A 144,179-nucleotide genomic window follows, 5' to 3' on the forward strand; every position below is an offset into this window, starting at 1 on the left:
TGCCTCTTATCAGCAGGAGGCTGGAAGTGTCCCATTCAATTCAGAGACAGAACAGGGAAGGGGGCAAGAGAGAAAGAGAGAGAGAGAGAGAGAGGAAGAGAGAGAGGGAGAGATATAGAGAGAGAGGGAGAGAACATCACCAGACCAGGATCCAAGGGTTGAGCCGGCCAGCAGGGGAGGGGTGATGTTGATGAGACTCCCCCAGCTCACCAAGTGCAGCCTCTCATATTATAGGCCTGTTTCACTTAGGAAGGGTGGCTGAGACATATCAGATACAACAACTGGAGCAGACCTCTGCCCACTTCACTCTCCAGTCCTTATCTCTGTCAGACCCTAGGCATATGCAGACCCTATCTGTCTCCTTCCTTTCCAGCAATCCCTTTGGAAATGCTAATTAGAATTTGGATGCAAAGGTGACTTGCTGCCTGCTACCTGCAGAGCAGCCTAAGAGGATCCAGTGGAGGGGGTTCCTCCATCCTGACCTTCGCACTACTGTAGCATACTCTGCTCACCTGATCAGGCTGAAATATTTTCACAATTTTCTGTAAACATATGAAACCTTTATGATATACCTGCGGCTTTCTACAGTACTTCTCCCTAATCATCTGTTGTTTTTCTCTCCATTTTGCCCTTCAAAATTAAATCTAAGTCTCTAACAATTATCCTTATGAAGAAAAAAATGTACACTGCATTTCTACAATAGCTGGTTATTCTTTCTTGCTTTGCATTTAAACTTTCTGAATACTCTCAAGACAGCTTTCAGATTCCCACTCATTCACTGGAGAGAACAGTTTATTTTGGGTGATGCTTCTGTTCAGATCTAGTTTGTCAGCTCAGCTTTCACTAAGTCCAAGGTTACCTTCCACCTTGAGCACTTTAGTAAGCAAAAATATATTCATAATTAGACTGATACGTGAAGTATTTGCTGGGAACTGAATTGAGAATCTGCCTGGAATATCCGTACTTCAGAAATTAGCAGTGAGTCATGATTAGGAAGAGATTATGCTTAAATTCTGTTCAATCAAGTCATAATCAAGAATTATTTAACCATTCAGGAGTTAGCCATATATTTACTTTTACTATCAGGCATGGGAAAGGATTTGGGAAACTACTATGGAAGAAATAAACAGGCTGACATCACTGCCAGAGCAGATGGTATGAGACACTAAACCAAACTGGGTAAGAAAGGTAGGCTCGCATGGAGAGACCTGAGGTCTGGAAGGAAAAAAACACACAGTAATCTTGACATGGTTAGAGAAGGAGGAGCAAGGAGGTGATTCAGTTGCATAATGTTAATAGGCTGACAAAGGATGTGGTTTCTGTACTTCTGTTTTGTGGAGATAGGATAGCTAGTGAACAGATATTGGAGGGGCTGAAGAGCAGAAAGAGGTAGCACTCAGGAGACTCAAGATTAGCATTCGGCAGAAGCTGTCAGACTATACAAGATGAGATATTTAATAGATAAAGGAAGAATAAATAGCTTATTTTTTTACTGGGTTCCAATTATCCTATTCTGCACTTAACAGATTATTATTATTATTAGTTTAAAATTGACTGAATCTTTCCAGGCTGTAAGCAAATGAAGGAAAAGTTTTCTGTTGTGAAATCACAGTAGGGAGTGCTGTCAGGTGTTCTTCCCTCTCTGCAAGAAATCATCAAGCTCCTTCTAATAACAAGGGAAATGCTGACCCTGCATGGAAAAGAGGGCAAAGTATCCATAAGAGACAGGGTGACACAGAGCCTCAACTGGCTGTGAAGGGTGTGTTTGTCTATCTGAAGAAATGTTGTTTGTTTTATTTTTCAACAAGCAACAACCAGTTCATTCTTTCTATGCAATTATCAGTTGTGATTATAGCTCCCATTACAAAATAACAGGGTAAGAAAGAGGAGCACACAAAATAAGTACTAATAAACAGGGATGTGGGAAAAACACTGCTTAAGCATATCATATCAAAAAGATTAAGAGCAGTGCTGATGCAAACAGCAGTCCGTGCACCCTATCAATCTAGAATTCATGGGTGGTTCTCCCAGTTCTGAAATGAGTGACCAGAGTTTAATCATCCTGCTTTAGTTATGGGATGATGGTGGAAATATTCAGTTCTTTGGTATGTCTGGAGTGATGAGGCATCTTCTGCCCTGGTATCTTAGATGTGGTTTTTAGCTAAATAAGCCACAGATTTCCTCAGGTTGATTTTTAGGAAAGATTTTGACATGGATTCTGTTGAGAGCACTGATACTGAGGGATATAAACTCATTAGAGTGTCATCCGTGCCATTTTCTTGAACTAGATTACCTTATGCAACACCACCCAAAGCTAGGTGTTGTACTGTGGAATTATGTGATAAAGTGGGGCAATAAGGACCAAGAAAAAAGGCAAACTTCCTTGACAGCATGAAGCCTGCCTGCACAGATCAGTTCTCAAAGAGAACAGCTCCTTATATCTGAACTGAACGCCAGCTACACAAGATCACACTGTATTTTTACAAGGGTGGATTCTTGCACTGAGTTCTCCCTGGTTTTATTGTGAAGACTAGGATAGAGACAGACAACTAAGAACATCTGTTGATTCAGAGCAATACTGGATGCTTACCAAGTTTGCAAAGCAAATATTTTAAAGTGTGCAGGGCAATTGTTAAGGGATGGGGTCTGGGTTTTAAGTAGTAATGAAAAAAAAAAAACCACCACCTTGAAGATAAGGTAAAAAATAGATTCAGTATGAGCATCCAGCTACAACATTGTAGCTATAGGAAAGTGAGATGACTGATAGCTATAGGATTGAAGAGAGGATAGATCCACTGCCTGAGGGACAAACTTCTTCCAAAACCAGTGTCACAAGGAAAGACTTGATAAAATAGGCCCTGAAAACTCAGGGTGTAAAAATTGGTTTCTCCCCCTCACACAGTTTCCTGCTTCCTTCTCAGTTTCCATTTCACCAAAAGCTGGTACAGAAGATCCTCCTGTCAAAGAAGTTACGGGACACTGAGTAGGTAGATGGCTGCAACATGCTGCAGACACAGAAACAGCTTCCCAAGTCGTTCCCATACTGGACAGGACTGACACTTGAAAATGGTAGCAATATGCTTATTTTCAAGCAAACAAATAGCTCCATCTCCCTGCATAGTAGCAGTTATTTTACCTTTATATTTGGCACTGGTATAGGGGCTGGAATAGTGCTTCTCCTTTTGTTTCATCAGTGCTGACAAGTTACTGAAAAAAAATGGAAATCATGAAAGGAATATGAATATTAGGAAGAACATGAAAGGACTGGAAAAGTAACAGCCTGTAAAGCTCAGGATTGAAAATGAACGTAAGAGGAGCCTTGATTATAATGTATGACCTTGTAACAAAGGGATTTTCAGTGTGTTAGTCAATAATACAGGAGGATTCAATGGATGGAAAATGGAAACTGGGAAATCAGAACTACAAATAAGTCCCAGATGAATGAGGATGAACTGACTGTGGGAACAATTTCCCAATTTGCTTCACCATTATTTATTTTCAATCAGAACTAAATGCTTTTCTGAAGACAGTGTTCAGCCGGTGTAGCTGATGGTGGCCCTCACCTACAAAATGCTCATATTTGTATTAATTTGGTAAGCAAGAATGTTATCCTGTTACCAAATAATTTGATCTTGCCACTAGGTTAAAAAAACCAAAACAGGCCCCTAGTCCTTGTGGGCTGCATAAAACATAGTATACAAGTATAATTCAGCCTCAGTGAACAAGGGGTTTCCCCCTGTTGTGATCTGACAAAATGAAGCAGCATGGACCGCAAGATAATTAGGTTAACCATCAGCCTTCTTGACACAAAGTCAAACTGAATCCATGCCGAATCATTTATTTGGAAAGTAGATCAAATTACCTCAAGTTGGTCATTACAAATGAGCAATAACTGAGTAATAAAGGGCAGTAGGTTTGTTGATGTATTTGACCCTGACGTTCAAGTCATGTCAAAACGTGTATGCATTGCACTTCCAGTTTAATTCACATCACACAGTGCCCTCCCAAAGGCTGTGTTCAGATGATAAAAGGGCTGTCAGTATTCCAAACATCAGAAGTTTTTCTGATCTAAAGTGGAAAATTACTTCTGAATATTGAATGGACAGTATAATAAAAATTGTTTTGACCTGTAGAGTATGACTTGGTAGAATCAGTATAGTCAGGTCTTTTTCTTAACTGAGGGCTTTTAATTCTCATGTAGCCCAAAAAGTGAGAGGCAGAAGGCCATTAAGAAAAGGATTAAATTATTTTACAGCTCATGTAAGCACAGAGACAAAATAAAGGAATGATGTGTAGCTCCTGTTTTCTCAAATTGTGTGTTACTTTCCAGGTGAAGAATGGAAGGGCTGTTCTGACATAATAAATTGAAATGCAGCTAAATGAGTTTGCTGGAGAGGAACTGGCCCTGCATAAAGCTGCTTGTTTGCATGGGTTTTTCAGGAGTGGTGGCCTACAGCATTCCAGCACTCCAGATACCATACATGAAAATCAAAATAAAAGGCAGAAGCCCCTACTCTTCTCCTTGTTTGACTTCTCCAGACAACTTAAAGACCTACTTTAGAATTTCAAGGAGAATATAGACCTACACTGAATAACTGGCTGCATCTCTCTTTGAAACCACATTTTCTTATCAATATTAGTAATATAGCAGTAATATATTAGTAATGTTAAAAATGACTGAGACTCAATATTCTGTTAATGGTTTAATTATTTAATTAATAAAATTGCAATAAGCAAAACAGCGCTGGGTGCACGGGGAGTCTTTGCCCCACTCACACTCACAATCCCTAAAACTCTGGAATTACCTTTTATTGATTACAATTCTATGCATATTCAAAAGAAGGTGGGTTTACATACATATTCATAGGATTACATCATGTCATTATAATATTCATAATAGGCAGAGTTTGGGTAGAATCTTCTTTTGGGGAGATATCCAGGGGTCGTCAGGGGGTCTTTGGATGAAGTAACAGGTCTTCCTCAAGCTTGAACTTTTTTTACCTTTCTTGATTTCGCTGACTTCATTATACTGTTACAAGGTGATATCAGACCCTAGCCATAACTTTCCCCTTATCTGCTGGTTGTGAAATCTTTATGTTCTTTTTGTGGAAATGTTCACATTCCTTTGGTGCCTAGTTAGCCTTGGCAGTTTCTTGTTTTAAGAACAGGACCTACACTTTTAATTATCTTCGAAACAGAAGTTAGCCTCATTAGGGCCTTATTTTGTTCACACTGTTTCAGTGGAAAATTGCATGTCTCAACTGCTTTGTCTAGCCCCCTATTCACTTCTTTCTCAGTTTAATTCTTTCCTGAATTTTACTGGTTAGAAATACAAATTCATCAGCATATATTACAGTAATAAAGTAGTAATACTACTTTACTATTGTACAGATTATTAATATGATATTTTCGCAGGGCAGCTTCCATTCCATCACATTTGGGGAGGAAGGGGGGGCTACATTTGATTAACTTTTGTTCTTTGTGTTGTAAGCACTTCACAGGACTGATTACGCCCTTCTATTTTTAAGAAAGCATTTCCATTAGAATTTTGCAGCAGGGCTGTTTCTAATGGAAAATCTACTTCTAAGAACCAAATCTGGGGATATTCTGATCTGTTTTTGAAGAGGGAAATAACAGAGGCAAGTGAAGTAAAGCAGGAAATCAAATCGACAAACCAGAATAAAACAAACCTGTCAGCCTAGGAACTGTGTCACCAAGTCACCAAGTGTAGTAGCATAATCTGGTGTTTTACATCATAAACTGCAATCATTAATCTTGTCAGTCCAAGGGTGCAGTGAAGCAAATGAGAAAACTATGCCAGAATGTGGAAATTTACTAAAGCACCTGAGGTGTGCAGGGAGCATAGTCATCACATTTTAGTGCACCACTCCTTCAGACTTTTTCGTCCCAAAGAGTATTGCAACTGCTGTTAGAAAACTTCCATGTGGCAACACAGAGGCAGGGCAGAAAGCAGCAACGCTCAGTGTTTCTCTGCAGCAGTGGGTGCACTGAAACAGACATATCTCTGGATGATGCTGATAACTATTTTGTTTCCAGGTTAGGTTACAAAGCACAAAAGACCAGTTATCTTTTAGGGTATCTTCAGGAGTAGCCAGGTATGTTGCAAAGCAGTATGATAAAGGCAGGAAAAACTGTTATCAAACAGCTGCTTCCCACCAACTTCAGAGCAGGCAGAAGTGTGCTCCCCCAGAGCAACACCACTGGAGCGCTGTAGGGGTGTCAGTCTGTGTCACAGCTTGGGACCCCATCCTAAGGGTGTCAGTCTGTCACAGTTTGGGCCCCCATCCTAAGGGTGTCAGTCTGTGTCACAGTCTGGGTCTCCATCGAAGAGGAGGGGTGTCAGTCTGTGTCACAGTTTGGGTCCCCATCCTAAGGGTGTCAGTCTGTGTCACAGTCTGGGTCTCCATCGAAGAGGAGGGGTGTCAGTCTGTGTCACAGTTTGGGTCCCCATCCTAAGGGTGTCAGTCTGTGTCACCGTTTGGGTCCCCATCGAAGGGGAGAGGTGGCAGTCTGTGTCACAGCTTGGGTCCCCATCCTCAAGAGTACTCTCCTGAGCATGGCTGTGCTGGGAGCTGCTATTCACTAGGACCTGCAAGAGTCACCACATCTTATCCCAGCCCACTCGAGCCCTGGGCAGGGCAGTGCTAGTGCTACAAACACGCCAAAAACACAATGCAGTGAGGGGAAGAAACGCAACAACCCCAGGCCAGCACCATGACTTCATGGGTCCGCCAGGCCTCGTCACTTTCATCAGGTTTGTGGCACTGGGTACTGCTCCTGCACTGGCACCACAGTTACTCAGCACACTTTTCTTTCCCTTTTAGTATTACAAAAAACAAAACAAAACAAAACAAAACAAAACAAAAGCGTGAAACCACTCTGAGCTGTACACGGCTGCAGGTGAGGTGACCCTACCCAAAGGTACATCCCCGACCGGGCGCTGTGGCGAAACCACAAGGCTCCATCGCTCCCGGGCCCCTGCCCTCCACCGGTAACCTCCCGGCACCGCCTTTCAGCCCACACGCACGCCTGGGGCCGCAAAGTCAGAACCAACCGCCCCCGCCCCGAACCGAACCGATCCGACACCCGGGCTGGGCGGGCAGCGAGGCTGCCCTGCCCCGCCCCTCGCCGTGCCGCGGCCATGCTTTTTGAGCCTCCCCCGCCTCCGTATCGCGTCTCTGCGCGCCGGAGCTGGAGCCGGCGGCTGCGGCTGAGGGGCGGCCCATGGAGCGCAGCGCAGCGCCCGTCTGGCGGCTCCGCGCCACCGGCGGCCACCGCGACCGCCGCCACCCGGCTCCGCGGGACGACACCGACCGCGACACGGGCGGGAGGAAGCCGGGCGGGCCGCGGCGGCGGCGGCTGATGGCGCTGCCCGAGGCGCGGGGGGCGCCGGTGGTGCTGCTGTACCTGCTGGGGCTGCGGGCGCTGGTGCAGCTCTCGCACCGGCAGCTGCTGAGCCAGCCGAGCCCCGCCGGGACCCGCCACTTCAGCGCCCCCCGAGCCAGGTACGGAGGGTGGGGTAGGGCAGGGCAGGGCGTGGAGGGGAAGGGAAGGGCAAGGCGGTGGAGAGCCGAGACCTTCCCGTGCGAGGTCGCCGCCGGGGCAGGGGCAGAGTCCGCCCGGGCGTTCGCCGGCGGCCGTAGCGGCGGCTTTGGGGCGCTTTGTGAGGCGGCCCCGGCTCCGGGTGCCCGGTCACTGCCCTTCGCAGAGCCCTGGTGTCCTCCCGTGCCCTGGCAAGGGCTCAGAGCTCGTCTGGGCGCTTGTGGAAGCTCGGCTGAAATCGTGTAAGGGCTGCAGGTACCGTATTGGTCGCCTCTTACAGGTGCGACTTCGGGCTGGACAGAGAGTGCATCCATCCTCCATCATTTAATTCCCTTAGTACTGCAAAGTACTTCATGTCTGGGAAAGTTTTCTGTGCAAACGTTAAGTTGGTGTAATGGTGCTAAGCGTGTGCTTATGCAGACGCTCAGGGAAGAGCACGTACACATATGCAGAATCTTGCTGAAGATAAAAGCTTCAGCTTTTCCCTTCACCTGTCTGTTTCTTTTTGCATTCATTGGTTCAAACCACAAAACCAGTAGTTTGCTTTAAGATCGTGATGGACAGGATGAGGAGCCCTGAGTAAAGATCAGTACAGTATGCCCATTGCCATAATTATCTTTGGCATCTCGACTGAAGTTGCTAATTGGCTTTATACTCTTCCACTTACTATGATTTTTGAAATGGAACCATGTACAAAAATGTTACAGTTGTAGGTAACTTACATACTAACTGTTGAACATGTTGATGCTCAATGTGTAATTTATGTCTTGCAGGGGATATCTTGACAACATAACAGCAATTGGGCCCAGAACAGTTGGAAGTCCAGAAAATGAAGTTCTTGCAGTTAACTACCTCTTAAAACAAATTAGGGCAATAGAAAGAGAAAGCACAGATGCTCACAAGATATCTGTAGACATACAGAGGCCCACAGGCTCCTTCAGCATTGACTTTTTAGGAGGCTTTACTAGTTACTATGCAAACATAACCAATGTAGTAGTGAAGCTGGAACCCCGAAATGGAGCTGAGCATGCAGTGTTATCCAATTGTCACTTTGATTCCGTACCAAATAGCCCGGGTAGGTCCACATGTTCATTCTGCATTTCTGTATATAATGTGAGCCACAGAGCTTGGCTCACTGTCTTCTCATATTGAGTAGCCTTATAAGCCATGTGCTAGAATAGTGCGATTCTCAACTAATCTGCTTGATTTCAGTGTGATTCAGTATTTAGAGTGATGGGCTTGGCCTAATAAAGTTAGGTTTTTGCTCTCACTTTCTGGTAGACAGCACGTTAAAGATACTGTACTTAGGTTTCTAGACAGTTTGCTTGTATCTGTCTTGCAATTAGTTGTTTATGCACGTAGTGCATGTGCTGCTTCCACCTGTTGTTCAGGTCTTTCCATACTTTGGTCCTGATTTAATCCTGACTTTCACAAGATGCTTTGTGCCAGAGGCTGTTCGTGCCAGCACTAACCAGTCTGTGTTTTCCCCTCCCTTTGCTGGTATTGTCTTTCTCTCAGATTTTTAGTGTGATACCCTTAAGCTTTGCCAATATTTTTTTCCTTCTGCTTTCAGAAAGACTACATAGATCACTCAAAAGACTAGTGATAAAAGATTAAGTACTGCTGCCTTGTTAGTGTATACTTCTGTCACTGCTGCATTCACTATCACTGTTACATACTCTCTTATTCTTGCCCCTCTGCATAAATCTAATAATGTTAAATAACTATTTCAGCAAGTGTCTAAAGAACTTTGTGAGTATGTGATTTTAACAGTGCCAAGAAGGTGGGGAACTGAGTATGCAGAAACCTCTGTTGTATCACTCAGCCACAGGTGTATGTTGAAAAATTCCTACAGTTTTCAGCAGTATTCAAATGAAAAATACATTCAAGTTTCATGGTATTCACCATGAGAGCACACCTTTTACTGAAGTTTCTTTGTTTATACCTCACACAATATTTTACTATTGAGAAAACAGTTGGGTACTAACTAGGGAAATTAAACATTTGCTGTACTCTTTGTGCCTTTCTTTTATCATCAAACAGAATATAAAACTTCTCTTTCTGCTTCATTGTGTTTAGGCAAGATGAGTTTCCAAATTAAGCTTAATAAGTACATTATTATTTTACATGCCCTATGATTTAGGAACTGCAGAGGTGCTAATTGCTGTATTTGTAGTCTAAATATGGCTGCCTAAACACAGAAAGAATAATTCATAAGTATAATAATGGACATAATGGAGATCTGTCTTTTAAATTGATGGCCTCTAAAATTGTGTCCAGTTCTATGGGATGTAAACCAGGATTTTGTCTCCCTCAATTAATTTCTTTTTAGTTACCCAGACACAAAAATAGTTAGTGATTTTTATAGGGTTATATAAATGTCTTTGGAGGAGCTAGGAATCAGCCTGTATGTTTGCTCTTCCTCACAAAGCAACCTAGCCCTTTATATATCAGTGAGGAACTGCTGTGTCTTCATTTTCTTAGTGTGAAACCTGCACATAATTTTTTTTTTTTTTAATCAAAACTTAATAAACCATTACTGGCTTGATGTTATAAAGCTTGAGTTCCTTGTAAAGGCAAAACATAATTTTCAGTTTATGGGGCCTATTTGTTTTTCTAATAAACATCCTGGGAATTTTCACCACAGAGGCAGCAGATAAAATGGTTTCCCTAGGTTGCTGCTATTTGCCACAGAACCAGTTTTAACCTCCCATCTGTTTTGCTGTATATGAAGTATTTGAAGATGTTACTTTGTGATCTTATGTCATAGTCTATGGCTACATGGCTGCTTTAGTCAGATGCAAATCTGTATGTCTGTTGAAACCAATAACTTTCTTTTTTCTTAGCTTCACAGTGAGGCAGATAAGTGATTAATCCTGCTGAAAGCTATAATCACTTCTCTGCTGAGTTTTCAACACAGATAAAAGAACTCAGTGTGGCTAAGAGAGACTGCTGGTAAACTTGGGTAGCAATATAATCAGGGCTTTAACTCAGCTATTAAGGGCAGGGAGGTTTGGAAAGCTTTTGGCAGAGCAAGGCATTAATTTCTGATTATACATTAGACAATCGTGTAATGGAAAGATTTTGGTTTTATTCATTTTAAAGTACTTCCTTAAAATAAGGCTCAATTTAGACTGATTTGTGTTTGTATCAGGAATATGCCATTTTTATAGAAGGAACAGATATGTCTTTGGAAATGCTGCTTTCTTTATGTGTAAATCAGACAGTTTCAGCAGTCTGCCATAATAGCATGCTGAAGCCTGGTTGCACTGTTACAGTCATCTCAGTGCAAGTCAGCATCATATATGCAAGCCAGGCCTAAAGGAATTGAGGTTCAATTTCTCTGTTTTCTTTCAGATTTTATTGGTTAGAGGGAGGGGGGAGTGGTCTGGGTGGTGCTGCAGCTTGCACCAAAGTGAGGGAAATGGGTTAATGGGAGACCGTGGCTCAAAGGTGACTCCTTAATTGAGATTTAAAATGGCAGGGCATGGGAGGAGATCTGAGGAAATGAGAGTAAATCTAGAATAGTGTTGGATGGGGAACTCAAAGAGAGAAGGCTGACTGCTGAGCTTGGAGCAAGAGGGGTTTTCTGCAAAGAAAGAAAGGTGGTGGAAAGGGATCTGATCATGAAAATACTGTATTATAATGTATACTTGCATTTTGAGAATGTTTTAAAGAGGTGAATTAAAGAGTTTTCACTTTGCCTTATTTTGTGATCTTGACCTTGTGTTACTTTGAGATATTTGTCCATTTTATTTGAATGTGTTGTTACAGTTTGGAAAGTCTTAGGGTGACTCGGGTGGGAAAGTTTATTTTTCAAAATTTTGAGTATGCCGTGAGTGGAATGTTCTTGTTTGTTTGTATTGTTCTTAGAAGAATAGATAATAAACACTTTTCTTGCTTAGTATTGTAGCTACTCTACTTTTCTGGAAGAGTAGTATTGGATCAGATACCCTGTACTGCACTTGCTCAGCTTTTGAACATTATTTTTCTTTCTGCTATTGCTTTTAGCTAGTATAGATACAGGATACAAGCAGTATCAGAAGATATACTAAAGCTTGACATAGATGTACCTCAGTTAGATTAAGTGACTGAAATAACAAAGCTTTTTTCTTTTCTGGTCTTTGTTGCATTTCTGTGTGTCTGTTGTAAACCATTCTATTCTGCTGATTATTTTAAGGTGCCAGCGATGATGCCGTTAGCTGTGCAGTGATGCTTGAAATACTTAACACACTTTCAAAATCATCAGAGCCCCTGCAGCATGCTGTCATATTTTTATTTAATGGTGCAGAAGAAAATATTTTACAGGTGAGAATGTGCCAGAATTACAAGAAATATATCAAAGTTGTGTATTAAGACTCTGGCAAAGGAAGGAGTAACTGTCGGTACAGGTTGTATGTAGTCTATTGAAATATTAGTTAAATGCTAGTCTTAACATTCTGTGCAAAGTGCATTTGATTTCAAAGGGAGAAATAAATTAAGAATATTGTCCATATTAATTTAACTAGAAGACTTTATTTTCTGCTTCTGTTTGTACGTGATCTGACTACATTGTCCAATCTTGAGTTACGATCATAATGGAAAAACATTTAAGCTGGTCTGGAAGATATTTGACCTATATTTTTTTTTGTTTCCCTACTAAGGCAAGTCATGGCTTCATTACACAACATGAGTGGGCCAAGTCAATTAGAGCTTTTATTAACCTGGAGGCAGCAGGTGTAGGAGGAAAAGAACTTGTTTTTCAAACAGGTATGAGCTTGCATTGTGTCCAGATTCTACAATAGAATAATTTGGTAATAAACAATATAGACTTGGAATATTGAAAGTGACTCAGAAGTGGAAGGCAAGAGAACCTCTGAGACTATTTCTCAGGTCTGTACAGCAAATAAGATGCTTTCCATTTTCAGATGCATGTAGGCTAAAGCAGTGGCACAGAAGTTGCCTCACAGGTGGGAGTCCTGTGTAGCAAAACTAATTAAGCTGTATTTCCCTTTTACATCAAAATAATGAGAAAAACAAAATTTGGGTATCTCTTACATCTCATGTACTCATATTTTCATATGCTTTATTTAATTATCACAGCAGTTCTTTCAAAATCTTTGCAGGGAGACATTAACAGTAGAACTCCATCTGCTCAGGAGGCAGCAAAACTTCTGTGTTTTGTAGGCTACAATCAAAACTTTTGATCCATTGTAGTTGGACTGCAGACTTTCTTCCATTGCTGGAGCTGCTTACTTGCTAACTTGCATGGAGTGCTTTAAAGGAGGGACATTTCTCTATAAGTAGCAGTTGTGAGGTGTGATACATGAAGATAAATTGGAAACTGCTAGAGATTTTAACTTCTTCATTAATGCTCGGTCTTTTTTGTGAGATGGCTTATTTACTTTGCCACTGAATGCTCAAGGCATCAGTGTTCTGTTTTTTTTTTTCCTCCACAAAGTGTAACTGTTTTTCTGATGTGTGAGTCATTCGGCCGATACAAATTATACCCTGTGGGGCAGCAGTGTTAAACCGCTAGCAAGTTCCTTCACATTATTTCTTTGCTATCATAAAGATACATATCTTTACTGGAGTTCAGAGAGTATTTGTGAACTTTCTGCTGATTTTCTGTTAGGACCTGAGAATCCCTGGCTGGTACAAGCATACGTAATTGCAGCCAAACATCCCTTTGCCTCTGTGGTGGCACAAGAAATATTTCAGAGTGGTATTATCCCAGCAGATACAGACTTCCGTATCTACAGGGACTTTGGCAATGTTCCAGGTATGTTACCAAAAGACATTTCAATACAACCACTTATCTTAAGTCTGTGGGGGCTGTTTTGTGGTTCACTATGTGAAGATACTCAAATTCAGTTTGTCTTTCAGTTTGGGAGAAAATTTTCCTGCTTTTTTCCTAAGGCAAGAGTCTCCATAGTTGTTTTGTTGTGTGGGTTCTTAAGGATGTTTTTTGTGAGACTGCTTTTTTTCAAGAAAGAAACTATATGGTAGAAAAGTTTCCTGAAAATCAGGAAAACACTCCAGGAACTGGAAGTACACTATTAAATATTCTTTTGAAACCTTTTGATAGTGATGCTAATAACCTGCTTGCATGAATTAAGTATCAGTGTCTAGTAAATTAAAGTAATATTTTTTTTTAAGATGCTGAGGTACTGACTTGGTGATTAATGCATTTTCATTACCTTTTTTTGTTTGTTTGTTTGTCATAATCAAGCACATTACAGTAATTTTTGGCTTTGCTAATTGTTTACAGCTTACTATCTGCAGAAAATGGGCAGTGGCAACAAACTTGGAATGATTTCCAAATCCTGATTTGGAATCATTTCCAAAAATGATGCAACACTGTGCAAAAAAAAGTAAACTCTTGTAAAATTATTCCTGTCTGGCATAGGTTGTAACTGCAGTCACTTTCAAGAAAACTGATGTTTCTGAATCAGAAACATCTTAGAACAAAACATGTTGGCATGTTCTGAACCATTCCAAAATACACTTCAAGCCTGAAAATAAAGTGGCTGATTTTGTACAGTGTGTTCTTTATTAGTTCAGACACACATCTGCATCATAAATTGCACATAAATTCTCACTGGCCTCCATTTTTTCTAAACAAGTATAAATTAATTATTTGAGTTAAAGAACTGGTTTGTTCCTCTTTGTTCACTGAGAGAATTGAGGTCTGATTTGTTAAACTTCAGCTAAAGTGTGAGGATTCAGATTGTAGACAGCAACTTTTTGCACAGGCAGCCAAGGGAGTTGTGTTTGGGATACACTGAATGTTTAATCTAGCAGCAAGCCTTTTTTAAAATAAATATTTCTTTTTTTTTTATTTTTACAAATTATTTGGACTTCTAAGTGAAGAGTTTTCAGACTGTCTGTTTGAAAAGCTGTTTACAAATTAGAAGGAGGACACACCTGGTATTTTGAGAAAATGTTCTTATAATTCTACAGTGCTGCTTTTTATTACATTTCAGCAGGGATCGCTATTGATGTTTCAGAAACAAATATTTGGAAAGCACTTTGCATATCTTTTCTGAAGCTGAGGTGTTTGAGACTTTTCATGTGTTTCTCCACTAGAGATCAGTTTCTCTGCAAATCAGTACATTTAAGCAGCATGTGTTTTATTTGTTTTAAGAATGTCCTTTCTAAAAAACCCATGAAATCAGCATTTTGTGTGAAATAGATCTAAGGCTTTCACGTACTTGTTTTGAGGCTTTAGTTTTACATAATTTCAAACATATTGTTTTTCTCTTTCTGTAGGGATAGATTTGGCTTTTATAGAAAACGGCTACATTTATCATACAAAATATGACACATCAGACAGAATTTCAACAGATTCCATTCAGAGAGCAGGTTGGTATTTCAAAAATTGAGTGGTTTAGTAAAGCATAGCCTTGTAGCTGCTTTTTTATTTTGCTGTAAGACTACTATAATGAGAAATTGATAATTTTAACTAGTATTTTAGAGCATGCTAAAATTGACTAAAGAAAAAAAAATTATCTGAATGCATGTCTTTGAAATAAAAAGAAAATGTTTGGTCAATTGAGAAGATAAATTTTATATGGATTTGAAAGTGTGGAATGTAATTAAGGTTTTGATCTAGCCACTGACACTCGGCTGTTCAGTATTTTATGTTCATTTTATATTAGCAAGTCCCCTTTAATCATGAGAAGCTTATTGTTAATTTTCTGGCACAGTGACTGATCTGCCAACAGAGGTTTTGTTTTTTTTTAGAATGGATCTAGTTCAGACTTGTTAGCACACAGACTGTGGACAAACATAATTTATTTTCTACTAACAGGTGGTGCTTATAGCAGGTTACTTCACAAACTACAGTAAAGAAAATTAGAGTAAGATCCTTAGTTTCCCTGGAAAAATTAACATGACCCCAGACTCCTCCAGGATTTTGATCATTTCCCTCTTTAAAGTTAGCTGGCCAGCATGAGTAAGTTTTAAATGCTTTTATGTATCAATGCAGCTTTTAAATTACTGTTGGAAAATGAGTCTGCTGGGCATGATGGGTACATAGAACATCTGTTGCTAAACATGTCACAGCTTAAAAAAAAACCAACACTTTTCAGCCAGTGAGCACCTTTACAGGTAAAGTAAAAGCAAAATGAAAGTTGAGAGCATTTGTTCTCACTTTTTTTACTGTTTTGGCTGTACTGTGGGGAAGGAAAAGGTGGTTTGTACCTGCAGTCTACAGAGGAAAACAGCCTCTTTGTCTCCATCTGTACAGTCATCTAGGGAAGGAAAGGCAGGTAATTCATAGTCACTGAAACATGGAGAGGTTACTGGTCACACACAGAAAAAGGGGAAGGTGAGGGAGTTATAAACTCTTCTATGGATTAGCCTTGAAGTCTAGTCCTTAAATATAAGACCTGAAGAAGGCCTTATGGGCTGAAAGCTTGACTAACCCATTGCTAAAGTATTTAAATACATGAAGTATACTTACTTTGTGTGTGTGTGTGTATATATATATATGTATGAAGTACACTTACTGTATACTATACTTACAAGTATACTTACTGTAGTGATAGCTGTATGGATTGACTCAGGATTATACAATGCTGTGCATACCATCAAATAACCACTTGCAGAATGATCATCTGTATATTTCTATCTTCACTGAGAATCCTTCAATACAATTTTATTTTTAAGAATGCTTATCTTTAAAAGAACAATATGTACTGTTTCATCAACACTGATTAGTTATGTTTAGTTCTGCTTTTTTTAATAGGTGACAATATTCTAGCTGTCCTAGAATACTTAGCAACATCTGATAAGCTGGCAAAATCTTCTGAGTATCGACATGGAAACGTTGTGTTCTTTGATGTACTTGGTTTATTTGTCCTTGCATATCCTGCTCGTGTTGGTACGATCATGAACTTTATTACAGCAGCAATTGCTTTTCTTTATTTAAGCAAGAAAGTATTACAGCCCAAAACAAGAGGTAAGTCTAGTTCTTAAAAAAAAAATAAATTCATATAGGTCTTTAACAAAAAACAGTTATTAGATGAAGTTATTAGGTGACTATGGCATCTTTTTAGATAAACTTACGAAAAAATTGTAGAAGTGCAGCATGCTGTAGTATTTGCTTTGTGTATAGAACTTTTAACTGTGAATAATTACACTGAAGGAAGACTCTGATAGACCTCTGTGTCTTGCATTTATGAATTGTGATTATGTGTCTTGTCCTTTCATGCAGATTAAAATTAAATCTTGCAAGGAGCTGAAAATGGGAAAAAAAAATGCTTAATGTCCCTATTAAACTCTTTGTTCTGTTAGCACAAGTAGGGCTTCAGAATCACATTTCTTTAACACCTGTCCATAGGCAGAAACAAGCAAAAAAACAACAAAGGAGAAATAGATAACAAAACTTAATAAAGGCTGTAAAACAACTTAAGTCTTCTAGTTAGGCTTTTTCAGGTATGTATAGAAACTTGCCTTTTTACAGAAAAAAAAAAAAACAAACTGAGCACCCCTCCTGCCCTCCCCCTCTTCCCCACAAATCCTGCCAGCAGTCTCAAAGGAAGAGAAAATTACAACAAAAGCAACTTTTTTTTTTTTCTTTAAGACTAGTACTCTGGAAGTAAGTCTCACAGTGGGAAAGAGTGCAAAAAGGCTTGCAAAGAAATAGAATTAAGTTATTTAGACCATGTTAAGAAATTTTCAGAGCAGATGCAGTTTTTTTTCTATCATTAAAGCAATTATGCTGTGGGCTAATTATGGTCTTGATGCTGGCCAGCAGTGTAACTATTGAATGAAAATCCTCTTTTTCTTCATAGCTATTAATAACCTGAAGAAGTGCTTTACTGCATTTGGCTTAACACTGCTGAGCTGGGTCTGCACACTGGTGGCAGTCCTTGTTGTGGCAGTGTTTGTGTCTGTCATCGGGCGGGCGCTTTCCTGGTACACCCATTTCTATGTTTCTGTCTTTCTGTATGGAACTGCAGCTGCAGCCAGCATCATTCTTGTGCATATGCTAGCCAAGAAGTTCTTCTACAAGGTAAGCTTGACTTTGTCTCTGATGTTGGAGGTAATGTAGTGTCTAATCCGTGGGAAACTTAAATTTTGAGTTGATTAAGAAGATCCTGGAAGTTTTTTGCCTTCAACAAAAGTATTTAAAATGTTGTGGTAAAAATTGCTTCATCTAAGTGCAGGTGTTGCTCTACTAAATCAGAGAGTTAAGAGCTTTGTGATTTAAGGTCTTCCCCTTGCTAATGATCTTTCAGAGCTGCTTCAGAAAGAAAAGTAAAAGCCTAGTAGAAGGCAGTATCATTTCTTTCCCTACCACAGGCAATACCTTGGTGTTTTCTGTTAGTGACTCCAGTTTGTGAATTAATACATTTTTTTGTTTTGAAATAGGTTTGGCAACATATGTTTCTTTCCATTTCTTTTTTTTTTTTTCCTTGTTTTTTCTTCTCAGCCCAAAACTGAGCTAGATGCTTTCTCACAGCCATTGTTCATGCAAGCAACTCTTCTTGCCACTAGCAGGATTAAGAATCTTGCACTACAAACACTGAAGCATTGCTCATGCAATTGAAAAAAAGCCCAAAACAACAAAACAACACCTGACAAAAACAAACTGCATTTTGCTGAATAAGCTTTTTTTGTGTGTGTGAAAATGTATCTGTTGTTATCTGGCCCGTGCATGTGTTTTTTTCAAAACAAATAATGTATTTCAAAAAGCAGAATTCTGAATTTGGCAGCTGTGGCATGGCATATCAAGGCACCAGTAAAATGGATTCCAGTGGTTTTTATAAAAAGGCCCTGTTGGCCTACCTGAAATGTTAGCTTTCCATCTTCTTGGTACTGTCATTCATGCGTTCCCTTCCTTCCTCCATCCCAACCCTTGTAATCTCTTCTTCAAGCTATGTCAGAACAGATTTAACTTTTTTTAAAAAGTATACTGTCACGGATAACTCTAACTGGAAAAAGAATGGTGAGATCATGGTTGTCAAAATTGTTTTTCCAAAAAAAAGAAAAATTACGTACAAGAAACAAAGGTTTTAAAAGTTTTTCTGTATGTTCTCATGAAATGTGATTCATGGAGTAGGTTTGGTAATGACTGTAATTGCTTTGTGCTTTTTTGTTTGTTTGTTTGTTTCAGAATATGAATGAGCAGTACCTGGGAGATATTTTTTTTGATGCCTCATTAATGATTTGGTCGATAGCTTTGGCTGTGATGACTCAATTGGGCATTTGCTCAGCATTCATTTGTACATTCTGGGTAGCATTTCCTTTACTCACTAAGCTGATGATCCATAAGGAATTCAGCCAAAAAGGTATGAGTTTTGAGGGGGGCCAGTTGTATTTCAAAATATCTGCCCCTGCTATTGTATATTGGATGTTTTCCTCCAAAGTATTAAGTATTTAAGTGAAAGGCTTTGAATTTTGAACTGTCAGAATACATGTGATATTTTTGTAACAAGAAGAAGTGGTCTTGAACTAACAGTTGAAAAGTATGGAGAAACTCTTTTAAAAAAAAATACACTGAAGATCCTATGTCTTGGGCTAAAAGCAACATTACATGGGTTTTTTAATAAGAGATACATTGGACAGTAAAAATTGTTTAAAAAGTCATATTTAAGCAGTCATTGGAACAGAACACCTGTTTAATTTTTTTGTATTGCAAGAATAGTCTTGTGGTGGTTTTGAAAGAGTTATATGGGCATTAGCTATATAAAATGAGATCCCTGTTCCTTATCTGTGTCAGGGATGAGGATCAGTATTGTGTATTGGGCCTTAGAGCAGTATATGAATAAATTAGTAAAGCTATATGTTTATGTCCTTTTAATCTTTTATGGCTTTTGTAATTTTTTTTTTTCCCTGTAGGTGCCACAATGAAGTTTGTCATGATGTACCTGCTGGGAATGTTTGCTCCCTATCTGTATATGATGTATCTTAGTTGGACTGTATTTGAAATGTTTACACCTATCATGGGACGAAGTGGTTCAGAAATTCCTCCAGATGTGGTGTTGGCAGGATTTATTGTTGTCATCACTATGATTCTGTCATCATATTTTGTGAGTAGAATTTGTATATGTTGCTTAAAACATCTTAGCTTTCTCTTGAGTTTAGTGTTAATGATTTTTTAGATTAATGCTTAAATATTACGGGAAATTTCTAGGAAACATCTCAAAGAGAACATGTTTTGTGTGATTCAAAAAAAAATCATTAAAGCAGGGGTTAGAAGAATGTATCTGCTCTATGATCATTTAATAAAGATTGGTGTAAAATATGCAATTTAATGCTGGAGTTTAAGCAGACATTCATTTTATGTGACATATAGTGTGTGGCTGAACAGTACTATACTACACTCTGAAAACAAATTCTCTTCTTTTTTTCCTTCTGCCCTTGCTAGCAAAAGTTCTAGGCTTTTGTTAGCAGTTGGTTTTTAAAACAGGAAGCTTTCTAAAGCTCTAGGAAGTGTTTGCTTTATTCCTTTTGATTTTACATACTGAGAGTGTGAAGAAGTGCCTTGTGTCAGGTAGTACCTGCAATGTTATGTTTGCAATGTACTTTCAGTACCATAGCTGGATTTTAGAGTTATAAAAACATTGTCTTAAGTTTTGCAGTTTTATAACTGGGATGTCTTTTTATTCTCTAGATTAACTTCATTTACCTTCTCAAAAGTACAAAAACGACCCTTATAACTTTAAGCACTGTGTTTGTGGTCACTCTGATTCTCGTTTGTAGTGGAATCTTCTTTCCTTACAGTTCTGATGTGGCCAATCCAAAGCCTAAACGCATCTTCCTGCAGGTAAGAAAAGCCTTGCATATTATATTGGTTCTGTTGGCTGCTTTTCCTCAAAGCTTAACCCACCTCCCACCCCAGAAAGAGTAACCTTCCCTTTGTTGCTTTATTTAAAAGCTCTAACAATTACTCCTGGTTTTGAAATAATTGCTAAAGCTTCCCTTCAATCTCTGTCAGAAGAGTAGGGTGGTTTTTTTAGGGGGTTTTAAGTAGGAGGTAAGCAAGGATAATTTTAAAAGTGAACCTGATGAGAAATGTGAAAATACTTACAGGTACAATTACCTTCTGAATGTAGGTGGTTTAACAGTAAGTTTCTTTTACTTGAGTAATTCTCTATTCTTAAGTACCTATTAGTGCATACTGAAAATGCAGTAAACCCTAAGGATTGACATGGAGGATATTTCAAAATCACTTTGCACTCTTGCACAGGCTCCATCATCTTTCTGTGTAACTTTCTTGTTTTCTTCTTCTAGCACACAAGCAGAAGGTTTCACGATCTAGATGGAAATGTGATTAAAAGTGACTCTGGCATATGGATTAATGGATTTGATTATAATGGAATATCTCACGTAACTCCCCATGTACCTGAAATCAACGACACCATTAGAACTCCATGTGAGGAGCAGGCCCCTTTCTGTGGCCTTCCTTGGATTCTGCCAGTGCACTTCATGTTCCGGTTGGTGTGGACACAGCTTCCCTTAAGCACTTCCTGCCACAGCACATTGGTCATTTATGCAGCCTTGTGTACATAAGGGAAGAAAAAGCAAGGCTAGTTTTGGTCTGAAGTAAATAATCCTTCCACTTGAGAAGACACTTCAGCTTCTGTGTAGGTGCAGTGTCTTCTGCCAGAGACTGCTGGCTCCATTGCAGGAGCTGTAGAAGTGTGGAAAATCCATGTAAGCACCAGTGAAGAAAAAGGTGAAGGGGAAGAGTCTACGTTCTGAAGGGCAGCTCAGAGTAGGAGTATGTGTGTCTCTCTGCCCCTCAATCCAGCTGACAGCAGAGGAGTCTAGAGTGGCTGGTCTTCACAGAAGGAAACTAATTGCTGTGACTGTTTCTCATACCCCAAGAATCTTAGAAGCAGGAGTGCAGTGGTTTGCAAATGCAAATATTCTTTTATTATTGTTTCGTAAATTAAGGAAGATGAAGGTAATGAATGAACACAGCAGTGACTAGTTTTCTGTCAATATGCCCTTTAAATATCTGGCCACAAGCTGCTAATTTAACCTGCCTTCAACTACAATCAATAGCTTTTGAATATTTAATTTAATAATAGCAGTCAGCTATACTATACAAAAGCTTTTATCTTTGCTTATCATTTAGTACCTTTGAGTGTTGCATTGAGAATGTTTCGATTTTTTTGTTCTGGTTTTAAAAATTGTTTTAATTTTTTTATTTTACACAGAAAAAACTGGTATCTTCCAGCTCCAGAAATTTTTCCAAGAAGTCCCATTCACTTTCGACTTCTGTCCAAGGAGCTGATGCCTTGGAACTCTGTGAGGTTAAGCTTTGAAGTATCTGGTGAGTGACTGAAGCTTCTGGTTTGTGATCTGTGTTCATTTTTATGTCCATAATAAATCATGTTTTGACGACAGTACTGCAGGTTCTAGTAGCATTCCCAAAACAGTGAGGTTTGTGAAATTAGTGTGAGTTAATTCAGTTTCATAATACACTAGGAGCTGTGTTGTTACTTGAGGAGCTCATTACCTTGTCTGTTTCATGTAAGCCTTGATCTTTTTACAGCAAGGCCTTTATTAAAGTCCATTTTATAGCTTTGTCCCTCTTGTACATCATCTTCTTACTTAGTAATTCACCACTTAAATAATTGAAGCTGCTTCTGTAGGGAAAACTGCTTCATGTTTTTGCAAGACATAAATAACAATGCACAGATGACATGCTACTATATGGGACAATAGGGTTATTGTACATCCAGCTGTAGTTACACCTGGATACCTCTCCCTTTCTCTGCAGGCCCAAGTCACATTTCTCTCTACATTCGGCCACATAAAGGGTCAGCTCTGTCCACCTGGTCCCTTGGGGATGGTGTCCCAGTTGCTAGCTTAGGAGGAGACTACTTTGTGTTTTACTCCCACGGGCTGCAAGCTGCACCCTGGCACTTCTGGGTGGAACTGACAGTGAGTATTCTGCTGCTGGAAACGTGTAGATCCCTTGGTCTGCCTGTTTTCACCACTTCTGTGAAAGAGAATAACTGTCTTAAGCTTTGCTCTGTTTGATAGATCCTAATTCTAGCTTTTCTCTTTTAATTTTTCCATCAGGTTTATGTATCAGCTCACATATATTTTTGTTTTTTAGTCTACTAACTTGCCAAACAGCCAAAGGAAGAATTGTTTCCTTACCTCCATGGTCTTAGCTTGTAAATCTGGATTTCTTTGATTTTTGAACCTCATTGCTCTTGAAGTTCTACTTTATTACTGTTATTTCAGAGTTCTTTTTTGCTGTTGTAGTTTTCCTTTTCACATATTTTGTTTTCTTCATTTGGGGAAATTACAGAGTCCTTGGTGGGAAACTTATATGTCTTGAAGCTGATGAGATCTGTAAAAGCTTTGTCTTCTAAATTTATTTTAATTTTAATTTACTTTATTTAAATCTAGTTTTCATTATTTTCAGTGGAAAGCAAGGCTTCCAGCACTGCTGTTCCACTGGAATTTGTTCCACTCTGCTCTCATTAACTTGCAAGTGAAGAACTTTTTGCAAATATGGATGTTTTTATTACCAATTTAACTGTGTGTGTTATTTGAGTAAATACTGCAAGAACCTTTGGAAGTTCAGAAAGTCTTTTTTTTTTTTTTTTCCTGGATCGTGCAATTAAAGCACTTTCTCAAATAATCTTCGCAGGGTACTTTGTAAAGGCAGACAGGAATCTGCAGTGTGACAAGCTTTGCAAGATTCATAGTGGCAAAGCTAGGGTGGAAAAGGCTTTTTCACCCTAAGTATTGACAATAGAAGGATTAATATAAATGCTCCCATCTCCATTTGTCAGCAAAACTGGGACACAAACACTGAAGTCAGAGCATGTGCAAGCTGTGTAGCATGTCAGAAGCACAGTCATCCAAGCACCCAGCTGCAAGTTCAGAGGGAACTGAAGGCAGGGAGTGCTTTTAAACATATAGGAATGGGAATGCTAATGGGGGATGAGGTTTGTTGCATAGATAAGTAGAAAAGTATATCTGGATTGATATTCTGTTTAAAAGCCATAAGTAATCATAACGACTGCGTTGCCCTCTCCTTCCTTTCAGGCCCCAGAAAAGCATTCTGATGGAATAGTCTCCCTGGCTGTAGCAGCCCACTACTTTTTTGGGGAAGATCAAAAGTCACCTGAACTCATTGCCTTACTGGAGAGGTTTCCAAACTGGATGTTTTCTTCTGGTTGGTCCTGCACTTACGACCTGTTTGTCTTTTAATGTTGACAGTAAACCAGTGCTAATGGGGCAATCTCTCTGATGCAGGATGCTGTTGTAGCAAACACATCCAAAGGAGATTCCAGAGACCTTTACAAGAATGTAAAGTACTTTGGCAACAAATGATGTTTCTTTGGCAGTTTGACTATTGAAGACTACTGTTCTCTTGGGGATATAGTGATACTTTGTGTTCATGTGTACAAAGTTCGCCTTGGTCCTTCCACTGAAATGGCAGGCTGACTAGTGGGTTTCTTAAAACAAAACCTCCCATTTTGGAGGTAACATTAGCATAACAAGATGGTAATTTTAACAAAAGGGCCTCATGAAATTATTCTGATGTTATGTAAAATATAACTGCACTTCATGCACATATGGGGACTGCCACCCCCCAACCCTATCTATCCGTCCTGTTAAAGTGAGGTCTTCAGCTGAAAGCTGTTTGTTTACATGGTGGGGGGGCAGAGGTGGCGTAGTCCTAAGCATTACTTTTGTAATGAAAATAGCACTAAAAGCTGTGATGCTTGTGTAGGTTGCATTACCAGCCCTTGGTAAGTTTGACCAAATTATCTTCCTGCAGTTTTTGTTCTAGTTGGGATCTTTCAGTATCTGCATTATAAGCATGGGACTTGTATGTAAGGGTGCTGAGTTCTCACTCCTTGGCATGGATGTTTTAGAATTAATCTACTCCAAATTTCAAGTTTTAGAATTAATCTACTCCAAATTTCAAGTTCTCTTCTAATTTATGAGAATTGGTGAGTTTTTTGTATCTCCTCTGGAGAGACTTAGGGTATTGCAGACAGTATTGCACTTTGCTAATACATTTAACTGCTTTTTAAAACACAGTTTGCTTTCCAGAAGGAAAAATTCTAAGAAGTTATCTTCAAAAAAATGTAGAGTATCTCTGGATCGCTCTTGTTTTATTTATATAGGATGTTTTTCATAAATGACTGTGAGTGATCTAGAATATCTTCCAGTTTTAATTGACAAGCTTTGAGGTCAGAAGCCTCTTTTTTATAGTCCCCCCCTTTTTTTTTCAGTGCAGTGAAACAGTTAATCTTAGTTTCTGAAATTCAAATTATTCTTTGTGCCTGAAGAAACCTCTTCATACTTTTTTCCAAACTATATAAACCATTCTGTGGCATCAGTATCATGCTACAAATTGTACAGATTAATATTTTTTTCATCTCATGAGTACTGCTAAATTGCGTGCAAAGGAGATTTTATGAATGCATCATCATTTCAAGTAAAAACATGCTAGTACTGGGAAGTTTGCAGAGCATCTGAAAGAAAATCTTGTGACTCCATAATTTGTGTGAGCTGCCATGAACAGCAGCTCCCTGATCAGGCATTTTTTCTCCAAAATGTTCTGTAGTTGTGTACAGTAGTGGAAAGAACCAGTTTTATTTGATGCAAAGATTTGCAAAGACTGTTAACTGATTTGTGCATGAGGGTATGAGGTTTAATTACTGTAATTACTGAACTGGCCATCAGTATCTTTAATGTCATGAGTCTTTCTCCATTAACTTGCATTAAATGTCACTCGATTGTATCCGCTCTGAAACTCCAAACCCTGTATTATGCATCTACAGTTTTTTCTAATAAGTACTGTTTATGATTTTTAAAATGTTTCAGCTCGTAACTTGTGTCTTGAATCTCAATAAATGTTTTGTACTGTATTCTAGCTGATGCATAGCTAGTTAACTAAAGCTGCACTGATACTTACCATCTTCTTCAGTTTTGATTGTTATCTAGTGTTTTGCCTCCAATTTAAAGCTTTGGAAAAAGTGCTTTGTGAAGAAATGTTACTGGAAGCCAAAAATATAAAAATACCTATTAGGAATTTCTGCAACTTCAGTGAAGCAATAATTTTTGCTATCTCAGGATTTAACCTTTATGAAATAATTTAATTATGAGGGATGTCTAGTTCATTGTAAATCCATATTTGTAAATAAAAGTGAAACTTAATCAGTAAAATTTGATTTTTTTCAGCATCATTAAGGCATATTTGACTTGTTCTTATTCATCACACCAATGTCTTATTTAAGCTTGGGTTAGAAATACAGCTCAGAGATGCTGGAATTAGCTAGAGTTATATGGGAGGCATGCATGGCCAAAGAGTGTGAAAATGATCTGAGCTGGGAAGTGTTAAAATGAGGGCCCTGCTTGGCTCCTGGAGAGTAAGCTGGTTCTTGACACTCGATGGGGTATGGAAGAGTCACTGGTTGCAAGGTGAAGCGTTCTTTGCAAAACTGATAGTTGAGAACTGCCAATCACAGGTAGAAAAACGGGATGGAAAAATCTGCTGCCTGTTTTATTGTCCCTCTGCTTCCCCATGTGCAATGCATTAGCCCTCTGCAACTGAGGTTTCCTATATCTCATAATAAGTTATTGTCTGTCACATTCTGTGAAATATTAAAAAAGGAAGCAGCTAGCAACTTCAAGGACAGAAGGGCATGGGAGTAGAAAAAGTTTTCATTCATAGTTGGGGCAGGAGGCAGCGAGTGCATTGGAATTTCCCTGTGTTCCTCTGAAACAATTCATAGGCACAGCCTTTTCTGAATTGGTTTACTCTTAATGACAGGAGTTCTTCCCTGACCTTAGATGGTTTTGAGAAACTAATACGTTCTCTGTTAGCAAACAGCACCATGCCATGCATCTATAGACAAGAGAGCTTCAGCATTCAGTATTATCAATTTAAGCATAGGGTGGCAAAGGAGCCTGTCTGTGCTTCAGTCTAAGGCAGCATTAGAGTGTGTCACGGTATCCTCAGGTTGCCTGTCACGTAAAGGGAGCATATTTGAATAAAGCAGATGTTAGGATAGGTGCAATGAACAGGAGAATTTCAGCTGTCACACACAAAATGACAGACTGTTGAGCTGAGTGGAGCTGCTCTGTGCTAGCAAGACCTGTCTTTAATTTCTGTTCCAGTACAGGTTGGGCTGGAAAGCCTGTTGGAAAAACACTAATCAAAAAGACAAGATCTAACAAGTCTCTACAGACCTAATGATGGCATATGGGATATGGCTACTGAAGAGTTCACCTGCATGGTCATGCTGTTCAGTGGTCTTTTACCTTGAGGGCTAAACCTTATCTGGTTCTTGATGATCTGGGAGGATGCCTGATTGTAGAACTTGATACACAGTCTTAGTGGAGGATGGTTGAAAAGCTATCCAAGATTAGTGATCCCAAGTGCTACCACAAAACTGTGTGGTTAGACAAATTGCATGAGTTCTGTTTTAGAGAACAACGTGGATTCTCAGTTCTCACAAAAACCTGTTCCAGTGTCAGAGCATAAATTAGCCCTAGAAGTTTGTCAGACTTCCCTCTTCAGTGCAGAATTCTGTTCATCTTCCAAAGCTACTGATGCAGCTTGAGAACAAGCCAAGGATGAAGTTGAGACTTGAGGAGGAAGTACAATCCATTTTAGGGAGAACTAGTTGCTGCTACCTGTATTTATTTTAAGCAGGGTGTCAAGCTGGTCATTAGCAAACCAGCTTTTATAACCACAGTTTCTGAAAGCTCTATGAATCAGTCTTGAAAGTTAAGTGTAGTTTCTGTGGAAAGAAGTATATCTGTCAGTCTGGTCTGCAATTATGGGTCAAGCTCCAAGGCCAACAAGTACAGCTGAATTTAAGTGACTGTGTTAGAGAGCTGCCCATGTATGGTTAATTCGGTGATGTTGCTTTATCTGTATGCAGTGGATGTGTGGGAGTGTTTCTTTTTTTTGATAGGGAACAATAATTCAAAAAAAGTTACAGAAGAGTGGTTGTGTCTGAACAGTTTAGCTAACTACACCCTCCGTTTGTGGGTTTTTGTAAAGTCTTTGCAGTGCTCAGGGAACTCCTTGAGTTCACTTATTTTAGGTGGTACATGATTTAAAAAGAAAACTTGCTCTTGCAGAGCTGAGTGGTATGAGCAAGCTCCTCCCTTTTCTGTGTTAGCACTGGGACTACTTTAGCTGCTTGTCATCAGCTGTGATTCATCTCACTGCCTGCTAGAATATCTCAGCAGTCTTCAGCTGTAGAATCAGATGCTATATTAAGACAGTAATTTGGGTCCGTGGCCTTTTTCTTGAAGGTCCCCTTCTTTCAGCTGTAACCAGCTTACCACTCTCCAAGCTACCTCTTATCATCATAGCTGTAGACAACTTCTCCCCTCAGTTTATAATGAAGAGAAGGGAGCTGTCCTGGTTCACATATGTGTTCTTGTATTTCTCTTAACAGCACATCTCAGCCTGTAGCCTACAGACACTTTGGCTCTAAAACCTTAAATTGATTGCTTTGGGCTAAAACACACCAGTGAGAAATTAGCTCACTTGGGCTGACAAAAAGGATGGTGTAAATTATGCTTAAATATGACTTGACTCAAGCAGTTTTGCAAGCATAACCTTGTGTGTGAGAGGATTTTTTTTTTCTAAATGGGTAGCAAGGACTGTAGCCTAGGTGCAGCTTTTCAGAGGCAATTAATTTTGTACAGGAGGAGAACCAGATTGAGAAAATCTAATGATGTGCAAATGCTGGTGGAGAAGGAATTTGCCCATATTTCTATGGCATTAAATACTAAATGCTCAAGTAGGCCAGGCTGGTAAGAACCAGTTTTATGTAAGATGGATAAGCATAGTGAGAGAAAGTGTGTTGGAATGCCACAGAAAACGTTGACCCTTAACTGGTTAAATGGCCCATATTTCCTATGCTTAGGCTGAGGTAACAGTGCATTTGCCGAAGACTAAGCCTTTTGTGGGTTAACCTTGACTGGCTGCCCCATGCCCTCTGAACTGTTCTCTTACACCTTCTCCTCTGCAGGCCAGGAAGGAAGAAAGATGTAGAAGCTGGTGAGTGGAGACAGGGAGATTACTCATTCATTACCAAATTAGGTAAAACAAACTGGCCTTGGAGAAAACCTCACTTAAATTATTGTCAATTAAAGCAGAATAGCAACAAACAAAGAGAAAAATAAAATTCTCTTCCCCTAACCTCCTTTTGTTTCCCAGGCTAAGCATCACTGCTCCTTCCCCACAATGGTGCAGAAAGATCAGGGATGGTCAGTCAAGGGTCACATCATGATCAGTCCAGCACGGGATTCCTCCCATGAGATGGTCTTTCATGCTCCAACGTGGTTCCTCCTCTTGATGGGCTGCAGTCCTTTAGGAACAGGTTGGGTTTCCCATGGGCCACAGTTCTTGCCAGAAAACCTGCTCCTCTGGGGGCTCTCCATGGTTGTTTGCTTCAGGGCTCATCCCTCTGCTCTACTAGTGGGGTACCCTACAGGCAGTGGTGTGGATATCTGCTCCAAAGTGCTCAGCAGTAGGTTGCAGAAGGGAGGGTCTGCTTCATCATGGTCTAAAGATTTAACTGCTAAATAGCAGTAGCACAGTAGTAAGTTACTAATGTTAAGAGTGTTAGTGTATCAGTAATGGATGTGTTCCCTTGTACAGACTCATAGGCTGCAGGGGATCTCCCCCGGTGCCTGAGCACCTCCTGTTCCTCCTTTACCAGCCTGGCTGTCTTCAGGACTGATCTTATCTGTTTTTTCCCTCTGTTATCTCTATCACAGTTGATGCACAGCATCTCTTTACCCTTTGATAAATACATCAGAGAGGAGGCACCGGCTTGACTGATGGGTTCAGCTGTGTCCAGGGGTGGGTTTGTTGGAGCTGTCTGTACTCATCACAGAGGCAGCTCCTGGGCTTTACTCAGAGGCCACCCCTGGAGCCCACTTGCCACCTAAACCAAATACACCTCTTCTCAAAACAACAGGCAGATGTCACTTAAAGGTAATTTTTAACTTGGCAGCTTTATGGCTTCATTCTGTGAAACAGGCCACTGGGGTATGATGTGGCAAACTAAGAGTCTTCCTCGGGTGATTCCTTAGAGAGATTTCTTTCTCTGAAACAAGTTACTCAAATTCTGGTAGCTCACTGTCAATGGCTTGAAGTCAGAAATAGTTATTTTCCACAGGAGTAACTTCAAGTAAAGTTGAATACATTTGTCTTTTAATTACAGGTAAAACAGCAGTGAAATTTAAATACAAAATTAGCACGTAAGGTTTGCATAGAGATAATTACTACTAAAGAAGTACAAACTTCTAAAATTTCACGACTAAAAAGATGTAACTGCTGAACAACAGTAGCACAGTAGTAAGCTGCTAATAACAAGAATGTTAGTATATCAGTAATGGATGTGTTTACTCGTACAGATCCAAAACCTGAACAGCAGAAAGCTGATCAGGGTGGGCTTGGTTTGTATCATTACCACAGAACCACAGAAAAATATTAACTTGAAGCACAGTTTTTATTTCTTTGAACATAGAATAAGCAGATTTTTAATAATAAAAAAGCTTTAAGTATCCCCTTATAACAATAATGGATTTTGATGTCAGATCACAACAGGCTTGTAGGTGTGAGACATAAACTGTAACCAGTAGCTACAATGCAGACTAAGCTTAATGCTGAGACTCCTGAACTGGATTTCTCTCCTATTACTTCAATATTAGCTTCAACTCTTAAATGGAAATTCACGCTGCATTCGCTAAAATCTCCAGCTTTCCAAGTGATACTTACAATTATTGCACTTGTACTGGTTGTACTGGCTTAGTAAAGCCATTCTAAAACAAGATTAATATTTGTACATTTTAAAGCACTTGATATTATCTACAAAGGAAATAAAGATGATAGAGCTACAATTCATTTCAACTTAATTCTGAATATTCTTAGTTTTCAGAGTTTGAATGGATATGCATTTAGTATCTACACTACAAAAGCAACAGATCCTGTAACCACCCTATGATGACTAGTTTGGTCCATGTGAGTAATCAAGTGATGTTATAAAAAATAAACTAGTTTATTTCTTTTATAAAATGAGTAATGTTGCATTTTTGTTCAGATTGCACAGTACAAACAAACTAATATCTACATTAATACTGTTACAGGTAGTTATTACATAGGGACAGCAGCTAGAAAAAATAAGTACCTCAAAGCAACAGACTTCTGCAGCCAGCTTTCCATAAGATTGTATGAAAGTTAAATATGTCTTAGATACAAGTATGCATATTATAAAATGTTTGAAAAATGTTTAAGTGTGAGCTGTTAAACTAGTTTTCCATAGCAAGAGTATATGATGATTATTTACATTTTAAAAATCCATTTTTCAGAAAAGAATTTACAATGAAATAAATAACCTTCAGCAATCCCTTAAACCCAACTACAAGATCTGTAAGTGGCGGTAAAAAACAGGAAAGCCACCTTGTGTCAATGTTAGGTCAGTAAAGTATGCCTCATACAGAAAGAAGTGCAACTCTGCTTTAACTTTACTAAGTAATCTAGAAACATGCACAATACATACCGGTACCTTCAAACGTGGTACAGCCTTGAGTATTTGTACAAGAATATTCACAAAAACATACAATATATTTTACAGTCCTTTAATACAAAATATCAGTATCAAACCAATCTGAACTGCATTGATCAGACATCTCTTAGGCAGGCAAGCTGCAAAGGATAAGAGTTTTAAAATCTAATCCCCTCTTTGCCTTTTAAACTCAAGCAAGAGATAAGTAGTTGCTTCAGAATGTTTTAATAATGAACCTGTCTTCCATATGTATGCACTGTCTCTCAACACTATTAAGTATCAAAACCTAAAGCTGCAGTTTGAAGATTGCATGAAAAAAAGAATAATCTTGCCTCCTCTTGAAAGTAGTAGATGAAACTGCTGCTTAGTTATCCCCAACAAAGGTTAAAAAAATTTAAAAAAAAAAGTACAAACCAAAACAGGGAAGCACACTAAGAGCTGGTTTGCTTCCTTTCACACCCTGATGCTTGGGAAGTTGTTCATCTTCCATTTAAGACACAGTACAGTCATAACTGCCTTCTTGGAATGAATCCTCATCCTCTGTGCTAGACTTGTCCTCTTCATGCCTGCTTGCATTGCTGTTCCCAGCATCACTCTGAGGACTGGTGCCATGGCTAGATGAATTCCTGCTTTCTTCAGCTCTGGGGTTCATTTGTTCAGTAACCTTGGAAGAATTCACTGGCTGAAAAGCTTCAGGCTGTACTTGTTCTTCTGTTATTTCACTTAGCTTCTGAATCTGTGGTTTGATGATATTTAGAAATGGCTTGTACCCAGGGCTAGGAAAATAATGATATAGAACACCATGAGTACCTTAAAAAATAGTATGCTTGAAAAACAAATTTTCTTGGGAGATGTTTAATAGAAACGAGTATCTTCTATAACACTTCTTGTACAGAAACTCCAATAAAAGCTGGGGAGTTCATTTTTTCGGGCTTGATTTGTTTATTTATTTGTTTTTTCCCTAATTTGATCACAACTGCATTAAGTGACTGTCCTGAAATTTTCTGCAAAAGTGCTTTAAAACTAATTGTTTCAACTAGGGCTGAGACGTCGGAATTATTTTTTAGATAGCTAATTATATACGACTGAAATGAAATTGAAGGAGGAAAATAATACTTACCAGTCTGTGGAAGCCCATTTGTCAACAGCATATAAGCCAGTCTTGATATTCTGACAGATTTCTCGATCAGTATCAGAGGACTGCATTATACTGAAAACCTGGTTGATCACTGAAGATTCTCTGAGGATAAGGCCTATGATAACACACCAATCCAGGCATCCTGCTTCCATGAAGATATGCAGTAAGTACCTACACGGAAAAACAGTCGACTTAATTCTTTTTCCACGCTGAAGACAAAATTCCAGAGTTACTCTGTGGACAGTATTTCCTTCCTGTAATGCTGCACAGTTGTCATTCTGAGTTTCAAAGGCAGAGATGACACCACTTACCGCAGCTGGACCTGTGACTTGTGTGGCCCTTTGCTAGCCAGTTCCAGGGAGATATGTTCAAGCTCTGACTGAGTTAAGCTTAGGCTGGAGAAATTTTCATCCACCATGGTCCAGTCACCATCCACCATAGAACTTGTTTCAGTCAGGTCTGTTGCTGAACCAATGCTGCATTCGTCACCTATCAAAAACACTCAGAAACATAAGGGAAAAATAAACTACTTACTTTAGTAAGACTCAGAATTTCTGAACTACTTCCTATAGAAACTGACAAATTACACAGCCAGGCTTCGCTGCACGTCACAGGGCTAAGAAGTTACTTCAGGCACACTGTCCATGTCATCACAGCATTCTAATCACACTATATACTACAACTATTACTTCAAGAATGCAGTAGTTTATCTATAAACCAAAAATAATTCTGGAGAATAACATCAATAAGAGATCCTAAAGATGTGTTGCCAGTCAGATTAGGAACACAGGACTCTGTGTCTACTACTAATTGTAGGACTGTGGAATGTAAGAGGCTAAGTCTGCAGGAAGCGTTGCAGTCTGTTTAGAGATCCTGCTTTCTTAACCTTAAACTGTGCTAAAAATGAAGATGCAGTAGCAAACTCTTTTCTTCATACAAACCCCCAAAGATTCTGTATGCTTACTAATGTAAATATCTACCTTCACTAATTACAAATCCACGCATAAACAGTAATGGCAAAGCTGAAACCATTCTACTGGTGAGTCATAAGGGCTCCCACCCTGCAGATTTAGACACATCTAAAATAGATGCATCTTTTCTGTGGAAAATGTTTAGAAACTCAGAAAGTTGCTTTACTAGCTTCTCACCCATGCATACCACTGCTAAATTAGTCATTTGTGAAATGATTATTACAATTATTACAACTACAATTATTACAATTCATCTCACAACATTATAAAGACTATATAATTAAGTTCCACTATAGAAATACACTGCTTTAAAATGTGTAGCAAAGTCCGCTGAACAAAAAGGTCTTCATCCAACTGAGAAAAAAAATATTAAGTAATTGTTTGCAGAAACAGTAGTAGTAGTGTAGTAGTGTAGTAGTGGCAGCCAGCAGTACAAGTAACAACAGGACAAATAAATTTTCCCCATTTAAATTAAGCTCTTTCTGACAGTTCTACATCAAATTTACTTAAACCTAATGCATTCTTGCAGTCACCAGAAATAACAAACAAGAGAAACAGAAGTGAAAATAGAATGGATAGTGCCCAAGCAATGGGAGAAAACCATACTCAATCATTTTTAAAGCCTGTCTTGTAGACACTGTTGAAAATATTGGTCTATGCTTGAGAAAACAGAGCAAAAAGAGATAAATGGTCAGACACATTTCCTGTCTCTGGTCAGAAAAAATGCATAGAGAATAATTTCCCCTTTGTATTTTTGTAAGCTGATAGTACATCTGAGCTTTAAGAAGAGTGATTTAAACACAGCCACAGGAAAAAAGAAAATCATATGGGACTACAATTTCATCAACTTTTTCAATAAAGAATGTATCTGACATATTTGTAAATAAATATATTTCTAAAGAAATTCCAAAGCACAAAGTTTGTGAATTAGAACAGTGCCAACCTATGCAAGAGGCCAACTAATGTGAGAGACTAAAAACTTTAACACTTCTCCCAACCAGACTGCAAAAATACTGCATTTCATGGTACCAAACACATACAAGAGCTTCCACAAACGATGAATTTCATATTCTACTTGAGGTACTTAAAGGTGTATGACATGGGCGAAGCCTTTCTGTGTAAAAATTTCAGTTCACTTTTCAACAAGTTTTGTTGGGTTTTTTTTCCCCTGAACTACAGTTCTCAGCAGTGGAGAAGCAACAATACAGCAGTGGCATGCAAGTATCAAAATGTAAGTGTATACTCCCAAGTGCATTTTCCAATTAACAGACAGAAGGAAGAGTGACTAACCTTTACTTAGCAAAGGAGAGAGGAATGCATCTTGCATGTGTGGCCCATGGGATGAAACTGTGTCAATCTCCCTCTGAGAGGAGCTCACAGTGCCAAGCCAGCTGCGACTTCGAGGTGTGTTTGAAACCCCTGTGTCCATTTCCATGTTTACAAAAGTGTCTGCAGACTGAGATTTTAGCAGCTGCTCCCCCACGGCTGAAAAACAAAAACCCAGGAAAAAAAATCATATGCAGCCATCAAAAATGAAATTTGGAAAATTATCTCCAGGCATTTCCAGAAGGTAAAGCCTTCCTGAATCCTGCTGACAGACCACCGAAAGCAATGGAATTCAGCAAGTTTAGGTATTACAAGAATTCCTGATCAGCTTTTTCTGTCAGCACTGGCATAGCAGAAATATCAGCTGCTAAATGTTAGGATCAATAGAACTAAATAATGGTGCTGCTACTGTCAAAAAGGCAAAAACTTGGCAGCTAGTATCAACTTTTCCCTATGAAAATAAATGAGTGAACTGAGAGATTAATAACACAATGGAGGTTCACGGCAAGTCCTCAAAATACTTACCCTTACAGCAAGCCAATTTCAAATATGAGAAACAATAGTTTTAAAATGTAATTAAAACATTTTCTAAAGACTATATAAGAATGTTGATTTTAGTAATTTTCTGTAGCAGACTCTACATCAATGAGCAATACCTTTTGTTGATACTCAACAGTTTGTGAGGTGCACCTGAGAAAGCAAGAAAGCTCAGCAGAAACAGAAGTGTAATCAAACTGCACAGCAGGTGCTTTCTATGCTAAACAGAATCACTTCAGAAAACACACTCTGTGGGAGAAAGCTGTACAGGTGGCAAGCCTCAGCCAGTTCTGTGCTTGGCTGAACTGAGGAAGGACAGATTCAGACTGATGGGTGTAGGACTGCAGGGGGGAAACCAAGGTCAAATCAACTCTGCTGTTAAAGCACCTGTCTTGTACTTTCCATTCTTGAAAGGTGAATTGATGGATGAAGCTGGTATGACTGGGAATGGCCAGAGGAAATCCTTATGCAGCTTCTTCAAAGCAAACACAAAATCCTCCACACGGGCAGCTCTGGCTCTCTCCTTGCACAGCCATCCAATCAACTCAAAGCCCAACTGTGCAGCAAAGCAGCCAAGGTCTTTCAGCTTGATCTCCTCCAGCAGACGCCGAGCGTGCCGCCAGAGCATCATGTCAATGTACATATTCTCAGCACAGTCACTGTCTTTACTCCACCTGTGAGCAGACCAGAAAACAGTGACATTAAGACTGAAAAAAATGCAGGTCTTACATGGGGAAAAAAGACAAAACCAGGATCACATTAAATCCAGGGTCAGTGCTGCTTCTGAACATGTGTACTGATTAATATGAACTCTGTATACAGCAGCCTAAGAGGGATCCACTCCAAGGTGTAAAAAGGCTTTATTTACAGCTTGGCAACACACTGCTACATCAAGATGTGCAGAGTATCACACTGCAATGTATACTACCATGCTGCAGTACTGTAAGCTGTTCAAGATGTATTTTTCAGCAAAAACAGACCCTTCAAATATAAGGCATGTGGTCTCATTAGCTATTTAAATTACTGCATATGCACTCAGTGGACTCAGAGGCTTTTAGTCAGCAACATCCATCTAAGTGTGCCTGTGTATGTATAAACACACACACACACACACACACACATATATTTACATGTGTGAGAATATGTTCTCCCAAAAACCTAAGAGAGGCAAAGACATTACAAAAAAATTTCTGCATGGAAAAAACAAATGCAGAGGGGTGTGGAGGGAGACTGAGACAAATCTAAGTGTCTCATATAATGTACTTCTGTAACTTAAACTGGTAAGAGAGTTAGTATGTTACCTAACAAAGTGGGGAAAGAGAGGACATTACTACCAGTTACCTTTTTCCAGATGGGCCAGAGGGCATACTCATTGTTTTTGTCAAATTGAATTTGCTGTGGAGATTCTCTGCTGATTGGGATAAACTAATGCTGCGATGTCTGAAGAATTCAAAGCCACTACTTGAACTAGGTTCCTAAAAGCAAGAAAACCCAAACACACAGTCAGAGGAGCAAACAAGCTATATTAAAAACAAGATTAATCATACAAGGTTTGATGCACAGTATTTACTATTCCCATCACAAACCTGAGTTGTTGGTGTAGCTGGGGGTGTCTCTGTTTCTCCAGAGCCAATGGCTTTAAGAAATCTGATCATATGACGACACAGATCCCACTTTCCCTGCTCTAAGGCAGTATTAAATAGGAGAGTAGCATGTTGTCTGCTGACTGCTGGAACTTCCATGTTCTGCAAGCAACAAAGCATAATTAAGTCACCTGCTTTTGCCAATGAGCAACCAAAGTCCTACTAATCCAAGCCACATACTGTGACATTCAAGTATACTGGAGATTAGAAGAATCAAATTTCAAGCCATTATTTTCCTCTTTATAACAGTAAACTTACTACTTGCATTGCATAATACTCCCCCCTCCCTTCGTAGCAGGACATTATCTCAGCAGAAAACCATTAAAAACAAAATTTTGTTTAGCATGCTTAAATTTGGCACTACAACATTAGTAAATACCACTTCTCTTGCAGTCTATGAGGTACCATTACCTGTAGGATAATAAGGTAAGAGGCAGCTGTGTCCAAATCCTGGGCCATTAAGCACTCTTCAAATAAGTCTTTCGGGTTTCCAACAGCAGCAAAAAGGTAATTCCACAGGGCATACTCTGTCTTCCTAGCACAATGAACAACTGTCTGCAGGAAGAGGGGGAACTCTGTAATGAACTTTGCCACAGTGGGAAGCAGAGGGTCGGGAATGGGTTCCCGCGAGGTAGCTTCTTCTTCCAGCACTTCATGAAGCATCAGTTCCAGTACGTGAGGGAAGTATGGTAGTGTGGCACAGGAGTGGGCCAAAAGCAAGGCTTGTTCACCGAGGTTCCTAACCAAGAGCTGGCGTAAAATGTGATGGAGGTAGATCTGTGAAGTTCTCTCAACAATGGAGAAAGGAAAGAGAACCTCTAAGTGTTCTCTAGCACTGGTTTGAGTGTATAAACAGTCATAGAGCACAGTGTCATTAACAGCACCAAGAACCAAGGCATCTTCAAACAGAACAGCCAGTGGGTATATGTTGATGTGAAAAGGCAGCATGATCCGTCTTGACAGGAAGGAATGTGGTTTTCGGTGATCTCTGGGAAACAGGGGGAGCCAGACTTTCATACCTGCCCCACCACAGCTGAGCCACAGAGCCTCCAACAAGTGGCGTTTCTGCTTGTTGATCCTGCAAGTAGTCCATACATTTTCAACAGACTGTGCTAGGACAACTGGAGCACAAAAGGGCAGCTATAAAAAAAAAGATATTCATTATTCCTTTTTTTTTTTTTTTTTTTTTTAAGCCTCTTCACAAGAACTTTTCTCTCTTTTCTCTCTTCAAAAACATTGTTCCAGCAAAAGAGAAACAAATCTACCTACTCCCCTAAATGCACCCTAGCACCTAGAAAAACACCACTTATTACTTACATTTATTTAATTATTTTAGCCTACTTATGTTTAGCCAGGAACTCAAAAATGTCAGAATGAGGGAGAAAAATAAAGCCTGTTCTATGCTTCTTCAGTTAGATCAAGAACTAGCAAAATTATTACAATCAGGAAATTTGCTAGTTTGATTGGGTTGCAAACAACCCAGCCTTCATCCAAACTTTTTAGACTTCACTCTCCTGAACTGTTTCATTTAAAAACTGAAAAGTTCAACCACTCATTTCTATCGTTACTGCTCTTAGGAACTTTGTAAACATACCGTGAAAAAAATAATAATCTTCATAAACACATGGAACAGTTCTATATAGACTGGATTTTCTGTCACTAGTGCATACCAAATTTTGCCCTTGACCTTTATGCTTAAAACTTGTATCTCTCAATGCAATGTAAATAGCAAATACCTTACTTATACAGTCACACTATTACAAAGTAACATTTCAAAGATTTTTGGAGAAAAAAAATAATCACAAAGTAGTGATTTTCTTCCTGCAAACAATTAAGCCTGGAAGTGTAGTCAACACCTTGCATTACAGACCTATTTTCTTTATGCCTGGAACACTCCTACCTTCTTCAGTCACTTGACAACATCTTTGAAGCCATACACAATATATCAAGTTTATTTACTCACATGCTTCCTTTGATTAGGATTATTATCCTTATCTCGTATCTGCGGTCCAGATCGGTCCCTTTGCAACATGATGAGTTGGCCTGCTAAGTTTAGCATAATACTTTCAGCTTCACAAGCCTGAGGATAAAAGAGTGTTGTGCAAATTAATCAGGCTTTTTGAATGCATCATTATACCTACAACCACAAGACAAACCAAAATTAGAAGAGTAAATTAACTAACCTGCCATACAGAGATGACTTAACAACCAAGTTCAGTGCAGGACTCAGAAAAAGCAAGTTGTACCTATATCTACCTATAGATAGATTAATTTATGTGTGAAAAGGTAAATTCTCAAGGGTTTCTTTTTCACTAGACTTGTTCCATGTGTTTATTTGATACCAACTTTTTCCAACTACGCCTCTTGACATGGATAAATCACCAATACTTTAAAAAAAAGAAAGCTCTATGGACTAACACTGGCACACATGCCAAAAAGAGTTGAACCAAATGAGTTCAGCCACACTTGTACAGTTAACTTTTAGAAGCTGCAGTTAAAGAAAAATGTTTCCAGTTAGGTATATCAAGAACGTATAGTGTTCTCTCTAAAGTTTCATTTCAGAACTGTTTTGTGTTATTTTCAATCCAAATTACTGGAGCCAATGTTGTGTATGAAGCTTGGTTTTAAAATATATGGGTAGAGAGCTTGTGTGATAAATTTCTGCATTAGGGGTTAAGGTCACTAACAGGAAACAGCAATGAAAAGTCTGACACACTGCTAAGTCAGACAAATTACTTTGTCTACAGTGCACTGTCACAGTGAGTGCCAACACCAATGTTGGTTTTTTTTGACCAGGAGGATTGGCAAAGTTTGGCTCTATGGGCTTTTAATCATAAAGAAAAGGAGTTGTATTTGTTCAGTCTAGAAAAGAGAAGGCTTTGGGGAGACCCTATAGCAGCCTTCCAAGAAGTGAAGAGGGTAAACAGGAAAGATGGGGAAGGACTTTTTAGAAGGGCATTTAGTGATAGGACCAGGACTAATGGTTTTAAACTGGAAGAAGGTAGATTTTAGTGATTCTATGATTCTACTGTATGACTCTATTATTCAGTTTGAAGCCAAGTTCAAAATATTACCAGCGCTCTAAAAAGTTTCAGTAGCTTTTTCTCAACATTAGATAACACCTTCAGGTCAGATAGTTCAGGAACAAGGATACTGGACTAGAAGAGAACAAGCATGTTGCCTTTCATGCCTTTGTCTTAAGACCATATTATAGTCCTTGGACACATGATCAGCTCTGTGGGATACTAAACTGGAATTAACTGAAGCACAAACCTCCAGATACTACATCTCTGATACTGCTTTTGTATCTGTCAGTGGCTTTTTTGTGTGGAGAAAAGTATTCACCTGCCTCACTGATTGTACAACTTCTGAACTATCTTAGGGTAGCCCTTCTGTTGAGAAAATACACTTCATATTGCAGCTGCTCAGTCAAGCTTACCTTGTTTACAAGACAGACAACAAAAATCCAAGTTTTGCACTGTGCTTTCAGTGTCCTAAATAATCCGAAATTAAGACAGGGCTTCACCTTTTCACCTTAGTCACTGTTTGTCTTTTGACCTCCTGAAATAACTAGTGGGGAGATTATTTTAGTGTAGTGTGAGATTGACTAGGAGAAATCTTATAAGGCCACATGCTCTCTTTTCCATTTTTCTGTTTATTCTTTGACTAATGGGCCAGTTGCTGCAAGAAAGGCACTTCCTAATGCCATGGATTGCTCCCGTGTTCAGCTTCTAATACACAACTAAGAAAGTGACCCTTGACTTAAATCAGTTGAATCTGTTCTACAAAATTTGACCCCAAACTTTACAAGATTACAAGAGAGAGATGTTATGAATCAGAAGTAAGAGGCTTGGACTTTATTTCCACATGTCGTGCCATCAATTCACACATCAAATGTCTATATAACAAACATCAGAAAAAACATATTCTGTATTTTACCACATAAAAGAACTCCTAGTTTATAATTAATTTATGAGTCAGGTAACATTTGAGGACTTTGCTAACAAATACAGGCACCAATTCGTTTACATTTTGAGCACTATAGATTTGTTACCTGCTGAGGCATCTTCAAGGTGATGCCAGTCTCTGTCCTCACTGATGTCAGTGTAACAGACACAACCAGAAAAGGATGAGGAATGTACCGAGACATGGACACTTCTTGAAGAACTTGGATACTGGCAGTAGGGTTAAGACTGAAAGGAAATATGACCATATTTAGCAATTTTACAATGGCATTTAGGATAAAATTAGTATCTTGAAGTAAGCTTAAACAATTTAACCTTAGCAAAAACTTCTCTATAGACCAAAATTATTTTCCTTTAATCAGGAATCCCACATGACCACATGTATATTTAGACTTTATTTTGAGAGTTTTGTGGACTGAGTGAATAGAAGACATCACAGATACTTCAGAATAAGATTCTATTCACCCTTCAGTAAGACAGTTTCAGGGTTTGGATCTTTGTTAGGGTTTTCTTTGAAAAACACTGAAAATATTTTCCTCTGAAGTGGGTTAACAGCTTGATTTCTGCTAAAAAAAACAGGTCTCTTCTTGCTGAAACCAAGATGTCATAATGGTAAGAAACTAAGGACTTCATGAAACTACCTGAGAACCCTTTTTGCCTCCTTACGTTGACAAATCTTAACTATCTGAAAGTATCTGGGTTTTGTGTTGCTGTATCTTTTGCAGCAAATCAGGTCCCCACACCGATGCCTCTGACCCAACTTCTTATCCCTTCATCTTTGCCACTCTGTCACCACTCTCACCAATTTGAACTTCTTCTGCTATAAATGTTTTTTATTAAAATATTCAAATACGTGGGTGCCTTTTCGTAATTTTTTTTGCTATTTACATTTAGTTTTCAAGTGCCTATCAGCTAAGCATGCTTGTAGACAGCTGGAAACACACATATCTCAGTCACTACCTCCACACCTAACACGGGTATCTGCATACACACAAGTGACAACACTGATGAACTATCACACACAGATGCAGACCACACTCCTCTGTCTTTTAAAAACCTGACTCTACAAGCTACCATACAACTTATATACCTTAAGAACTTACTCTGAACGAGAGCAGATTTACAAGTGAATTACGCAGATGCATTTAAAACTGACAACTCACCCTTCAGGCCTTCTCTCAATACTGTAAAGGCAAATGGAACAGTCTGCTCTGAACAATATCACAATGTCCCGGAAGACACTCAGGAGTAAGGTGTCTGCTTGCACTTTGGTGATGTGTGCAAATGCATTGTCAAGGTTAGATGTTCGCAGGTAGATTCTCAGCTACAAAGAAAAGGAGTAGTTTGGATGCAATTTCTCTTTACTGACAAACTAACACTAACTCCACATTCAATTATTTTCTATTTTGTGGGATGGCTGTAAGGCTTTCTAGAATTACTGGGACTTCGTTTTGCCAGATGTTTTATCCATTGTACTATATGATTACATCCAAAGTGGTTAAAGAACAGCATGGCAAAATCTGAAGTACTGAACTAAGTAAGGCAGCAGATTAATGCATTAATAACTAATGAATGAAGATTCATTAGTTTTAAGAAACAAAAAGTAATCAAAGCTCTTCTTTGTAATGTAATTTAAAACCTTACAAAAGTGTCCAAAAATACTGTGACTTGGTACCTCTAAAAAGGTTTCATACTAACACAGAAAGGTGTCACAACATTTTCAGAACAATTAGTACATAAATGTTAGTCAGCAGAAAATAGTTTAAGCAGCAATATTCAACTTTTCTCCAAAGAATACTTACATTTTAACAAAGAATTTATGAACATGACCAAAAAGCCACCTGTGTATCAAGCTTTTCATATTTGCTATACTACTGTAGAACAGATCAGATATTCTGAACAGGATTTATCTACTTTGAAGAAAAATACATCACCTCCTCCTGATGATCATTTAAATTATAGCACGCAAGAACAATGAAGTCATTCCACCATGCTAAGCCACCTGTTACTGTCATATTTTGCTCCTGAAAAAAAGCAAACAAATTACATCTATGTATGTATTTTTACACATACACACACACACACACACAATTTCTATGGGTTATTTCTGAAAGCCATATGTGATCTCTATATAAACTTATATAAGCTTAAGTGGCAATAAAATCTACATATACAAAGCTTTTATTGTTTAGGAAACCCCAAAGTACTAAAGAATAGTCTGCAAAGGACAAATTACAAAATACAGCTCCACAGTTCCTTGTACTACTGGCAACCATGAACTCTCCCAAATTAGCTTTCTGCTTCTGGCCAGAATTTACAAGCCTAGCATCTAAAGTTACATCTTACACAAACTCAGATAAGACGTACGGTAGTAAGTGTCTGACTACATGCACTCAGATTTGGAAACCTCTTTAATAATCAGACACAAAGTATTGTGCTAAAGCCACAATGTGTTCCACTGATTTTATGGAAAACACATGCAAAATCAGCATCCCTAATCCCAAATGTGTCTATGCTACCAAAAAATTTTTCCTCAAGAGTTACATTTCTACAAGTAGAACCTCTGAGTATACCTGGGTAAAATACCGTAACATCTTACCTGTGTAATGTTTCCAAACAGCTTCCACTTTTTGGTGAGTAAAGAATAATGTGCAAAACCAAATTTGCCAACAACAGCTACATTCTGTCCAAGCTTGTCAATAGCTGAAAACTGTCCCAAGAGAAACAAACAAACAAACAAAACAGAACCTGTAAAATATCTTCACATTTCTGCTTTACTGTCCAGCATAAATTCTTTCTGTAACATAAAGCAATGCCAGAGCTCATCCAACCCTAAGGGACAGCTATAAAACCCCAATACTTTTAAAGAAGAAAAACAATAATTGTTAAATATTGCTAAAATAACTCACCCTTATAGGCCAGTTGCTCTCTAAGTATGTACTATGAATCTAAAAAAAAAAACAAAAAACGTAGTGACTTATTATAATTTTCTAAAGGAACTTGTACAATGTCCATGCTTATCCAAAACAGTGGCTTGAAGATTTTTAATCTAGGGATTTCTTTTTTAAATACAAGTACTCTATGCCTCCCCCCCTGCCATCCCAAAATGTACTGAAGCCTAAATGTTATCCTGTTTTTAACACAAGAATTACAGAAATGCATGTCACAATGTCTAATAGCTAGCACTACATTACAGATTCATAGCTAAAATTTGCTCTTCTGCCCCACAGGTAATTCTCTTTCATCAGAACCTTTCACTGGAACACTGATGTTTTGATAAACACAGCATTCAGTAGGGACTTCCAGTGCTGGAATGAAATTTCTAATCCCATCAGAAATGCACAGCAGCACATCCCAAAGCCTTGTCACACCAGCACTTGGGAGAGATACGACAAATTATATCTTGACCATGGATTCTTATGCCACATGATACTAATCTGGGTTCAAACTCCAGTCCTTGGTGTGATGCAAGGCAGGCAGGTGCTCTCACTACCCATCCACTGACTGTTCTCAGGGGTAACTAACACAATAAATGTGTTAGTTTTACTTACACACAGAATGGGGACTCCTGTGTTTTGAAACACAGCTACCCAGACTAGAGTTACAGATTAAAAGTAATTTAATTTTTCCTCTATATTATAGGGGAAATAGAATCTCTCATATTACTATCCCTAGAAATAATTTATTCATGTGCTCGATATTGCCAAGTTTTATTTACATGCTTGAATAGACACTATCTAAGAATGCTTGAATAGACACTAAGAATGCTTGAAAACACAGCTCAAGTCCAGAAGGTGTATTCATCAGCTGAAGATACTTAACACAATCCACATAAATAACAGAACAAATCGCAAGAGAACTTCTTGTGTATTCTCCCTTTCAAAGCATAAAACAAGTAATTTAGCTACTCCTTCTTGAAGTCAAAAAGATACTCAAATTTTTTTTGTTAGCTAGGATGAAAACTTAAATCCACAAAGATGAGATGGTGAACATTCCACTACCATTTGGCAATAAGAAGAAGTTGTACCAGGGGAAATCCAAGAGACAATGAAGAGGCAATGATCTCATATTAGAGGAAAAGGGTATGGCTGAGCATCATGTGATCAGCTGAAGATTTCAGTACTATAAATTCTCATAAGCACAGATAGGCAACCAGCAACAATTACCTGTACAACATGCCAATGCCTGTGTCCTAATAAAGTGCTTAAACCCTGAGCATCTAAACTTCCATCTGAAAATGGGCCTCTTTCCCTGGCAGGATTATGTTCTGAGTGTACTGAAGTATTTCTGGGATTCTGAGTCTGTGTTGCATCTCCACAGTTCAAATACAAGCGATCTTCTCCTTGAAGAAGGACTTGTTCTTGGTTACTCTACATTAAGAACAAAATCAAATAACAAAAAAGAAAATCAGCCTTGAATTCCATGTGCAGAAAACAAAGGAAGACCCATGATCAATACATGAACAAATTCTACATAAATAATCTGAAAAGTCAGTAATAAGGCAGTTCTCAGGTTTTGTGTCACTATGTACTAATAAGTTTTATGTTACAGTACTGCTTAACAATATTTTCAAACTACCATTCAAAAGCCTATTATATATATATATTTTCAAGGTAGCAGCCTAATGGCTGCAGAACAGACTTAAAACCAATTAAGAGTATAACTCAGAGGTAACCTGCAAACTGGAAATATGCTCTAAATAAGGATATATTTATCAACAAAAAACTTACCATACAAGGATTAACAGTGAGTGCGCTCTTGATGAAATGAAACTGCAGAATACCAAACTGGTGAGCTTGATTACTCCCATCTCTTTCAGGCTTCATGTTTGAAGAAGAATTCCCATCTATTACCCACAGATGATACCCTTCTGATCCCCAAGTCTGGATGTAAAAGAATAAGAATAATAAAGCCCCCAAACCAACACTACATATTCTAAGAAAGCAAGAACTGCAGAACTGTAACTTATCTTACAATAGACACAAGCCTGGTAAAAAAAGAACCAGTTTGGTGTTCTAAAATGTCTCATGGTTGGAATCTTAAGTAACTCACAGCAATAATATCTGCAAGGAACAGTAAGAATCTAGTTTTCTTTTTTTTTTTAAGTTAAAAAAAAAGTTGATTTAATGAAAAGTAACTATGTAAGACATCCACATAAGTAATGAAGACTGTCTAGTTTGCTGCTTAAAGCAACTAAGGAAAAAATCCACAAACAGAATCAGGTATGAAAAGACTTATGCCTAGAATTACATTGGTTGTTCATTACAATCAATGGTATCAGAATTTTAATCTTTGGGGTTTTCAAAAAGATACTGTAGATTTTACTGTCCTTGAAAATATATACATCCAGTTGGGATGCATGTTTTAAATCGCCAGTATTCATAACGACTAGGAGGTAAATAACTTAAATGTTTTTTAAGTATTGCACAAAATTCATCAGGGTTTGTCAAAGAAACCTTAACAACTGTGTTTCACGTTTATGAACACCTACTGATCTGACAGACCAGCAGGTTTTCATGTTAATTGGTTTGAATTCAGACAACAGCAGACAAGGGTGTCTTGAATTCACATCCCGTGTTAAGCTACTTTAACAGTCAAAGGTAAGACAGTTATTTTAGGGAAATAACTAAGTGTACAGTTAGAGTTCTTCTTTGTCCTATTGTACTCTTCTAATCTTACAGATTAAAAAAAAACAAACCATGAAAGAAAACCAGAAATGTTCATTCTTAGTATTAAAAACAAAGCCATGAAGTCATGCACACTTCATCATCATGCATGCACATAGATGGAAAAAGAATAAAATAATCAGCTGTCCCCTTTTTCCTCTTCCTACAATGCAACATTAGTATTAGGAAGTGTAGTAAAGACATATTACTCTGTAAAAGAGTAAAAAACCCAAACAAAGCCAGAGAAATTTTCTGAAAATGTGAAGAATTTTAAAAAGTATCAGCCATCCTATTACAGTATTTTAGATTCATATTTACCATAGAACTAATCTTCAGAGGGTCCTTTTTGGCACCATCAGATTGATACCTTAAAACCAGAACAGAACAAGTTTGAGTTTGGAAATAATTTCATCAAAATAAGAAATTATGTTCCTGTCTTTGTGTAGTCATATGGTTTTATATTGAACTTGACATAACACTATAAAGCCTGACTGATCCATGACGCTTCCACAAAGGCAATGCAACTGTCAAGATTGTCTAGCATAAACTGCATTGTAATTTCTGGATGTTATCACATGCTAAGCAAATACATACTGGCACTAAGGGAATTTTACTATTTGCCTGCAGAAACTTCCCCTTGCAGTAATTTGCTTTTATGACCAAAAACACCACTACAAAAAGAAAACAATGTATTTTATTTTATAGCCAAATGATCCCCTCCTCCTAAATATTATTCAATGACTCAAATATCTAAGGAAATGGGAAAAGATTAAAAAAAAACCCAAACTCTATTTTTGTGCATTAGTTTCTAATCAAATGTTTTTTCATTACAGAAATAAAGGTTTCTAAAAAACAATTTTATGTTTACATTTTGTCAAAGATACTCACGCAAAATCACCTCCTAAAGTACAGATAAGCTGAGCACCAAAAACACTCCATAAGGACAAGCCTCCACATTCCCAAGTCACCATTACAACACAGCAATCTGGTGACCACCGGATTAATTTAACGGGTCCTGTTTTGTTCCAAATATCTGTTCAGAAACAGACAGTAAAACACAAGGTGAAAAACATCATATGTTCTTCAACTCCTTTCACCGTAATAGTAGAAACTAAAATGTATGGACATAAATATTTCATTTTTCAATTAACTTCTTCACTACGCTCATCAAGCTTAGCATCTCAAAATGAATAAGCAGCAAATTAATTCATGTTTTCCTTCTAATAATTGTTTGATTTCATAGGGAACTAAAAATACATTAAAATAGGTCAGAAATACACTGTCCAATGACAGAACCATAGAACTGCAGACCTGGTAAGATGATTTTTAGGACAAAAGATTTTATATTTGTCCTTGAAACCTATTTGTTTGGCATTAAGCACAACTGTAAATCTGTTCTTTGCAGATTTTCTTTTAACAGACACACACAGTTTCAGGTGAGGATGTGATTTAGCCACTTCTTATGTTCCTCACTTTCAAGTCCACAGCAGTTGTTACTATTAAATGAAAAATTCCACTGAGCTTTTTGACACTGCAGTTCAGGCAAGGTGATGGATTATTAATTTTCTTCCTGAATCCTACATGTCAGTTATTTCAGGTTAATTCACACTTCTATTATATTAAGTATCAGTGTTGACAATAATCTCTAATTTTCTCAGGTAAGTAATGGAAAAGTAATCTCAACACTACATGTGGAAAATACCAAGATCTGCAGCATTTAAATGGGAGAATCAGAAGCACTGCTGCCTGTGAACTGCTAGCTCAGGTTTAGTAAAAAAAAAACAAAACATGTAGACAGTCACATATAAAACACATCCAAAAGTCAGTTAAAAGCAAAGCTAAAAGAAAAAAACTTGCAAAAGCTAATTACTACTAACCTGCAAGAGTAAATACTAATCCTATCAGTGATAATGCAAGCAACATAACTACCATGGACAAAAATATTCTTTAATACCCTAAAAACAGCTGGAAAATTCTAGCAATAAATGTAGCTCACCAGGATACTGTTTTGGTGTCAGCTCCAACTTATGAGAAAACTGCATGGCGCCAGTGGTGGTATCTATTGTATAAACCTGCACAGAGCCACTGGAAGAGATTACACAGGATTTAGACTGCAGACCATTTAGATTCCTCACCATTTTCAAGAGGTTAATAAAAACTGCTTTTTCTGATCAATACCAAATTTATCCAGAACAGAAACACTGTGTCAAGTAACACTCAAAAACTTTTATGTAACAAAATATGTTAAGACACTTGCCAGAAGGCAGTGGAGGACCCAAAATACCAGCAGACAACCATTTCTTTCCTCTTCCATGCTAACTTCTTGACAGAGCAGGCTATAACATCTCTAAAAAGAGTGATCATTTTAACTTTTACAGCTCTTGCAACACTTCTGCAACAAAACTTGGTAAGAAGAAACTAGTTCTTAAGCTTTATAATGAAATGATTTTTCCCTCATTGGCCCGGCCTTAAAAAAAAACTTACTTGGCACATCCAAATGCCATTAGCCTGTATTTGTTATTTACTGCCACACACGTTCCATCAACCACATCTTGTGCCCAGACACCATGGAGCTGCTGTAAAGAAAGGAATTTACAGAATTTTTTGTTAAATAGTGCTTTTATCACTAGTCAGCTACTGTGCATATGCTACCCATGTACGCCCTATTACAGAACTGCCAGCTGACCTTCATCACCTCAGGAAATGTCAAGATTAAGTGACATGGCTCAGATAAACAAGATCCAGTACATGTAAAACTGGTTTCATTGTTCTAACTACACTACAGAAAAAACTACAGAAAGATGCCAGAATGTAAAGAAACTGTTTATCAGTGCCCTGAATTATCAAAGCAAGTCAATACCTATAAAGCAATAATATATCTAATACTGCATCAAAAAATTAGTAGATTGTACTAAGGGTGAAGACAAAACAGGAAAGCAAGTTCCCATCAGCAACAGCTATTGTGAAGACAACAGATAATTGTGAAGTGTGTAAGGAGTTTGGGACAGATTACACAAAGCCTTCTGGGTTTTCGGTAAGTAAACTAAAGAGATCGAATGACAAAATGCAGTACCATTTGTAGCCTGAATTATGGGTAAGAAAGGAAAAGATTCCTCTAAAACAAATTCTGAAGTATGCTTGTCACTCTAAGAAAAGTTAGACTATCACAGCTAAAAACCAGAAAGAGCACTTAGAATAATTTGCCATAGCAGAAAACATTTCTTATAACTCCACTTATAACTAGCAGCAAGAAGTATGTCTCAGAGATAGCAAGAAGACCTCACGGCTATAATGACATTTTTAAACAATAAACAAATCAAAACAAAAATTCTGCTATCAATTACACTTTCCCAGACAGGTACTAGCCCTAGAACAATGCAGGGGAAATATGGCAGGAAATAGTCTTGTTCTTATGTTAGCTCTTTAAACACTTGCTAGATTTTAATGTCTGTGCAGCTGAACAGAATTTAAAGTAGAAAGCTAACTGAAATCCAAGAGACAAAGGAAAACTCATTTACTGAAGAATTGCTTGCTAGAAATACTGAAGAAAATATACCTCAGCAGTGAATCTACTTGACATTGGTGTAATAAAACCAACTCTGCCATCATTAAAAACAACAGCAAAACCGTCCAGGGTGGCACAGTATTCCATATCTCTGATGTAAACATCTTCAAAGCCCAAAAATGAACCTGCTGAGAAAACAGCAGTAATTTAAAAATAAGTGAACTGAGTGATACTGCATGTCAACAGACTTTTCTGTTGTTTACTTAATACTTCACAGAAAAAATATACAGGCTACATTGTTCACTTCTACAAAAGTCACATTTTTCCCATCTCTGCTTGAGAACAGGAATATTTCATAACAGATGGTATTTCACCAATAGTTAATTATCTTAAGCAATAAAGAAGCCCAAAACCTACCTCTAGAAGACTGCAGGTCCACAGAAAATGGAACTGTACATAGGTTGATGGCTTTCCTTCCATTGGTCATACCATCCCAGTGAACGAGATGGAGAAATCCATCGGCAGTAGCAACAAGTAGATCCTCTAACATGGACTGCAAACTAACAAATATATTTATCACTCCCTAAAAAACTGCATCTCACATCAAAGTCACAGAAAAATCAACTAATGTAACAAACACCTCTTGGATTAGCAACTATGTTGAGAAGTTACATTAAATTAATTACAACCTAATGCCTAAATCCTCTGGACAGTAAAAGGATCAAGCTGACAAAATAAAGTAGGTATCCCTACTTTTCCCCCGAAATCAAGAATTCATTAAAAGGTCTGTATAGTTACAGTAATTGTTTAACTGGTGTATGAACTACTGCAGATCATTTTTACAACTTTTGTATAAATGCAAGACATTGTTGCCAACAACCATTTATTAATCTATCTGAGTAAATTACAAATATTGCCTCACCTTCAGAGAATCCAAAATACTTTCCAACCTGTGGTCTAAGCTCATTGATGAAGCAGAAATCAGACTTCTCCTAAATCCTTCTCCAAATATCTCCAAAATTCTGAAAACTACTTTTAATCTGATTTCATGAAGACGATAATCTGACATCTCCCAGGAACATTTCTTCTAGCATGTACTGCATTTCTTCTAAAATACATTTTCTGAAGGGACCCTCTTCCCAAATTGCAATTCATTAGCTTTCCAGCCCATCCTAATGCTACGTGGTTTCAACAGCTTTTCACACACACTTGTTTAACATGGCCAAAGCTTATTTATAGGGAAGGCAATCGCCACAAAAAGAGGAAGAAGTAAACAAAAACATTTTCCAGTACAAAAAGGCACTCACTGCAGGCAGATGGAGAAATGCTGACACAGCAAGTTATGGTTTTAATCTTATGTACCTACATCTCCATAAAATCTCTGATCCACACTTTGAGCCCAAGGATAAACACATTTATAGTAACATAATGGAATATTGAACATATATGTGCTATATAATTCTATATGCCTGTCATAGTTTGAGTATGAGTAACTAAAGAAGGAGGGCTTTCAGACTCTGAGAGGGGCAGAGCACAGAAGGGTCTATTCTCCCCCATTTCCTGCCCATACATTGTGTATATATATTTCTATTGTTTTCATTATCCCTTACATTACTGCCTTTCCCCTGTGCTAGTAAATCTGTTTACAATTTTTTTTCATTTCCAACTACAAGTCTCCAGTATTTATTCCACTTTTATATTCCTCTGGGGGGGAGAGAGAGTAATAGAGAATAATTCTGTCCTTTGGTTTTTCATCCACCCAAACTGCTAGGCTGCCACAATGCCAAAAATATCAGTACAGTCAAGCAGAGAAAGAAAGATTTATCATCTACCAGAAGTCCTGGCTCACTGGGGACATCCCAGATGACTGGATGTTGGCGAATGTCACGCCAATCCACAAGAAGGGCCGGAAGGAAGACCCGGGAAACTACAGGCCTGTCAGCCTGACCTCAGTGCCTGGCAGGGTCATGGAACAGATCATCCTGGGGGCAATCACACAGCACCTGCAGGATGGACAGGGGATCAGACCCAGCCAGCATGGGTTTAGGAAGGGCAGGTCCTGTCTGACCAACCTGATCTCCTTTTATGATCAGGTGACCCGTCTGGTGGATGAGGGGAAGGCTGTGGATGTGGTCTATCTGGACTTCAGCAAGGCCTTCGACACCGTCTCCCACAGCATCCTCCTGAGAAAGCTGGCTGCCCACAGCTTGGACAAGCGTACTCTGCACTGGGTTAGGAACTGGCTGGAGGGCCGGGCCCAGAGAGTGGTGCTGAATGGGGCTGCTTCCAGTTGGCGGCCGGTCACCAGTGGTGTCCCCCAGGGATCAGTACTGGGCCCAGTCCTGTTCAATATCTTCATTGATGACTTGGATGAGGGGATTGAGTCCATCATCAGCAAGTTTGCCGATGACACCAAGCTGGGGAGAAGTGTTGATCAGCTGGAAGGCAGGAGGGCTCTGCAGAGGGACCTGGACAGACTGGAGAGATGGGCTGACTCCAATGGGATGAGCTTCAACAAGGCCAAGTGCCGGGTCCTCCACTTTGGCCACAACAACCCTATGCAGCGCTACAAGCTGGGGACAGAGTGGTTGGAGAGCAGCCAGGCAGAAAGGGACCTGGGAGTCTGGATTGACAGGAAGCTGAACATGAGCCAGCAGTGTGCCCAGGTGGCCAAGAAGGCCAATGGCATCCTGGCATGTATCAGAAACAGCGTCACCAGCAGGTCCAAGGAGGTGATTCTGCCCCTATACTCAGCCCTGGTAAGGCCACACCTTGAGTACTGTGTTCAGTTTTGGGCCCCTCAGTTCAAGAAGGATATTGAGGTCCTTGAACAGGTCCAAAGGAGGGCAACCAAGCTGGTGAAGGGACTCGAACACGGATCCTATGAGGAGAGGCTGAGGGAGCTGGGGCTGTTCAGCCTGAGGAAGAGGAGGCTCAGGGGAGACCTCATTGCTCTCTACAACTACCTGAAAGGAGGATGGAGCCAGGCAGGGGTTGGTCTCTTTTCCCAGGCAACTCTCAAAAAGACAAGAGGGCATGGTCTTAAATTGTGCCGGGGGAAGTTCAGATTGGCTATTAGAAAGAATTTTTTCACGGAAAGGGTGATCAGACATTGGAACGGGCTGCCTGGGGAGGTGGTGGACTCTTCGTCCCTGGAGACATTTAAAAAGCGACTCGATATGGCACTCAGTGCCATGGTCTAGTGACTGTGGCGGTAGCTGATCAAGGGTTGGACTCGATGATCTCTGAGGTCCCTTCCAACCCAGCCTATTCTATGATTCTATGATTCTATGATTCTATGATTCTATGATTCTATGATTCTATGATTCTATGATTTCTTAAACAGCAATTTACTTTTTCTCACCTCCTTAGTATAACTATTATTAACAACTATCAGTCCCTACTCTTAATGTCTAAAAATATACTAGAAGTTTCTTTTCCACCCAGTTTCCCCTTCATTTTTCAACAAGTAGCTGCTACATGCAGAAATATTCTTAAGACATGGTTAGTGAGAATACCTTGTGATAGGGGCTTGCAAGTCCAGCACTTTCTTCATTTCTAGATTTAATGAAGGAGCACATTGTTCTTCTTTATAATGCGGGGTTCCCTTCATATGTGGGCTTCCTCTGAAATCAAAGAAATACCACAGTTGAAACAAGATGTCCCTCAAAAGCAGTAAGAGTTAATACCTTACATTCCCAAGGGGTCTTCCCCCCTGTACATATGCAACAAACATTCAACCTGCCACAAATTTCAACTGAGATCGAGGACATATATGCGTATAAAAAGCATGCAAGCAAAACAAGAGAATGAACAGAGTGTAAACATAGGCTGTCTTAGTAATCCTAAGTTACATATATTAATGCAAATTCTTTTTCCGTAAAATTATATTCCACTATTTCAATTAAATGTGTTGAATTTTTAAGTATCTCCGATTCATTCTTCGCCAAACTGCACTACAGATAACAGACTGCAAAGCTTGCATGTTTCTCCAATTTCTTCTGCTATATCAAAGTTTATACTTTGATATAAAAGTATATCACAGTTTATACTACTAAGTCAACATACATAACCTAACAGTACACAGTACAGCACTAAGACTATATCACTCTATAGAAAATTAAAAATAAACCTATGACATACTAAAAAAGAGATGACTGAGCATTAATTCTCTTCCTTTAAATAATAAATCATAACAGGGTATCAACTTCCAGATGTAGAAAAGCTTCCAGTTTTTATTTTTATCATTTTAAATTTCACATGTAATTCTTTGATGAAATGCAGTTATTTTAAAACTCAACATGGCATCATTACAGATTCACTGTCTGTGTTATCAGATGTGCCATGTGTTTCATTAACTTTTTTTTTCCCAATGCAAACTGACATACAATTGTAAGCATTAACATGTAACCCTCCATGTCATGAGTATTATGCTAATAAACACAGTAAGCTACACATGAAACGGGCATTGCAGATGAGTTAGAGGTTGGTATAACTGCATTAGTCAGAAATAAAAGATACATACACAAATCTATGTAATCTCCACCTGGATTTTAAATGGCAAAACAGTTCCTTTATTTTAGGCCAGAGTAGCCACTGCAACTGCCTAAGACATGCCAGAAACCAAAGCAGCTGCAGTTTTAGGTAACACACAACAGGGATACCTCATTCTCTTTCCCATGTTGGGTATCTTAATTGGTGTTAAGTGCTTTAATTCTATTACCATTTTAGAGCAAATGACAAAATTAGTATTTTTTTAATCTTTGATGGATACTTCAGCTTTTCTTACACAGCAAGGACAAAAACATATGCTAGCTAACCTTCAATATTCTGGAGCTAGCAGACAGAAGTAACATCTTCCAAGAACAAAACCATGGTGCTTGTGAAGGATTATAGTGAAAAATGAGAAAAATTACTGCAAAACCTATCAATCTACTATCCACGGAGGGTAACTTGTATAAACGTCAGAATGACAGAACAATTAAGGTTGGAAAAGACCTCTAAGATCAAATCCAACCATCAACCCAGCACCACCAGACAACTAAACCATGTCCTCAAGTGCTGCTTAAATTATTAAAACGTTTGGTTTGCATTTCAAAGGAAAATTAATTATAAAATACAACAGTCTTAGGACAGAGCAGCCCTTCATTTAAGCTAGCTATGAGTTCGACAGAGGGCCTAGAATAAAATACAAAAATAATAATTAAAGAAGTGAATACTAAATGCTAGCATTACGGGTTTGCTGTGGGGGTTTTTTTTAACTAAACAGTAAATGGGACTGGATTTTTTCAAGTGCCTGAAACCAAATCCATCTGATTTGGCCTGGTATCTTTTAGTTTGGGGGATTTCACAGATGAAAAATGTATCACACAGGACTGATTCCTTCAAATCTCTTTGCAGCTATCAATAACACAGCATCCTGGGGCTTGAGAAACAGTTACAATGCCCCAGGTATCTGGAGACATCTCTTTCAACCCATGTGTATACACAGGTCCAGACTGTATACTGCCAAGCAAGACGAAATGAGTGGGTTACCAAGAATCAGTGGTACAACTGAATCTTGTGAGCAAAAGACTAAACTTGAGAGAAAAGACTTGTTTAATGGGTAAACATTACTATTATGTATGTATAACATACCATACAACATGCCTGTTTTAACTGACTGAGGTACATAACCAAGTATAAACACAGTATTTCCACACAGCACAAGCTATGAAGCCAGAATGGGAACAATATGTATGGTTTAAAAGACAACTTTTGCCACAAGAGAAATTTCAAGTCTCCAAGTGGGCAAGCTGCTTCTTCTTTAAACACAACTGATAGAAACAGTTTGCAAGCATACTTGAATATTTTCAGTTTCATCAGATAGTTGCAGCAAATTTGTTACCATGTGTAGGGTATGTCTTTTTCCACAAAGCCAATGTCATAATGACTGAAACTCCAGCATATCAGTATTTTAATTAGCTGCCTGTGACTATGCCAGACTGACCAATGCAAAAAGGAACTCTAATTATGGGTGCAAAAGAGGTGCTTTCATATAGTCCACATCTGCATGAGTCAGTCTTGCTAGTTAAGTTACTTTGACCTTTAAACAAAGCGTGTACACTGCTGACGGAAGCAGGAAAGAATGTTTGGTCTGGATTGCCACATCAACGTCTGCTACTGTTGTAGCCAAACTTTAAGTAACTCGCTTTAGCACAAGAATTGAGAGGAATACAGGCATTCCGGTGATCAAAGAGCTAAGTGTCAAAACAAATATAATTACTTCACTTCCCTTTGCATGGCATCTGGTAATGTAACTAAACCTGTAAATAAAATCTCTAAACACTCACAACTGAGAAAAATCTCCACTACATCTGCAATCTTTGAAAATCCCAAACATGGAAAGATTAGGAATGTCAAAATAGTTTTTAATAATAAAATACAAGGTTTATGGGGAAAACTTAACTCGAAGATCAAGGTGTGTTCTTTGTCTCAACAGGTTCATTCTCTCATCCCTGTTTAGCATGTCAGGAGTTGCTGTGACTGTTCATAGAAAGCAGAGCCCTATGTGGTGTACCAGTGTTTTTCAGATGTTGAAAGCCTATGCATGTCACCTTCTAAATAAGGATAAAGTGGGATGGTTACTATCAGTCTACCCTTAGTGTTACTTCCTTTCTCCAAACTCCAAATCTCTCAGCTTTACCCACATTAACCTTACCCTGATGCTCAGTTCTAAACCCACCTCCCCAAAATGAAAAGAGGAACATTTAAGTAAGTGCATTAATAAAAATCTTCACACTAAGTCATAATTATTTTTTTTTATAGATTTGATCTTAATTACAGGGAAAGAGCCGGCTCTGAAGTAACACTTTGATTATGCTAGAATTAAAAAAACAGTAAACTCAAATCATGATGCAAGGTGCAATGATGAGAAAACCTTGGCCAAAACAAACCAAACCAACCAGCCAAACAAAAAAAAATCCAACCACAAAAAACCCAACAAACCTTAATGAAGCATGCTAAATTCAAGAAAGTGGCAGCACAATGCAAAAGCACAGTCAGCTACCCTTCCTTGAACTGGGAGGAAGAAATTCCTTAGGGTGTTATCTGGGCTGGGGGAGTTTCAGGGACAAAACAGGACACCAGCCAGATAATTTTTCTAGCAGCACAGCACTGCTCTGATGTCACACAGCACTAAAGGGATACGGCATGATCCACAGACAAAAGTCACTCATAAATAGCATTACCAGACTTAGTCACTGCTGGCAAAAGCAACTGAAAAATACTTATGAAGTAAATTACAGCAAAATCTAAAAGAATGCACCGAAGGACTTTCTATTTTGCAATTAAGCTATATAACAAGCTAGGTATTTCAAACTAATGTTTAGCTTTTCAAAATAATGTTCACTGTTTTCTGCACACTGAGGGAAAATTCTATTCCAGAGACAGAGTAGGATTAGACTAGAATTAGTTCTCCTTACTATCCAGGGTAAGCACAGTAACACAAGTAGCTATTATGGCTGGATAATAGTTTGAAAAACTTCAGAGATGTTCTGAGTCAACACATAGTATACTTAAAAAAAAAAAAAAAAAAAAAAGAAATAGTGTGGCTAATGGCAGAGAGCTTAAAATATAAACAACAAACAAGTCAGTAGCCTCCATTCTCCCATATTGCCAGTGCTTTGGAAGTTAACAGAGACATTTTACTGCAGACATTATTAAAGACTCCATTCTTGCTTATCCATAAATACCTGTAGAACAAATAGCTGATACAAAGTAAAATATTTTTGTACTACTGTGATATTCTTAACTATTGCTGCTAGAATGGCTTCTTCAGTAGTAATTTTATTTCATTTTTTTTATACCAGGTTCGAAGGGCCTGCATCATCACCTTTAAACATGCAATTTTAAACTTACAATTCACTGCCCACCCTACTTTTTAGGAATGGTTCTTAAAAAATTAAACCAAGCTACATTATGAACTTTGATTTCCATGTGACTAGCATCTTCTCATACCTAAACCTGCATCTCTCCATCACACATTGCAGGAGCCACACTAAGATAAAATACATCTGGCTCAATCCAGAGATACTTGCACAAAGATTGGCAAGAGCTGGACAAACTTAGAGAGTCTATGGAAACAACTATAAAGAATGAATAAGGTTTAGAAAAGTAATTCTTAGTACCACCTTTTATACCTACTTGAGTATTAACAGGTTTCTGTGATCTGAGAAGGAAAATAACTAGCTAGCATATTAAACAACCATTAATGTAAAAAAGCTAAATTATTTACCAAATTATTATTCCAGTTGCAAAGACTTCTTGACATTTTAAACCTTCTGAACCACACAGAGGCCTAGCAAGTGCTACAATAAGTAATAAAAATTCAACAACTGATCTAGTTTTAAAAATACATTTTCCAAACAGTACCAAAAACAACTTATGGGGAAAATCTCACCATAAAGATTTAACAAATTCAATCCCAAAGAAAAATTATTTAGTAGGTTAATTAGCTGTGAACCCTGCAGAGTCTAAAGTTCAAAACCTTTGTACACACTAATCTCTAGTCTGCTGAATCAGGAAAAAAAATATCCCCACCAATGAGGTAATTTATGGCTTGCTATAAGTGGCTTACTATAGAAAAGAGAAAAGCTTTGAAAATGCTTTTGAAAAATGCTAGGAAGAGAAGAAGATGAATATAGTAACTATAAATATAAGCAACAGTATAGCATTGTAAAACAGAACATAAACACTAACTTATTCACATCCCCATATTGGTTAGAAAACAACTGAAATTTTTAAGTATTTTCAGGCACTTCAAAATCCACAAATTTATACATTTGTACAACTTCCCCCACCTCCACGCCCTCAAGAATGCAGTCTCCACTTGAGGATATGAAGAAACCTGAGTAAAAATAATCTCCCATTACCATTACTGTGTAATGTCCTTTCAGCTTTGCCTTTTTTTAAAGGCAAAGGTATCCTCCTCAGCACTCAGTAACCACACAGTCTCTTCAAGTGACAAATCTTAAGTTGCTTTCCTTGCAAAATTCTAAACAGAAGTAATGATCAGCTCCATACAGGGAAGTCTCTGCTATGATGGTGCCACCCACCTCTTCACTGTGAAACAAAGGAATATCTGTACAAATTCCTTTGGAAACTCCTTTAAAAAACACTACTGTACCTTCGTCACAGCTTACAAAGCTACACATTTTCTTACATGCCCTGCTACTCTTAGGTGTGTGACAATGGAGATTAATTTTACCTTACCATTCTATTACTTTACCATGCACATATTTTGGGTTGTAATGACTTTAACAATACTGTGGTAAAATTAGACTGTAGAAAGATAATTAACTGGAGTTAGACTTTGTACAAGTGCTCACTGCAGGAAAGTATCCCAGACTGTGGGCTAATGAACAATACTGATTCTCTTCCAAGTTTGCTCTGAACTGGGCCAAAGTCTCTAAGAGCTGGAAAGAGCCTGCAGAGTGTTCTGGCAGTTCTAAAAACAAAAAGCACACAAATACTGGTTTTCTCCCTGATTTTAGTCTAACAAATTAAGCAGGATACTTAAGGTTTTCTTTGACTGTGAAAGACTGCTCATTCCAAGAACAAACTTTCCATTCCTAGCCCAATATCAACAAAGCCAGAAATATTGCCTTCAACAGAACTACAATTCATAACATTCCTGAAATACTATGATTTGACAAAAAACTGTCAATTGACTCCAGCAAAAATTTTTAAAGTTTCCTTTTTTTTACATATGAAGAAAAACATTTGTAATTCATGACAGAATGATGCATTTATCATATGAGCACTTGCTTTACCATATCAATATAAATTGCAGGTTTTACATAAATTATCCATAATCCTGAACAGGTCAGTTACTTAATGCTTACCATATCTACATAAATGTATTTGAAACTGATTAAACCTCTAAAGATTTACAAAAGTTAGTATTTAAAAAACATTTCCCACTCAAGACATCTTGAAGTATTTCCTAAAGGAAATGCTCTCAGACTTCGATAGAACAAATTTGCTTTATGGTTCCAGCCACAGATGTTGTTCATCTCAAATTCCATCAGTTCCATTAAAACACTGAATTTCAGAATATAAAGACCATTAAAAAGCTGATGGGAAAAAAAAGAAAGTTATGCCAAATGGGCATCTTTAAACAGGAAAACAATTTTCCTAGAATCTGTCTGTTTTAAACAAATAGTAGGGGACAGGAGGAGTTGACTTAACTTTATTTCCCTTTATTTCCCTAGTGTACTTGTTTCCCACTACTAAAAGATATGAGGAAGGAATTCTTGCATTTAAACATGATGAGAGCTTAGCCTCAACTCATGCTTTAGCTTTTCTACTAAACCTGTATTGTGATTAGATACACTGCAGTGCACATTCAGGAATATCCAGCAAAAATTTGTCACTTCCTATGCAGTTTTGTTTGTTGTTTGGTTGGTTGGTTGTTGTTTTTTTTTTTACCTTGAGACATTTTGTTCAAGCTGTACCAGCAAAACACTTATGCAAATGTAATTACAGTTTACACAGTAACTGTAAGCTAGAAGAGTTCTGTTAACAGATCAAATACAGGCAAGCTCTTCTGGATCATCTTGCTCAACAGCTATATATGGGAACTCTGTGTAATAAGAACTAGAAACTGGAAAGTCTGTACTTTTCCCTCACCTACATCCTCTTCCGTGTGGATGACTTTTATTTCCGCAACTTTGTTTTGTCTTTTTCTACAAAGCAAGGTTAAAAAATCATTAAGCAAATTTTAAAGCCTTTATTTAAAAAATACAAATACCAATAAAGCTGTAACTTTACACAGCCACTATTGTCCCAATTTGAGAAGATCGCAAAAAGAAATAAAAGAAGTGGTTGTCTATCATATACCTTATCACCCACTTCTCTTATGTTCTTTTTTTTACTAATGGTAAAATACAAATACTTCATTTAAATGAGAGCTAAGCTGACAGCAGAATTCCAACACATTTTTTAATGTTTCCACTTGTATGGGAACAAAAGTAGCTGCAAGTTCAACTTCAGGACACTAACAAATTAGAAAATCTTGAATTCTGTACAAGCTGAAGTTGTATTAACAATTTTTCTTTATATTAGTAATCACTACATTGAGACATTACATTTCTGTCAGAACTGGACATTTCTGTGCAAAGAATGCATATTAGAGAACAGGCTTCATTCTGCTTACAGAAAGTAAGCAGATACAGACAGTCCACGGACATTAAGAATTACTCCTAATTTTAAAAAGTAGGGTACGACTGAAATGTTAGAAGCACTGATAGAAGTGTGCTCAGTAGCTTAAGACTCATGGCTGACGATATTATGAACTTTCTGGTATGTTGTGGATGTGACCAAAGGGAAGGTAGGCAAAAAACCTACCTCCAATATGTCAAGTGCGGAGACATCCATTTGACCATGCTGTCCAACCATTTCACTCGTATTATTAATTTGTTTCCAGCTCTGCTCTATCACCCCTCTAAGGTAAATATAGTCTTGCTTCTTTACTTCTATACTCTTGCTCACTCACTTTGCCTATCATAGGTAAATGACCACATAAGACAGAGCTGGACAAGTTGTAATGAATGTTTTCATGAGCATTAAAATGTTGCAAGCAATTGCTTTATCACGAACTGTCACATGAGAATTATACAAGTGTTGCTGAGCAGACATTCCATGATTTTTAACTTCCCAGTGTTGCTACTCAGTGCTCCTTCAAGGTCACCTTTTATTGCATGCCAACTTGCAAGCCAACTGGGCATCTGGGGAGTGCTAAAGAAGAGATATTTGCAGGTTTAGTTTCCCCATTGGGTCAGCAACCTGACTATATTTAAGGCACAGCTCCATAACCACTGCTGCCAACACAGAGGAAGGAGCCAAAACCACACTGTTACAGTGGAAGAAAACACCAAGATGTCCCCTCCCAAACACAAGGTGAGTCACACACCAGGCTTTTTACTGACTTTTAACAGTTTCACAGTCAGCAAAATTCACCTGGTATTCTTTGAAATCCGAGCATTTCTGTGAAAAAACATCTTTGGAAAATGAACATAGGCCAAAAGAAATCGAAAAGTTTAAATTCTGTGTTTTTTGGGTTTTTTGTTAGCTCTTTTTGGGATGGTTTTCTTTTTGGGTGGTTGTGTGGATTGGTTTTTTTTGGGGAGAAGACGGGTTTGAGTATTTGATTTACAAAGCAAATTACTGCCTACAAGCAGTACACTGTATCTGCACCAAAAAAAGTTCATCCTGTCACAATAGCTTATAGAATAATTTCATGTTAATCACAGCAGGCACAATTTAAACAAAAATGCTTGTGTTTTTCTTTGGTCTAATCTAACCAGAACAATAGTAATTTTATGTAGGTTTTCAAAACTGAGAGCTAAATACGGACAGACTAGTAATCTCAGTGAACTCAGTCAGGTTATTCATATTCAACACATGCAATAGCCTTACAAAACTGTGAGCAACCTATCAAAGACTCTAGAGACAAACTCCTTGTCTTACTCATCCACTGAGTCAGCACTACAGCCTTCTGGCCTATAAAGATTCCTGACCATTCAACACATAGCTAACAGGAAGACTGTTTCAGAGTTAAACTGCTTAATAGTGGTGTGTCTAAACAAACCTTCCGATGCTTATTTTTTTAACTTTTAGTGCATATTTTATGTGTATTTCCATACATTTTCAGATTTCTCCCATTACAAAAAAAATCCAAATTTCCAAACAGAACAAGAACATACCATGAACTGCTATTTAGTCTTTTGCATTATGTACAGCTGAAGATATACATCCATTTATTTATTTATTTCAACAGGATGCAGCAACTGCTTGTTGTGAAAGTCAGTTTGAAAAATGCTGTCCAGGCCACAGGAAAGGCAAGTAATACAACTTGCCTACTTTAGTCTTAAAATTTTGGAAAATGGAAAGTAATTTGCAACAGCAAGTTCCATTTAATTTCAGACCTTTGAGGTCTCTTTCAGAGGCCAAAAAATACATTATAATAGCAACCCCAAAAATTTCCACAAAAATTCACTTTGCAATCATTTACCACCTATCAAGTAATGTCTTCCTATATGCACTTGTAAAAAGAACAGAGTTTTAAAATTTAATTGCTCAAGAAGACTGATTTATTTTTGTGTAATGTTCATGTTTTAACAGTTATGGATTAAAAAAATAAAAATGTTTTCCTCTTATATAACAGCACAGGTTATCCAACACTCTTCACAGATAACTATTTGGAGACACCAGTAAACTTCATCTCATTTTATTAATATAAACTTAAAAATAAGTTGACTAGAACTACCATCATGATGAAGGTATACATAGAGATATGTCAAAAAAGCAGTTTCTAAGACAACGTGAAGGCAAAGAACGTTTTATTACTCTTGTGGACAAGTTTGTACTAATCAATTATGTTGGATTCTGCCTATCTAAAGACAGACACACAAATACACCCTTGAGGTTTAAATTTGTTCTAAATATTTTTCAGTTTTGCAAAATCCAAAATTAAGTCAATTACAAGTACTTCCAACATACAATGACATACATTTATCATCCAGTCACATTTTAAAGCATAAAATGTATTCCATTGTTGACAATAAAGAAAATAAAATCACAACATAAGAAACTGCAGACAAAACGTGTACATTCATCCTAAAACTGATTCATATTCATCCCCAAATATTCAGAATTTATTCCCCATTGGTTTAAAAAAATCTCTACAGATTAAAAAAAAATCTGGAGAGGATTCTATTAAAATTTGTACTTTGATGGTTCCTAAGTAACAGGACTTATTCAACTGAGTTACTCAGAAGGAATTATTAAAGCTTATTACAGGCTATCTTCAGATTATAAAATAAGACAATTTAACCCCGTTATTTAGGATTGTGAGAGTTTATGAAATGGACCCGGGGAATCATAGCACAGCAAGCCAATTAGATGAACCTCTCCTCTGACTTCTGGCTGTAACTCCTAGGAATGATGCTTTAGAAACTCACCGAGGAGTTAATTTTTATCATAAAATCTGCTTAGGTCCTGTTGAGTCTTATTTTTTACACTGTGGGGATGCAAAGTTTAAAATACTTACTTGGGATACACTGGTTCATAAAGATACTTGTCTCTTGCTGAGGGGATTTCAAAAAATAAGATGTATCCATTTGCAGTCTGAAAGAGAAACACTGATAAGATATACATCTAGTCTCCTTGCATGAGTAAAATCTCTACAGACTCTTGCAATTTCCACATATGCCTCATATATTGGTCACAAATACACACTCATCTTGAGTTCCAGATATGTGAAAAAAAACTGTGCATTGAAAGTCATTCTAGGGAAATTTATACTCTTTCTTAAAGCCCATTGAATATATTATTCAATGGGTAGAAAAATACAAAATGTGTAGAAAAATACAAAAACTGTTGATAGGTGTCCAGCAGAAATTTTCCTCTGATTCATATAAATATATAGAACAAGACAGCTATATGAGATATATAGAACCTGGGCACCTAATTACCTGCAATGAAGAGGAAAGCAGAAAGCACACAGAAGGTATCAAGGCTTTGACACAAAAGCTCCAGGTGTTTGAACACATATGGACATTACAGAATCCAAAGAAGCTGAGCACTGCCTCTCAGTGCTGGTCACCAGGAGTTTATAAAAACTCCTCTCATGGCATGCACTACCTTTAGATACCACAACACAATTCAAAAATCTTCCAGAACCTGAAAAAATATTTGGTATCTTTAAATCCCCAGTTAAATTCTGTCATTCTGGAAGACTGGTTTCAAACTGTAAGTCCACTCAGGGAATAAATATAAATCGTTTAGTTATCAGATGTTCCAGTCATAACTGGAAGTTGATGCGGGGTTTATATAAGCACAGGGGAGGCAGATGGCCAGTAAGATTAGTTGTTCAAAGAAGTACATTTTGTTTAAAGCACGAATTCATCCTTCAGACAAATTGGCAAATGTGTTTTGGCTAAACAGTGTTTCCATCTAGTAACTTTAATATGGGCTAGGAATGTACCCAAAGCACTGTTACTGGAGACAAGAAGCACTGAAGTGGATGGTTTCGACTTGTTTTGCAAGGCTGGTTTTCTTTCTTTTGAATAAAGGAGAAAGTGACATTCTTGTTAGCTTAAGCTAGTTTATCAGATCACAGATACCATGTTTTTCTCCAATCAAATATTTTGCTCTATTGTGAAAGAAATGCATTCTGGCTTTCAAGTCCAAGAAACACAATTATTCAAAGTGAGTATGTCTCTCTCATGAAAAAATAAAATTGGAACCATAATGGTGAGCTTGAGACAAGCTGAAACTAAATGGAAGATTTTCTATGTGCTGTAATATCATGTTCAGGTATTACATGGTAAAGAAACGTGTTCATTTCTGACATCTTTACAGGTTCTTTCCATTACATCATTAAATATTTAACCTGTAAGTTATCTTATCCTGGAAGAAAAAGTAAAACAATACTGTGAAGTATCTTTATACTGATATTAAGGTACAAAGGGCCTTACTGAACACTATTCAAAGCACAAAGTTGGTGTTGTTACAGGTTCATTTCTAAACAGAACCTCAAATTCCATGAAGAGCTTGATGAAATGCAAGATCATTCAACCATACACTTCCTGCAACTGATCATATTCATCCACACAGGCATCTACATTACTTTACAAATGTCTGTGTTGCAATGAAACCTACTAAATTACCCATCACAGTCATCCAGTCCCTCATCATTCTCATCTGACAGTCAAATATATAAACATATGGTACCTCACAAGGAATTTCATTACATGGCTTCTTGTATCCTAAAAGGAGTTTTAATAAAACTCTGCCTTAGCTATGGGAATGCACACTGAAGAGCAGCCTGCATACCAGAGGATTGTCTGTAGCAGGGGAAAGACTAAAATGCCTGATGTATCACTCTACCTTGAATCATCTCAACCCAACTCACAAGTTTAAGTACTAGAATGAGCAATCTTGGGTGCATGTACTAATCTAGACAAAAAGGAAAATATTTTCCAGTAACACTGGGAAAAGTAGCAGTGTAGGAGCTTGAGAGACGAAATTACAAAGTATCAGGGAAAAAAAAAAGATCAATTTATAAAATGTGCCAACAGTTTAGCAATAGAAGATACTAGCAGTAGAATTATTAAGGGACAATAGCCAGTGTGAGACCTGATTCAGTTTGTTTAACTGCATACCATTAAAGATACTTTAAGTATTTTATATAAAGCATTATATGCTAGACCAAAGTTTGCCTTCAGTGCAAGTGGTAGTTAACCCCAAGCATACACTGCAAAATTACATATGTTCATAGAGACACTCTGAACATCCTAGCACCCAGGAGCAAAAAAAGGGTTTTATATATCACATTCTAGTACACGTTAAATCCAGACTACGGTCCCCATCACTATATCAATAAAATAAAAGAGAATGTATCACTTGCCTAGTAAGCACATACTAAGCCTTTTGTTCACCTTTCCTAAAAGCAAAGTACAAAATAATGTTGTTATTATTATATAAAACTACTTAAAATCAAGAAGCTGAAGAGCATAGATTATAACAAGTGAGAAACTAAATCACCTAGCTCAACTTTAATATTTTTAGCTGTTGCACTGAACTTCAGTAATTAACTGAAGTTAATTCAGTTCAGTGAAAATAGGAATGCAACAATTTTCTAATTATTAACTTGCTTTGCTATTATATTACACTTTATTTTTGCTTTTTCATTTTCTCCTTAAGAAAAAGTCACAGAGAGGGGAGAAGATGTTTAGTCTATGAGAAAGAAGTTTGCAGTTTTATTTGGAACAGAGGTATCATGCATCAGAAGGAAGATCTTCATTAAAGCCCTAAATTGCCTTTCCACCCTGTCTCTCTATAGCAGAAGTACCAATGCCAGTATTTGTAAACACAGTTTTTCATCAGGACTCATTAACTGTTTCAAATTAAACTCTGTATATATTCCAAAAGTGTACTAAAAAACACACAAAACGGAACTGGCATTAAAACTACCATAACAAACATCCTTGACTATAATATTTGTATATATACAGCTAGGAGATAGAATATAAATGCAAAAAACATGTAGAATATTAGACATCTCAGTACACCCACTGTTCTATAACTTGTTGAATAATTTTGAATTTCAGTTTGTAAAACTTCAATTTACAAACTGAGACTTCATGTGCATTTAGATTCTGACATCTGCCAAAGAAATTGACATTTGCTGCAGAAAAACTTGGAAAAGTAAAGTGATTGAATTAGCAGAAATTAAAGCTAGTTGGACTATCAGCTAAACCATTAAGTCTCTTGAGCAAATAGATTCAAGCATCACAGAAAACACACTGCATACAAAGCAATTCAATACAACTATTAAAATATTTTCTAAATTGCTGCATAAACAGTATAATTAAAATGTGTTTGGATAGCTTACTTGTGATTATCCGCTGTGTGATAAAACTGAAGAATTCTTTTGTATGCTTAGCAAATGTTACAGAAGTCTCTGTGCTGGTAACCATTAGCATTTGCTAACTGAAAAACCTGCTCCTGCATTTCACAGCAGAAACCAAGAGCACAAGAAAACATCTGGTGTCTTCCACTAAAACAACAATATCGAATGGGTTCAAAAACTACAAAGCATTAGAGGCATCATTTTAAGCACAAAAGGAGATAGGAGACAAGCACTAGGAGATAAGTCAGTGTACCAAAAAATACAGTAGTTTTTATGCACCTTGTAATTCCACATAATATATTTCTGATGGGTAAGTTCAATGATTTCGTTCCTTTCTTCTGTAACTTCACACAAGAAAATCATAAATACAGTAGTCTTGATTATAAAAGGTAGGAAAAGAAACTTACCCACTTTAAGACCTGGTCACCAAGGTGACACCAAGAGTATCATCCTATATTGTGACTCATAAACTCTATTCCTACCTTGTCTGCATCTACCTTTCACTTCAAATTTTTAAATGCTCATGCTGAAACAGTTCACTTTATTGCTGCAGCACAGCACCACCGCAGTGCAATATTTAATTTTCATGTAAGACAAGATGACATCGTTACCTTCAACACTCTTAAACAGAAGAGTCTATGTATCACCTATCACTGTCCTTGTTTCTGCACCCTCAGTGGGTTGCAATTTTTTTTAATCACCAAAAGATGCTCCATCGTATTAAAGCCAGTTTCATCCTCTTAGGACCCACCTTTCTGAAACACATGTAAAGCCTATTTATCAAGCTAAATATGCTTATGACACCTAACTCCTCAACTATTCCTTCCATTCACACGTCTTTGAATTCCCTTATGCTTCACTTACAAGATTAATAGAGTAATGAGATGCTGATCACTGCTCAATAATTCAACTGTTATTTTAATACAAAGAACTGCAGTTCATTTACCTGGGAAAAAATGAATTAAAACTGCTAAAGGATGCCTCTATAAAAAAAACCAACAACCCTTGGTATTATTATGTCTTTTCAAAGATAAGTATCAATTAGATGTAGATACAATCTGCAAGTTTGTATAAGCACAGAAATCCTTAATACAAAACTGTCTTTCCAATAATTTAACCAGAGTAAGAAGTAAAAACCCTACTTACTGAAACAGCTATCATGGTGCTGTCAGGCCGCCATTCTGCTTGTTTATAAGATCCAAACTGAGAAGCTGCTTTTGATAGTCCCTTGTAGCTTACAATTAATACACTGGGCTGGAAGAAAAAAAAAAATTACACCTCATTTATAGAAGAAATGGGCTGTTTGTTACATTGTGATACAACTGTAAACAACTGTTTCCTTAACAGCAACAACACATTTGAAGAGGGAGGTTAAAAAAATTGTACATATTTTACATTGCATTACACAATGGTGTTTCTAAAGGGAGTTTATATAATTAGTGCCATACTGTCATTCTCAATCTCACTCTTTCAAACCCAGGATATTTAAATAAAATACTTTGTTTGTGCAGCCAGGAGTTATTACAGGATACAAAAGTGGTTTCAAGTTGGACAAAGGGTGGCTGATGTTTATGATGAACAAAAACATCTCAAAAATGAAAGCCTATAATGAAAACGACTGTCAAATTAACTAGAGTGAAATATTCTGTAGAGTATCTGGTACAATCCAGTAGCTTGGTTTCTACTAAATCTATGAGTCACTGCATCAAAGAGAATGGTAACTAGGAGATCTCATTTGTATCTCTCCAAGAATAGGCTACTAGGAGTTGTATGGAAAATCCACCTCTAGAGTTTGCTAAAAAAAATTTTGCACATGATGAGATGTCTCCATTAGAAACTTTAGTCCTGGTAATGGAGAAGAGCTGTCTCAAAACACAGACAAAGCATGAAGTCTTCATTCCCTTTCACAAAACCCGTTGAGAGTTGTAACGCATAAGCCCAATGGAAAGTTATTCTTCCTTGCTCCAATCCTTAGAAACATCCTTCCTCCTTAAATATATTTAAGAACTGTTTGTACTTTCTAGTCTTTAAACACTGAATATCTTGAAGACTAACACTCTCTTCACAGCTGCTATGTCTAGGAAGAAGATTCCTGCATTTGCTGAAAGAAGTCAACAGCATCAACAGCTGACAATATGGTACATATGAGTTTGGGTTTTTTTAAAGTACCATCAATACAAGAATCTGCATGGTGATAGATAATTGCTAAAATCTTAATATTCTCATCCTCTAGAAATTTAATACTCTAGACATTAAAAAAAAAAAATTCATTTAGCATCAAGAAGCAGTTTTTTTCAAAGCCGCAAATGTTCTGCTTAGTTTTGCAAGACAGATGTTTCAGCACTTCATTAGATTGTAGGCACAAGACAAAAATAAAAAACACGCTGGTCTGATGAGCTTACAATCTAAGTAACAAAGACAAGACAGAACAAAAGCCTGTTGACACTGTGAACTTTATTTTGCCATTAGATGGTCTGCGCTCCACTTTAAAGGCTGAGGCTCTCTGGGTTTATAAACCAATAAACCAGAAAGTTAACACAGAATTAGAATCAGCAGAATACTCATTCAGCAAACACAGCAGAAACAGCTTCCAGTTCTGCACTTCACATAAGCTATTGTGAAAGAGTTCAAAAAACCAAAGTGCATTGGAACTGTCAATCCCCACCTCCCCCAAGAGAAAGTTTTCAGTTAACCGAGTGCTCAGAAATTTTGCTAGTAAGAAAGGACATCTCCTGGACATCTTTGCTGCCACTCAGCCCCATGAACTGCCAAGTGCTTAAACCTGGATGAAATAAAAATTCATGCGATGGAGAAGAGACTCTGTAACCTCCATCTCTGATCTCATGCTGCCATGTTACATGCAAGCAACAGGATAGTCAAAACTGTTCACTGAGGATGCTCTTCTCTTCATGCAAGCAATTTGGAGATGTCTTTGAGGGGTCATCTATTTTAAATCACCACTGAAGACACTGAAAACCTAGAGAAGCCTACTGACCATTCACACGATGGTTTCACATTCCACATGACAAATCCACCAGTCTAACAGGTATTTATCATTTATTTAATTATGTAACCCCAAATACACCTTTATAATAGAAGCAACAGCTCAGCTGTTACTGACGTCTTGACATCTGCCTCCTCAGACAGGTCTGATGGGTATCAGTAAGAGGGCAGCATCTCGGGGGTTAAATTGCTAAGGAAAAACCAGAGCAGACGAGACAAAACATCTTTGTTTGCACTGGTGGTATCTATGTCATATTGTTCATAACACATAACCACTCTACATCATTATCTAGACATTTTTTCTCTATCTTGCAACCAAATTCCAGATTAAAACACTAGAGAAAGTATAGCTAATCTTATCTACAAAAAGGCCACATACAATAGTTCACTATATTATTCTGCTTTATAGTCCAAGATGAAAGCATAATCCTGAAAGCACAGAGAAAACATAGTATTTTTTCTTTTTAATGGCCAAGTGCAATTTTAAAAATGCAATACAAAAACAACTACATTTTTTAATATATTTATGCACATATTGTATGAAGTATAAGCACTGGTGTCACAAGTTACTTCTTCTGTAGTATACCAAAATTACAAGTTAGAAAGATCACTTCCCTAACAGAAGTAGTCCCATTTTTTTTTCTATTTGTTTAAACAACACGTATGCTTAAAATTAAGCCATTTACTAAGGTCAGCTTTAATCCTGCAATTCCTATAGACTGAAAAGAATGAATTATGACAGCTGTCTGGATAAAGACCTATTTAGCATTTAGAACAAATACAGATTATTTGACAGTCCAGGATTCTGACATGCATGCTTTTCCATAAGTTTATAGTTCATCTGAGTGATCAGATTCACTATCAGATCGCCACCAAAAAAAAAAAACCAAACCAGTAAAGATTAAAAACAAGGCTAGATGTAAATCATTAGCTGACATGCACATAGGTAATTAAGGAATGCTCCTCAAAATAAGTAGTAGGGCAAGCTACTCTTGGCTTCAAAGAGCTTACAAAACAGGTTTTGACAGGCAGTCATAGCAGATAGTCCAAAAACCTCCAGGAGCTTTCATTAAATATTCAAGGCCAGTACTTATTCCTGGCATTGCCACAAGTGTGTTAAGATTAAAGAAAGAAAATGCTGAACTATATTTATACATACAGCTACGTCACCAGACTATTCTTCTTGCACACAATTCACTCTTCAACACTTTCAGGGGGAACTTCACTCATCCACACCTACTTCCTTGGGTGCACACATCTTTCCTTAATATCAAAAGCCCCATAGGTGAATATCTGGAATTCCTAGTATGGCTTCCTCAATCTCTTCTTTCATGAGATATTCAAGACAATTCATAATTAAAAGCCAATACTGCTAAAGCAGTAAGGGTTCCAAGGAGCCAACTATAATACTCCTTTGATCACTTGAAGAGCTAAAGAAAAAAAAATAAACAAACAGGAAAAAATCTTGTATTTGTTCAGCAAGCTGAACAACCCTGTAAAAGCCATCATTAGTCCACCATAAGAGCCACTAAAACACAGGTGCAAGCAGGGAAAACTATGACACATTTCAAAAAGTTTTTAATTAATTGAAGTCTCTGGTTTCCACCACCAAGAATTAACATTACCAGAATGACAACAATGACAAGCTTTCCAGTGCTGTCAGTGAACACAGTTCCATTGGCTCTTAGCATCAATGAATCTCCTGGGTTACTTAGGTCAGAAATGTCTTCTGATTCAGTAAAAATATATGACAGCAATCTTCAGAGTGGGGTGCACTTAACACAACCCATTGTGGGGTGTAAGGAGAAAATATGTTTGTAACACTATCACATAAAATAAATTTTTTTAAACATGCTTATTTCAGCTTTACCTTGGGGTTTGGGTTTTTTGTTTGGTTTTTTTTTTAGTTGTTTTGTTTGTTTGTTTTGGTTTTTTGTGTGTGTGTTTTGGTTTTTTGTTTTTTGTTTTGTGTGTGTTGTTGTTTTGGTTGTTTGTTTTTGTTTTTTTGTTTTGTTTTTTTTTGTTTGGTTGGTTTTTTTTGGTGTTTTGTTTTTTTTTTCAAACACTGGAACAGGCTTCCAGGAAAGATGGTTGAAGCCCCAAACCTGTCAGTGTTAAAGAGGCATTCTGGCAATGCCCTCAGTAACAGCTTTAGCTTCCAGTCAGCCCTGAAGTGGTCAGGCAGCTGGAGTAGGTGATTGCTGTAGATCCCCTCCAACTATCTTATTCCACTAGTTTATTTAGTCTAGTTTATTCCACCCTTTTTTAATTTCTGTGTTAGGTATGCTTGGTAATGTGCACACTAGTACAGTAGCACATGGATATAACTATTAAATACATAAACATACACATGGGGGAGTGAGTGTGGGCTCAAAAATCTTTCAGTAACACTGGTGCATGATCAAAAACGTTCACCACTCATCGATGGTCTCTTCTATCTACAATCCAATCTCTTCCTACTAAAGTAAAAGAGTCCAGGACTTCTTAGCTCAAAAACACTACCAGGATTCCACCTGTTTTTACCTACACCATTTACCCAGTTTCTAATCTTAATACCTGTACTGTTTCCAAATCAGAACACAATCCACACTTTGGAATAAGCGTCCCTTAGTTCCATTAGTTCTGCAGGTGAAAAGGAGCTTTACCCATGAAAAATACACATACTTAATGTAAATTCACACACCTGGAAGTATTTCAAAGGGCTCCTTGTTCTTGAGAACTTTAGAACAGAACTTCACCAGCCTCATGACCTCAATCTTAAGTGAAATCTTTCATATGTAGTTGAGATAGTAGCAAGTCTTAACAACAGCATTAGCCTGTAGGCTCTTCTGCTTAAAGAAACTGAATTAGTTCAGTCTGACCAGAACTTCTCCCTGTTCAAAGAAGATTCTTCTGACAAAACGAAACATTTTCTAGAATGCAATCATCTTTGTTTTATTGAAGTCCAACAGGGGATTTAAAGCCAAACAAAAACCCAAGTCAAACAAACAAACACTAAACAAACAAAACCCCCAAACCAAAACAACAACAAAAAAACCCAAGCCAAACAAAAATCCCCACACACTCAGAACTCCAGCTACATAAAAAAGTAATGATAGATGGTATATTCAAACATGCCCTCAACAGAAATATCTGTCTTACTGAATTTTAACAGTCAGATGTCCACAGAGGTAACATACTTTTTCAGTTAGTGATCAAGCCTGGAAAAAACAATACCTTCCTTCCAGTCACTCACTACATACTGAATAAAAATGTATTTTTTAAAAAAATGTAACGACGTGCAAGTCTGCTCAACTCTTCTACACCACGCCAGCTCTTTTAGTACTCTGTCTGTAGCCAGTTATACAACATTTACCATTTCAAAACAAGCCCAAGCACGTCAGTTAATCAATGTCGTCCTTGGGAACAGAACACAAAGTAAACTACATCCCAGAACACTGGGCACTTGAGAGGCATTCTCCATGCCTGTTCTTTTTACTGATTTTATTGGAAAATATGATCATCTGCTGATGGTCTGCAACTCAAGGTTTAACAAAAGCTAGAAGAGCCTAAACTTTACCTACACGACGTGCAACAAACCTAACAAAACAGAGGCTGCATGATGATGTTTGCCCAGCACAGTTACTGAGCTGGTTGGTATGTCCTAGCTGGATACCTGTACAAGTTAAAACGACAGCATCAGCACCCCACCCAGGAACTAATAAACAGTCATAACACAATGAAACACCATAACACCAACGAAAAGTGATGAAATCTCAGCATAATCTAAAATAAAACATTAAGACTATGACTGCCATTTGATACCTTCTAGTATCAGCTTTCTAAAATTGGATTGTTGGTGTTCTCCTGTAATCTGAGATGAACTCTATAAATTGTTCGGAGTTGGAGATATTTATAGACAGATTTAGGGTCTAATCTAGACTGTACTTGGAAGGATTCAGCATTAAAATGTATAGTTAGTCTATGCTGTCTCTGCTGTTTCATTTACTGCGTCGAATCAAGTGGACAAACTGCATTTTTCTTACCACACTCATTCAAACTGACTTAAGAGTAAGACATTTAATGTCAATTATTCACATAGTCTCAAACTGGATGTTGCTAGAGCAGCAGCTTCCATATGAAAGCTATGACAGTTCTTCTGCTTAGGGTCACAAAACTTTCAAACTCTTATTTAAAAAAAAAAAGTTCGTTAACTTCTGTGTTACATCATTACATAACAGCCTGCTTCCATCTTTCTAAAAAACGTGTTTCATATCTCCTACACTCTTACGTTCTTTGCAGAAAACATATGAAGGGAGAAGACATGAAGTATATTTGCCAAAAAACCACTGCTACAAACACTCGTCGCACTACGCTAACGCGCTATTTTAAGTGAAATTAAAAAAAAAAAAAAAAAAAAAAAAAAAAAAAAAAGCTGGTTAGAAGTCTACTTTTAGCAGATGTTAACTCCGGGTAGATCTTTCTTAACGCTACACTGTGATCAGTAAACACCGTGGCTTACGTGGCTATCGGTAAACACCGCGGTTTATCAGTAAACACCGGGGCTTTATTTTTGATAAAATAATGAAGTATTGTGTAAGCTTTAGACTCAAATTCTACCACCCCGTCTAGAATAGGAACGAAAAAATATTTCACAGCGGAGAGGGCTTTCCAGCCGGGAGAGCAGGGTCTGAAGGCCAACAGGAGGACAGACACTCACCCGGCAGTACCAGATGCTTAGCTGAGACGGGGATAACACTGCGAAGAAAGCCCTCTGAGGATCCGTCTGGATGTGAAGAGGTTGCTCCAGCGACTCCAGAGGACACACCAGCCGCCTGGGCCAGCCGCTGAGGAAATACATGGCTGTAGATTCCCTCTTCCCGAGAAGGGGGCTCCCAGCTTACTCTAGCCTAGGCGGGGGTCGGCGGGGACATCGGCCGCAGGGGAGGCGCAGGAGGGCTCGCTCTGATCACCGGCCCGAGGCCGACCACGCATAATCCCCAGCAACGCGATGGGACCCCTCGGCTCACCACGGGGGCGGCCCGGGGCCCCGCCGGCGCTGCTCCGGCTGGGGCGGGAAGGGACGCGGCCGCCGAGGGGAGAAGCGGAGTCGGGTCTGGGGAGAGGGCAGAGCGAAACGGGCGGCGGCCTGAGGGAGGCGGCGGGAGCGGGGCGGACGGTCACTGCTCCCAGCGGGACCGCGGCACTTGCGGCGGCGGCAGCAGCAGCAGCGGCAGCAGCAGCGGCGGCTCCTCCCTCCTGCGGGTGCCTCGCCCGCCTGCTCTCCGTGTCGCTGCTGTCGTCGTCGTTTTCGTCGTCGTTGTCGCCGCCGCCGAGGTCCCCGCCGCCATCTCCCTCCTCCTCCTCCTCCTCCTCCTCCTCCTCCTTCTCCTCCTCTTCCTTCTCCTCCCCCCCTAGGCTACGGCGTCTCAGCACCAAGGCCCCGAGCGGGACAGCGGCTCCGCGGCGGGGGCGGGAGCGGGGCGGGGGCGGGCTCCGAGTCGGCCATTGGCCCCGGCGGCGGGTTCGCGCGGAAGTGACGTTCAGGCGGCCGAGGCTCCCCCCTCCTCCCAGCACCCCCGCCCCGGCAGACGCCGTGTCAAAAGTTCCGGGACAAAAACGGGCGCGACGGCGGCGGCGGGGAGGCCACGGGCGGCGGGGCGGGGCGGGGTCTTGTGCACGCGCTTCCGTTCAAGGCGGGCTCAGCCGCCGCCCTCGGAGTCCGGGGAGAGGGGTTTGGGAACGAGGGGCAGGGGGAAGAGAAGGCAGTGAGGGGTGGGGAGACGGGAGCCTCCCCCGGGCGCTGGGCGCCGCTCAGCAGTGAGTCAGTCTGCGTGTGGGGCGGTGTCCGTGGGGGGGCCCCCGGAGGCTCTCCGCCGTCCCACGCGGTGGAAACCGCTCCATAGAGGCGAGCCCGTGGCTGCGGTGCTGGGGTATGGGTGCCCCGCCTCAGCCGGGTCTGCATGGGGGGTGGTGCTGGGTGAGGCCCTGCAGGGAGGGGGTCTCTAGCACCCAGCCTGCGATTCAGGAGATGAGGAGGTTGCTTAGGCTCAGGAGGATGATAGGAGGGCTGCAGTGGGTGATAAAGTCGAGTCTGAGAGAGAAAGAGCTGTCTGTCTGCCTGTCTGTGTCTGCCTGTCAGTCTGTCGTCAGGATGGAGGTGTCCGCTGAGCCTGTGTCTTGGGGACAAGATGGGCACAGGCACAGGGTACAGGTGCTCAGCATCCTGGGTTAGGCTCCTGGCAGGTGCTGGCACAAGTATTTTTCCCAAGGGATGAGTTTGATCAAGGATATGATTAATTTTTAAAATAAGCATTTCCTTCTTTCCTTTTTTTTTTTTTTGTCCTCTAGGTGATTTTCAGCCAAACCCTGTTCCTTCATCTTGTTTCCCTTCTTGCCCAAATGCTTTTATTGACACGTTAAGGGGAGAGCAGGAAAGAACATCTGGTGTCAAGGATGAAAAGCACAAACTAAAGATAAAGCTGCTAGATAAAGTGAGTGAGGCTTGCTTGTCTCCTCTTGTGGAAAAAAAAAGGATATGAAGAGAACTCAAGGTTGATGTCCACACTATTGCAAGGGCAGTTGCCTGTGTTGGAAAGAAAAATCTATGGTAGAAATCATCTAGAAAGTGTACTGAGCCAGTCCCCCAGCACTGCTTGTTAGAGGAGCTCCTGTGTGCTGGGCTGTCTCCAAACAGGTATCACTGCATGCAGATTACCCATTTGCCCTCAAATAATTTGGTCTGTGTTCCTCTTTCATACTTCTCTGTAGTTTCCTTAATACTACAGAATTAGAGACAAACATGCTTCTAGCTCATGCTGTCCTGGTGAGATAATGCCAGGTTGTGTGCTGAGAGCAGCACTGATGAAGGAAACAGCTTTTACTGCTGCTAATAGCAACTACATTTTGGCATTTTGTACGCTGTGCAAAAAACCACTGAAATCTTTGTAATTGCTTCTATTGTTGCTTTCTTTGTGGAGAGGCATGAGGCACATAATTGAAATCAGAAGTCGTTATGAGGCACTCTTGTTAGAAGTATGATTATGAAAACGCTCACATCAGTGGTATGAATACAATTTAAACTGTGATTTTCAGTACATTTTTGAAGGATGAGTCAAATAAGTAACTGACTTTTAAAAATGATGGGCTGTTTGTAGTTGAATAATTTCTCAGTGTTGGGGTGTGGGAATGTAACTCACAATACCTTAGGATGAAAAACTTGCATAGAAATGAAATGCATGGGGGGGCCCAAACTCAGTTTCTTAAACAACCTGGCAGTGGCTGCCAAGGCACAGTTACTGGCTCAAGCAGCAAGACTGTGATAATAAAGCTTAACAGAATTGTTAAAGCTCTTTATACACAAAGGTCAAGTTGCCACTTGTCATCAGGTGCACCTAGCTGAAGATGAGCTGAAGATGCAGATGTATACTAAGTGATAGTCATGTTGTTTCTGAAACTGGGCTCTCCAGATAGCTGTGTCCTGAAAAGGAAGAGCTCATGCAGAGCTGTGGGAACATCCAAGAACATCACAAGTCCAGGTACTTGATTTTTTTATCAAGGCTAATATCAATTGCCTTGGTATTAGCACTTGAGTGAAAGGAGAGAGGTGACAGTGCTGGTGGCAAAAGCAGATTATTCTGCACAGTTGTCACTGTTAAGATTCCTGGCGTTGATTTGTAACTGTTACCACGAACTCTCATTTAGATTATGCAGCTGGCTCTTAACAAATGTTCTGTCTGCCTCTATTGCATGAACAATTATGGAGAGTGAGCCCTTGTATGTGAAATTAAGAAAAAAACCAAACATGACTACTCCCTCAGCTGTTATCAGTACCACCCATCTTAGAGCCAAAAAAAAAAAAAAAAAAAAAAAAAAATTACAGAAAGACTGATAGTGAGGCATGGTTATAGACAATAGCATGACGTTTTTTCCACGCTGCTTACAAATGCAGGCATTACATCATACAAGCCACAAGAGGGTGTGTGACAAATAGTGAACATCTGTGTTATGTACATCAAAATATCTTGATGTACATCATCTTGACTTCTTAAACTGGTTTTGGAACATGTCCCTCACGTTGCAGATTTCAGCTGCTAAAATGTGAAATTTGCTATGGATTAGCCTGTTTAAACTGCCTGTGTGATGAGTCATCTTTTGACCCACCAAAAATTGGACTTTTTCATTAAGTACAAATCAGTCCATATAAACAGAACAAGATAGGGCAAATATTCAACTAATTTCCTGTGGAGCATTGGCAGAAATTAATTCAGAGGGTGACTATGATGGTTCTTGCCATCCTTAAAATAAATTCTAAAGAAATATCAAAGTATTAATAGTGGAAATTTAGAAGGGGAAAAAACCAACCAACCAAACAAACATAGAAGGAAAGTTATTTGATATAACACTATAAGAAAACGTGTATTTCAAAGATAAAATACAATGGATTAAATGCTAGTGCTTGTCAGCTGCAAAGCCATGAGATTTAATAACGCTCGGAGAAAAATCACACTGATTATTGCAGGCGTTTTCTGTGTTCAGCCAAGAGAGATGGAAGGAGTATTCTTGTATAGGCTTGTATATATTCTTGTATATATTCTTCTATATAGAAAGAACGGGAAGAGCAGTTATTCTGTTGCTTCTGCAAAACAAAACTCAGCAGCCCTCAGGTGCTTATCACACAGAGTCACACCTACACAGAGTGTTGGGGGTTGGAAGGGACCTCAGGAGATCATCAAGTCCAACCCTGCCAGAGCAGGGCCACCTGCTGTAGGTCACCATCATCATGTAGGATGATCATGTAGGAATGCGTCCAGGTGGGCGGAGACTCCACAACCTCACTGGGCAGCCTGTGCCAGTGCCCTGTCACCCTCACAATGAAAAAGCTTTTTCTTCTGTTTATCCAGAACCTCCTATGCTCCAACTTGCATCCATTACCCTTTGTCCTATCCTCAGACATCCTGAGAAGAGCCTGGCTCCATCCTCCCGACACACCCTTTCATATTTGTAAACATTAATATGAGGTCACCCCTCAGTCTGCTCCAAGAGGGAACTGCCAGCTCTCTCAGCCTTTCTTCATCAGGGAGATGTTCCACTCCATTCATCATATTTGTAGCTCTGTGCCAGACTCTCTCAAGCAGTTCCATGTCCTTCTTCAACTGAGGGGCCCAGAACTGGACATAAGATTCCAGATGTGGCCTCACCAGGGCAGAGTAGAGAGGGAGCAGAACCTCTCTCAACCAACTAACCACCCCCCTTCTAATGCACCCCAGGATGCCATTCTTGGCCGCCAGGGCACATTGCTGGCTCGTGGTCACTCTTCCATCCGCCAGCACCCTCAGCACATCCCTTTCCCCTTCACTGCTCTCCAACAGCTCAGTCCTCAACCTATACTGGTACCTGGGGTTGTTCTTTCACAGATACAAGACTTTACACTTGCCCTTGTTGTAATTATGTACAGTAAACCTGTATGTATGTCCTTATATACCTGAAATACTGGGACAGTTCTCATTTACAACAGCTAGAGTCCATCATTTTACCCCTAAAATCATTACAGAATAGATCCATTATGTCCTTTTGGGCTGTTACAGTTACATTCACTGTCTGTCAATTGTTTTGTTTTTTTAACCTAGCTATGGTGAAATAGAATTAAAAGCTAATACTGAGCAAAAAAAGTGCAGGTAATAAAATTACTTGGATACATTCCACATGTTTTTCTTAGCAATCAATTATCCATAAATAGCCACAAAATCGTGGCAACATCACTTAGCATTTGGTAATACGTAACTTAATGCAGTTAGTAATCATTGTTTTCAGATCACTCTCTAATTAACTTGTAAATAATCCCCATTTACTTTATTGTGATATGCCATTTCACACAAATCAGACGGTACTGTTTTCATTTTCTCGCTAGACAATTTATGTAATTCAGAGGCACTATAAAGCAGTGTTGCAACTCAGATTTGCAAGTGAACTAGTAAATCTGCTAGTTAGTTTTGGAGTGGAAATACATGTGGATACAAATATTATAATGAAGTTGTAGCTACAGTTCAGCTAGATTAGTGAGCCCAAATTTCTTTCTTACGTTCCCTTCTCCCCCAAAAAATAGAAAAGGAAATCAAAGCAAAGCCCTTACCCATGCTTCAACCGCCATATGCAGTATGTAAAGCCAAATATGAAGGCAGAAAAAGGTTTTAATGTTCCCAAAGATTAATCATCATTAGTGTCAATATGTCCTGGTGACATATATATATATATATATATATATATATGACAAATACATATATGTGCCAAAATCATGGGCTGTGGGATTTAACATAGCTGCCACAAGATTTGCAGGAGATTTGGGTTCTTTAGAATAAAATACATACAGAACCCCTCAGGATTTCAGTTTGCTATACTATAAATTCAGTAGGAGATTATTATTTTTTTAATTCTTCTGTGTCAGTGAAAATATCCTTAGAAATACATTCCCTTCTCTCAGACTTTATTATTTGGGTTTCAGTGACTGATGAATGCTTTTTAGTTTCACGGGTAACCTACCACTGAAGTGTTTGCTTTGTGCACACAATTTCTTTGCCAAACCTGTTGCAGTTTCTGAATAATGTCTAGCATTTCTTGAAGGTGTTTGGTGCCTGATACTAGGAAAGTGAAACTTCCAGAATCACAAATAATTTTTTAAGTCTTGACTTTAGGAAAGTTCATTATTTTAGATTCAGGAACACAGAGCACAGCTTCTTTAAGAAAGCACCTACTTGGCAAAATGCAGATCATGTAATTGGGTTGGATCACCACTGATCAGTAAAGGGGCTGCCTACAAACCCTATATGGTTTTCCAAGAAGAAAAAGGGGTTGTAGAAGGAGCTAAATGACTCTGACTTACACTTTTTTACAGCAGTATAAACCAGTACTGATAAAATGTTTTCTATTCACCGTAAAGAAACAAAAACCATGCAAGCTGCCATGGGTGTGAAATAATGGGAAATAAATGAATTTAGAATTTTGGGATGATGGCTGCATGTTTTCACCAGGCTACACCCTCTACCTGAAGTATGGAGTACAGAGTGCAGTTATGGTATATAACATGGATATGGGAATGACAAAATGGTTGGAGAGATATGAGCTCTTGCATATGGAAGCACTGTTAGATAGGATGATCTGGGTTGATGTGGTCCCATTTTTTGGTAGCAAGGTAGGGGCCCCAGGTAGGGGCTCCTGCAAGAAGCTGCTGAAAGCTCCCCTGGCTCCAAAATGTCCAGCCCAACCTCTGGCTAATGTTGAGGCCACCAATGCACCTCTGGCGTATTCAAGAAGGGGAAACATGCAGCTGTAAGACTCAGGGCAGGGGAGAGATGAGGAGAGAGGAATATCAGAGGTGAGGTACCAAGAGATACCAAGTTCGATGAGGAAGGAGAGGGAGAAGCCCTGAAGCTCCTGTCCATACCATGGTGAGACAGCAGGCTGTCCCCCTGCAACTCATGGAAGAGCAGAGTGTATCTGGCTGTGAAGGATCATGGTGGAGCAGGAGTGGACCTGCAGCCATGGAGCACCCCGTGCCAGGGGAGGTGGCTGTGCCCAAAGTCATCTGTGGCTCTGCCCCTGCTGGAGCAGTTTGCTCTTGAGGGACTGCACCTCGCAGGAAGGACATGTGTTAGAGGGGCTTGTGAAGGACTGTCTGCCGTGGGAGGAACCCTACATGGGAGAAGGGGAAGACTGCAAGAAATCCTTCTCCCTGAGTAGGAAGGGGCAGCAGAAAACAACCTGTGATGCATGGGCTGTAAAACCCTCTCCCTGTCTCCTTGCACCACTTGGAGGTGGAGGTATCAGGAACAGAGCAATTTGTGCCCTGGAAGAAGGGAGGGGTGGGGTAAGGTATTTAAGCTCTGGTTTCTTCGTTTTCTCTTTGCCCTGATTTGATTTGATTAATGATAAACTAAATTGATTTTTTTTCCCCAGGCTGAGTCTGCTCTGCCCAGAGCATAACTGGTGAGTGGGACCCTCCTAGTCCTTGTCTTGACCCACGGGGTTCTAGGTGGATTTGGGGAATGGGGGAGGAGGAATGGGCAGTGGTGTGGTCCTTTGCTACTGGCTGGGCCTAAACCAGGACTGATGACCTGGACTTGTCATGTTATACATTTAAATTATTTGCTTTACTAGGTGTTTTTTGAATTTTGTGGACATTTACTGTATTGCATAGTCTGAAACTCACAAAAGTGCACTTGAATGATATTCACTGTACATACTATATTGTTATGAATAACACTTGTGATACAGTGTTATCTGTAAGGAAACACGTCCTGACTCAGCTGTTGAATTTGAAGAATGTTTTCTGTCTGAAGATGAATAGTGAAGGTGTTGGAGGCAGGAGTCTGATCTGGCAGGCTGCTGTATGTCGTCTGCAGCATGGGACACCATCTGTATGCGAGAACCAGGATCCTGATTTACAGGTGTTTAGACACAAAATACATTTGCCAAGTATCTTCCTGAGCAGATACAGGGGACAATGTAAAAGGATGAAAGCAGGGAAATTTTCTCATACATGATTGGTGTGTATCAACCTTCAGTTTTTCTTCACTGTCTCTTCATTGTAGGCACTTGTCTGGCCTAAGATAAATTTAAGTAACTTCTGACGCTTTAGTAGGTGCCTAAAGAATTAACAGTGCCCTCTGCAGGCTTTTATTTGGTAAGCAGAGAGCTGTAGCAACTCCCCTCTATTTTGGTTATGTATTTATGCTGGTTGACCTAGTTATTTTAAAATATTTCGTTAGCAAAACACCATCTGAACTTTAGAATTTTATTCCTAAGCTGCGTGGAAGCAAACATAAGAGTGAAGTTAATATCTATGAAAAACTATGCAAACAAATTACTATATTGTTTAAAGAAACTGTTTTCCTATCAGTCTGTGTCTTACAACCACACAGCATCTTGTCCAACAGGAATTCCAGTGTCCATCTCTCTTCCCCTTAGGGAATATACTGACCTGTATGTGTCTGAAAGAAAGAGGTGATTTTTTAGCTCTTTGTGATCAGTGACTACATTAAAAAAAAATCGCCTTATTTGTCAGGACTTCTTGTCAGATTCAACTAAGCTGATACTGAGGTAGACCTGTCCCAACATCCCTCAAATACAGGTACAAGTGGACCTGAAATCATCACTGTCAAAAGAAAGCATCATGTTTTGAGATGTTTCCTGTTCATGCCCAATGTAGAAGAAATTACTTTTGAACTCTTCTATTTTTTTCCTTGTTCAATATCTCTTTGTTGTGGCTTAAAGTATTGTCCAGCTGCAGAAGAAAAGTCAGAAATCATTTATCTCTTTGTAGATTACATGAAATCTGATTGCTCATCCCAAGTCACCATTGATTAAATGATAACCAATTCAATTCAGAAATACCATCAGCGTTAAGTAGAGCTTTGTCATTACTGTATTTATGAGTAAATTGCTCTTTTCATGCCTATGCCCTGCATGTCAAAGAAAATAATTTATCCCATCAGAAGGCTGAGAATAGTGCAGACAATTACAACCCAAGAGTTCTGACTTCTGTTATGAGACTATGCAGGGACATCTACGTGGTCTCTAAGAAGTCATGTGGGTGTTTGTAAATAAACACTGTGTGGAGCTGGAGAGCTTGTTCTGGAGCTGTAAGTTAGCATGAGAACAGCAACACAAAAGGAGAAGTACTGCATGAACTTCTGGTTTTAGACTGCACTCAAAGATTTTTCCAGTCACATTTTTTTTCAGTCACTGAACCATGCCTGCAGTTCCTTGACAGTGTTAAATATACACTTTCTTAAATATAATCAGAGCACTTATTTTCAGTGATACAATCTTAAATGAAAAAGAGTCAGATTTCAGCTCCTGTAGACCATACCCACAAAACTATTGAGTGAGAAGCTAGCTGGATGGAATGCTGGTAGAATAAAATACATTTCTGCACACCAATGCTTGTTTTGGTAAGCATGTTACGTATGATTTTATGCCAATTTTCCATCTTGGATGCTGCTTTACAAATTGGCTTTATACTTATGGTAAATAAAGGAAAAGTTATGTAAAATAAGGACATGCTCAGACAGAATAGCTTCCAGTACTCCTCTTTTTGAAATCATATGATGAAACATAGCACCAATTGCTCTTAAGCATTCCTGGAAAACACACATCTTGGAGTGACTGGTGTATTTACAGTCTTACTATGAGTAATTACTTAGTTTTATTGAGAATACTATACTTCCATGTTAGGAGTTATTTTTCTGTTTTACTTATGTAGATCAACAAAAATAACTGGACAACCCCAAACATATTGAAATAATCTTTATGACTGAAAGTGGATGTGTCTGACAGAGGACAGATGCAGCGAGGTGTTTTGTCAGAAGACCCTGGTTTAGCAAGCATGTGCCTTAAGAGCCTCAGTGACTCTCACTGGCTTCAGTGGTATTTGAATTCATTAAACACTGGTATATTTTGTGTGTCCTGCTGTAAAAATGAGAGCTTTTTATTAAAACATTGAAACTACATGAAACATGTTTTTAATGCACTCCTATACCAGAGGTACATTATGGATTCTTGAAAACTTGTTTAATCACTGTTATTTTGCCCTAACAAGTGCCAGCTCAATATTACTTTATTGTTAATAATGAGAATATGATTTTATCAGAGTGTAAATTCAAGGTGTTACTGTTACCTTTTCACATCAAGAAGGGCACCAAGGTCAACAAACATTATCAAAGACCATAGAGTGCAGGCTGCTGACCCGGTTCTGACCCAGAGTTAAGCTCAGCAAACAGGATATGGACAGTTACTGTACATGAAAGATTGTGAGTATGGATGTACATGTAAGAGATGTGAGTGAGAGCGTGTGCTGTGTTTCACTCCTGACCTTCAAGACTGATGGGCCAGAGAGGAGAAACACAACCAGGCCACCCGCATACCCATGCTTCTGTAAGTCTGGTTTTTGTTTACATAGTAATAATGGAAGGAAGAGATGAGGGGAAAACACAGAAAAAATATGTCAAACACCACGATATGGTAAAGGCCTTGCTGTTTGTTGTCCCTTACAGAACGAGGCTAAGGAGAATCATAGAATCTCTCAGGTTGGAAAAGACCCTTGGGATCATCAAGTCCAACCATCACCCCTACTCTACAAAGTTCTTCCCTATCCCCCAGCACCACATCTAAATAACCCTTAAACACATTCAGGGATGGTGACTCAACCACATCCAGTGTCTGACCACTCTGTCTGTGAAAGTTTTTTTCCTGTCAAATCTAAACCTGGTCCCTTCCAGCTTGAAGCCATTCCTTCTTGTTCAATAAGGGATTATCCAATAAAGCTTGTCTTTGGGTAGGTATTGAACAAACAAGAAAGTATAAATCAGTGGGTTCACTCCTTGAGGAGGCTGTTACGTTGCAGACACATTTTCTTCCCATTTTCTTTTTCCAGAATCAGTGTATTAGCCATTATCTTTTTTTTTCTTGAAAACAATTGCATAGATGATAAAATTCAGAATGCTGAGAATCAAAATCACTGTAATTTCTGTGTTGCCACCATTTGTATGGTGCACTGTACACAGTCCATGGGCTGTCCTCAGCATTTATTGTGGCAAAACTCTTAATACTTGACCCACAGTATCCAACGATCCAGCTTTTACTCGGGCAACCCATTTCAAAATGCCACATGTGCTTTCTTTGACCGAGTATCCATTCCATCCAGAATCAATGCACAATTAGATAGAATTCTTATTAATCTATATTGATATAAAAAGGGAACCTTGGTGACTTGACAATTACAAATTCATCTTCTGTAGGTTGCTTTGCAAAATTTTATTTCCTGCTTAATTCCTCTGATAAACACTGAGAGCTTATGGGAAGGCATAGAGGCAAAACTGCTCCTAAAACCCCATATTTTTCCAGCTGGAAAAAATTACAAGCTTGCAAAACTTGTAAGCAAGCACAGGATATGCATAGCTGAAGTCAGCAGAAAAAAAAAGCCAAAAACCCCCTATATAGTTCTAGTCTTTGAAACTTTGAATACTGAACAGTATTCTGTTGAACATGAAGGGACTTACAAAAGGTCAGTGCCCCTCAAGATTTAGCTCTGTGTACACATGGAAAAAAACCCCAAAACCAACACGTGTGCCATCGCTCAGCAAAATCTGGAGAAAAGCTAGATTTAAAAGAAACACTTGTTCATGGGCACATTCTGTCTTGAGTCATGTGACAATCCCATCCTAGTGAGACTTCTGTCCTGTGATACTCTTCCTCAAATGTTACGATCCGAGTTATTATTTTATATTTTGATTGTGTGGAAAATTCAGCCACTACTTGTAGATGAGGCATGAATTTAAAAAAATAACAAGCTTTACGATTTAAACAAGTTACAAGGATTTGTTTCAGGAAAAAAGGAAACAATAATACCACCGTTAAGAGGAGAGAATTACACAATTAGCTACTTTGGAGAGAAGAGTAGTTAAGAAAAAGAAAAGAGACAAGGGGGTAATCAAGATGTTACCACCCTCCTCCGGCCCTGGCCTCTGGCTGGAGCCGCTCCTGCTGATCGGGTGTTCTCCCCTTTTCCTTTCCTCCACTATTGCTGTCCCGTAGCTGAAGCCGGAGTGCCGAGAGAAGAGGGGTCTAGAGGAAAAGCTGCTCCTCTCCTTTTCTCCTGGGGATTTTTTTATACAGCAAAAAAGAGGGGTCTCTTTATTGCGTAAGTCTCAGATACACACAGACATCCTTATCTTTCAGTCTTTTGGGTGTCCTGCTACTTTCATTGTCTTTCTCTCCACCATGCACCAGGAGGCGACCTGATAAGCAATCTTATCTTTTAGGTGTCTGTCAGGCATCTGGTGAGGTAAAGATATGTTAATTGACAGAATGTTGCAACAGAGCAGGAAGAGGGAAAAAATGGATTCAAGAGACATATTTTGTATTTTTAAAGTGCTTACATCACCAAATTTTACAACAGTCCTTGAAATATTGACATTTCATCACTCTTTCCTTCATACTCCTGCTCAGAACTGGATTTACAAATAGTATACCTCTTAATGAGACAGCAAAAACATAAAATTCTAATGTTGCAGGCGGAGTCCTGGTCTGGGTTGCAAATGTGGCTGCGAAGGTCTGAAGAGAAGTTTCCAAAAGTAAAGCAAAAATTGAAGAGCTGAAGACTGAGCTTCTGCCAGTAGAAGAATACAACAGCTGCAGAAGTACAGGCTTTTGTACCATGAACAGTAAATTATACTTGTATTTATGATTAAACAGGTGCAACAACTTGGCAATCTGCTGTTTCAACATGTAATTGAAGGGGAAAATGCAAGCCTCCCTCATGTCAGTAGCAATGGAAGGAACCAGTATTCTGCCTGTCTGACAAGGACAAGGTGTCATTAGAACTGTAAAAAGCAAGATTCCAGGTCTCTGTTACAAAGCACATACATGATGGCACTGCTCAGAAAATAATTTTTTTTAAAAAGAAGAAGAAATAAAAATGGGTCTGCAGTGGGATTGTTGTTATCCTTCAAGTATTCCCAGGAGAAATAATGTGAGATGTTCTCCTGGCACCCAGAAGCAGTGTTCACACACCCAGTGTGGCTGGACAGAGCCCAGTGCTTAGGAGTCAGGCAGCTTGTCTGTCTTTACAGATTTTGGCTTGAAATGGCACTTCATTAAAATATCATAAAATATTCAAATTTCTATATTTGTAAAATAAAGCCTTTAGAGGATTCCCAGTAAAAAATTGGAATTTTGAAGATATCAGCCAGACAATGTTACTTGGACTCGGTGGATATTAGTTATTTAGGTTAAAATGTTAATCAATGTGTTTTCATTTTATTTTTGCTTTGTCTGTGACTGTTGGCACATACTGCTAGAGAGAAATTTGAAATATGAAATACGCAGAGGAGGGCAGGGGAAGAAGAGAAGAGCCAGACAGAAAATAAGACTGAAAATTATTAGTCTAGCATACACTAATTTACTAATTCCCTAAATAATACCTGATTATAGATACCCATTGTAATCCTATTGCTCTTTGAGACACACACTATGCCAGGATTATATGCCTAACATCCAGGAAAGGGATTCAGTATCTGAATATCAAAACAATTTTCTTATCTATGAAACTATTTTCACATCCTCATGCTTATTAAAACATGCTTCAGATTTTAGCAGCCTATTCCATGTTTTGGGAGGGAGGGAAGTATCATAGTTACCATTTGTCATTGCCTTTTTTAAAAAGTACTTTCTTTGTTCTTGCATTTTGCCATGTTTGGTTTTGGGGTTGTTTTTTCTGTAAATGCTAGGATCTTATTATGTGATCTTGTTTATAATTCTCCTTCACTCTGTTTAGCAGTAGGCCTTTCTATAGTACTTAAGCTAATGATTTATTCAACTGAAGATAACTTGACCCCATGCCATGGCACTTTGTATATTGCTTTCTTTAAGTGAAAAGGCACAGTTCTTCAGTAAAGAAAGAGCTATTGCATTATTAGCCCAATGGGTCTTTTGGTCTGCTGTGTTGAGAGAAGTTGCAAAATAATGCTGTGTGACTATCAGAAACAGCCCTGAGATGGCATTGCGTTAGATTTAACCAAGTTTGCTTTGGAAAAAAAAAAAAAAAGGAGAAGTGAATAGGTCACACTAAAGCATGTAACCAATCTAACTTGAAAAAGATCTGTTAGCAGCATTAAACAGAACTTAACTATAGAGAAGCTGGTAAACCTTTTGTTTCTTTATTACTTTCATATTTTCAGGGTGAAAAGTCCATTTGAGAGACCACTTGGGTCATATGATGACTGCTCAGTTTTCCAAATGTCTGCTCAGAGTTCAGATTGGCCCTGGTTTCCTGATCAAAACAATTGTACTGCTGTGCAGTGAAGAACAGCTGGAAGCTAATTGTCTTATCATTTTTGTTAATAAAGTTATATTTATGTATAAGTATAGTAGCTCTATCCATTTATGCTTTCCTAGTTAAAAAAAAAGAAAAAGCAAAAACCAAACCAAAAACCAAAACCAACCCCCCAGCACCCACCCAGGCACCCTCTTTCCCACGGGCCCAGGAGCTCATTCCCAGACACCCATGCCGTGCTTCAGCTGAGCTGTATGTAGGTCTGAGCCTTGCTGTCCTGACTCGATGCTTTTCCTGGCTGGATGGGGAGCACATGCTGTGTGCTGCCCTCTTTCCAGGCCTGGCTGGCTGCACCTAACTAGATGCCTTGGGTGGGTCTCGAGCCCATCCTATCACCTTGGCTGGTGAGGGGTGGGAGATTGCATCACCAACCCTGACCTTACTAACACGCTGTGGGACTGTGCCCTGCTGCAGAGGGCAGGTTGCTGAGCTTACCCTCCATTCCCTGTTCTGGGACAGCCTTGCACCTGCATCTGGCTGACAGTTTGCCCTGCAAGAATAGTAAAAATAGCTACACCAGGACGGTTCTGAAGTCTGGAGAGGTCTGGCTTTTATTCCTTTTATGTCCTTCAGTCTGTTTTTTTTAAGGTATGTGTTTGTCGCCTTCATCAGTAAAATAGTATGAAAGCGTTTACGCACGCTTGGAAAACACTTTGAGATTCTCAGGAATCACAGAATCACAGAAATTTAGGGGTTGGAAGGAATCTCAAGAGATCATCTGGTCCAACCCTGTATGGTCACCTACAGGAGGTCACACAGGAATGTGTCCAGGTGGGCTTTGAATGTCTCCAGGGAAGGAAACTCCTGCACAACCTCCCTGGGCAGCCTGTGCCAGTGCCCTGTCACCCTCACAGTGAAAAAATTCTTCCTAATATTTATATGAAACTGCCTGTGCTCTGGTTTATAACCATTGCCCCTTGTCCTATTGTTTTAATCATCCCTGAGATGTGTTGGTGCTTTACTAGCTTACAAAAGCATGAAGTCAGCTAATTTTTCAGGAAATTCTATGCTTTTTACAAAATAGATCAGATGGCAAACAGCAAAATATAGTACAAAAAAGTAGTGATTATCTTGAGCCTTCTTATGTGAACTCATACTCAGAATGAAAAGCAGCCAAAATCGTCCTCCTTGACGCTTCTGAGAGCAGCCATCTGAGCCTTCAATCAGATGTTTTGTTGCTGCTTTTAGCAGCAATTCTGTCCCAAAGCTAAAAATTCAAATAAATGCCATATGGAGGCACTGGGATGTATGGCCTGCTGCTTGGGCAAGACAGGTTATGGAAGGCAGGTGAGAACTTTTCTGCATTCAAATACTGCTGTACTGCTGTACAGCTGCTGTACAGTCTGCTGTACAACACTGGGCTTATGTAAATACATCACCTCTGCCTATGCAAAAAAGCTTGTAGCACTAAGATCTACAGTTAACAGATTTTGGAGAAGAACAAGCACAACCATATCTTCTTGTCCCAGCCTCCCAAAAGCCAGAGGAAGAATTTCTTTTGAGGAAAAATGGATTTTAAAAAGAGGCTGTCTCCTGTTAATGCACTAATAAATAGGAAAGTTCAACTTAAATCTACTGAAGTGGAAATATTCAGAGAATTAGGCCAAAAATATAAGCCAAATTTCCTAAATCTCTCCAGTTTTCTTTTTCTCTTAGCTTCCTGTAGCTTTTTGGATTTAATTAACAAGTTAAAAGACTTTCAGGGACATTCACCATCACAAGGTGGGGTTTAAACCAAGTTGTTGTCTCTTTTTCACCCACAGGATGGCTAACATGATTTGTTTCAAATGCTTGTGTATCCTCATGACACAAAGCCCAGTTCCATGCCCAGGTAAGTCTGCAAATGGCACCCACACACACATGATCTGGCTGATGCCTGCAGAATGGGAGCATCAGCCAGGACAGGGACTGGAACCTGTCCTCTGCACAAGCTCTCACACTCTCAGACAGCTGTAAAGTCAAAGGCTGACACCAGCAAGCCTGAGCATCTGTCTACCCTTGGGAGTGATTAGGTGACACCTGTCACCACGTAGGACTAAAGCACAGTTAATCTTGTTCCTTTTTTTTTTTTTTTTTTTTTCCTGCTGGTTGCTAAAGCAGCAGTAAGACGCTTTACTAGAGCATTTGCTTCATGACACTGCAAGATGAGAGCTGATTCTCATTACAAGTAAGGTTTCAGAACCCAGCGTTTGAACGGGTGTCTGGCCAGACACTGAAAGTAGAAAAAACATTTGTATTTCTTTTTATTGGCCATCCTAAGGAATCAGAGTCTCTGAGTAGGAACTCAAAAGTGGATAAATGCAACTTATTACTCTTGTTTGTTATAGGGGGTTATGAATGAAAACTAACACAAGAAACTCTTGCTGAGTCAGTTACCTTGTAACCCCAGGAAAGATGGAGTTCTCACAGGCATGGACCTCAGCATGGGGGCAAAAAGTGTCTGTGTTTTCTTTAAGACAGGAGTGCAGAATGGTAGAAGGTCTCATGAATACAGTCTCCAGAACTCCCATGTGTGACCCATCCCAGATGACAGCCAAAGGAGAGTCCCTCTCCTAGGCCAGGGTTTCCCTTTGAGGGAAAATTACCTTTGAGGATAACCAACAATGACAGCCCCCCTGGACCATCCAATACCCCTTGATCAGATTAAGGTGAAACAGCACTCAAGGTTGTTTCTCCACAAGCAAAATAGCAATTTTATTGCTCTAACAGTTAAAGGTTTTTAGGGAAAACAAATCACCCCCAAGTATGTATGTATACATATATATATATATATATATATATATAAATAAGATATATAAAGGCTGATTATTCAGATCACAAAAAACCACAATAAATGGGTGTTAATGCTGCATAACCTCTATCACAAATCACAAAAACTTGTGATTACTCAACAATTTTAGGAAAGAGAAAGATAAAGTAAGAGATTAGAAGAAAAAAAGTCAAGAGAGATAGATAATAGAAAATCACTGGTCCTGGATCCAGTGTTTGGCCAGCCCGCCAGGGAGGGTTGATGTCAGTGAAACTCTCTAAGCCCACCAATGCAGCCCCTCATTTTATAGCCTTGTTTCCTTCATTTCGTGATGAGTAAGCATGGTTGGGTCATCACAACTGGGCAGCTAGAATGGACTTCAACCCCTTCTGCCCCTCAGTTGGCTTTGTCCTCAGTGTTGTCCTTATCATGATATGCAACACTTAGGCCATATGCAGATGCTTATCACATCTCCTCCTCTCCAGCAATCCCTTTGGAAAGGCTAATGAGGATTTTCTGGGTGGTTTGCAAAGGTGGCTTGTGCTCATCCCTGTGGACCAGTTCTGTTGGAGTGCTAAATGGGTTCAGTGGGGGAATTACAGCAGTTGCCTCATGTGGTCCCTTAAACCATGTCACAAGCCCCAAGCCATGCAGTCCCTTCCATAAAATTAATAAGCTTTATCTGTAAATAAGTTAGTGTTTCACCCTTCACTGAAAAGCTTATTCTCACTCTCCCTACTTTAAAACTGTCAAGAAGCCTGATCTCTACACTGCATATAGCAATGGAGACATTTTATACCTTTGTTTCTATGCCTCTGTTGACTTTTAAACAACCCCTTTCCAACCTGGTGGACTATTCCCCCAGTAACTGAAAAGAGTTAATTATCTTAATGGCAATCCTGCCTTCCCTCTCAGGCACAAAAAAAAAATAATCCAAGGAGTACTCAAGCACTACCAAGGACAATGATAAGCAGGACCACCTGGTAGGCTTAGGAACAGGAAGCTTCAGTACCTCAGCTATGACCTTGTTCTGAAATGAAGTATCAAGGCACAAGCCACATGTATATCCCAGCCCTGGAGCTAAGTTACATGTGCAGTGGTAGTGCTGTAGCTGACAGTGTACCTGAGGCAAATGAAGCTGAAAATAAGCAAATAAACAAAGGATGCATGACTTGTCCCAAGACCTGGCAGAGGAAAGATGCATTGTCTGATGACCTTTGACTTGAGAAAATCCTTGTCCTTCTCTACATGGGACAGTGAACCCATCTATTTAGTTAATTTTGCTAATCACCTCCTACAACTCCTCATAGCTTTCACTATTTGAATCAAGAACCCTCCAGCTTCTGCTCATTAGCAGTTTTCATCAGGTGCAATATAAACTAAATCCCCTTGTTTCAGACTGCAGTCAGTCATCTGGAAGCACCAAGAATGTTAAGATATTACAGTGCACAAAATGGCTTGCAGAGTGAGGCTGCCCTTGTATGAAGTATCAGAGATTGGGTAAGGTCAGGAATGATTAACTGAGCACAGTTGGGTCCTGCCCTGAAATTTTTTCTAGAGCACATCTTGTTCAAGCTTGTCTTGACTGATGCAAAAAAACCTTTTACACCCTTGAGCTTTTCCCACATTTCTCTCCCCAGTGTGGGGTACAATTGTACAACTCAGCACTGTGGAAATTCTGGGGAGACCTGGCCCAACCAACTTCCTTGTAGTGTGGATGACTGAGGCCCCTGGGTTTTCTCTTACATCAATTGTCATACACATTTCCAGGTTTGGAAAACTGAAAGCATTGTAGAAGTGTAGAAGGGCGATGCTTTTTATAAATGACCTGAGTATTCCTTTACTGTAACATAGGAGCAATTAAAACAATTGATTCAGTTGTCTCTTCTGAAGTTAAACTTTTAAATTTAGGTCAACAGCAAAATATGTGGGAAGGTGGAAACTGTTTCCCTTCACAGCACAGATGATTCTTCATCCAGCTCTGTGAAATAAGATCTTGTAAATAAGCTTCTTAGCTAGGCATCCAGCAGGTTCTCTGTCTCTTAGGTCTGCTGATTCAGATTCTGATCCTGGCTGAAGCAGGCTCCAGAAGCAGGCTCTATCTCTGGCACCTTCACTGGTTATCTCAGTAAGCTCTACGCTTGGTGGTTCCCATTTTAGTTCACAGGTCTTTAGGTGCATTGAGGTATGTGCATGCCAACTATGCAGAAAATCAAATACTTTGCAAATAAATCTAAATATGTTGCTTTTGCTCAATAAACTTAGAGTTCTCTGGCTGCCTCAGTTTTCTCACTAGTCTGAGCTCCAAGGACCAGGACAGTAGCATCCCTCAACTTCTTATATGTACAAGAAGTTCTCTGAGCTCACAGTGCTCCATCTGGCTTTACTGTTCTCATTAAAATTATGGGTCTCTCTTGAAACAAAAATTGTTGGCATTCCTTTGTTCTATTTTCCCACTAAAAACCTTCTTTCTCAATGACATGCTCAGGTTTGTATGTCTCTTCAACAATATCTCTCTTTTTTGCTCTGCCAGGTTTTAGTCTGCTGCTCCATGAATACAAGGTGGAAAGATATATTTCACCTTTTGTGTATTTTGGTATAGATGTTGCCAAGATGGAACACTGGTAAGACTAACCACTGTATATTTCAGATCTCACCTGAAAAAGGTGGATTTCATACACAAATGCAGCCATCCAGCAGCACAGCAGTCTTGATTCTATCAACATTTATATTGCAATCAGAACTCTCAACTTCTGACTAGATAGATTCCCTATCTCACCACAAAAACCTCTCACGTAGACTCATGTAGTAATTTTGCCCTACTGCTTGAAAAATGCATGGGAATAAGGAGTGTGCTTAAGCCCACTTTATTGGTTTCTACTGCACATGGTTTATTTCCTCATGTAATGTGGTTTCTAACACAGACTTTGCGTGAAAGAAATTTCACTTCTCACTTGGAAAAGTCCATTGAGGCAAGAGGGCTGTGAGTAAACAAACCTCAGCTGCAGAATAAGAGCAGTAAACTTAAAAGCCAAAAGTGAACACATTTGAATTCAGTTAATGTTTCTTTCAAGTCAGCTTTTAACAATGGTTGCATGGTTTCCTTTACTTGTACCAGCTACTTTTTACCATGTAGCTGCATATTGAAGTTGAGTGAGATATCACAGTGCACTGGTTATAAAATAGTATTTCAGAGCACAGTATTTCGATAACACAGTGAGGAAAACCAGGATGTTCTGTCAAATCAGATTGCAGTCATTGATCTGGGGTTACACTTTCAGGTCATGCTTTCAACTGAGTATAATAAACTCAGATATTTACAAAGGGTACATAAGCTAATTTGAACTACATATTTACAATCAAATGCCACTTTAGGTCAGAAGGGATTTATGGAGTCACTTAGCTGACCTCCATCCCCTCAGAAATCAAAACCACCTTTGAAGTTAGATCTGCTCCAGCAATGGTGATACTTTACAGTGTAGAGATGGTTTGTAAAAACTTTCTTTGCTATTTTGTGAACCAGAAAGATACTGGGTTTGGTGAAAAGCAGCATGCTTCTGTCAGGTGAAGGAAGAAACTCTGTAAGAAAAGATGACTGCACTATTTCTTAAGAAAACATAGGGTTTTGTCCATTTGCAGTCCAAGGCATTTCCAACTGGTCCCAGTAAGTCATGGTCAAAATCAGATGGAAGTTTTCTGGTATGCAGATGTAAGTCTTGTAAGACTTAAGTTTCAACTGGCCATTAGAAATCCCTCTTCCATCTGTCTTTTTCCAAATATACTAACATTTGTGATGCTAACTCCTGCTTGCTGCCATGTCTGTGCTAATAGAAATCAAGTAAATGGAGTGTCTTTGGGTTATTGCTAGTATGAAAGTGAATGTGGTACAAATCAAAGCAACTCACAGACACTAGAAATGCTGCTTGTAAAAAAGTCCTGATGAACTTACTGCAGCTCCTTAAAATCCATGGTACATAACAGAGGTAAGTAATGAGCAGGAAGACTAATTACCCAGTTTGCCTGTTGCTCCTGTGCTAAAGCAGGTAAGATGCTTGAAAAAGTAGTGTTCCTTAGCCAGACAACAATTCAGTACTTAAACTGGGATTTTAATTTTTTTTTAATACTTACTTGTGAAAATTGGTTATCATTAAAATTCAGTGAACTATGCTTTGATGACCATATACCAATGGGTAGATTCTTTGCTCATACAGACATTCTACCCACTTTTAACTGAATCCATACCTTTATGTAGTATGGCAACATGCCATTACTTCTGACATATTCTGTTTGTATGGAAATGAATCAAGGAGGTACATATCAGAAAAGATAACAGAAGCTTCCTATATGAGGTATTCACTCTGCCACTCTAAAATGCCAGTTGAGATTATAATTGTCTCAAATCAGTACCACTAATAAAGATAACTAAACTTTCTATTCCATCTAAAAATAGCAATCTCTTATTGTCTAGTAATATCAATTCTTGGCTCACTGTGAACTTCCAAATTATCAAAAAGAAAAAAATAGAAACCACCAAACCCCAAACATTTTACAAGCAGTTTATCTGTATCTGAAAACACTTACTTCAGCTGTTTCAAGATAACAGCATGTAAAACAGTAGCTGAAGCAGAAAGAACAGAGACTCGTTCTATCACATATCATACGTGCAATGGTCTACAGTAAAAAACAACTCATGCATGAATTCATAGACACAAACAGACTGGTCAAGCTGCTGACAAACTAACTTTCACATACTTAGATGTGAGAATCATCCTGATGTATTTTTAGTGCAGTTGACGAGTGTCCAGTGAGAGCTGGTAAAACCAGAAACTTTTACACCAAGATACATTTATGGGTATTACAGTAAATAGTGCTATTGCTCCTTTCACGTGAAGTGGAGTGAATAAGGTATAGAACTGTTGTGGAAAGCTGAGATGTCTCTGCCTCGGGGTGCCCAGAGAAATCTTTCTGTGTACAGACCATTAAGGGGGAAAGCAGGGTAGTGTTTACCTTACCAGTCAAATGGACTGGAAGTGCTGCCCACACCTGTCCTTCCCTGCCCACACCAAGGCAACATTTGCTCAGAGGCATAATGTCAGTGTGACTTTCATCTCAGTAAGGAGTGATGACAATCACCATAACCTAATTTCAAAGAATGTTCTGTAACATTTATGTTCATCCACATACATTTGGTTTGAATTGCTTCCATTTTATGATTATGGGAAAAAAAAAACAAAACAGAAAGTGCAGAAAGAAGTCCTCTCAGGAGGACAGTCGGTCAGATTTTTTTCACTGTGGCTGACAGGAGGGGCTCAAATTTTCCAGCAGGGTACAAAAGGGATAATGGTTTGCCCTCATGCACCTACACTTAAGGCTTGCTAGATGGTGCAAGCCAGGGCAGTTCCCAAGCTGCTATTGCATCTGAAGCTAAGCAATGCTTCGAGAATCTGCACTGATTGTCTGACACCTACCTGATTTGGTCTGTCAGCAAGGACATAGAGAACCTCGTGTGGAGTAGTCTCAACTGAACTGACTACAAATTAATATTTAAAGGTACAAGACCTAGATCTTAGAGTTGATACAGAGAGGGATTAATTTTTCTGTTCCACAGTTAAAATCAACAGCAGTCCTGATATTTAAAATCAGAGGTCCTAGTAAAACAGAATAGGGTGTGAATGCTGTTTTTCTGGTCTCATAGCAGCACTGTAAGTTCACTATCTAGGATACAAAGTTTTTTCCTATTATGCATTTATTTGAAACTGGCAATGTTGCAGCTGGGCCCAGCACAAAGTATATTCAGAGTTGAATGAAGCATTTGAAGACATTCCAGAGATGAGAAGTAAAATAGAAAAGGTATATTAAAGACCATGTTTTCCTCTGAGAAAAGTTAAAATTACTCTTTAAAATAATAAGTGGAGAAACCTGGCTCAGCTTCATTTTCACCTTTACATCCATATTCTTCCTAAACAAAATTCTATTCAGTCGTTTGTTCAAATGTAAATCTTACTTTCATGTAGCACAGCATCACAGCTCATGTTTTTTTACCTGACTCACTTATGGAGTTTTACATAGATTGTGCGTGAAAATTCTGTTCTGTGACAAAATATTTGTGTTGGGATTAGTTTTTCTCTCTTTGTCCATCCTTTGATTTAACTCCAGCCTCTTAATGCTTCTGTGCTATGAAGTATCTTCCATATATTGCCATGCTGGTGGGTACTTGTAATTTGCAGCTTAATGTGTTGGAAAGTTTGGACATGAGATGTGTGCATGTAATGATGTTTTCACCTGAAAGATGACTGTTCAGACATATAATAGCATGTACAACTTTTATTCAAATTTCCACAACAGCTTTGAATGCAAGCACCTCTCCTGTGACAATTAATAAAGGCATTCTTACAGAAAAATTCTTGAGCAAGTGCAAGAGTAAAGTGTATCAAAGGCACTCAGACAACCTCTTCACAATGGTAAACCACATTTCATGACAGTGTAATTCTCAGTAACTTCAAGATATGGTATCTGAAGAGCCACAGCTTTCCTCTGCTGCAGTGCCTATAAATCCCCATGATGTCACTGTTCACCTCTAAGCTAAAGTGCTGTAATTATCCTCTGCAGTCCCCAAAAACAGAAAGTGCAAATGATGGCATGTGAGATGAAGTTTTCACAGACTCCCACTGTCTCCTGAGGCCGTAACAGCTGACAAGTATAAAGCCTCTGGCTGGGAGTGAAAATCAGCTCCTTAAAGAAAAAAGGGAAAAAAAAAAAAAAAAGGAACAGTATTATTTTAAAAATCTTCAATAACTGAAGCAAATTTTAATAACTGAGTGCTAAAGAGTGAAAAGCCCTATCTTCATTTTATGCAAGTTTTTCTGGGCCATGCTGAAGTTACAATGGCTCCTTAAAGCTGTCATTAATTACAAAAGGATCCTGTTGCAATCTTTTCAGAGGGAATATTTCTCTCTTCCTCTCTTATTTGTGTCCAAAGTTCTGAATTTTCTATTACATGAAAGCTAACATGATCAGCCACATAAATGAAATCACAGAACTGAAATCTGTTTAGATAGCATCTACAGGAAATCTTGCCAGCAAAACCTGTACATCTGAACAAAAGTCTGCAGACCTGGGACTTCATCTATGAGGTCAAATGTCCTACATCTTTAATGCTGATATAGTTTGACTTTGACATAAAAGGATAACCATGAACAATTCTTGTTCCTGTAACCAGGGCAATATGGGTCATTTTCAAGAGTCTCTGGTGAAGTATTTGTGGCTTTTATGCTTCAACTACTTATCGTGGAAAAAAGGTTCTTTCCAGTGTTTCTTCCAAGAATATCATGCTGAGAAATTGAAATGTTTGTCATATGACTAACTGCATATTGCAAAATATCAAAATGAAGAAGTAAAACAAACTCAAAAACCCAGCTACCTCAATTTTAATTTCTTCATTTCAGTAAGTGTTCAGACAAGCCTAGGGTTAAGAAGCTAAGAAATTGTACAACAGTAATACAAGAAGCCATGGGAAGCCACGCAGTGCTCACACATTGTGCACTGGAATGCTGTCCAGACACACACCAGTGCTGTCCTCCACATTGATTCTTGGCTTGGAGCTTTTGTTCATTTGCACTTGGCATAATTCCGCTGAAGTTTCACACCATCATGTGACAAATAAGAAAGGGACTTTGGCTATGGCAAGTACTGATTCCTGGAAGTGTTTTTCTGAAAGCTCGATTTTGACCACAATATGTACTGGTGACAGTGAGCTGGACAGCTTTGAGGAAGATGCAAGCATTACAATTTCAGGTGAAACAGGAATCACTGAGTTCATGCCCTCTTTGTCCAATCTCTAGCTTGCATTTCACTTACAAACACTAAGTTTTAACCTGGTGACTATTGGGGTCTTTTTGTTGTGTTGGTTTTATTTGGTGGTTTGGTTTGGTTTGGTTTGGTTTGGTTTTTTTTTCTTTTTTAGCAGTGAGTAATGTAAGTTCTTCTCAAGTAAGTCCTGTCATCAGAAAAGCCTATATGTCCAGAAACTGTTATGTATTTCTTCTTCAGGCTGCTCAGTCAGCTTCATCACAGGTTTGCTCCAATTTTGGTCCCTGTGGAATGATTACTCATATTCCTGGAGCACTTTAGGCAGCCTTCAGGCTGGCCCTTATAGGCTGTGTTGGGACCTACTGGGATGCCAAGGGATTACAGCTGTACCCAGTACTAAAGTACCTAACACTGTCCCCAGCCTCTCTCCTGACAGTGCATTAACCTATCAGACTTCCACTTATAGGTAACAAAACTGATTTAGGTAACTAGGTGTTTTAAGACCTTTCGTATCCTATTGCTTTATAGTTTTCTGTGGTGGCTTCCTGTTTTCAGTTTGATTTTAGTGCATCCTGGTAATTTTTAGGCAATGCCCTCCCTCTGCAATGTAAAGATTCCTGGACACTCAGGAAAGTCACATACTTGTAAGAATCGAAGTGGTTCAGTGGATGATGAGGTATGATTCTATTCACTGTTAAAACCTGGGGCCTAACCCAAAGGTGTAACAGACTATTACCATAAAAATCTTGAGGCCTTCCAAAACATTGAGCTTTTTGTGTTTATCCAACTCATCTGAGTCTTCCACATTGCAGTCAGTATACAGATGTGTATACCAGGTTATCTATGCAAGGTATCTGTGAGTCACTGCAGTGAATGGAACAGATGTTTACAAATATTTACAAAATCTGTGAGAAATTATGTTAGATACAGAAATTTTAGAAAATTGAAGAGGATTTGAGTTTAAAATTAATAGTGCCTTCTGTTTTGATGGAACATTTCTTAGCTTGCCATATACAGATCTTCAGAGATTTTAGCTGTTGGAAAGAAAAACCTGTAACCATGAATAAAGACAATCCTGTGACTTACTGTTCTGGTCTTTCAGGTTAGAGTTCAATTTTCTTGTCTTGTCTGTTAAAATAATATATGCAAATTTAGCTTAGACATTTCTGTACTTGAAAGAAACAATACAATCCAATACAAAAAGCTTTTTGATGAAACTGAGCTTTAAGTACTTTTAAGTTTAGTATTAGCTCATACCAAATACATAAACTTCTCTACACTTCTGTTCTTCTACAAATTTTGAACCAAATCCTCAAGTCTTTATCAGAAAGAATATAATTTAATTAATAAATACATTTTGTCTGAGTATAGTGGACTCTATTCATATACAAGACTGGAATAATAGCCTATTTGTATTATTACTTTACCTCTGTAAGAGTGCAGTGCAGCATCCCATTTTATTTATATAGCCTTAATGGAGATTGAAAATAAAAGTCATGTGCTATAGCTACACTGTTGTTGTAGTGGTGAAGAAAAATGCTGGTCAAACTGTGTTTTTATTGCCCCTTTTACTCAAACCAAAGGGTTTTTCTATTCTTTATGTAATAGTAGCTGGTTACATTTAAAAATGTATGTTCCTTTATGCCTTTTTTTCACATAAGTAACAAGGTGAGGAAAGTAAAATCCAACTCAAATGATCCAAGGTCTCGTTTTAGAACAGAGCACACATAGAAATAAAATATGACTAATATCTCATAAGCATGCCTAGAGTTACTAAGATTTCCATAAAGAATACACGAAAGGATTCATTATATGAAGTAAAATGTACCTTTTTTGGATTGCCCATTCTTGACTGATTTTCTCTTTTGAGAGATTACTAATGCAGAGAGAAGTACAGCCACCACCACACATGTGAGGATGATAAATAAGATCAGGGATTTTTGTCCACTATGCTGTGTACTAATTAAAGCTGTCAAAAACACAAAGAGAAAGTAAATTCATAACTTACAAAACAGACATAATTTATGAAGTTACCAGTTCTAATTTGCCAAAGCCTTGATCTGACTGTAACAAAAGATTCTTAAAGTTTATCAATATCGTGGTTTACACTCATTTTATGAAGAGTCTGCAATATTACTGTAAGAATGTTTACCAAAAATGAGCCAAATGTTTCATTAGTATGGTATTTGAGTGAGCACTGCTGCAATTTATCTGTGTCCCATTTGAAGAACAAGTACTTAGGAGTCTACATCTGGGGCCCTCATTTCAAGAAGGACAGAGAATTGCTTGAGACAGTCCAGTGCAGAGCCACAAAAATGCTGAAGGGAGTGGAACATCTCCCTTATGAGGAAAGGTTGAGAGAGCTGGGTCTGTTCAGCTTGGAGAAGAGGAGACTTCAAAATGTATTTATAAACAATATATATAAACAATATATTTTAAAATATTTATAAATAATGTAAAGAATGTAAAGAGTGAGTGTCAGGTAGATGGAGGCTCTTCTCAGTGATGACCAAGAATAGGACAAGGGGTAATGGATGGAACTTGGAGTATAGGACGTTCTGGTTAAACATAAAAAAAAGCTCTGTCACCATCACAACAGTGCCCTCACAGAGCACTGGAAGTGGCTGCCCAGGGAGGTTGTGGAATCTCCTTCTCTGGAGACATTAAAAATCCCACATGGATGCATTCCTGTGTGACCTACAGTAGGTGGTCCTGCTCTGGAAGGGGGGTTGGACTTGTTGATTTCTTGAAGTCCTTTCCGACCCCTAATACTCTGATTTTTGTGACAGATCAAGGAACACAGCCATAGAGAATTTCCACTGTACTGGCAGCCAAATAATGGAAGTTGCCATAAAATTAAAATATACAGAAAAATTACAGGCTGGCTTGCTGGGAGTGTGAGCTAACTGAGGCTTCAAAACTGCAAATCATACTGATTTGCCTCATTTTGAGAGCATCACTGTTTTCCAGAACCAGCTTCTAGAGATGGATCATAAGACATCATGTATGTACAAAAGCTCTCTGTCTCATGTAAGTTAAAAGTGATACAAACCTAAAGGGGAAATGTGAGCTGAAGTTTCTTCATTCAGTTCTTTATTCCAGAACACACAGCTGTAGCTCTCACTCGTATTTGCTTTGAGCATCAGGATGCTGGTGACATTGTAGAGGCCATCTGCAGTCAGTGTATAGGTGGTGTTTGCAGATCCACCAAGACTGAAGTTCTTATTTTGCCAGAAAACCTCTGCCAGAGGAAACCCTTCTGACTGACACATAAAAACAAACTTGTCTTCACCTGGTTTTCTCATTACTTGAGTATTTATTCTCTTGTAGGATGCTACACATTAAGAAATAGAGTGAAATTACTTTATGCAGCAATAATAATTTTCCCACTTCACTTTCCTTCCTTCCCTTTAATGCCATAATCTATGTGCAGCTGTATCTGAGGTACACTTATTCTAAAGGAGTAAGATATTTTGTAGAACAGTTGATAAGTTATGATTCAATCCATCTCAAGCTGACCATGACAGAACTTACTCCACTTCAGGCAGCGTGTGACAATGAACACAGCATTTCCTCTGATTCCAAGGAAACAAGCAAAATCCCTTGGAACTCTAGTTCCACATTTTAAATATGCCACTTCCAGAAAAAGGCTGGCTTTAATGTTTGGGGTTTTTTTACCATACATTGGGAACAAGTGTAGTATTTTCATTCTGTTGGTACAAAAATGAAATTTCTGTGAGGGCAGTTCATCAGAAACAATATGGGTTTTAAAAATGTCTATCTATTTTTGCTTTTGACAAAGCTCGTTATTAAAATGCCTGGGTGGGAAAGGAATGTTGCCTTGTATCACAAATATACTGCAGTCAGCAGGAAACACCAGAGGCCTTAAAAAGGTCTGGTCTATCATGCTATCCACGTAATGTGCACTTTTATTACTGTATCTTCATTTGGCTTTGACAAACACAGAAAATCACATGCCCTTGCTCTGGGAGCTGCAGTCATCTGGGGACTTCCCAGACACTTGGGTAGTTGCAGCAGGGCTCACAAGTAAATTAAATTCCTCTGAGTAACTTTTTGTAATGGTAAGAAGTGTTCAACAGGACAGGTCAACAACCCCTACCTCTCTCCTGTCAAAGGAGAGGTAGGGGTAGTTGGGGGCACTGAAGAAGGGGTTGTGGGAAGAAGGAGGAGGGATGAAGGGTTGAGGTTAAGCTGTTTTTCTACCTCTCTTGCACAGGCTGCTCCTGAAGAAGCTCAGCTGACTGTCAGACCAAAGAGTAGCTGGCACTAAGACAAGTGCTATGGTTCACTTCAGGGCTGAGGACAAGCACTTGGTGAGGGAATTAGGAACAAATTCTTCAAATTAACCAATTTCTATGAGCCTGTAGGATTACAGTCCAGACATTTCAATTAACATGAACTTACATTCAATTCAGCCACTGACCTTTTACTTTCAAAGTAATGTACTTGTAGTCCACACCCCCATAGTCGATGAGGCAAAGGTATGACCCCATATCTGTGATCTTCACCCTGGTGATCTGAAGGACAGCTCGTCCCACTTCCAGTTCACTGTGCAGAAGCACTGCTCTTCCTACGTAGTCCTGATGTTGGGATGGAGTAAGTGCCTTCCCATTGCGGAACGTGTACACCCCTTTTGATTTTGACTGGCTCTGCCTTTTTTGCTCCCAAACAACAGTCAGGAGCCCCAGGTTTAATGTGCCATTCACGGGGAATCTGCATTCCATGGTCACGTTGCTCCCATACTCTGCAGTGTATAGCTGCTGAGGAACATCAACTGTAAATAAAGCTACAGCAGGAAGAGAAAACAATTTAATTTGTCTCATTAAAGTATATTTTGATTTTGTTTAAACCAGGCCAAAAAGGTGTCATGTAGTCAGGCACATGGTTACTGGTCTGAATTAAAGTTATGTGCCTTTTTGGCTGCTATTCACACTAGTATTTTCACCATGTCAGTCCTGTTTATAGCAAACCACCTATATTTAGTATTGATTACAAAGTCTAAACGACAAGAACAAAATGAGCAAAGTTTTTTTTTCCGTTTAGAAAACTTAAGGCTGAGTCAGAGGGAGCACTTCACAGGGAGCACTTCTATGAGACTATCTTCTATATCCTAGGATTCTAGTAAGAGCAACAGTTAATTATAGAAATAGTGAATATAATTTCATTATCCTTTAAAAAGAGGAAATTCAGTGTAACTCTTGTGAAACAAATAGAATTGCAGGGGATGACAACATATATCTTGGAAGAACTGTTATGTAGTAATTACAGTCTTCCACAAGCCTGGGACCTGTGAACATTTTTTGAATCCATGCATCTTCTCAAATACACTCAACAATATTACAGAAAGTTTATAAAAATTATCTTCTTAGTCATTCATTAGATCCAAAATTCATATTGTTATGAAGACAGTACCATTTTAAAGTGTCTTGATAAAGGAGAGTTATTTATGCCGCTTCATTCAATATACAGCTTTCTACACTGGAGGTACTGTGTGCTGGTAGGCTTAATTCTCATAAACATTGATAGTGACATTCAAGAGAGAAGTTCATGCAACTCCTTATGCATTCCTTTTATTTCATGTGTTTGGGAAATACTTACAGAGCAAGTTTCAGTTCCTCTTAACAATGTTTCTTTATTCACTTAAATACAACCATAATAAGAGAAAAATAGTATGAAAAAGTGTCAAGTCCCTTTTGGCTTTTAGCCAAGTTGCTCCTACTAAAGCCATGGGCAGGGTAATATACATGGTTTTACTTCACTCTGCCTCTTACTGAGGTTGTTCTACTTTACAATTGGCTTAGGTCATCCTCCCTCTCACAGACTGGGCACCAGTACTACCAGTACACTGTGAGTTAAAGAAGCCCAGCTGCAGAATGTGACAGACATCTCTTCTGTGCTCACTTACTACACAGTACTTTCTGTCAGATGCTGCAAAGCAAAGGGTCCACTGGATGTTTACTCAGGTGTCACTGGAGGTGCTAAAGCCCAGGTTCTGAGGGTGTAGGGGTATTTGTTGCATGGGTTCTGCTGGTGGAATTGAAAGACAGTTTCTCTCTCACCTGAAACTGCACAGAGCTGCATTTCCAGAAACATAATTGTGAGGATCTGCAACATTTTCTCAGGTTGATCTGAAACAAAAAAAGGATTGCATCATAACTTACAAATACCTTTTGATGAGCCATGCTGGCCTTCAAAGGCAATCACAGCTATAAATCAGCAAAAATAAAACTAGACTAACACTAGTGCTTTTGCCACAACTTCACAGTGAAACTCTACATAGGAATAATAAAACAGAAGTGCAGCTGTCTTCTCAAGTGCAAAAGAGCTTCATAAAGATGCACAAGCAGACTTTTTTAGCTGCCTGCACTAATCTCCATCTAGCTTACAGGATGGATAATGATTATTTTGTTTAACTCTGCTTTGCATAGTTGTTTGAGGTTACTTACTGTCTAGGTTCTTTAACCTCCAGAGCAATTGATACATGGAACTCATTGTGGGGCAATGGAGTGGGTAAATTTAAGTTTGCTTCAGAATGGATTAGATTCTAAGACTTCTTAGTGCTGCTAATTCTTTCACTTTGCATGCACTGGTGCCTGAGGTGTTACTTGTATTACTGACAGTAAACCAACGGGCCTGAAATAATGCAAAAGGAGAAAGTCTAGCTTAGGAGTAAGTATATTCCTCCAGTAACAAGCAAACTATTGTTCATACTTTTGTACACAGATCAACATAACTAAAAAGTAAAAACCAAAAAACAGTGAAGGGCATCCAGAAGTAGGAGTAAGAAAGTAGAGGAGCAATTTTAGACTTCCCCAGAGCTAGACTTACAGGATAGGATCTTTTGTTTTACTTCCCCATTCACTTGTGGCTAGAATTTGAAAAATTCTTGCTCTGATTTTCTCAGATGCTGCATTTCTATGATTCCTTGCACCTTTGACGTCTCAGTACCTCAAAGAGTCAGACTCAAGCTTTATCAAAGCTAGCAGCCAAAAACAGAGGACTTTTTCTGAAAATGTAGACCTTAATCTTTTCTTGTCACAGCTGACGCTGACCTTTATGTTACCATAGATGTGGACATACAAACTACAGTAAAGAAACTTAATAATAAGTAATTAATAATTAATAAACTTAATAATAAGTAATGAAAGCTCATTACCTATATCAGAGGACTGATTAAGATGCCACTATTTAATGTATGATAAACTGTAATTGCTTTAGCTGTATGAGAAAGAAGCTAATAAACAATATCATCATCACCATTTGCTGGATGCAGAAATGGAGATCTTGTCCTGCCTTGGCAAGTGGCTTAACTTTCTTTCCTTGTGTAGCCACCACTGTGCTTCACAGTTATTGCTACAAATAAATTTGCTGTCCTCAGTCTCCTACTATGCTCACTTCTCCACAGAGCCAGTCTAGAAGAAGGTAGGCATACAGGGAAGAGCTGGACAAAGAATGGCACAGTACCTCATATCAATGTTTAGATCCCTGGTTTTGTTTCGTGTGGGACATTTTGAGGTGATATTCTTGCTTTGTATACCTCAGAGTACACGGAGAATGCAGAGCTTTTATCTTGCATAACATAGGGGATGGGACTTTTAAAAATATACATATTACTGAGAGCCAAAGGACAGAACAAAAATAAGTGAAACATAATGGAAGACCCAGCAGATAGCAGTCATAGTTACAAAATATCAAATAAGATTAAATCCTGCTTGACCAGATGGATTAGTGAGAGAGGACCATGACAAATACCATAAACAAGTTCTGGAAAATATTTTCAGTCATGATACTGAAAGCAGAGTCATGAAATGCGGATCAGCAAGGTTCTGTATTAACAGGATCAAGGAACTGTCAGAAAGAATCTGTATTAGGAGATATCCCTCTTTGTTTCCAAGATTTTTCTAGGGGACATCAGTCTGATGTGCAGCCTTAGCACAACATACCATGCAACTTAGCCACGTGGCTCTGCCAAGCATCCTGGTGTCTTTCCTTAAAGAAAGTCTGCACCAGCATCTGGAAGCTGCTTTCTTCTGAACTTGCAGTACCAGTCATTCATGCTGTTACAGAACAGCCCTCATTTTCTCCCCATCTTTTCTAAAACATATACCCTGCTCTGTTTTGCACTAGTCCTTGCACACAACAATCCAAACAAGTTTGTGCACAGCACTTTTTTTTCCTTCAAGCAAAAGGCTATTTCTAATGTGTATTAATTACAACTTCATTGGAATATAACTAAGGAACACTGCATCATAAAAATCAGCACTTGCTGATTCTGGAAGCAAAGTCAGGAATTGAAATCCACAAGTGAAGAATACAAAGAGTCATATGATGTTCCAACAGCATTTCAGATCCTGTCAGTAAATTAATTTCCCAGACCAACCTGCAGGAGAAATAGAAAGTTTTCACACAGTGCTATGTGATTATGAAAGTAAAGCTGCATAAAACTTTGAGGGTTAAGGTGATGAAAACCAAAGCATCAGACACATAAGAACCATCATGAGCTGTAGTAGTTCCAATGAAGATGTAGGGCCCAAGACAAAAATATGAATCATAACAATGGAAAATTTGCCTCAGTACAAGACATCACCTTTGGTTAGTAGCCTTGCTATGATTGTCCCAGCCATCCCTTACAATTCTTGTTCCCCAAATCTTTCACCAGCTTTGTTGCTTTTCTCTGGACTTGTTTGGGCACCTTGATGTCCTTCTTGTAATGATGGGCCCAAAACTGAACACAGTACTCAAGATGCAGCCTCACCAGTTCCAAGTACAGGGGGACCATCACTTCCTTACTCCTGCTGGCCACACTATTTTTGATGCAGGCCTAGATGCTGTTGGCCTGGGGCACCTGGGCACACTGCTGGCTCATATCAGCAATCAACATCAAACAATGTCAATCAACACCTCCAGGTCCCTTTTCTCTGGGAAGCTTTCCAGCCACTGTCCCACAACCCTTTGAGCCATTTTTTTTACACAGCAAGTAGTAGAAGTTCACAATAACTGACCACACCTTAAACACACTTTAAGGGATTAAAGGTCTAAAGAAAAGGTAATTGATCCTTTTAAAGTTAAGTAGGTATTGTAGACAGGCCATTGCTTGTATTGTATTTCCCTGCAGACCAGGTTAGTATGCTGGCAGCACTCATAATGGTTCTGCTGAGCTGTAGCTGGTATAAAGCAGGTGTTCTTGTAAAGTTCCTGAGGAAAGCAGGATCCACTGCTTTCCATTGCATTCCACAGCTGGGATCTAGGAGTGGCATGGTAACATCACCAGGCTGCCTGGGTGGCCTGTGTCCATCTCCACACGAATTGTCAAGTGCACTTTAGGAAACAAATTATGGCAGGTGATCTTACAGACAGGACAAATCTTGAGCTGACAGACTTAGATATAGATTTGAAACATCAATTTTTCTATTGATCTCATTCCTACATTCAATATTTTTTCCTCTGCCACTAACATACTCTATAGCATTACAGAGTCCCTCTTTTCCTATTCCCCCTCCTTATACAGCTTTTGTATTTTTGTACTGCAAAATAGTGCAAGCACAAAGCACAACACAATGCCTAGGAAGACAAACACATCTGAATACAAGAAGCAATCAAGCTGTGTTACCACGGCATCCTTCTTGATTCCTTTTGACCAAAAGAGAGCAACAGACCTATACCAGGCTAACATGACTGTACAGCTTCTGATGCCTAAGGTAGTTTGTTTTGATGTAATTCAAATCCTCCTGTATGAAACTTGAGTTTTGTGCCTGGAAAACAGATGATCTGATACAGATATGTACACTGAAAAAAATTCAGGAGCTCCAGACACTGTTTGCTTTCTTTGTATTTCTCTGTTCCTGAAACTCCTGAAACTGACTTCAGGTCAACAAAACCTGGTCCTTATGGGAGACTTCACCTACCCAGACATTTGTTGGAAGAACAACACTGCAGCTCAACTGATATGAGTCAAGTTCCTCTAATGTGTAGAAGACTGCTTCTTTATCCAAATGTTGGATGCGCCAACCACGAATGGGTCACAGCTGGACTTACTACTCATTAACAAAGAAAACCTGCTCTGTGATATCTCAGAAGATTTGACTGCAGTGACTACACTATTGTGGAGTTTGAGATCATGCTGAGTACAATAAAGGTTAATTCAAGAATAAAAGTTTTGTATTTAAGAAGAGCAAACTTCAGCTGTCTCAGGGCTCCATTGGAAGGGATCCCAGGGGAAACTTCCATAATGGGAGCCACTGAGTGCTAAGTGTTTTTCAAGAACACTCTCCGAAGTAACCAAAACCAGTTCATCCCCTCTACAGGCAAAGGAAGCAGATGGAGTGAGTGACCGTCGTGGCTTAAGTGAGAGCTTTTGGTTCTGCTCAGAACCAAAAGGGAAATGTACCAAAGACTGAGAAGTGGAACATCACTGGTTGAAAATTACAAGACCATTACCAGGGTATGCAGAGAAGCAGTTAGGAAAGCAAAAGCTTAGCTTAAGCTAAATTTCGCCAGAGATGTCAAAATCTTAAAGGAAGGATTCTTCAGATGTGTTAACAGCAAGCAGAAACAGAGGAGTAATATTGGCCCACTATTAAATAGGAGGGGAGAACAAGTTACCAACCATGCTGAAAAGGCAGAGGTTCTCAACACCTTCTTCACCTCTGTCTTTACAAGTGCTGTTAGGTCCCAGGACACAGGAACAAAAAGTTACAATTGAAGCAGGCACTGACCCACCATCAGTAAAGGAAGAGCTGGTGTATTAACTATTACAGGAGCTTGACCCATACAATTCAATGGGTCCATTGAACCCAGCCATCCAACCCAGGGTGCTGAGAGAGCTGGCTGATACAGTTGTGAAGATGCTCTCTGTAATATTTGAGAAGTTGTGGAGACTGTGAGATGTTCCTGAAAGCTGGAGGAAGGGTTATGCCACCCCCATCTTTAAGAAGCATTCCAATGAGGACCCAAGCAATTATAGACCCATCAGTCTCACTTCAGTACTTGGAAAAGTCATGGAGTAAATCCTCATGGGGACTGTCACAGGTCAATTAAAACATGTGATCAGGAAAAGACAACTTGGATTTACCAGGGGCAAATCTTGCCTAACAAACCTGATTGCCTTCTATGACAAAGTAACCTTCTCCGCTGATGCAGGGTGAGCAGTGGACATCATCTATCCAAACTTTTCCAAGGCCTTTGATAGAGTACCCCACAGCCTCCTCCTGGATAAGCTGAGTCAGCATGGCCTGGACAAGTGGTCTGTGCATGAACTGGCTGATAGATCATACCCAGAGGGTAACAGTAAAGAATTCATCCTCCAGATGACAACGGGTCACAAGTGCAGTCTCCCAGGTATCAATACCGGGCTCAATGCTGTTTAACATCTTCATGAACTACCTGGATGCTGGGACCAAGAGCACCCTGATGAAGTTTGCTGATGACACCAAGATGAGTGGAGAGGTTGACACCTCAGAAGGGAGAGCTGTCCTCTGGGATGACTTAGACAGATTGGAGAAGTAGGCTAATAGGAACTTTGTGATGTTCAGTGTAGAGAAGTGCAAGGTCTTGCACTTGGGAACACAGGACTCAGGAGTGCAACTCAGACCAACACTCTAACATGTGCAAAAAGACAGAACCTTTTAGCCCCTTCAGGAAATGACTAAACTGATTTTCCTTTCAGTGGGGGATCAAGTTTATAAAAAAATTTAAAAGTTTAAAAAAAAAAAAATGAAAAAAAATTTCAGTGATCCTAGGTCAGAAAATGCATAACAACAAAAAGCAGCCTTAGGTCCTCATGCAAACTACAAGTGTTCGATACTTTAATTTCCTTTCAGGCATTTCACAGAAAACTTATCAAGGAAAATTAACGTGTTCTAAGTCCATTTTTCAAGCCTACCTCAGTATGTCTTGTGGACATATTCTTCTGCCCTCATTCTCTGCAATCCACCTCACCATCACACCCTCTCACCTACTGTTCCTTCTCTGCTGTTGCACTTTTACTGCAATCGTTACCTATCCATCTCACCATGCAGTTCATCTACTGTTGGGTCCACTGCTTTATATCTGATGTTCACATCATTTGTGACAGCCTATTTTCATTGTTTCAGTCTGCTCCCTTGTCCTTTCAGCTTCCAGGTAAAGAGGTACAATTTCTCACTTCTTTCTTTGCTCACCTTTGCTATGATCACTTCCCCTGCATTGTTTCACTGTCACTTATCAAAGATAGGTCTCCCTGTTGTATCTTTTTCACTATCATTTCTTTTTGTTCAGCATAAAATACAGTAATTCTGATACAACATATACTATATCAATTTTTAATTATTTTTTTTGCTACACACATTAGGATGAGAGTGGGTTGAAATTTTGTTACAGAAATGTCACTACCTACATCTAGGACGCTGTATATGCTAGAGAACATATGCCTTTCGATTCCTAGCAGCAGCACTGAACAATACTGGCTAATACTTTGGCATGATAACACTGCGAATTTTCTTTCATATCTCAAGCTTACAGAAAAGGAAAGACTTCTACAAAAAGAGAGAAAGAAGCAGAATAAGCACAAGAAGCACAGTCCTTTGCCTAGTATGTGCTCCTCCAGGGAATACAGAAAGTCAAAGTTCCCAGACTTGCTGTACGATCAAAACTATCTACTATGTGCAGGTAGGGGTTTCGTAACAAACAAAAGAAAGTAAGCAGGAGCATACAGATACAGATTTTTTTTTTCCTTCTTAAAAATCCTCCCTGAACCTCAGAATGAAAGATTTACAAAGAGCAACAGCCCAACGTATAACCTGAAGAGGTTCACTAGCATCACTCTTCTGCCTTTACCTATGACAGAAGATTGAGTTGTGAGAGAAGCTCAGCTTCTAACGCCCTTTATTCCCCAGGGTTTCAAGTTATATGTGTTTTCAGTCCTGGGACTTATTCAGTGTCTGGTTCAGAAACAGAGTCCACTCCCTACAAATAATTCGAAAATAAACAGAATTAAGAAAATCTTAATAATTTAGGAAAAAATGCTATCCATCAGTCAAAAATACAGTAAATATCAATTTGCACTTTATCAGCATCATACTCACATCAGATCTTTATGCAGGCATCAGAAGAATCAGGTTCATGTAACAGCTAAGATTTTGAAAGGTTTACCAAGTAGTTCTATCGAACTTGCATGACAGCAGCAACGACTCCACTCTCGTGATCAGTATAAAACATGCACCAATAGCACAGCTTATAGGCTGCTCTTACAAGGCTTTGTCACAAAGCAAGTGACTGTGCTAAAAGGAAACCACCAAGTTTCTTAGGAATCTGTTTCAGTTTCCTTTTAAAATTTCATGCTAAAGATAGTCTGCTTTCAGTGCCGTGTATTGCTGAAAATGTGCATTCAAACAAGTTTATCCAAGGCGTTCTGCAAAATTTACATGCTCAAATTCTGCTTTTAATGATATCTCAATTTTTTTGCAGTATTTAAAGCAGCATACAGCCTTAGCATCTAAACCACCCTTACTAGGATTCATGAAACTAGATTTTCTTAATCTTTCTGAGATTAATTCTAAAGAATTTCTCAAGATATTACCTAAAATTTGCAGAACATATTTCCTGAACATTTTCATCTACACTCATTTTTTAAAAAAATATAAATAAGAAATCACAAGGGCAGTCAAACACTGTTGCCCAGCAAGGTTGTGAATCTCCAGCCTTGCGAATATACTGACCTTGACAGGGCAAAGCCAGAGCAACTGGACTTAATTCAGCCCACTTTGACTGAAAGACTGAACCAGGCAACTGCCAGAGACCCTTTCCAACACAGAAAAAAAAACTTATCAAAGGATGTCTCTGTGAATTTTACTGTTACTAGGTACATACGACCATGCCACCTGTGAGAGACATAAGAAGACACAGCAGACTCTTCCCAGGTTTCATGGGTACAGCTTGGGGACAAACACAGTCTCTAGTTCGTTCGTCATAGCTGGGCAGAATCATGCTGTAGCTCCACACAAATAATGGCTGTGGCTTTAGTCCCATGACTCCATGACTCCTGGATGGTTTGGGATGATGACTGCCTGCCATGCCATTCCAGTGTGGCTCAAATCATGAAATCATCTCTCCTGCTACCAGGTGTAGAGATTCCATCACAACAAAACCACTGTAATACTACTTGGTTTTTTTGTTTGGTTGGTTGGTTTGCTTTGGGTTTTGTTTGTTTGGGGTTTTTTGTTTGTTGTTTTTTTGTTAACTTATCCTGTGTAGCCCTGTCAGATAAAGCAATACCTGGGCTCTTTGGCAGCTGTCAGAAGTCAGTTTTATGGATGACTGGACAGCTGAAGGAGAGAAAAAAAGTCACTAGGGCCAGAGTTGAGCTTGATCAATGATTTCCAGCTAAGATCAAGTTTGCCTGGTGTTCTAAGACCTTTAGTTAAAGCAGAGGGGAAAAGATGGCAGCACTGAGATCAGGGCTCTTTTTGTAAGTGTGTGAGACCAGGGAGTTGAATCTTCCTATGGCACTTCTCCATGACTGATGCTTATGCTTGCTGTTTCTATTAGATCCATCCTCACCTGCCACTAATTCTCAAAGGCCTCGTTTGCTTTGTGGCCTTCCACACAGAGACAAACAGCATATTTAGGCAGTATTTGTGCAGATACCCCTTGTAATTACTGATATTTTTAGAGGATTTGTTAATCCTCTTGAAACAGAAAGAGAGAGAAACAGAGAGGCAGAAAAATAAGAATTATGTGTAGGTCATCCAGAGCCCATAGGCATTTTGTGGGAAAGGCAGAAGATAACCTTCTGCCACTGTAGCAGATGGATATCTCAGCTTTAGTCATGGAAAATTTTCAGGGAAAGTTTTTTACTAATAGGACAGTCAGACATCAGAATGGTCTCTCAGAGGAAGTGGTAGATTTCCCCCCTTTGGAAAGCTTTAAGTCTCAGCTCAATGGGATGCTGGGGCATACCATATAAACAATAATATATAGCAGGGTTGGACCAGGTGATCTTTGAGGTTCCTTCCAACCTGACATTCTATGATTCAATTCACAGCAAATGCCTTTGCGGAACACCAGTGTTCTACTAAGGGAGAGGCTCCCCCTGCATAATGTGTTCAGTGAGGCCTTGTTTTGTTACCTTTTGTTTATGGACAATATGTTTGTCCATATTTGTTTACTGGGGAACTTCTACTTCCCCTGCATCTAAGGGTCTCATTTCCCCACAAGTATTGAGTCATCTTCTGGGAGGAACAAAGGTCTTCCTTATTCTCCTCTCACTTGACAGAAAAGATACCCCGAAGTTACTTCACTAGCACCATCTGAACTAGCTTTTCTTTTTCTACAGTAGCTTTTCTTCATGTGTTTTGGAACAAAGACATAAAGCTCAGAGCAACGGCCCAAGACTTGGTGACCTGTCTTGGGCATCTCATGGACCCAGCAGTACCTGGCAGGGGCATGGCATGGCTAGATTGCAGGATTAAAGAAAAAGAGGAGGCAGACAGGGAATCAGGGAGAAGATGCTGTAAAACCAGAAGTTCTGTTGTTAACATCAGCAAAAGCAACAGTTCCTCGGGTGATATCTCTGCCATTTTGATGGTTATCTCATGTTGGGTGATACAGCATTGGTACATACCACTCAAGAATATTAAAGTTACTTTTGGGGGCAAGAGGGACACGCATCCTTCATCCTGTTCCTTGAAAAGTCCTGCAGATTGATTGCAAACATTCTATTCCTGAACTCAAATACCAATAAGCAAATTTAAACTGTGCACATGAACTAGGCTTTTCTGAGCATTTTTGGGCATCTAACAATGCTTGGACATTAGGAAGCTAAATGCAGCTTACTGAATCTGAGTCTGCTCTAGCTTTCTGCTGGATTTCGTTTTCCCAGATATCATAAAACACTAAAGAAGCATGTAAATATTGCTAAATGAAGAAAAAAGTTTATTATACCTATGATGTTTAACTTCATATACAGTGCTACATTTTCAGTTGTATGTGTATTCTCCCTTTGTCATTGGAGCATTCATAAAAATGAAGCTAGGAGACTGCTTATCTTAAAAGCCTAATTTATAAAAGTACTAAAACTAGATTATCAAAGTCCTGATTGAATATTAGAGAAATATAAAGTAGAGCTTATTTAGAAAGACATTTTTTCACATCATCTGTTATCTACCCCACACCCTGCTTTTTTTATTGAAGCAGCAAACTTTTAGGCTTCCTATCAACCACTCAGGAATTCAAGCACTGGCATTTTGGACAAGAGGGTTCAGGTACAGAATTTAAAAATATATGTGCATCTCCTAATTTTATTTTCTTACTTCTCTGATGCACAGCACTGTGAACAGTAACTTAACTCTTCTGGAAAAAGGTAAATGTAACAGCTCCTGCAGTCCAGTGGAGTTTGATAAAGATACTGACTCCAGCTCTGTGTTACTAAGCACACACTAATAGCACTGCCTTGTAACAGCTGATAGTAACTAAAAGGAACAAACTTTTCACTTTCCCTTTAATAGGCAAACATCTGCTTCAGTGTCAAAGAGAAAGCAGAAATCAGATGGTTCTAGAAGGGGATTTATATTGTCATAAGAAGCTCCCTGTGTGTGTTGAGGAAAGTCAGTGATTTTTCTGATTTAAAAAAAAAAAAAAAAAGGAAAATTCTCTTGCCTTTAGTATTTACAAAGCCATTATTACAATCTAGGAATAAATAAAAGATTTCCTTTGAATGACACCCAGACTGTGGCCCCAAAAAAGCAAAAAAGTTGGGAAGCAAGAGGGCATATTCAAGTTCACATGGAAACCTTGGTGAATCAAACACCAAGAATCGTTATCAGAATATGCAAGGTCTGCAATGAATTAAGGAAAATTAAATTAAATCATTTTATAGTAACTATTTTACTTAACTTAGATCAGCCAATGCTATTATGGTTACGAGTATGGTATACTCTACCCTAGTATGTGGGACAGTTTGTCGACATGTATATTAAACACAAATTTACTTTATCTAGATCAAATAGTATCAGCAACGAAGCTCTGGGCTAAGGGCTGCACGCACACCCCGAGGATGGCACAACAGATCCATTTATTTTAAACTGAAAAATAATACCTGAGCCCAGTGCATTTCCAGATCTCCATTATCCCTTCTTTGTGGGAGCCATTATTAGAGATAACACGAGTGTAGATACCAAATATTAGATACCTGATTTTTCCAGAAAAAGTGTAAGTAGAACTAATGCTACTTAATGACCAGTCAAAGAGAGCAGGAAAAAAACAAGAAGATCAAAATGTATTTTATTAAGAAAAAAAAAGAATAGCATTGTAATAAATAATTTTCATCTGTGTATGACACCAAAAAAAAGACACGTATCTACCAAAATGTAAGCAGTAACTTAAGAAATGGCACCCCCCAGGAGCATTTTCTTTCAGCATTTCAGAAGTAATCACATGAGGGTGTATTTCATGTCCTAGAAGTGAGAAGGTTCTCTTTCTTCTCAAGATGAGCAAAAAGGCAGTCCAAATTAAGTGTTCTTCTTGAATGTCCAGAGTTGGATTATCCCAAGATGGTACATCAGAAGAGTAATGAGTAGTAACCAAGAAATGCCAGCTATACCACAAGGAAATTTGATACCCTAAACTCTTTTCAGAGAAAGAGATCAAGAAGCGCCATGTTATCTAATACTTTCCAAATCACAGGTGCCAAAAGAGTTACTGCATCAGGATTGATTGTATCTGGCATCTTAACATCTACAGGAAGGACAGAAAATGCCCTGCCTGTATGTCATCTTGTCTTGTTGCAGCCGGATCTTTTATGAGGATTAAAGCATTGAAAAATGTTTTCACAAGCTGGAAAATAAAATCTCTGCAGGGAATTTATAGTTCAGGTGGGGAATAAAAAAAATCCAGAAGATGTCTTATTCACAGACTACCAATGAAAATCATGGTGGTCATAGACTTAAAATGCTTTACTTTGAAGATATTTTTAATGAAATGTGTTTTTGAAAGTGCATAAACTTGAGGAAACAGAAAACTGAATATTGAAATTAGTTCTTCTACACCTAGTCACATAGAAGCCTGAATCCAAGGACTTTTTATGCTGTAATACTATAAATTTCATTGCAGCTTTTCTTGATTTAGGACAATACAGAAGAAGATTGCCATCACAGAATAATAAAAATAATAATAATAATAATAATAAAGCAAACTGATATCCCCATTAATATATAGAACACAGAAGATGTGAGCTGTCAAATCTTCATCGGAGAGCAAACAGGCTACGCCTGCTTTCTCTACATCTTCTCAATTTGCATATCTGTAAAAAGAAGAATTATATGAAAAAGTGATCAAACTACAAAATAACTAAGTCTCAGAACAATTCTGTGGGATTCTTTCCTGAAGTTTGGAGATAGCAAAAAATTTTCTTCATTGTCAAAATTACCATTCTAAAATGAAATTAATTAAAATGTCAAACAGAAAAGGAAAATTATTGTGGGACCAAATATAGTCAAACACACTGCTGGGAAGCTGTCTTTAGAAAATACAGTGAAATTCCTGTGGCTGAGATACTCCATTCTTTTAGAATCTTCTAAAGACTTTTAAATACGTTCACTGTTTTATGTGTTGGAATCCCTAGCAGTGTATCCCTAGGCCCCAAGTCTTTGATTTGGAGATCTATACCTATAGAAGCAGCAGGTTTACTTTTGTTTATGTTTATTAAAATGCAGCAGGGAAGGATTTGGTATGTAATTAAAGTACTTTAGAAATCAGAAAGAATGTGAAAGAAAAACCCTGATTTCCCTCTTCTTTTCCATAACACAGTATGTTTCAGAGACATCAGATATTTGTTCATGTATTTTTTTGCTTTGCTGACATGTAATCTCATGGTTTGAATGATTTTCGAGTGGCTGTGATGAGTTCCCCAGTCCTATCTCCAGTCCTGTTAATTTGGGTTGTTGCATATCTCCAGATCACATCTTCCTCTGAATGGAATTTCTTTTTGGTTTTGAAACAATTTTTTTCTTATGTATATATATATATATACGCCTTCCAGCAAACAATGAGTTAGGATGCTGGAGTTGTAAGAGTGAACAGGAGATTTCTCTTGAAATCTCAGTCTATTGAAACAGGGGACTCAATACACGAATCATGAATGAAGGCTTATTCATGGATGATTTCTTATGTGAGCATTCTCACATCATTTTTCCCGTTACCATTTATACTTACATTTCAGCTCTTGCTCTTCAAAACAAGCATCTCTGCAGTCATACGTCTCATTATCTTTTGACAGCTCTTTAAAAAAAGAACATACATACAGATAACAGCCAGCATATCTTATATTTTCATAGTGATAAATCTTTCCTATCTCAGGCCTTCCAGTAACAGCATCTGTAGAGAAACAAGATAAACCAGGTGCCTCGAGTTGCCAAAGAGTGGGTGTGAGTCCACCTGTGCCTGGTTAGGGCAGGCCCCCTATTACCAGGGGGCCAATAAAGGTGAAACTCACAGCCACAGACTAGCTCACTCCCGAACACTGTATTACCTTTATTGTGCCACTAGCGCTCATCGCCTCCAAGGTGAGGCTCTCATGGCGCAGCTGATTAAGACCCAGTACTGCAATGCCGAAAGCCCCGGGTTCGAGACTCCACAGAGAGCAATAAAGGTAATACAGTGTTCGGGAGTGAGCTAGTCTGTGGCTGTGAGTTTCACCTTTATTGGCCCCCTGGTAATAGGGGGCCTGCCCTAACCAGGCACAGGTGGACTCACACCCACTCTTTGGCAACTCGAGGCACCTGGTTTATCTTGTTTCTCTACAGCATCAGTACCTCAACAAGAGGAAAATGACATTGTTAAGCTAAACTTTCTTCACATGACTCAATGGGACCAAATCCTCTGTCCTCAGTGTTGTGACAAACACCCTCAAAGGCAAAATATCACAGAATCACAGAAAGTTAGGGGTTGGAAAGGACCTCAAAAGATCATCTGGTCCAACCCCCCTGCCAGAGCAGGGTCACCTACATCAGGTCACACAGGAACCTGTCCAGGTGGGTTTTGAATGTCTCCAGAGAAGGAGACCCCACAACCTCCCTGGGCAGCCTGTGCCAGTGCTCTGTCACCCTCACAGTGAAAAAATTGTTCCTTATATTTATATGGAACCACCTGTGCTCCAGTTCATATGCCCCTTGTCCTATTGTTAGTCACCCCTGAGAAAAGCCTGGCTCTGTCCTCTTGGCACTCACCCCTCACATATTTATAAACATTAATGAGGTCACCCCTCATTCTCCTCCAAGCTGAAAGAGGCACAGCTCCTTTCCTTCATAAAGGAGATGTTCCACTTGGTTGCTCTGTGCTGGACTCTTTCTGGAAGTTCCTGGTCCTTCTGGAACTGAGGGGCCCAGAACTGGACACAATATTCCAGATGTGGCCTCACCAGGGCACAGTAGAGGGGGGGCAGAACCTCTCTCGACCAACTAACCACCCCCCTTCTAATGCACCCCAGGATGCCATTGGCCTTCTTGGCCACCAGGGCACATTGTTGGCTCACAGTCATCCTTCCATCCACCAGCACCCCCAGGTCCCTTTCCCCTGTGCTGCTCTCCAACAGCTCAGACCCCAACCTACACTGGTACCTGGGGTTGTTCTTTCTCAGATGTAAGACTTTACACTTGCCCTTGTTGTAATTCATTAAATTTCTCCCTGCCCAATTCTCCAGTCTGTCCAAGTCCCTCTGAATGGCAGCACAGCCTTCTGGGCTGTCAGCCACTCCTCCCAGTTTTGTGTCATCAGCAAACTTGCTGATAGTACATTCTACTCCCTTATCCAGGTCATCAATAAATATATTGAATAGTTCTAGTCTCAGTACTGACCCCTGAGGGACTCCACTAGAAACAGACTTCCAACTAGACTCCATCCCATTGACTACAACCTGAAGGCTTCTGTCCTTCAACCAGCTCCCAATCCACCTCACTGCCCAATCATCCAGGCCACACTTCTTCAGTTTAGCTCCAAGAATGCTGAGGGAGACAGTGTAAATACCTTCCTGAAATCAAGATAACCTCTGTCTACTGCTCTGCCATCATCTTTTCACCTGGTTACATCCTCATAGAAGCCTATCAGGTTGGTCAGACATGACTTCTCCTTAGTAAAACCACACTGATTGATCCTGATAAGCCTCTTGTCCTTGGTGTGCCTGGAGACAGCACCAAGAATGAGTTGTTCCACTGCCTTTCCAGAAATGGGGATGAGGCCAACTGGTTTGTAGTTACCCAGGTCCTCTTTCTTGCCTTTTTTGAAGACTGGAGAGACATGTGCTTACCTCCAGTCCTCAGGCACCTCTCCTGTTCCCAACAACTTACCAAAGACGATGGAGAGTGGCCCAGCAATGACATCCGCCAGTTCCCTCAGTACCCATGGGTGCATCCCATCAGGACCCATGGATTTATGGATGTCCAGCCTCATTAACTGATCCTTAACCCATCAACCAAAGCAAACTCACCCTTTACCCTGACCTCTGCAGTGGCCTTAGGGGCCTGGGGCTCCTGAGGATCCACCAGCTGTATACAGAGGCAAAGAAGGTGTTTAGCAATTCTGCCTTCTTTGTACCCTCTGTCACCAGGGCACCCACCTCATCCAGCACTGGGCCTATATTGCCTTTAGTGTTGGTTTTATCTGCTGTGTATTTGAAGAAGCCCTTCCTGTTGTTCTTCACCTCTCTTGCAAGGTTTAATTCCAAGGAGGCTTTGACTTCCCTAGTTGCCTCTCTGCACTCTCAGACAACAGTCTTGTATTCCTCCCAAGTCCTCCCAGTATATTACCAGAGAAAATACAGGGCCATGCAAACATGGATCAAACTGCAGCACAGAGTCTGCACACAAAGACGTGCTTCCATCTTGAGGTATATGTTTCAAAGAGCATGTCCCATCCTATCTCAGACTTTCCAAACACAGAACACTACTTATATGTCTTGTGCATATAAGGACTGCACCTGCTCCTGAAACAAGTATTTTTCTATCACATTTTAAGAAGTTGACATAGTAATGAAAGGTCTCAATCGCAATTTATAGGTGTTAGATAACAAATAGAAAGCAAAACAAATATTGAATGTAAATTTGTGTAGGGTTATCATCATTACCAAGTAAATTCTCAAGCAATTATTTCCACAAGAACCACAGTGATAGACATAGGTAATATGTACATACTTGCTATTGATGAGGTGGCCACAAGTGTTCTGTCATCCTTATTTGCTCTGGCTGAAAGAAAGAAAGAGATAAAAAATTAAAAATAAAAAGATTTAACTTAGATCCAGTGGGGGCTTAGGCACAGTAGTGGGAAGTACACACAATCCCAAAACACTATTTCTTCAGAGACCATAAAAGTTATTCTTCAGTGCTCCCAGTCTGTCAGCTGCCTTCCAGTTTTTTCTCCTCATTTACTAGATGCTAACATCACTGAAAAAATACTTGTTCAAATAGTTTTCCAAGATATTTTTCATCCAAAATTTTAATATTTTGGGCAACAAGAAGGGGACCACCTTCTCAGTGCTTTTGAGAGGAAAAAGCCCATATTACAGGGAAGTTGGTTCCTGAAATCATCATTTGTTTGGTCATCTGAGACAGTCTCAATTTTAAAAGAAGAACTTGTTGCTACTACTTTAGCTTCTGAATCAACTTGTAGTTTCATAACCATGATAATCACATACATCACATCATGTATATATATAGTGATATACACATACAACCAATAATTGTAAGTCAAGCAAGCTAGGAAACTTCTGACCTCCCCTGAAATCCCCAAATGGGAATCTTCTGAGAAGTCAAGGAGTTTGCTGTCTCTTCTTCCACTTTCATGTTCTGCTCCTATTCCTATCATATTCTTAGTAACAGAGCATTCTTATCCATGCAGGGTTATCTACAGCCATTCTGCAATAGGTTAGCATCATCTGCTAAGCTCATTAATACTTCTCCTAGCAGAATTTCCCACAGCACCTATTCAGGAGCTGAGCTTGGGACAAGAGCACAGAACATCTACATTTAGTTATACCTTTTATTTACTTAATGGAACTCAGTTTGCTTATAGATGACTTTGTGTAATTTCCAGACAAAAATAAGCTCTCTTTCTGTTTGCACTGTGGAAAAGAGCTGGCAGAAAGTTTTGCCTTTGAAAGTATACCTCTCACTGTGGAAGCTTTTGGGATACCACTTGAAAAGACAGTACAGCGAGCCTTTGCATTAGTTCCTGCAGAGTTTCATACTAGCTACACATATCTACAGTTCCTACAAAATAAAAAAAAAATTTAGAAGGCCATTTAGTTAACTATCTTACCAAGTTTTTTTGGAGCACTTCCAGTAATATTTTACATAGTCCTGCTAGCGTACTATGCTAGAGTACTATAATGCTAAGAGTACTACACTACATCATCTTCAATGCCTCTTCTACTTCTCTGGAGACAACTTGACAAAAAAAAAAAAAAAAAAAAAAAAAAAAAGTAGCTATGTATCAGCTAAAAAAAAAAAAAAATTACAAAATTGTTATATAGATTAAGAGCTCTAGGCAAAATCAAACTGTCCAGCAAAACCAATTTCCTTTTGATATTTTCAAAAGAGTCCTATAAACATTTTGAGATATTCATGACTTGATTGTGTCTGTTAAGATGACGCATAAAAAATACCACTGAACATAAAATCTTCAAACACACCTACCTTCTCTCCAAGGAAAAAACCCTCAACCAACCAACTAACCACAGAAAAAAAAACCCAGCACTTATATTTCAGTAAAAACAATAGGCTTCACACATTTTCATTTTTTTTAATCTGGGGACAAAACATATTCTTTTCCGGAAATTATTTATTCTATTTTTTTTTTTTTTAGTTAGCTAGCAAGTAAAAACAAATTACCAGCAATGTTTTTGCCTTTCCACAAGCTGTGGTACCAAAGATGTCCAATTCAGCTCAGTGAAGTGAACTGAAAAAGCTCAAAACAGCCAGAAAATTAGTCAAGTGGTATGAAGAAACAGTGGGAGTATTCCTTCCTGTAAAAAACCAAATCTTTCAGACTCAAAAGCTTGGCTATCTCACTTCATATGTAATCCACCATTTTTCTGGTGTCTTAACTAGAATAAAGATATATCAGGAATTCATACTAATTAGATCACTTAAAAAAAAACCAAAAAATATACACTCATCGTTCAGTGCAATTTTTCAGAGAAGGCATGAAAAAAAAAAAAAAAAAGAAAAAAAAAACTAAAAGACCTCCAGTGCCCTGTCTGCACCCAGCATTCTGGTCTCCAATCAAAAGGCAGGACATAGAATAGGCAACTTCCACTTTCAGTGTGTATAAGCTGTACTTAGATGTTTGAATAGATTAGACACCAACTTTACCGCTCTGCAGAGTCACCTATATGAATAATCAATAGAGATACAAGGGTAAACGGTCTGTTCCACTCTGCTAACTTTCTAGTATTTGACTAAGATAAAGAAACAAATAATGTGAAAAATTTAGAGCTTTCAGGATGGCAGATCTTAGGCAGACTTTTATTATCTCATTCCACCTCCATGAGGATGAATTAACAAAACAGACTGATAGCAACTGAGATACACTAAAATAAACAATTTAAATACCTTTTCTTTTGTAGATCATAAACAGTAACACTGATAGAATGAATACAGTCACAATGAGAATTGCTCCAACAAAGCGTCTGCTCTCAGTCCACAGAACACCATCAACTGAATCTTCAAGAAAAACAAGGAGAGGAAAGAGTTTACATAATTGCATAAACACCTATAGTGATAGTGACAGTGACAGTCACAAATCCTGCTTGTCACCAATGTACAAGGTTTTACATCTTGCTTAGCTTTCTGTTAGGACTACAGGAGAGCACTCAGTGAGGAAGGGAACAGAAAGTCCCTTCCATCTGGTAAAGCTGAGTGCAAAGGACAGGTGGCTCCCCTGAATCCCAGAGGCATTTCTTGTTAAAACCAAACTTGTCAGTTCACCAGACACTGAAAGGATGATTTGGCTTTCTGACTCACAGTTGTCTGTTCCTATCCCTTCTCACCCCCAAAAAGTGTGCCAGCACAGGCTGTGTGGTGAACAGGACCAGAGAAATTACCAAGTAACAATCTGATTAACAGATTTATTATTTCTGAGCTGGATCAAGTCTCAAGACTGACTGAAAGCTTGTGCAAACATTTTAGGGTACAAGGCAGAAATTAAAAGATTAACAAAGAGCAAAAGTAGTGGGGGTGGTGACCAGCTAAAAGCTCTAATGAGAAACTATATTGGTCTTCTCCGTTCATGCATCTTCCTTCAGTCCAGACTGTATGAGGAAAAAAAATAAATCTGTGTACAGTTTGTGAAATTTAAATATTCTCAAAGTAAAGGCTGTAGTGGCAGGAAAAGTCCATCTTGTCCAAATCTAATTGACAGTTATCATCAGCAAAGCAGAACATTTTCAGAAGTGTGTTTAATTTATTTACATGGGAGATTTCATTTCTAGGCTCCGACCTATATGCTTTTCAAATAATGGAACTTCTTTTAACACTCAGACTCAATTTTCACATAACTCTAGGTCATACAAAATTCCTGTCCTCAAACTCCACCCACACATGCATGACAAAGATGTTAATACAGGGGAAGTGTACACTAATAGCAAAACTTAACAACACAGGTATTCCTTTTCAGAATTAGGTAGGAAAGAGAAATGAATCATGGCTGAATCAACTCAGAAAAAATGACAGTGCTTTGAAGTGTATTACCATAAGTGGAACTTAGAAATGTTACCTGCTATATGTAAAATGGCAGATGTATTTTCTTGAAGCTCTTTATTCCAGAATATACAGTAAAAATTCTCACCAACCCTACTTTTGATTGTAAGGGTACTTGTCACATGATATAGCTGGTCACTTCCAGTTTCATAACTTGTGTTTGCCTTATAAGTCAAATCTTCATATTCTTTGTTTTGCCATATCACTTCAGCTAGTGGATATCCTTCTGACTGACACATCAGTTTCCATTCATTGTCTCCTGGGCTCACCATTCCTTGGGTAATGGTTCTATAAGGAGCTAAACAAATGGAAGAAAATTACTGCCAGTAGGAAGATATAAAAACAACATATATTAGCAAGACACCTTTTCTTTATCCCCAGCCCCTGGACCAAGTTTACATACACCAACTTGGATTTGGTGAATAATACTCAAGACAGACACCACTGTGCCTGTCCATGGTAACTGAAGGTACAGGATTTATTACAGTTTGAATGCTGATATTTAGAAAATTGCCTTATCTTTCTGATTTTTGCACTGACAAAAAGGCTTTTGCAATATCATTATGGGAAATAAAGTACAGAACACAGACTCAACCCAGACAAAAACCCCACAAAGTTGCACAGCTGTGCAAGGGCCATGAGATGACTACTTTCTTTTCAGAGTTTTCTTTAAATGCTAACCCAAATACTTTTTACTTCAGGGACCCCACTGAAATCTTATAACACTATCAGTCAGTGCTCAACCACCTTTAGGAGCATGCTCACCCTTCACTTTCAGGCTGATTGTCTTGTAGTCAGCTACCCCATAGCCAATAACACAGCGATAAATCCCTGCATCTCTGAGCTTCACATCAGTGATCTGAAGGACAGACTGCCCCAATTTCAGATTCTCTTTCAGAAGATTTATTCTTCCCTTAAAGTCACTGTGCTGACTTTTGAAGTCTTCCACTCCTTTGATAAGTGCATAAACCTGCTTTCTGAGTTCATCTTTTTTTTCCCAGCTGATGCTTAAATCTCTAAACTCTGATTTCTCGTGCACTGGAAATGTGCATTCCATGGTCACATTGTTCCCACGTTCCACAGTGTAGAGTGACTTGGGAGCTTCAACCGTGAATAAAGCTGAAAAACAACATTTGGAAGAAAACTTAATTTCCCAAGCACAGGCCTAGTATTTGAAGTCATGTCTTACCATACACATAGGACATGTGAAGAACCAAAACTATGTCTTGTTTAGAGAAACTGAACATTTCTGCATACACTTGCCCAAATTTGAAATAAACTGGGCTCTTTATAGTTGCAGACATCTGCTTTGTGCACACACACACACTGTGATGCTGTACTAAAAAGAGACAAATGTGTGTGCACAGCCCCTCAGCTGTTGCTTTCAGAACATTGCCACTGTAACAAGCAATTGTTGGTGCCTTCAAATGGGATTATTCTGTTTATACATATGCCAGTTGTTTTTACACACATGGTAAAGAACACCTGACTATCTCCCAGCTTGACAATGCCAGTAAAACTTTTTTGTGTGATGTAAATGGTAACCTGTCTGAAACAATGTCTACATGTGTATTGCAAACAGGGCTTTCAACCTGGCAGCATACATATTAAAGAAACATACTTAGTTTAATAAAACAGCACACTAAGATCTTTTTATTTAAAACATTATATATAGAAAAGACACCAAACACTAGCACTTGGAAAAAAAAAAAAAAACCAAACCAAAACAAAACAAAACCACCACAAAAAAACAGCAAACAAAAAAACCACCACAAAATGAAGTAATTAATGTTTTTGTGCTTACATATGCACACACTTAATATGTTCTATATGAAATACACTTAAACAGTTCTACTTCTTACAGCTCGGTTTCTTACCATTTAAGAAATGCCAGTAGAATAAAAATATATACAAAATCAAGGGCTTTTCCATGATCTAGAACCTAAAATGATACAATGATAGAAAAACATAAATACTTGCTCATTCTTTAACTTACACTGTAAAATAAATTTTGTAGTCACTCCACAGAAATAACTGGACAGAAGACACTGAATTCTACTGCAGCTGAAAACATAACAAAATTGCACCTTTAACTCTGGTAGATGATCAGGCAGAAAGCTTCCTTTGTGGATCCAGGAAAAACATAAACTTTTATTTGTTTTAAACATTTGTCTTTGCTTATGGCAATATTTATGTTTTATCCCTATCTGCCAATTAGTAATAAACACTGACAGCTTGCCAATCGTTCCCCTAAATGGCAGCAGAGAGCTAGGAGGAAAATTAAAGACTTTTATATATATGTTCAGAGAAAGAAATAGAACTTAGTTCTTCCCCACCTGTCTGCCTTACTGGATGTCAGTATGAACATCAGAAGAGGTCTTCAGATTAACACCTGTACGAAGGATGACAAGAAGTAAGCTTTTCTGGTACTGAGCCCCATGCTGGTATCTGGCAATTGCTTAACTTTAACTTGCAGGCTTTCTCCCACTCTACAGGAAAACAATCCTTACTACACACAACAGAAGTTTGAGTATCACTTACAGAATTCCTCAAGAATTCAAAAGTCTGGCTGTAAAAGATTTTCCACTGTGGAAAAATTGTTGGTCGAGGTCAAATTCCGATGCACATAAAAAGCTCACTGCAATAACCATTACAGACCCTTCTCCTGCTTCACCCTGAGCTGCAGGATCCTCTGGCTGGATTGGCTGACATAACTCAAGACCTAAATGCCAATCAAAGGTCTTTGCCAAAGCAGCAATCTTCTCAATCTTTTTCTTGCAGAATCTACAATGCTGCTTCTTTCCTCCTGCTGGCTTCTGACATACACAGAAACCACAGTTTCACAATCACAAAAAGATATTCACTGTCCAAAATGCTCTTCAGTATTGCTGCTGTATGGAACACAACTATCGCCCCACACTTCTTGAGACAGAACTTAAATCTTGCTGTACCACCACCTACTTTTTTCAAGAAATTTCCCCATTACTGAAAAATTTCCCTCTAGGGAACTCTCCGTGGCTAACAGTGGTTCATTGTAGTCAGAAACAAAAATGTATGGCAAATTAGCACACAAAATACCACAGGCACTGTAAGACATGTCATCTGATCAAAGCCATACAGGACAACAAGTCCTTAAAGCACCATTAAGAAGGAAGCCATCCATCTATACAAGCTCAGGATCTCTGTGCTGCTGTGCCAAACAACTGCTGATAGTGCCTGGAAATTTCTACACAACTTACTCAGTCTGCAAAGCTTCTAAATAAGAATAATGGGAAAACATTGCCTACTTTCCTCTAGTAAGAACACATATTCATTCCCTCCCCAAGACTTTAGCATAATGAAGGCACTTGCCTTGCCACTATGTAGTGCAAGAAGAGTTGTTAACCATATGCATTAGCTTGGCAAAAAATCTCTTCCTTGATTCTAGAAGTCATTCGAGACCACAGGAAAACAAAACAAAACAAAACCAATTAAAAAAAAATTATCAGAAAGCAAAGAAGCAAAGGCTATACTCACATTAACTTATGGATCACAGCAGTGTAACCTGGTCACCAGCACAAAATACAACTTAAAACATATGTTCTAGTATATGTTCACCCACTTATTATACTGAGAAATGACCACTGAAATGTTTTCTGGAAGTATTTTCTTCTCTCTCTACTTCACAGACCACTCACAGGATCAGACATGGAACCAAAAAATATAATACAGGAAACTAATAAGAGTTGCCCTTTGTACCTGATGTGTGGGAAGAGCATGGAGACAGTGGTACATGAAATGAGTAAATGCAACATTTATGTTCTAATAACCTGAAACTACCTTAGTAGGCTGAGGGGGTGTATAGCAATAGGTCAGATTGATGAAGCTTAATTTCCACTGACTCCGGGGCTTAAAAAAACCCAACCGACCAAAGAAACAAAAACCAACAACAAAAAAAAACCTGAAACAAACTTGTAAAATAGTGACTGTGAGACCACAGAAGCCATCGATGTAGCTGGCTGTCAGTGTTATTTAGTTTCCTCTTTTTCCTTGCTTGTCTAGAGGCCACGGGTTTTTGTTTTCTTCTGTTTTGTTCCACGTAAGTATTTAGTTGTAAATAAAAGACTAGGCAGGTTGGGGATTTTTTTTGTTTGTTTGTTTGGGTTTTGCGGTTGATTTTTGGTTTTGTTGGTTTTGGGGTGTTTGTATTGTTGGGTTTTTTTTGGGGGGAGGGGGACTTGGTTGTTGTTGCTTTACACACACAGCTCACAGTATAGTTACACACTGCAGTTAGTGGGGGGTTTTAGTTTGTTTGGTTTACCCGTATTCTGCAGCAGAGTTTCCAGACAATTACCTCAAGCTGTGCCTGTCCTAAGCAAAACCTGACCTGATCAGAGAGCACTGACCGCACGGAAGGTACCAAGGTCGGACGGCAGCAGTGCGAGGTCGACTGTCCGAGCCCCCTTCCGGAGCTGAGCTCCGGCACCAGCTGCCTCCTCCTCCTGCCCGGCTGCGGAAGGGAGGCGGTCAGACACCCGCTCCCACCCTCGCAGACGGCGGACCCGTGGGGCAGAGACCCTCCCGGCCCACCCTCACCCCGCTTCTGCCCCTACCCAGTGGCCCTTGCGTTCCATCCCACTCCACTCATCCCCCGTCTCGGCCCCGTCCCGGGTCTTGCTTGGCCGCCTCCATTGCGGTCTTATCGCCGGAGGCCGTGCCGGGAACTCCCGCCGGAGCTTCCCAGCGTCGGAAGGAAAGCCGGCCCTAGAAGCCATGGGGCCGTGCCCCAGCTCCGCCTTTGCTGCAGCCGTGTCGGGCAGGGATCCGCCCGGCGGGCTTCTCTGTTCCTGGAAGATGAGGGCTTTCAGGAAGCGAAACGGAAAGCTCCATCTCTTTCAGGGAACGGGTCAGCAGATGACGGCGGCACGCTCCATCCTTCCCTTCCCAAGCAGGAATGATGTCTTTTTCTGTCTTTTTTTTTTTGAGGGTGTGGGAAACGGATGGCACGCGTGACTTAGGTGGAGGAGAACTGATGTCAGAGGACTGGAAACTACCCGATAACACAGCAGTCAGGATGCCTGTAAAGTCCAGGAGCCACCTGCTGCTTCTCTGGAAGCAAAGAAGCAATGCAACTATTTGAATAGCTGTGTTCCTTGACACTTAGAAGTTACTGCTGATGGATAAAAGTCCAGTTTAATAACCTGACAATGCAGTGTGGTATATGCAGTTTCTTTGGTTTGATAATGTTTCTTGTGTTATGAAACATAACCTTAAAAAGATCTTTGATAGTTTACTCTGGAATTTACATCTGCAAAAATATTAGTTGTAGCTGAAAGTAAAAGGTTACTTTCTGCATTTGTCTTTCTACCTTTGTTCGTCATATTAGTCTACTGACTTAATGGCTGGTGTCTATACCAACCTCAGGTGCCCTGGTCTGTTACTGCTTTATAGTTTTAGTTGCACTTTATTGCTGAATTTGATGTGAGAGACAACTCTGAGTTTCAATAATGCTTTAATTACTGAAGTTGATTCCATATGGAAATGGAATATGGCAACATTTTCCATACTGTTAGCTTTACATAGTACAGTTGCATTCTTCCTGAGGCTTCTGGACCACAGGAAAGCTATGGATAGCCATATTTGCTTGTGCTGCACATCTCCCCTGTTTTCAAACAAGTATCTTAATGAAACTGTATAAAGGGTGCACGTACTCTCAGTATGCTGAAGGAAGAACACAGGTCAGACTAAGTTTAATGCCAGGTAAACTTTTAAGAATTGTTTATGGCCAAAGGAGAAGCAGAGCTTCTATATAAAGCTAATTTTTTTGCTGTTATTATGTAGTGAAATGAGGCAACCAGGTGCCACTAATTACCAGGTAGTGGGCATAAGCTTGTGTTAAGCCCACCTGAGCCTGATTAGGGCGGGCCCCCACTGCGCATGAGCAGGATTAGGGGGCCAATAAAAGGTGAGTCTCGAAGCAGAGGCTCAGCTCAGTCCTGAGCACACCTGCAGAGAGGTGAGCCGCTTCTCTCAGCACCTCACTACCTTCGTTGCACCACTAGAGCTGATTGCCTTTAGGGTGAGGCTAGAGTGGCGCAGCCGGTTAGCACGCAGTTACACAGACAGCCCTGAGCAATGCTAAGCCCGCGGGTTCGAGACTCCTCAGAGCCTGGTTGCCTCATTTCACTACAGTATACCAAGTCTGCATTTCTCCATGTTGCAGCATTACGTTAATCATAAAATCTTGGTACCATACAAAGACAACAAAATTATTAAAATAATGAGAGATAGAACACCAATTGATTGCTGAAATTCCTGCCACAGACAAGCCAAACAACACAAAGCTGTAAGCTGGTCAAGAAGAGTTTAGATAGAGCAGGCCTGACAAACCTCAGCCCTGAGGCCCTGTAAACTCAGTAGAGATCTCAGGGCCTGCTATTAGAAATGGAGATATAATATCACAAGACCACAGGGCAACAACAGTTCCCTGGGATTGCAGGGATTAGTTGTAGTAGTTACAGTATACTGTAGCGTGTGGCGTGAGGTCACCTTTGGCATTTACATGCAGTGCTTCACTTATTAAACCACTTTGTGCATCTGAAGGCTGCAGATCGAACAGATTATCAGTGACTGTCATTAACACCTGGCTTCATGAAGCTGCCTTCATCACCAGAAGGGCTAAAAAGTGTAGCCACCCACTACCAACTAGACCATGCCTCAGAGTGCACCTTATTCTCTGGAAATCCTTCTAACATCCTAATTCAGGGACTGCTGCAGAGCATAACCAGAGCCAACAGTGATACCAGCAACAGTTTCTGTGACCTCTGCATATATCACAGAGGAGAGGACAGCAACCTCTACAGATTCCACTATGATAATCCAGAAGTGTTAGGGAACCACTCTGAAGGTATCAAGCATTAACTGTGTCCTGGTTTGGGACAGGATAAAGGTAATTTTCTGTCTTGTACTTCTACTTTCAGCTAAGTCTCTTGTAAGTAGCTGCACTGCCTGAAATTCGATGAGGAGGAATTAAAATCACCCACTTCCCCCATAGTTCAGATAAGAGGCACACTGGTAATGGGAACTGGTGCCAGACATAGGTACAACTAATTTAGCTAACACTTCAATAAGCTTTAACTTGTTTAGTATGACAAGATGTTCTTAAATGGCAAATTTACTTATACAGATAGCATACAGAAAAATAAAGCTTCAAAACTATCACAAAACCAGACAAAAGACACAAACCAGTTTCAGAAGCTTTTTTTTCCAGTAAGAACAATTGGCTGTAAGAACAAAACATTCCCAGAATGAAGAGGAAGTTTCTAGTTTAAGAACAGCTCCACTAAGCTGATAAATTCTTTAGTTAACTAAGATTAGATAACGTTGGGACTTCCCTTATTGCAAATAAAAAAGCAATGTCAAATTTAAATATTTATATTTGCTCACATACCTCTGTATAATCACACACTTCCTTCTTTTGAAAGTCCCATAGTCAAACAAAACCTCAAATTTTTCAAGGCTGTAATATTTTTTGTCATTAGTATAAGATAGTAGAAAGCCAGATTTTTTTGCTGAATATTCATTCCAATAATAATAATAATAATAATAATAATAATAAAGCTACTGTCACAACTTCAAGAATCATCATGGGGTAAAGGAGGTCTTACAGTCTTTCATGTTTATAGTCAGTACAGTTTCAGCTTACTCAGATAAATACACTACAGTAAAACCAGGAAATCATTTTGCTGAAGACTGTGAACTTAGGGCATTGTTTTTCCCTCTTTCAAGCTATTGAACTATTTTGATCTAGAAGCTTTGAAGTTGCAAGGTACTAAATAAGAATTAATTGATAATTTTGGAAACTGATGATAAATTTTTGAATTTAATTTTCTAGATAGATCTTCTAGTTCAACTGAACCTATCAGGCACACTGAGAGAAACGTAACCTCTTTTCCAAATGTCAGTTCTACAAACCATCTCTAGCACAATTTGCTTCCTTCTGGAATATGAAACAGAAGTGTATAATTGCTTTACATTCAAATCATTATAGAAAAATTCAAACTGACTAATCCAAGTTCTTACAGTCCGAGGTAACATTCACTCCCCAGGTCCAAATCTTTCATTCAGTCCCACAGCCAGGGTCATCTGTTCTGGATCCACTGGCAGCAACATGGGGGATGAGTATCTTATATCCAGCTAATGGTCATCCATTATTTGTAGACAAGCAGCCTTTTGCACACTTTCTATCAACTGATCCACTCCTCCTTTAATGGCCAACAGCTCTAATGGGCTTTAATGGGCTGAGCTCACCGGCCCAGTAGGCAACCCACTGAGTCAAGGACCAAGGAGCACGCTTATCTCCTGTGTTTAGAAAGACACCAGGTCCCCAGAAGCCTCCAGCTTTCTGTTCAGTAAGGAGAATCTCATCTCCTCCTGACAAGGACACATGCCACACATACTCTGGCTTGGATTCTTTCTGGGTCCTGCCAAATTCCCTGTGGAGTTTAGCCAGCTCAAGTGCAGAGAAAGGAATCTCCTTTGTTAAGACACGTGGGTGATTATCCTCATCATCCTTACAAGTATATTTGGTCTTAACAAGAGGACAAAGTTTGGAGGGTTGACAGTTCTAATTTATTGATTTGTTGTCTTAAATCTTCTAATTCCTCCAATGGGTATGTACTATCAATGTCACTTCTTACTTTAATAGGGGCGTGATCTGGCACCTCCCTGATCGTAGTGGCAGTTTCAGACATTTTATGCCCTTTCTCTAACTTATGTTTAAGGAACACCAGCTCCACATGGAGAGCTACAGCCTCTTCCTGCACAACTTCGCCAGCTTCTGCCTCCCTGCAGAGAAGAACAACCTCCTCGTGGTCAGTTTAAAAAGCCTCTATCTCCTTATGGAGAGAATCAACCACTTTCAAAGCAGTATTGAGGGCTTCTGAGTGAGCAGCTTGAAGAGCTGCTATTTTTCCCCTAAGGATGAGAACCTCCTCCTGTGCGGACAATACTGCACCACCCAGTAACTGCACAGATCACTGCTTTACCTTTGCCAATTTTTATTTTTGCCTGTGACTGCAACAGTATTGTGCGTTCTACCAGCGCAGAGGGGTTGGACCAATATTCCTGAGCCCATAATTTTCCCTGAGGTAATGGTTTAGACTTGAACTTTTTCAAGAACCCCTCTAATGAAGGAAAGCTATCCATTTATACAAAAACACACACAATTGTCTGCCAGAACAGTTTTTCACCCCTGGCACGGACTTTCAACATACACTTCCACAAATCTGTCAGCACAGTTTCGGTAATCCGGTGACCCCGGCACAGTTGCCAGAAACGGTTGTCCATGACTACTTGCACACCCCGACAGATTCAGGACAACTTCACCCCCATACACACACACACACACACACACATCAAAGAAAACAGACCCACAGTGGTTTTATCCCTTACACTAGAACATCAACTCAACGCTGGTGAACAGCTTGCAGAAGACCATGCAGAACCCCCTTGCTTTCTAAACTCCTTCACTCTTGTGAGGAGCCTCAGTGCGGCTGGGTTCAGCTTCTCACTCCCCTGTTGAGCAGCTGCACCCCTTTGTTTTGTGGATCCTGCAGGCTACGCCAAATATTATGGTCCGAGGTAACATTAAAATTTATTTTTGTTTTGGATCCACGAAACAAAGTGCAACCATAGAAATGTTACAGTATATAGTAGAAATAAAATAATATTGGTTGTAAAATTTTAAAATGGACAAATTAAGAGTTAGAAGGGGCTCGGGTAGACTAAAACTCTGGAAATAAGTAACTAGTTAAGAATGAGCTAACCCTTACAAGAACAATGATCAAAGGAGAATAAGGAGTGTGTTGACCCCATCAGCAAAAACATTAATCAAAAGGAGAATAGTTAAGCAAACTGATGCCATGTACCAAAGATCAAGATAAAATATTGTATCCAGGTGGTGGGCCAGGTGGTAATGACAGCTGAAACGGTAAACCGTGGATTTACAGTTTAAGAGATGACTATCTATTGTTATTTGTAAGATCTATGTGACTGTTAGTCTATTGTTATCTGCATGATCTATGTGACAGTTTGTGACTAAAATTTATGTAACTCTGTACGTGGCCTGTAATGAAAAAAGTATAAAAGCTGAACCAAAAATGAGGGTCTTTGGAACCCTGACTTGGGACGCTAGTCCACAGGCTTCCCGGGCCCTGAATAAAGCACCGCATAAACTGACTCTGTTGGTTTGTGTTTTGGTTACGGGCAACAGAAAGGGTCGAGTGCAAGCAGATTTTGACAATTTAAACAGGGAAAAATATAGAGCCAGATGAAGGAGGTAGAGAGGAAACCAAGATATAAGAAAGAGAGAGAAAAAGTGGCAAGAAAGTGGTAAGAAATTGGTAAGAAAGAAAGAGAGAGAAAAAGTGGCAAGAAAGTGGTAAGAAATTGGTAAGAAAGAATGAGAGAGAAAAGTGGAGAAATAAAGGGTAAGAAAGTGGGAAGAATGAGAGAGAGAGAGTCACCACCAGGGGTCCAGCTGTCCAGCGAGGTTCTTCAGGATGACGCTGATCCTGGACAGGGTCTGGTACAGAAATGGCAGTGGGTCAAGAGATGACACCAGCCAGAGCATGGACAGCCATGCATACCCTGAGCCCCTTTTGTTCTGAAGGGGCAGCTGTCAGTCAGCCAGGCTCCTTAGAAGACAGGCTGCCTGGAAGGGAGCAGAAGGGTGCAGTTCCCCGCCCAGTCATCAATTCTTATCTTCTTCCAGGTGCCATTCCTCCTCTGTCCCAGCCAATCGTGCCTCCAGGGGCCTCCCAGCATTGAAGGTTGGCCCTCAGGAAAGGGGAGTAATCTCCACCCAGTCATCAGTTCTTATCTCCTTCCTGGTGCCATCCTTACTCTGTTCCAATCCCCTTAGCCAGGTACTTCACAAGTACAATCAAGGTGGCCCAGTTGTGCCTGGAGGGATGCCCCAGCATTGAAGGCTGCTCAGAAAAGGGGAGGAATCTCCACCCAGTAGGTCTCATCACATCCCAAGGTGTCACCCCCTGCTCAGCTCTGGCCAGCCAGGTCCTCCACCCTAGCCAGGGCTATTCATTTTAAAATTGCTCCTTTGAGACAATTGCAAATCAGTGAGGTCAGGCTCACACACAAGTGCACAAGAAGATAAGAGAAAGGACCCTTGCTGTCAAACATTTCTTCGGGGTGTTGTTCTTAGGAAGCCAAACTGAATAAATACCTGCCAGTGGCTGCCAGTGCAGTACTGCCATTTTGCATGGAACTGGAGTACAGAGGAAATTTCTCCCCTGGATCTCTGCAGCACCAAGTAGTAAACAAGGCTTCTGGGAGTTGTGTGCCACTGTTCTATTCACCACACAAGCCACTACTCCAACGCATCTGGAGGGTGGATTCTTCTCCTCACATAGGGACAGGTCATAAGCGTGTTATACCATTTATTTTCTGCCCTCCGTCTTTTCACTGTTCCATCCTTTCTTACAGCATTTTTTCTCCCCCCTTCTCAGTATGGCACCATTTCTGTTCCTTCTCATAATAATGCTAATCTTATTTTTACACACCATTTTACACAACTATCCATCACTCCTGTATCTAAAAGACTTCCATGTACCTTCCACAAAACCTTACTGCCTTCTTGGATTGCAGGCAATAAATGAGTCCAAATGCATCCTCTACAAACTTGCGTTCTCTACACAGGGTTGTCATTTTGTGCATCAGCCTCCCTGTTTCTGGCTCCCCTAACTCCCTTGCTTGGTGCTGCCATTCACTGTATTTTTATGACAGAGAATATTTTCATTGCAGACATTATGCACATATTTGTAGGCATGCAGTTCGACCTCCGGCATTATCTTCAACCTTGAGAAAATGGTTTGATACATTGTAATTAAGTTAGAAAACCAGCAGAAACTTTTGGCCTATTCACTTTAGGCTTTTGGCATGTGGACAAATAGGCATAGACTATCAGCTTGTGAGGTAGGGTGTGTGAACAGCTCGTAATAACCACTCATGAACCATAGGTGTACGTGTGCACAGAAAACGATAGTATAAAAGTAAGCAGAACTTATGTGTAAAGCCCTGGCACTCAAAGACCCCACAGTGTCAATCATTCTGTGTCGTGGCATATATTCAACCGTGGAGAAGTTTGCCAGAAAACTGTGCTTTTCAGTGTTCTTCTCCTATGGCTGGCAGCTAGTTATTTTACAGAAATCAAGCTGACACAAGATTTTCATTCAAGTGAGAAAGGCAGTACCTTCAGTAAAACTCACTGTGGGCAAAACCCTTGATTTCAAAGGTGTATACAGAATCTTGAGCCAGGTGCCCTCATCCTTGCAAGTGCTTACATCCATTAGCAGTTAAATGAACACTTACTCTCTCCTGTAAATAAGCGAAGTTTGTCATGGACTAATCCCTGCCAAACCTCTGGAACAGAAAACACATCCTACCATCATATTTTTAAAGTTTGTATCTACTTAAAAAACAAAACTATGTGTGGTCAAGAGATAAAGTCACAGGAATGTTTATAATATCACCAAAAAAATCCAAGCTCTTGGAAAGACTTGAATGAAAAATGAAAAGGAATTTTATACAATAGGAAAATACTTGGGTTTTTTACTATTCTATCATTTTTGCTGTGCTGATAAAGAAAGCAGAGATGGAGGAAAAATGAGAAGACTGTTGTCTTCACATATGTATTTAGAAAATGAGCTAATATTAACAACAAGAGTTACTTGCAGGTCAACATTAGCAGATGTATGCATTTGAAATTATACTCACTACATCTGAACACTTTGGGAAAAGATAATTAATTCTTGTGAGATGTTGAGTTCTACTGTAAGGTGGTGTTTCGGGTGCCGTACTTTCTCACAGACTGGTAATTGCAAGTTTTAGTGAGCTCTAACAAAGAATCCTGGGAACTCAGTGTAATTTGTGTATTGCTATGTAAAAAGCCCACTGACAATGTGTAATTATTTTCTCAACATTTTTTTAATTATGAAAATTTATCTGGATGAGTAATTATGGATGATGATGCTGTTGCAGTTTATAGTAGAAATAAAATAATATTGGTTGTAAAATTTTAAAATGGACAAATTAAGAGTTAGAAGGGGCTCGGGTAGACTAAAACTCTGGAAATAAGTAACTAGTTAAGAGTGAGCTAACCCTTACAAGAACAATGATCAAAGGAGAATAAGGAGTGTGTTGACCCCATCAGCAATAACATTAATCAAAAGGAGAATAGTTAAGCAAACTGATGCCATGTACCAAAGATCAAGATAAAATATTGTATCCAGGTGGTGGGCCAGGTGGTAATGACAGCTGAAACGGTAAACCGTGGATTTACAGTTTAAGAGATGACTATCTATTGTTATTTGTAAGATCTATGTGACTGTTTGTCTATTGTTATCTGCATGATCTATGTGACAGTTTGTGACTAAAATTTATGTAACTCTGTACGTGGCCTGTAATGAAAAAGGGTATAAAAGCTGAACCAAAAATGAGGGTCTTTGGAACCCTGACTTGGGACGCTAGTCCACAGGCTTCCCGGGCCCTGAATAAAGCACCGCATAAACTGACTCTGTTGGTTTGTGTTTTGGTTACGGGCAACAATGCCACAAAGACATTGACACAGTCAGAAAACAGACACATTGAAAACAGTCAGACAAGAAGCATATAAAAAAACCACTTACTTGCTTTGCTGATACTTAGAGCCAGAGTTCTGAAGTTGCCAGAGCCTGTGTGTTTCACTTGGAGACAAGTTCCTGTAAGCTTCCTGGACAGCTTCTGTAGGAAAACCAAAACCAAAACTAAACAACCCAACCAACTAAACAAAAAATCCAAACAAGAAAATGACATGCAGCCCACTGCAATACTGGGACGTTTCCACCACCAGTTTCCAATATTCACCCAAGCTGCACGAACCAGGATTGCTTCTTCACACATAAACCTTAAACATCATTCTAATACCCCAATACTCCCCAGTTAAAAATGTACCCGGTGCCAGTCCCGAACATGGGCTGAACAGAACCGCATTTCTTCAGACTGCTGGAGGATTTTGGACGTCTCCTTGAAATAAGCGCACAGGAAAAAAAAATAAAGACAGGCCAAGTGTCCCGGTTTCGACACAAACCCAGGGCCCAGGACCCACACCGGCGGTTCGGTTCCCTCACAGACGTTTCAAATGGCGGTCGGGCAGGCAGGCAGGCGCAGCCTTCCCTCGGGGAACCCCCGTGGGCCCTCCAGGGCCCTGCCCGCTTTCCCGCCTCACCGGGCCGCGGAACAAGAGGCCGCAAACAGCAAAGGCGAGGCCGGGAGAGCAGAGATCGGGCACTCCGGCACGGCAGGCCGGCTCCGGCCCCTTAAAGCCCGCCCAGCTCCAGGGCGCACAGGGAGGTGCCGCGGAGCCGCCTGCAGCTGTTGCCCGCTGTCCATGGCCGATCGGAGCCTTTTACTGAGGGGAAGTGGAGTCAGGTGAGACCGGGCCGGGCCGGCGGAGTCCGCCCGCTGACACCGAGTCGGTCGCGTCTGGGACAGGCCCGCCGGGAGAGAAGGGGGGGAATCCCCCAGACCCGGCCTGCAGAGGAATGCGCCGAAGACCCTCGGGAGGGGTGGGTGTTCCGTGGTGCTGATCCATCCACCCAGCCCCGCCTCTACCCACAGCCCCTTCCCGGGGCAGGCTCCTCCCAAGGGCGGGCAAGGCCGAGAAGATCCAGTCGCGGTATCCTCCGCGTTTACCGCCACCGCCGAGCTGTCCTCCGCTGTCCCGTCTCTTCCGCGCTCCAGGGTACGATGGGGTTCGTCTTCTCGAAGTCCATGAACGACAGCCTGAGAGCTCAGCAGGAGTTTATGGTCATGAACTCACGGCTTCAGGTAACGCACGGCCCGGCAGCCGTGTGGAGGAAGGTCACCCCACAGCCCACCTGTGTCTGCACCGGCCCGGGCTTGCGGCTTCACTGGCCCGGGCTTGCGGCTTCACTGGCCCGGGCTTGCTCCCTCCCGCGGTCTCAGGTGCTCCCTGTAACCCCTCTGACAGTGCCGGTGTGGTGTCTAACACAGCAGGTTCAGATGTGTAAACCACTCGCCCTCTGGATCTGACAAGTGCCTCGGGAAGCCTGTGTTAACGAGTTGTAGAGGTGGAAACGATCCTTACGGTAGACCCTAAAAATAGTTCTGGGAGCTTGTTAAGGACAGTCCCCTGCAGCACAACTGGGCTGCTCTGTTCTTAATAAACATGTATGTATCAAGGTGAATCGGTAACCGCACGTTTAGTAAAGCATGGGTGCTGTTATCTTTAAGCAGAGGAGTGAAATGTGGTTTCAAATCTAAAGGTTTTAAAACAACTCTTCAGGTTTAGCCAGGTCACTGCAGTTTGCCTTCGCTGGTGGGAAGCCACTGCACAACTGTGTGCCGTTCTAGAAACCTCAGCCTAAATGGGAGATAGGGCATTGCTTATTCCCTCTCATAAACCATAAAATAGAACCAGAGAAAGAGAATAAGGAACCAGAGAAAAAGGACAAACATTGATAAAGTTGTATTGAATTGAACTTACAGCATAGCACAAATTACAGCTCTCTAAGTTAATGTTTGGTGTCTTATGATACCCTTTTTGTTTATATGCAAAATGCTAGAATGCAATCTGAAAGGGTTAGTAATTTTAGTTTTGTGTTTAAGCTAAGTACAGGTTGTTTTAAAATGGAGGAACTTACAGTTTATTAAATTGCCAGTAGATGGCATCATCTACTTTTCAAAGCAGTGTGCAGACAGTAAGTTTTTTAGGATCACATGTAAACTGAACTGAAGAGGTGAATTATGGATAGGATGGAGGCATATAGTATGGATTATGTGGATTATGTGTTTCTACGATGCAATCGCAAATTTTGTGTGCCAGCAATTTTTTTTTCCCCTCTAGAACGGGGGGCTTCTTCTATCTCAAAAGTTTCTGGAAATCCAAATGATGGGAAGGATTTCAGTTGAAGACAATAATAATGAGATTAAAGTAGAGACTTATTACATAATCTGCTTCTCTGCTCTGCAGAACGAGAGGCAGAGCTGAGGAGACATCTTGAATCAGACTGGCATGTGTAGAGTGGATCAGGCTTTGTATGGCAAACAGTCTTTGGTCTCTTGACCCCAGATGCCTATGAGCTCCAGTTCCAGCACAAATACTCAGGCTAATAAATAAAAAAATAAAATAAAAAAAACCCAAACAACTTTAAGGACAGTTACAAAAAAGCCCTTTCAAGATTGTATGCAGAATTTTTACTGACTGGCAGTTTGCCCTTTAGAAACTCTCCCTGTGTAATGTTTCTTCTTTTTGATCACAGTAATAGTGTCATAGATTTCTTACTAACACCACAAATGCCTGATTGTATGTGATTTGCACTGTGTTTGCAGCCATACCATGTAAAAAAATCTGCATCTTTTAAAAATGCATGAAGTAGACAGTTATGTTGGGTGCAAATAGGCTGTGGGGGCAAGGGAGGACTAAGTTTTGTGTCTTCCCTGATGGGAAGAAAATATCTCTGCACTACTGAGCTTCGTGAGAGTGTAGGGAAGAGGAAAAGACTGCCAGTGTCTTTTCCACAGGTGAATAAAAACTGACATACCTGGAGTCTAATGTTAGACAAACTTTGATGCTATTTGTGGAAAATAATATAGCTTGGTTTACTTTATTTTAGACAGAAAGTGTAACTAGAAATACTTGTAGATGTTAGGTCATGCTAGGAATGAAATGAAATAGCTTAACTTAAAGCCTCAGATACTATGCTGTGGTAAAATAACTGGGAGTTGGATGCCAACAGTTCTCCCAGCTTCCTCTGAAAAACATCATATAAATAAAATAAATCTTCCACTTCACGCAATATGAGATATTTGGTATGAGGTAATACAAAAATGCTGATTTGTTTTAAATGTAAAACTTTCCCAAAATAATATATGAGAGATTGAAAACTTGTAGGAGCTTTCCATAGTTTCTGACTATATTTTTTTGAGTCCCTCATGACTAGAGTGTTGAGGGAATAGGGGGATACTGTTATTCCAAGCCAGTTGGTGTGGATCACGACGTCGTCACAATTGTTTCTCCTTTAACACCCATCCTGCTATCAGTGATGGTGTGACACACAAAATGAACTAATAAGTCTTTGGGCTGACCTGGAGCAAACCACAGCGGGTGTTGGTGACACAATTTGTGAAGGCTTCTTCTGTTTCTTATAGATGAGCAGGAGTAGTAAAGTTACTGTAAATTGTTTTGAACGGAATTTTTTTGCTATCAGTGTCACATCAGAACACATTTTTCCCCACCCCTTTTTTTTTTTTTTTTTTTTTTTTTTTTAGGGCAAAAAACCCCCCTCCAACCAACCAAAAGGTGTATGCTTCTCTCTCCACAGACAGAAGATATAAAGCTGTTCAGGCACTGACATTTTCTGTGGAGGAGTGTGGGATGGAAGGAGACTGTAGCAAACATAGGAAGGCAGGTTAGGTGGCAGAAGTTGGTCAAGACTCCTGCAAACCCCAAGCCTTGGTTTATCCTAAAACTCAGTTTTAGGGTCTCTCTGTGATGTGCTGGACACTCAAACCAGCCCAGCTACTTCATAGTAACAGAATGTTAAAAGATGTGATAAAGTTGTGTGCGTGTATTTTTTTCCTTATATCCATTTTGGTATAACTGAAAAATAACGGATGGTGGCCTTGCAAATTGTATCTAAATGCTTTTCAGAAAAATAATAACAACTCAGCTGTTAGAGTGCCTTGGTCTTGAAGGACTTCCCAGTTGTTTGCCCTGCCCTTGGTATGGCTCCAGAATGAAATACCAGACGGTATCAAGGAGGGACTGTTTGTGGCAAAAGTTTGTTGAGGCTTCATTTTTATCATGAGCCTGATCCTTAAGGTGTAAGTTGCAGAATTCTTTCCAGACACTTAATATATCAGATCTACGTATTCAGCCTAGCATATGGCCTTGCTAGGTGCTTTTAGCATGGATGAATGGGTAAGAAGAGGTTTCAGGTCTTGGACATTTATAGCAGATTCTTTATTTTCCTGAGCTAAATGCATGCTTTCCACACAATGAAAAGGAGGAATTCCAGGTATTTCTTCTATTGAAGTGCTATGTTCTGGACTTTCTGTTCTGCTTAGACCTTTATTCCTTGGCATTCCTTTTCAACAATCCAAATGTATGCCTGTAAAAAGTTCTTTCAAAAAGCTATTTACTAAGAAAGCCATTTTCAGATGTACGAGGCAATCTGGAAAAATGTACACATGGTGAAACTGGCAGTAATATTTGTGAATCAAAGTTCATTCCTCCATACAGATTAGAATACTTTTAATATAACTTTATTTGATATTTCTAGACAGTGACATTTCTTGACCAACATGTGAGTCTATTCATAAGAAATTGGCTAAAAGCACATACTTTGAAGGTCACTAAAGAATTTATTGTGATAAACCAGGCTTCAGAATGATTACTGCATAATTTAAGTATATTGTCTTCAAATAATAAAAAAAACATTAAAGCAACCTTTGAGTACTATATATGTAGCATAGTAGTATAGCGTGTGTGTAGTATGTTGAATGTAGTTGTATATAGTGGGATAAGAAGCAAAATGATGGTAGACAGCCATGGCACAGTGCAAATTAAAATCTAAAATTTAATTTCTTCATTTTATTTAGGACTACAGATAGTGAAGTTTATGAAATTAACTACAGAAGAATATTTCTGTGCTGATGTGC

General features: G+C 39.4%; 6 protein-coding genes across 10 annotated transcripts in view; 3 read left to right on the forward strand and 3 right to left on the reverse strand.

Moving 5' to 3' along the window:
* Window positions 1-7,245: 7,245 nt before the first annotated feature.
* Window positions 7,246-25,665, forward strand: ERMP1 (endoplasmic reticulum metallopeptidase 1). 2 transcript variants are annotated; one of them, XR_003988727.1, is made up of 16 exons: window positions 7,246-7,526; window positions 8,337-8,638; window positions 11,744-11,871; window positions 12,207-12,312; window positions 13,178-13,324; window positions 14,815-14,907; window positions 16,295-16,507; window positions 17,343-17,563; window positions 18,668-18,842; window positions 19,393-19,583; window positions 20,168-20,320; window positions 20,788-20,990; window positions 21,720-21,835; window positions 22,286-22,449; window positions 23,572-24,430; window positions 24,462-25,665. XR_003988727.1 is itself a non-coding variant. In XM_030467942.1 (15 exons), the coding sequence occupies exons 1-15, from the start codon at window positions 7,246-7,248 to the stop codon at window positions 23,734-23,736; spliced, it is 2,658 nt and encodes an 885-aa protein (XP_030323802.1). In that variant the 3' UTR covers window positions 23,737-25,665. The 2 variants fall into 2 exon arrangements, 1 of the variants encoding a protein (XP_030323802.1); XM_030467942.1 differs by having other exon boundaries at window positions 23,572-25,665.
* A 4,038-nt stretch (window positions 25,666-29,703) lies between these two features.
* Window positions 29,704-75,697, reverse strand: RIC1 (RIC1 homolog, RAB6A GEF complex partner 1). Of its 3 annotated transcripts, none has more exons than XM_030466732.1 (26): window positions 74,991-75,697; window positions 68,435-68,542; window positions 63,923-63,999; window positions 53,349-53,456; window positions 50,248-50,390; window positions 49,882-50,015; window positions 48,810-48,901; window positions 48,322-48,410; window positions 47,214-47,358; window positions 46,644-46,692; window positions 45,390-45,542; window positions 44,826-45,029; window positions 43,569-43,607; window positions 43,259-43,369; window positions 42,594-42,683; window positions 41,823-41,983; window positions 40,749-40,887; window positions 38,658-38,774; window positions 37,106-37,834; window positions 36,638-36,796; window positions 36,393-36,526; window positions 35,439-35,725; window positions 34,479-34,673; window positions 32,529-32,706; window positions 32,200-32,388; window positions 29,704-31,855 (listed from the first exon to the last, which is right to left on the reverse strand). In XM_030466732.1, exons 1-26 carry the CDS (start codon window positions 75,129-75,131, stop codon window positions 31,570-31,572), a joined length of 4,257 nt encoding a protein of 1,418 aa, XP_030322592.1. In that variant the 5' UTR covers window positions 75,132-75,697; the 3' UTR covers window positions 29,704-31,569. The 3 variants fall into 3 exon arrangements, with proteins under 3 accessions (XP_030322592.1, XP_030322593.1, XP_008494447.2); XM_030466733.1 differs by having other exon boundaries at window positions 48,810-48,898; window positions 49,882-50,018; XM_008496225.2 differs by having other exon boundaries at window positions 49,882-50,018.
* A 22,635-nt stretch (window positions 75,698-98,332) lies between these two features.
* On the reverse strand, window positions 98,333-112,860 carry PDCD1LG2 (programmed cell death 1 ligand 2). Of its 2 annotated transcripts, none has more exons than XM_030467553.1 (7): window positions 112,800-112,860; window positions 105,798-105,866; window positions 104,162-104,524; window positions 102,770-103,051; window positions 101,546-101,686; window positions 100,804-100,845; window positions 98,333-98,640 (listed from the first exon to the last, which is right to left on the reverse strand). In XM_030467553.1, the coding sequence occupies exons 2-7, from the start codon at window positions 105,850-105,852 to the stop codon at window positions 98,564-98,566; spliced, it is 960 nt and encodes a 319-aa protein (XP_030323413.1). In that variant the 5' UTR covers window positions 105,853-105,866; window positions 112,800-112,860; the 3' UTR covers window positions 98,333-98,563. The 2 variants fall into 2 exon arrangements, with proteins under 2 accessions (XP_030323413.1, XP_030323412.1); XM_030467552.1 differs by lacking the exon at window positions 112,800-112,860 and adding an exon at window positions 106,185-106,366.
* A 4,108-nt stretch (window positions 112,861-116,968) lies between these two features.
* On the reverse strand, window positions 116,969-139,986 carry LOC103530680 (programmed cell death 1 ligand 1). Its single transcript, XM_030467439.1, has 10 exons — window positions 139,585-139,986; window positions 139,145-139,238; window positions 127,796-127,851; window positions 127,337-127,401; window positions 126,225-126,578; window positions 125,476-125,757; window positions 124,314-124,424; window positions 121,896-121,946; window positions 118,924-118,989; window positions 116,969-118,012 (listed from the first exon to the last, which is right to left on the reverse strand). Exons 4-10 carry the CDS (start codon window positions 127,389-127,391, stop codon window positions 117,990-117,992), a joined length of 942 nt encoding a protein of 313 aa, XP_030323299.1. The 5' UTR covers window positions 127,392-127,401; window positions 127,796-127,851; window positions 139,145-139,238; window positions 139,585-139,986; the 3' UTR covers window positions 116,969-117,989.
* LOC115599918 lies at window positions 127,863-130,727 on the forward strand. The gene is made up of 3 exons (XM_030467603.1): window positions 127,863-127,872; window positions 129,834-130,344; window positions 130,425-130,727. The coding sequence occupies exons 1-3, from the start codon at window positions 127,863-127,865 to the stop codon at window positions 130,576-130,578; spliced, it is 675 nt and encodes a 224-aa protein (XP_030323463.1). The 3' UTR covers window positions 130,579-130,727.
* Window positions 139,987-140,087: 101 nt separating the features above from the next.
* The window catches only part of PLGRKT (plasminogen receptor with a C-terminal lysine), a 27,472-nt gene continuing 23,380 nt past the window's right edge, over window positions 140,088-144,179 (forward strand). The window contains exon 1 of the mRNA XM_030467440.1: window positions 140,088-140,324. Coding sequence (XP_030323300.1) covers window positions 140,244-140,324 — 81 coding nt within the window. The 5' untranslated portion in view covers window positions 140,088-140,243. The remainder of the gene's footprint in view (window positions 140,325-144,179) is intronic.

Source organism: Calypte anna, chromosome Z, assembly GCF_003957555.1.
Source record: "Calypte anna isolate BGI_N300 chromosome Z, bCalAnn1_v1.p, whole genome shotgun sequence".
NCBI lineage: Eukaryota > Metazoa > Chordata > Aves > Apodiformes > Trochilidae > Calypte > Calypte anna.

Coding starts and splice junctions, on each gene's coding strand:
- ERMP1 (XM_030467942.1), top strand. CDS start 7,246: ATGGAGCGCAGCGCAGCGCCCGTCTGGCGGCTCCGCGCCACCGGCGGC. Junction 12,313..13,177: donor AGAACTTGTTTTTCAAACAG/GTATGAGCTTGC, acceptor ATTTTCTGTTAG/GACCTGAGAATCCCTGGCTG. Junction 22,450..23,571: donor ACTTCTGGGTGGAACTGACA/GTGAGTATTCTG, acceptor CCTTCCTTTCAG/GCCCCAGAAAAGCATTCTGA.
- RIC1 (XM_008496225.2), bottom strand. CDS start 75,131: ATGTATTTCCTCAGCGGCTGGCCCAGGCGGCTGGTGTGTCCTCTGGAG. Junction 46,693..47,213: donor ACTTTAGGAGGTGATTTTGC/GTGAGTATCTTT, acceptor TCTGGTTTTAAG/GTATCAATCTGATGGTGCCA. Junction 45,543..46,643: donor CTCTGAAGATTAGTTCTATG/GTAAATATGAAT, acceptor TTTTACATCCAG/ACTTGGGGATCAGAAGGGTA.
- PDCD1LG2 (XM_030467552.1), bottom strand. CDS start 106,230: ATGAGTTCCATGTATCAATTGCTCTGGAGGTTAAAGAACCTAGACA. Junction 103,052..104,161: donor CATTACTTTGAAAGTAAAAG/GTCAGTGGCTGA, acceptor CTTAATGTGTAG/CATCCTACAAGAGAATAAAT. Junction 101,687..102,769: donor AGCTCACATTTCCCCTTTAG/GTTTGTATCACT, acceptor TGTTTTTGACAG/CTTTAATTAGTACACAGCAT.
- LOC103530680 (XM_030467439.1), bottom strand. CDS start 127,391: ATGGAAAAGCCCTTGATTTTGTATATATTTTTATTCTACTGGCATTTC. Junction 118,990..121,895: donor GGCCACCTCATCAATAGCAA/GTATGTACATAT, acceptor CTTTTTTTAAAG/AGCTGTCAAAAGATAATGAG. Junction 118,013..118,923: donor TGAAGAGCAAGAGCTGAAAT/GTAAGTATAAAT, acceptor TTCTTTTTACAG/ATATGCAAATTGAGAAGATG.
- LOC115599918 (XM_030467603.1), top strand. Junction 130,345..130,424: donor CCATCTCTTTCAGGGAACGG/GTCAGCAGATGA, acceptor TTTTTTTTTGAG/GGTGTGGGAAACGGATGGCA.